Below are 144,179 nucleotides of genomic sequence, written 5' to 3'. Positions count from 1 at the left end.
TTTTTGAGGGTTGTGCCATATCTTTATGTATGTGCCATGATTTCACTACCCTGTTGGCTTTCTCCATTCTCTGTCTGCCACCTAAATTTGTAAGATTAGGACCAGCAGAGACAGAAGAGGGAAGGTGACATGGTTAGGCTATGTGTCCCCACCCAAATCTCATCTTGAATTGTAATCCCCATAATTCCTACATGTCAAGGGAGAGATTAGGTGAAGACAATTGGATCATGTCGGTGGTTTCCTCCATGCTGTTCTCATGATAGTGAGTGAGTTCTCGTGAGATCTGATGGTTTTATAAGGGGCTCTTCCTCCTTTGCTCAGCACTTCTCCTTCCTGCCGCCTTGTGAAGAAGGCGCCTTACTTCTCCTTTGTCTTCCTCCATGATTGTTAGTTTTCTGAGTCCTCCTCAGCCATGTAGAACTGTGAGTCAATTAAACCTCTTTCCTTTATAAATTACCTAGTCTTGGGTAGTTCTTTATAGCAGTATGAAAACAGAGTAATACAAAAGGGGAGAAAGATAAACCTAAGATGTCTATCCCAGTGTCTATGTCAGGAAAATGCATCAGAAGGGAGCAGAATTGCTTTGCCTGACAGAGCAAAGGAGTTTGGGAGTTGTTGCCTGGCAGCAGTCCTTGAAAGGGGAGGAGGCAAATGGGAAGGAACCTCAAATAGACTAGGATGGCAATAGCACCCCAGGTCTTAAAGAAAAAGAGCCATGGAGCAATTCTTCTTGATAGGGATGGTGAAGGGAGTTTTACAATCGGCAAGGTCTGGTGTTCAATGTTGTGATGTCTACGGTGCTCTCACTGTCACTAACAAGAATGTAATGTCTACAGGTTTAACAAGAAGGGACAAAGAGAACCAAGGGGAACGATGAAGGCAGGGCTCTGAACACGGAACACAGATGATACGAAGCAGGACGGAAAGACATAGTGGTTGCACCAAGAGCCAGAATTTGGAGAGAAAGTGTCTTAGGGAATATAAGTCCCACTGCTGCCAATATCCACTTCCAGACAGCCTCGGAAATATTGGGAAGGTCACGAAAAAGTCCCTGTTGCAATGGAATGACTTCAGCTCTTTCATTTGGGTAGAAAAGGGAAACATGGCCTCAAGTGATTGAAGAGCTCTAAGCACCCAGACAACACTTCCCAATGCCAACCTGATAAAATCCCCTCTTGGGATTCTGCAGATGGTTAAAAATAAAATGCCAAGTTTTTTGTAAGACACCCAAGACTCTACTCTTCAGTCTCCTCTCTTTATGTCATCTTGAGTTCCCTTGATTGGTCATCCTCAAAAGGAGAGATTCCCTCCCCATCACCCAGAGAGGACAGGGAACAATGTCTGGAGGGAGTTTTGGCTGTCACACTGGGGGTGCCCATGGCATCTGCTGGTGGGTCAAGCCCAGGGATGTTGCCCAACATCGCACAGCACACAGGTTAGTCCCTGAGGACTAAGAATTATCCAGCTGTCAGTGGTGCTGGTGCCAAGCTGGGTAAACCTTGAAGTAGATCCAGCCTGTTGTTTCTCACCTTCAACCAATGATGGACTCTTCTCTTCCTCCCCATCCCTTTGTGTTCACCTGGCTAAATCCTAATTATTCATACTTTTTTTGGTGGTCATTCTAATTTGCATGTCAGTACCAAGAATTGAGCTAACTGTGCTTCTTGTTCGCAATCACACCACCACTTCTGGTGAGATCCTTCCCTTGTTGATTTGTTGCTTCCCTGTTCACCTCCAGATCTCCACTCCTGGCCACTCACAGTCACCCCATGAAATCTGTTTGACACATGGCCCTTAACTATGCCTGTGCTTTATAAACCGTATGGTGTTGCCTGTGAGTGTATGTTTTTCATTTATAGAAATGGTATTGTGCTATAAATAGCATTCTGGTTCTTAATGTCACTCACTCAACAAAAATGTTTGCAAGACTCAATGATGTTGCTGAATATGCAACAATTTTGCGTTGATCAGTGCATTGTAAGCATCTGCCACGTTTTACGAGCTTTGTTCAGTGATGCCTGCCTGAGTTGACCTTCATACTCTTAACGCCGCATGGAATATCTGGAAAGTGTCCCTTCACGCTCCTCTGTTATAATTTCTCTAGGATGTGCTCCCCAGGAGCAAAGGGGAAGAATGAGATGGAACACAGGGAAGGAAGAGGGTCCAATAAAAGAATGCAAAGGCTGCTGGGTGCAGTGGCTCATACCCATAATCCCAGCACTTTGGGAGGCCGAGGTGGGTGGATCACTTGAGGCCAGGAGTTCAAGGCCAACCTAGGCAACATGGTAAAACCCCATCTCTACTAAAAATACAAAGGTAAGCCGGGCAGAGTGGCATGTGTCTGCAGTCCCAGCTACTCTGGAGGCTGAGGCAGGAGAACTGCTTGAGCCAAGAAGGAGGCTGCAGTGAACCAAGATCTCGCCACTGCACTCCAGCCTGGCAACAGAGCAAGACCCTGTCTCAACAAAATACAAATAAAAATAAAAAAGCAAAGGCTGAGTCATGTGCGGGGGGGGGGGGGGGGGGGGGGGACCTCCTGGGAAGCTTATTGATTACTGATTGCTGCCATCAACTGTGATTTTTCTTCCAAGTTTGGCTCCTGTCTTTTTTAAAAAGCCTTCCTTGCACCTCAGCCCTATCCCATCTGCTCTATTAGGTGATGCTTGTTAGTTGTAGCACCTGCCCTTCCAACCCAGGAAGAGGGAGTCGCATGACTTTAGCTTCTCCATTGTTTTTTCCTACGAAATCCCCTCAAGTTCTGTGCATAAAAATCGTGTGTTCCCATGAAAGTCCAGAGATCCCAGTTTCATTTCTCTTCATTCCCAGATGGCTCTGTTAGTGTTGAGTTTCTTGAACTCAAATTTTGCTAGACCACAGTGGATGTATTCTCACACAGACAACAGCCTTTCATACTATTTTGTATCATAGAACTATGTGAAAAGAGAGAGGGAGATGGGGGAGAGAGCAGGAGAGATTGCAGAGAGGGAGGGAAGGAAGGAAGGAAGGAGGGAGGGAGGGAGGAAAGGAAGGAGGGAGGGAGAGAGGGAAGGAAGGAGGGAGGGAGAGAGGGAAGGAAGGAAGGAGGGAGGGAGGGAAGGAAGGAGGGAGGGAGAGAGGGAAGGAAGGAAGGAGGGAGGGAGGGAAAGAAGGAAGGAGGGAAGGAAGGAAGGAGGGAGCAAGGGAAGGAAGGAGGGAAGGAGGGAGGGAGGGAAGAAAGGGAGGGAGGGAGGGAGGGAGGAAAGGAAGGAGGGAGGGAGAGAGGGAAGGAAGGAACGAGTGAAGGGAATGAAGGAATGAGGGAGGGAGGGAGGGAGGAAAGGAAGGAGGGAGGGAGGGAAGGAAAGAAGGAGGGAGGGAGGAAAGGAAGGAGGGAGGGAGAGAGGGAAGGAAGGAAGGAGGGAGGGAAAGAAGTAAGGAGGGAAGGAAGGAAAGAGGGAGCAAGGGAAGGAAGGAGGGAAGGAGGGAAGGAGGGAGGGAGGGAAGGAAGGGAGGGAGGGAGGAAAGGAAGGAGGGAGGGAGGGAGGGAAGGAACGAGTGAAGGGAAGGAAGGAATGAAGGAGTGAGGGAGGGAGGGAGGAAAGGAAGGAAGGAGGGAGGGAAGGAAAGAAGGAGGGAGGGAGGAAAGGGAGGAGGGAGGGAGAGAGGGAAGGAAGGAGGGAGGGAGGCATGGAAAGAAGAAAGGGAAGGAAGGAAGGAGGGAGCGAGGGATGGAAGGAAAGAGGGAAGGAGGGAGGGAGGGAAGGGAGGGAGGGAGGGAAGGAGGGAAGGAAGGAAGGAGGGAGGGAGGAGAGGAAGGAGGGAGGGAGAGAGGGAAGGAAGGAAGAAGGGAATGAGGGAGGGAGGGAAGGAGGGAGGGAGAGAGGGAAGGAAGGAGTGAAGGAGGGAGGAAAGGAAGGAGGGAAGGAGAGAGGGAAGGAAGGAGGGAGGGAGGGAGGAAGGAAAGGAAGGAGGGAGAGAGCGAGGGAAGGAAGGAAGGAGGGAATGAGGGAGGGAGGGAAGGAAGGAGGGAGGGAGGGAGGAAAGGAAGAAGGGAGGGAGAGAGGGAAGGAAGGAGGGAGGGAGGAAGGAAGAAGGGAGGGAGAGAGGGAAGGAAGGAGGGAGGGAGGAAAGGAAGGAGGGAGGGAGCGAGGGAAGGAAGGAAGGAGGGAGGGAGGGAAAGAAGGAAGGAGGGAAGGATGGAAGGAAGGAGGGAAGGAGGGAGGGAGGAAGGGGAAAGAAGAAGAAAGGAAGAAAGAAAGGGAAGGAAGGAAGAGAGGGAAAAAACAGGAAGGAAGGGAGAGAAAGAGAAAGAAAAAACAGGAAGAAAGAAAAAGAACAAAAAAGAGAAAAAAGAACAAATGAAAAAAGGAAAGAATGGTAAAAGGAGGAAGAGAGAGAGAGAGGAAGGAAGAAAAACAAAGGAAGGAAAAAAGTTTAAAAAAGAAGTAATGTACGCATTATATCTACCTATGACCTGCAGCCCCCACTTTGACGTGTTCTGCTTTTCCCAGCCAAACCAGTGGACACCTTCCATGCACTGATGGACTGAACTCCTAAAATAGGAGTGAAATATGACTGCCCAGTGTTTCAAATTCATTCGGTTCATTACGGCATGCTTTCTCTCTCTCTCTTACACTGAGTATTTTCTAAAAAGGTAGAGACACAATTGTCATCTTCCCCCAGCAATAGAGGCTTTTGGCAATACATATTTTAGGCACAGAGTAAGCCATAATGACATCATCTAAGATCAGAAAGAGAACAGAAAGAAAAAGACACACCACAGAAGACAGAGCGCAGTAAGTTAGGGCAGGATCCGCCCTGCCACACCTGCAACCCACAGCCTCCACCCCTCCATCTCTCTAGTGCATGAACCACATCTCCAACACACGACTCTGTCTCTACCGCCCCACACCAGGGGTCTCAAGCCCTAGGCCACATGCCGGTACCAGTCCATGTCCTGTTAGGAACTGGGCTGCACAACAGTTGAATGGCAGGTGAGCAAGCAAAGATGCGTGTGTATTGACAGCCGCTCCCCATCACTCGCATCACCGCCTGAGCTCCGCCTCCTGTCAGATCAGCATTAGATTCTCATAGGAACTCGAACCCTATTATGAACTGCACATGTGAGGGATCTAAGTTATGGGCTCCTTATAAGAATCTAGTGCCTGATGGTCTGTCACTGGCTCTCATCACCCCCAGATGGGACCGTCTAGTTGCAGGAAGGCAAGCTGAGGGCTCCCACTGATTCTACGTGATGGTGAGTTGCAGAATTATTTCATTATATAGTACAATGCAGTAATGGTAGAGATAAAGTGCACAGTACAGGTAATGAGCTTGAATCCTCCTCAAATTATCCCCAACAACCTGGTCCGTGAAAACACTGTCTTCCACAAAACCAGTTTCTGGTGCCAAAAAGGTTGGACAGTGCTGCCCGCCACCATCTGGTCCTCCGACGCTCCTCTCACCTGCTACCTCCTTCTGTCAGAGGCGTTCGAACCAGAGCCACTCCACCTTGAGTCAGGGCTAGGAAAAGGAGGCTGACACTTGCTGCATTCCCAGAAAGTTACGCATTCCTAGCCTCCAGATGTTTACAGTTCAGGGGACAAATTCGTGTTGTTTACTGAAACAGACCCCGACTTGGGAGTGTCCAGATATCCCGATATCTGAAGAACAAAGGCATTCCTAATTTTGCTTTAAAGATAATATCGATTCTTGCAAAACATAGTAATTAAGAAAATTAATGCTTTATCACAAACCTGTGTAGCAGAGCACCTCCCCGACAGCTATTTTTATCCTGTATACATACAAGCATTTTCCTAGGGTGGACGCACTTCTCTTACTGTCGGGAACGCCCTACGCCATCTATGGAGTAATGTCCTTTCACCTCTTTACTCTCTCAATAAACTCGCCTTTGCTTTGCACTGTGGACTCGCCCTGAATTCTTCCTTGTGCGAGATCCACGAACCCTCTCCTGGCGTCTGCACTGGGACCCCTTTCCTGGAACTCTTCCTCCTTGGCTCATGTTGATGGCTGCCATGCTAACTCACTTCCAGATCTGTGGTGCTTTGCCCTGCCTGCAAGGATAGCATCATCACGTAAATACTCTCACACATGAGGACCTCTGGTGCAGAAGTAATGTAAGTTGAAAATAACCAAACGGAAGATGTATCTTGTTGCTAATGAAAAATGTCCAACTCTGTAAAATAGTTGAAGAGATTTGTTCTGAGCCAGATATGAGTGAGCATGGCCGTGACACAGCCCCAGGGGATCCTGACAATGTGTGCCCGTGCTGGTTTCGGCACAGCTTGGTTTTATGCATGGTAGGGAGACATGAGTCAGCAATCAATACATGTAACACACATGCTGTTCAGAAAGTCAGAACAACTGGAAGTGTGGGCGGCTTCCACGTCATAGGTAGATTTAAAGATTTTCTGATTGGCAGTTGGTTTAAAGAGTTATGATCTAAAGACCTGGAATCAGAAAGGAGTGTGTGGGCTATTGTCGACAAAAAGAGTCAAACTCTGTATTTTATACATTTTAGGGAGGCATGAGGCATCAATCAAACACATCTGAGCAATACATTGGTTTGGTCCAGAGAGGCAGGACAATTGGAAGCGGGGAGTGGGCGGAGGGGCGCTTCCAGGCTATAGGTAAATTTAAACATCTTCTGGTTGACAATTGGTTGAGTTTGTCTAAAGACCTGGGATCAATAGAAGGGAAATGTTCAGGTTAAGGTAATAGAGTGTGGACACCAAGGTTCTTTTGCAGTCTCATAGTGGCTGCCTGTAGAGACAACAGACGACAAATGTTTCCTATTCAGGCCCTTTAAGAGGTGCCAGACTCTCAGTTAATCGCTTCAGGATTAGGAGAGCCTGGAAGAAAAAGATCTAGCCGTGTGAATAGAGATTCTCTACAGATGCAAATTTCCCCCCACAAAGGATGGCTTTGCAGGGCCATTTCAAAATATGGCAAAGAAACATGTTTTGGGGTAAAATATTTTGATTTTCTCCTTTGTCACATAATGTTACGCCAGAGTCATATAGGAAAGTAAGTCACAATATATAGGGTTAGATAAAACCCATCCGATGAGAATTTATGGTTTGTAGGCATGACTTCCCAGCCCCTTTAGATAGATGAATTTGGGCAACATTTAAAAAAAAAAATCAGAGCTTCGTCTTCATTATGAGAATGGGTCGTGGAGCCCCAGTTTCCCAGATCGGAGGAAGCCTCCAGGCAGCAGGCTTTGGGAAGAATGAATTGTAATTTTTTTTTTTTTTTCTTGAGATGGAGTTTTGCTCTTGTAGCCCAAGCTGGAGTGCAATAGTGTGATCTCAGCTCATTGCAACCTCTGCCTCCCAGGTTCAAGTGATTCTCCTGCCTCAGCCTCCCAAGTAGTTGGGATTACAGGCATGCACCACCCTGCTTGGCTAACTTTTTTGTAATTTTAGTAGAGACAGGGTTTCACCGTGTTGGTCAGGCTGGTCTCTAACTCCTGACCTCAAGTGATCTGCCCACCTCAGCCTCCCAAAGTGCTGGGATTACAGGCATGAGCCCCCTCGCCCAGCCTAGGTTGTAAATGTGTCTTGTCAGAGTTGATTCTCTCCTGGATCAGGAAACAGGCCTAGAAAAGGGGATTCTCTTCAGAATGTAGATTTTTCCCACATGAGACAGCCTTGCAGGACTATTTCAAAATATGTCAAAGAAATAGGATTTGGACTGCAAAGCTTTGATTTCTGTGGGGCCCGCTATCTGTCATGGGGTGCTGTGCTAGAGCCAGGCTGGAAATTGGCATCTTATTGTCAGTCCTAAGGTCTCTGTTTTCACATGGATGCTGTCAGCGGGGCCTGAACACTAAAGGAAGCAGGGTATCACGAGGCATGTCCGACGCCCACTTCCCATCACGGCCTAACGACATGTTCAGATGAACTCTAGAACGCCCTTGGCAGAGAGAAGGATCCATTGAGTTGGTTGGGGAGCTTAGAGTTTTGTTTTTGGTTTACACTGTTATCACAGGTTCAAACTTCCTCTTGGTTAATTAAAACAGTTTTTGTGTAACAGAGCCATGAAATCCAGATGTCTCCATGATGAGGGAACTGTGCAGGAGGAGAGGAGGGGGCAGGGGAGGAGAGATGGGAGAAGGAGGGCAGGAAGGGAGAGGGGAGGAGAGAAAGGGAGAGGAGAGGAGAGGAAAGCAGAGGAGTGGGGAAGTGAGTGGGGGAGGACAAGGGGAGGAGAGGAAGAGGGAGGAGGGGAGGATGGAGGAGGGGAGGAGAGGAGGAGGGAGGAGGGGAAGAGGGAGGAGGGATAAGTGGAGGAAAGTGGAGGGAAGGGGGAGGAGGGAGGAGGGGAGGAAGGAGGAGGCGAAGAGGGAGGAGGAGAGGAGGGAGGAGGGATAAGTGGAGGAAAGTGGAGGGGGGGAGGAGGGAGAAGAGGGGAGGAAGGAAGGAGGGAGGAGGGAGAAGAGGGGAGGACGGCAGGAGAGAAGGGAGCAATGGAGGAAAGAAGAGGGGAGGACAAGGGGCTGGGAGAAGGGAAGGGGAGGGGAGGGGAGAAGGGAAGGGAAGGGAGGGAGGGGAAAAGAGAAGCGTAGAAAGGAAGAGAGGGGAGAAGAGGGCAAGGGAAGAGAGAGGCAGTGAGCCCCAGTTCCCTCTACTCTGACATGGGATTTCAGTGTGTAAATTCCTACAAAAAACAAAGCCGGTGATGACTGGCTGGAAAGTGTTGATGTGAGTCCGGAGCCCATCCCTGAGCCCAAGGTGCTGATGTCCCGAATCCACACAGGGACATCCTCAGTGATTCCACCAGCTTCCCATAGTAAACACAAGTGCAGCTGCTGCCGCCTTCCGTGCATTTTGATTCTGGGAGTTCTTTTTTCTCTTTTTTCTCAGAATCTGAATTCAGGGGCAGATTGTGATGCTTCTCAATTCCATCACCAGCATTGTAATGTGACCCTGGAAATATCTCACAGACATGTCTCCTTTCCTCATTTTTATTCTCCAAAGTGGGAAGAGAAACACTATCTGTTGCTTTCTCTCTTTTTTTGAATCTCAATAGAGACTCGTTCGTCCTGAAGAGTCTTGTGATGCGCACATTTTTATTGACTGCAGTTGTTTCATCTACACAACACGCGCCGCACGCGTTTTCTGTGTAACGTAAGAGTCAGCACTTACTGCACGCCGGCTATGTTTGCAGACACGAGGCTAAGTGATCGTTTCCAGGGGAAAAAGCCAAACAATGGAAAATGGACATATTTTTCTTCTGTTGGCCACACTTAAATGCAGACTTCTGCTTTCTAGGCAACTGCTTTCCCAAAACAAAATGTCATGAAAATTAAAAGCCATTGACTTTTTTCATCCAAAATGCTTTCCTTTGCCCACAGAAATAAACTCCACCTGTATAAATATTAGTTGGGCAGGAAATAACTGTTTATGTGTTATTCTAAAGCCTGAAAGATGCTGAGAAGGGAATCTTCTGTTTATTTTTAAGACAAAACAATATTTAAATCCACTGCCACGCCAGGATGAGAAGTGAGAAGCTAAATTAATAGGAAGAGAAAAACTTTACTGAAATGACACATTCCTATCTTCCAGTAGTTACCCTACATCATGTTGAAATCACTGAGGATGTCTCATTAGTCCTGATGTCTGCGGAGAATGGGCTCAGCGAATGTCCAGTCCTAAAACAAATACAGGCTGAATATGTTTCCTCTCCAATATGGGGAGCTTTGCCAAGTCGGGATAAAGCCCTAGCCCAGGAAGAATGTAACATCGTTAGCCAAGCACCATGGCGGCGTCCTGCAAACAGCTACTCTTCTAGTTACGCTTTAGGCTATTTGAAAATACAATTTCCTCTCTGCCAATCCTTCCACTCAGTAAACGGGAGGCGTGTTCTCTTCTTTGCTAACGTTTGTCATTTGCTTTCTTTAAGTCAATCGTATTTAGTCTTCAGCATGTGGGGAACACTAGCTGATGATTCATCTGTCACAGACAATTCACAACACTGCCCTCTAGGTAGGGTTGTCAGTGTAGCAAATAAAAAGCCAGCCTAGCCGCCAGCAGAAGTACAACCCGAAGGTTCCATGGGATATACTTATACTAAACCAAGATTTACTGTTTACCCCAAATTCAAATTGAACTGAGTGTCCTGTATATTATCTGGCAACCCAACTTTTATGAGCTGAAACTATTGCTGTTTTGTTTTAAAGTACCATAGGGTGTGACGATGACGCCGCTGTAGTCTGGGAGACATGGTCCGTTGCTGGCCTTCTGAAGGAACTACTGGAAGCCAGTCATTATGTATGACAATGATACCATTTTGGTCTGGGAGAAATATTTCCCCGTTGGCTCTCTGAGGAAACTGGAAGCCAGACATTACGGTGCATTACAGTCTGCTTAGGGCTCTATCTTCCGTCTCCAACAATGACAATTTGCTCCGCAGGTATCTGTAACTTTAAAAGTTCATAACCGTCATTTGTAGCTAAACATACAACATTAGGTGCAGTGGCTCACATCTGTAATCCCAGCACTTAGAGAGGCTAAGAGGATTGCTTGAAGCCAGGAGTTTGAGACCAGCCTGGCAACACAGCGAGAACCCCTCGTTTCTATAAGAAAAATGTAAAAATTAGCCAGGCGTGGTATTGTGTGCCTGTAGTCCCAGCTACTGGGGAGGCTGACGCAGGAAGATCGCTTAAGACCAGGAGGCCAAGGCTGCAGTGAGCCGTGATCGCACCACTAACTCCAGCCTGGACAACAGAACAAGACCCTGTCTCAAAAACTAAAATTAAAATAAACATACAACCTTCTCATTGTGGAATATGACGTTCAGCTATTTCAATTATCTGAAAATAAGAACATGTCTTTTAAACATGCAAGGAAAGACTTGCCATGGAATTGAAAGGAATTTTAGAAATAAATGCTGCCTTCTACTTCTGGATTTTCTGAAACATAATGAAAACATGTGAGCTTATCAGATGCCCCAGGCACCACCTCATAACCTTGAAGTAGATTCTAAAATGATCCAGCCAGAGGCATTTACAAAAAAATGAACAGACCTTACATTTAATCAGACCTATTAAAAAAAACTATGAAAACATATAATAATAATTATTCTGCCTTGAGAAAGCCAAAAGTAAAGCATAATCACTCCCACTAACCCACAATTACCTGGTCATAAAGCAAAATGTTCCCATTTGGTACTTTTTCTTGGAATCCATCATTATTTGGACTGGATTCTTTGAAGGATACTAATTGTCCAATTATTCTATTCTGAAACGAGTCCTCTACTTACTTCTAAGAATTCTAATTGACCCTTTTCTCAACTCTTTCTTTAGCACAGAGGATACTAATACCTGACACAGGTTTGCCTCTGTGCAAGAGACCACACCAGGGGCGGAAACAGTAGGTATCAATCTAACTCCGCTGTCATCGAACACAGGAATAGTAGACGTGCCTTCATGAAACAGTAAGGCGAGATGCGGTTTTGAGGAAAGGCGAGGCCACCACAGGACGTTTTAGAACCGCCTTTGCAAACATTGTAACTGACACAGTGCAAGAGATCAGACCTAACCATCTCCATCTTGCTTCTAACCTCCAAGCTGTCCTTGTTCATTCCTGGGCATACGCCAAACTAATTTTGGGAGGAACTTAGTTTAGAGTTTAGAGTTTAAAACAAAGACAATAACAGTCCTTTCCTAACACAAAATACCCTACCTCTTTTTTCTTGAGACGGAATCTCGCTCTGCCGGCCAGGCTGGAGTGTGGAGTGCAATGGCACGATCTCAGCTCACTGCAGCATCCGTCTCCCAGGTTCAAGCAATTCTCCTGCCTCAGCCTCCCGAGTAGCTGGGATTACCAACACCTGCCACCACGCCCGGCTAATTTTTTGCATTTTTAGTAGAGACAGGGTTTCACCATGTTGGCCAGGCTGGTCTCGAACGCCTGACCTCGTGATTCGCCCACCTCGGCCTCCCAAAGTGCAGGGATTACAGGCATGAGCCACCGCGCCCAGCCAAATCCCCTTCTTTACTGTGGACTCAGCTGCCCTTGCAGGACTAACAAATTAGCCGCAAGAGTCATACAGCTCGAGGCTATGAGATCCACACCTCCGCAAACTGCTCCTGGGGATCACATCACTGCTGTCAACCTAAGATCACTAAGAATGTTACGGTTATTTCTCAGACTATTTCTCCTTGTTTCGGTTATTAGTATCTTCTTGAGTTCTTTTAATACAGAAGAGTATATATTTTTAAATAAGCAATGCATGCACATCCAAAGAAAACTCAAACAATATGGGCCTTATCTCTTGTCATGTTCTGCAAATAGTAATCATTAACAAAAGATGATGAATTATTACTTTTCAGTGTTTGTCAAATGAATACATATTTTACAATATCACCCAGAAAAGAAGTAACCAATGACATGGACAAATTAGATAAAACGCTATCTCATATATTAATAAGCAACTTGTGGCCAGGGTGGTGGCTCTCACCTATAATCCAGGCCGAAGAGGATGGATCACCTGTGGTCAGGAGTTTGAGGGCGAAACCCCGTCTCGACTAAAAATACAAAAATTAGCCAGGTAATCCCAGCTACTTGGGAGGCTGAGGCACGAGAATCAGTTGAACCTGGAGGCAGAGGTTACAGTGAGCTGAGATGGCCCCACTGCGCTCCAGCCTAGCTGCATCTCAAAAAAAATAAAAAGCAATTTGCAGCCAGGGGTGGTGGCTCATGTCTGTAATCCCAGTGCTTTGAGAGGCCAAGGCAGGATTACTTGAGGCCAGGCTGGGCAACAGAGCGAGACCCCATCTCTAAAAAAAATTTTAAAAATTAGCTGAGTGTGGTGGCATGTGCCTGTAGTCCCAGCTACTCAGGAGGCTGAGGTGGGAGGATTGCTTGAGCCCAGGAAGTCAAGGCTGCGGTGAGCTACAATTGCACCACTGCACTCCAGCCTGGGACACAGAGCAAGACCCTATCTGAAAAATAAATATACTCAATGGTCTTGAGGTGTTAAAAAAATAAAGAAATTAAAATATTAATTGAAGCAACCTACAGCAAAAAACTGTAATAGATGACTAACCTCAATTATTTAAAAATGCAAATCAAAACGTAATAGTTTTTACCTACCCAACTGGCAAAGAAAATTCAAAAGTATAACACTTATAACAGCAAATGTCTGAGGAAGTCTGTGAAGAGAACAACTTTAGCCGCATTCAATTTAAAAGAGTTGAATTGAGCAAAGAACGATTTGCGAATTGGGCTTTCTCCCAAGCCAGAGTCGGCTCTGAGATTCCAGCGCAGCCACGTGGTGGGAGATTTTGGACAGAAAAAGGAAAGCGACATATGGAAAATAGAAGTGAGATTCAGAAACAGCTGGGTTGCTGAGAGCTCGGTGTTTGCCTTATTTGAACACAATTTGAACAACTGGCTACATTTGATTGGCTGTAACTCTGTGATGGGCACAAGAGTAGGCTATGGTCCTTCTACACCTGCACTTGTTAGAGCTCACGACGTACCCAGAGACCTCTGGGCTGAACGTGAAATATGTAGCGAGGCAGCTTTAGGCTAAACTTGATTTCAGAAGTGTTATTTGGTTGTTTTCTTTTTAAACTATTGATTGAGTATAAACTAGAGGAAGCCAGCTTGCCAATGTTAAAATGTAAAATGCATGTAAGTAACAAGTTTAAGGGTGAGAGGTGCGTCTGGAGGTATTCCTCTATCTTCTTTTCATGTGCTAATATGTACATTTAAAATACTGGAGTGGGAACAAGAAGGAACAATGGAGAAGCCACATTTCTGCCACATTCCTGACGTGGGTGGGTGGTGTTTACTGGCTTGGCTAATTCCTCCTGACCCTCCTAGCAGGAAGGACAGCCTAAGGAAAAGACTAGAAGACCTTAAATGAAGCCCCTTAGCTCCCAAGCCCACCGTGAAAAGGGAAGAAAGAGGGACTCTAAGTCAATCCATGATGCCTCCTGGCTTGTTCCAGCTCTTTTGAGGTGACTTAAAATATTCAAGAATTGGCTGGGCGCAGTGGCTCACACCTATAATCCCAGCACTATGGGAGGCCAAGGTGGGTGGATCACCATTGAGACCAGCCTGGCCAACATGGTGAAACCCCATCTCTAGTAAAAATACAAAAAAAAAAAAAAAAAAAAAAATTAGCAGTGTGTGGTGGTGGGGGGCCTGTAATCCCAGCTACTTGGGAGGCTGAGGCAGGAGAATCACTTGAACCCAAAAGACGGAGGTTGCGGAGAGAGATCCAAGATGGCTGATCACTAGCAGCTCAGGCACGTAGCTCCCAGTGAAAGCGCAGAGAACGAGAGGACGCCACACTTTCAGACGAATTATTTGTAGCTCACGGACCAGGAGATTCCCAGCGGAGGAGCTCCACGGGTCGCCAGAGCGACTCTTGTGGCCAGCGCGGCGGTTTTGCTGGCGCCTTAAAGCGGCAGTTCTTGGTGCAGAGTCCAGAGATTCCTGGGCAGAAAGGCACCATCAACCTTAACACCACTGTCTTGGCCGGCGCAGTGGATTGCTCAGATTTCGGCACTGGGAATCAACAAGTTGGACGTCTGCTCAGAGACCTAGTTAGAAAGTCGGTAATTACAAAGATGACAGATGAATAAATACATAATGAAGGGAAGAAAGCAGCCTAAAAAGGCAGAGAATACTCAAAATCAGAATGCCTCTCCCTCTACAGGGGATTGCAATTCCTCATCAGTAACAGAACAAGGCTTAATAGATTACGAGTGTGTTCCAATAACAGAAGCAGGTTTCAAAACGTGGGTGATAAGAAACTTCTGTGAATTAAAAGAACTTGTTCTAACCCAATGCAAAGAAACTAAGAACCTTAAAAAAAGGTTTGATGAAATGCTAACAAGAATGGACAATTTAGAGAGGAATATAAGTGAATTGATGGAGCTGAAAAGCACAACACGAGAACTTCGCGAAGCATGCACAAGCTTAAACAGTCGAATTGATCAAGCAGAAGAAAGGATATCAGAAGTCGAGGACCAGCTCAGTGAAATGAAACGAGAAGACAAGATTGGAGAAAAAAGGATAAAAAGGAATGAGGAAAGTCTCCAGGAAATATGGGACTATGTGAAAAGACCTAATCTACGTTTGATAGGTGTACCTGAATGTGACGAAGAGAATGAATCCAAGTTGGAAAATACTCTTCAGGATATCATTCAGGAAAACTTTCCCAACCTGGCAAGGCAAGGTAATATTCAACTCCAGGTAATACAGAGAACACCACAAAGATATTCTTCAAGAAGACCAACCCCAAGGCACATAATCGCCAGATTTATTAGGGTTGAAATGAAGGAGAAAATACTAAGGGCAGCCAGAGAGAAAGGTCAGGTTACCCACAAAGGGAAATCTATCAGACTTACAGCGGATCTCTCAGCAGAAACCCTACAAGCCAGAAAAGAGTGGGGACCAATATTTAACATCCTTAAAGAAAAGAACTTTCAACCCAGAATTTCCTATCCAGCCAAACTAAGCTTTATGAGCGAAGGAAAAATTAAATCTTTTGCGAACAAACAAGTACTTAGAGAGTTCACCACCACCAGGCCTGCTTTACAAGAGCTTCTGAAAGAAGCACTATACATATAAAGGAACAACCAATATCAGCCTTTCCAAAAATATATCAAAAAGCAAAGAACATTAATACAATGAAAAATTTACATCAACTAATGGGCAAAACAGCCAGCTAGCCTCAAACGCCAGTATTAAACTTATATATATTTTAATTGGATAAAAAGCCAAAACCCATCGGTATGCTGCATCCAGACCCATCTCACATGCAACAATACACAAAGACTCAAAGAGAAGGAGGAAGATTTACCAACCAGAGAGTAAAAATAAACAAATAAACAAAAAGCAAGAGATGCAATTCTCGCCTCTGATAAAGTAGACTTGAAAGCAACAAAGATCAAAAGAGGCAAAGAAGGACATTACATAATGGCAAAAGAATCAATGTAACAAGAAGAGCTAACGATTCTATAGATCAACGAGACAGAAAATTAACAAGGATATTCAGGACTTGAACTCAGACCCGGAACAAGTAAACTTAATAAACATTTATAGAACTCTCCACTTCAAATACACAAAACATACATTACCACCTCACACCTATTCCAAAGGTGACTATATAATTGGAAGTAAATCAGTCCTCAGTAATCGCATAGCATTTCATAGGTTTAAATGAAATATTGGTTGGCTGTTTGTTTGTTATCTTCTTCCCTTATTCCTTCCTGACTACATCATTAAGTATAATTATCAGTATACAAGAGGTTTTCAATACCCATTACTAAATTGCATTCTAGCCTGGGAAAGAAAGTAATACTCCCATTCTCTCTCCCTCTTTCTTTTCCTTTTTCCTCCTCCCCATTCTCTCTCTCTCTTTCTCTTCCTTTTTCCTCCTCCCCATTCTCTCTCTCTCTTTCTCTTTAAAAAAAAAAAAAGACGGAGGTTGCAGTGAGCCAAGATCGTACCACTGCACTCCAGCCAGGGCAACAAGAGCAAAACTCCATCTCAAAAAACAAACAACAACAACAACAAAATTCAAAAATTTTTTGAGCTAGTTGTTAAACTGTTGACAGCTTGAAAACAATTATGGGAAGAGTAAGCACTTACACCACAGGCTCCGGTAAACGCTACAGATCAGGGCTTTATTTTACCCAGGGGAACTGGCTCACCAGCACACCACCCTTCTCTTCCTTCTCCTTTTTTTTTTTTTTGAGACAGGGTCTTGCTCTGTCACCCACGCTGGAGTGCAGTGGTGTAATCATAGCTCACTGCAGCCTCGACCTCCTGGGCTCAAGCGATCCTACCACCTCAGCCTTTCAAGTAGCTGGGGTCACAGGTGCACACCAGCACCACACTCAACTAATTTTTTTTTTTCTGTAGAGATAGGGTCTTGCTATGTTGCCCAGGCTGGTCTTGAACTCCTGGGCTGAAGTGATCCTCCTGTGTTGGCCTGTCAAAGTGTTGGGATTGCAGGCGTGAGCCACTGTGTCCAGCACAACAGTTTTCCATCCTCTTAATGTTCTTTTTTTAATTTTTAACCATACAGGAGACTTAATCTCTTAGAGTCTTGAGAGGACAGTGGCAGCTGATATTTAAGGAGTTCTTTTCGTCTGGCCAACCACCGGCTGGTTTTTTTTTTTTTTTTTTTGAGACGGAGTTTCGCTCTTGTTACCCAGGCTGGAGTTCTATGGCGCGATCTCGGCTCACCGCAACGTCCACCTCCTAGGTTCAGGCAATTCTCCTGCCTCAGCCTCCTGAGTAGCTGGGATTACAGGTGCGCGCCACCACGCCCAGCTAATTTTTGTATTTTTAGTAGAGACAGGGTTTCACTATGTTGACCAGGATGGTCTCGATCTCTTGACCTCGTGATCCACCCGCCTCGGCCTCCCAAAGTGCTGGGATTACAGGCGTGAGCCACCGCGCCCGGCCCCACTGGCTGGTTTTTAAGGTGTGATGATGATAGGCTCCAAAAAGTAGAGGAACTCCAGGGTTCTTGGTCCTCGAGCTGGTTTAGATAAAACCACATGGACACATGCGGAGTGGTTTATAGGAATGGAGCGCTTTAATAAGCAAGAAAGAAGGAAGAAGAAAGAAGCTCCCCTGTACAGAGAGAAAGGGAGTGAGGGCTCCAAAGCCGAGAGAGGAGACCCTCTCCTATCAGCCAGTTATATGAGGAGGCTGGAGGAGGCTGTGTCTGATTTGCATAGGGCTTAGGGGATTGGTTTGACCAGGCATGTCCTTTACGTAGCGCAGGGGGGAGGGGTGGAGGGAGGAGACTGGCCCTCCCACCATAGCCTTTTAATATGCAAATACAGTGTGCCCTGATGTTCTACAGGTGGGGATATGTGGGGGCGGCCATGCTGCCAGGCACATGTGGGGCCGAGGGCAAGAAGACGAGGGTGGGAATCGCCATGTTTGGGTGGAGCCAGTTTCTAATGGTCTGTATTTGCATATCAAAGGCTGCTGCCAGGTCTATGAGCCAGGGCTTTCCAACTAGACAAGGAGCTGCTTTAAAACAAATGGAAATGTTCCAAGGACCCCTTTTCCTCTCTATCTGCCTAAAGTAATTTCATAATAACTCCCACCACAATGAGAATGCCAGTGGTAGTGGACACAGATGAAAAAGTGAATGTAGGGCGAAAGTGCAGAATGCTTGTAAACTCTGAGGTACTAAAGAGTTTGGAAAAACGCAGATTTCCAGCAGCTTAAATGTAAATTTTAGAAGAAAAATCCCTTCCGGTAGCAGCTTTCACTTAACCAATACAAACTAGAAGGGTTAACTTAGGAAAAAACATTAATTCTCAACATAGAAATAAAATGCACTATAATCTCACTATTATTCAAAATAGTTGGCAGAAGAGACAATAAACGACTTCAAAACATCTACTAATTTACTTCCAAATGTTACAGAAATATGGCAGGTCTACATCTACTAGCGGATATTCACGTTACACACAGACTGTACAACAAAACACAAAACGGGCCCTCAGAACAAATACGATTCTTAAGAGTTTTATTTGCATTAATAACCTAACATGACAAGGAAACTATGTGGTCAGTTGCAAAGTTCAGAAGTTGAAGGAATGGGGAAAGATGGTTTATAACTATTTTTTTTTTGAAATGTTGTCTCGCTCTTACCACCCAGGCTGGAGTACAGTGGCGTGATCTTGGCTCACTGCAACCTAGGCCTCCCGGGTTCAAGTGATTATCCTGCCTGCCTCCCGAGTAGCTGGGATTACAGGTGCCCGCCACCACACTTGACTAATTTTTGTATTTTCTGGTAGAGACGGGGTTTCACCATGTTGGCCAGGCTGGTCTCAAACTCCTGACCTCAGATGATCTGCCCACCTTGGCCTCCCAAAGTGCTGGGATTACAGACAAGAGCCACTGTACCTGGCCTGTAACAATTTACTTTTCCTTTGAAGTCTGACTCTACTTGAATGCAAGTGTTTCAAACAAAAATTAGTTAAATATCAGGTATGCTACCAGTGCAATTTAGATATAGCTTCACAGATGGTGGGAACGTACCTTAGTATTGCCATTATGGAAAACAGCGTGGAAGTTCCTCAAAAAACTACAAATAGAACTAGCATATGGCCCAGCAATCCCACGATGGGGTATGGAGAATATCTGCACCCCCATGTTCACTGCAGCCCTATTCACAGTAGCCAAGACATGGAGTCCACCTAAGTGTCCATTGATGATGACTGGATAAAGAAAATATGGTATCTATACATGATAGACTACAATGCAGCCTTAACAAGGGGAAATCTTCTGTCATTTTTGACAACTTGGAGGAAGCTGGAGGTCATTATGCTAAGTGAAATAAACCAGACAGAGAAAGATAAATACTGCATGATCTCACTTATAGGTGGAATCTATAAATGTCAAATTTGGCCAGGTAAGGTACCTCATACCTGTAATCCCAGCTGTTTGGGAAGCTAAGGCAGGCAGATCTCTTGAGCCCAGGAGTTGGAGACCAGCCTGCACAACATGGTGAAACCCCATCTCTACAAAAACTACAAAAATTAGCCGGGTGTGGTGGCACATGCCTGTAGTCTCTACTCAGGAGGCTGAGGCAGCAGAATAGCTTGGGCCTGGGAAGCCAAAGCTGCAGGGAGCCTTAACTGCATCACCACGCTCCAGCCTGGGCGACAAAGCAAGACCTTCTCTCAAAGGAAAAAGAAAGGAAATTGGTAATATCTGATCATAACTGAATTGTGTAAATCCTTTAATCCAGCAATTTCTTTTGTAGAAACTGATCCTACAAACACACCTACCCACACAAATATGCAAATATGCATATGTGTACATACCGCTTATTTTATTATTATTATTTTTAGATGTAGTCTCCCTCTTTCACCCAGGCTGGAGTGCAGTAGCACGATCTCGGCTCACTGCAACCTCTGCCTCCCGGGTTCCTGCCTCAGCCTCCTGAGTAGCTAGGGTTACAGGTGCCCGCCACCACGCCAGGCTAATTTTTGTATTTTTAGTAGAGACGAAGTTTACCATGTTGGCCAGAGTGGTCTCAAACTCCTGACCTCAGGTGATCCACCTGCCTTGGCCTCCCAAAGTGCTGGGATTACAGGCGTGAGCCACGGTGCCTGGCCCCCAATCATTTTATGTAGTATTGTTTGTAATGTAAAAATGACAAACCACCTCTCTATTAATTCTCTTTTTCTCAGGCAACTGGATAAATTACAGTGCATTTTATCCATAAGTAGAATATCATACCATGACTGGAAATGAAAATACAGCAGCTATGCATGGTGATAAGGTGAATCATCACTAACATAGTTTCACATGAGGAATGTACCACTTACATACCAGACGCTGTTCCCGGTGCCAGGGATTCAACAAGAAACCCAACCAAAGACCACATTCCTTTTCTGCCTGCAATTTGCATTCTAGTGGGAAGAGGAAGACAATAAATAAAGGAAATAAGAAAAGTGTACAAACCAGTAGAAAGTACTCAGTGGTAGAGAGGAAAAAATACATTTTGGAAAGTGGTAGAGAGTGTTGGAAAGAAGCTGAAATTTTAAATCAAGTGCTGGCGGAATTGAGAAGATATTTGAGCGAAGAGTTGAAGACAGTGAAGGCAAAAGCTGTGCTGGTATCTAGAAGAGAGAAAAGGGTCAGTGGGAAGGCTCCGTGGCAGGAGCTTATGAGATGTATTCTAAATGAGCACAGTCCAGTCATCGGGAGCTGATGCCCTGGACAGAGATTCAGGGACGTTATTGACGGTAGAGCATGGAGACCTTTCTAGACTGTTGCTATACTAATATTTCATCCTCTGAGTGCAACAGGGAGCTACTGGAGGTTTCTGATCAGAAAGGGAGCCCACAGGAATAATTACTTCCCCTATTTGAAGAATGGATCCATCAACACCAAGAACAGCTAAGAAACATATCTACCACCTTGGACCCAGTGAGAAGCAGAACCTGACCCAGGTCTCTGACTCATCACTCAAGGTACTTTCAAGCACCCCAGGCTCTTACTTACAGTTCACTACACTGCTCATATTAATATTTTCCGTTTGGCAAAAGATCACATGTTGACCTGGTGACATTGAATAGAAATTCTGAGATGAATTCAGAGAAAGGAAAGGTGACTGATCAAAAAAAAAAAAAAATGTCCTTCAAATGCCCATTGCAAGAATGAAGATTCCAGAGAGATGCGTATACCTCTTTTCTATCTGTCGGTGCACTGGCACCTCTCTGTTGATCTTGGTAGCCAACTGGTTGGATAAACTTGTTTGCAGTTTTTCTACCCGGTGGGTCTAATCCCATCCAAGGAAAAGACTGCAAGAGCTCACATTCTTGGCTTGGCATGTGGGCATGATATGTCATAATTTTCAAAATTGGAGGACAACCCTGCTGCTCCCGGATCTTCTTTGGCATGAAGATTAATCTTGCTGTGAAAGTTTAAGGAAGACACCTTTTGAGTCTTGCTTCTTTCTGTTTTGCTCTCTGTTGATGGCTCCCAAATGGTCCTCAGTCTTATTTTTTTAAGTAGTGGTTTTCAACTAGGGGAGATTTTACCTCCCAGGGGCTTTTGGCAATGTCTGGAGACATTTTTAGTCGTCACCACAGGAGTGGGGGCCAAGGGGGGATACTGGTATCTAGGGAGTAGAGGCCAGAGATGTCTGTCAACATTCTATAATGCGTAGAATGGCACCAAGCACAGAGCATCATCCAGCCTCAGATGTCATTAGTGCTCAGTTAGAGAAAGCCTGGGCTTCTGCATGAGACTCTATCATCTATCCCTGTGAACCTATTATCTATCAGTCATCTAGCTATTCATCTCTATCTATCTATCTATCCATCCATCCACACACACATATAACTCCTGGGTTCAAGCAATCTTCCTACCTCAGCCTCCTGAGTAGCTAGGACTACAGGCATGCGCCACCACGTCCAGCTCATTTTTTCATTTTTTTTGTAGAGACAGGGTCTTACTAGGTTGCCTAACTCTAGTTTTATAAATTGTAATCGAACTGTGAAGCCCATATAACAATGACCAAAGTAGATATTGACAGAGAACTCTACACATGATTAAGTGGTTTTATTTCTGGGATATGTTTAAGACTTATTGTGACAAATGCTGTAACATTTACAATATGAAACCTGACAATATTTACATATTATAATATTAAAATGTTTAAATAAACTATTTAAAATATTGACTAATTCAAATTTGAAAGGCTAACCAAACCCTTCAAAAAGATATAAATTTTAAAAAACTGAGCCATCAAAATTCATTCTGCCTGGCTAGAAAGAATACATCTTATTACTCTTTGGAGCCTAGAATGAAGACCATCTGTCATTACTTAAAGAACACATTTAAAGAGCAGAAAACTAAGCTAAACTTCAGTGAACATAAAAGGACAGAAAATGTTACGCAAATCCAGTCAAGAGTAGGAAATGAATCCTGAAGGAGTCGGTGCTTCAAACTGGATCCCAAGTCACTCAATGGAACTAAATTCAAAACAGGGTCAAGTGGCCATTTGCTGACAAGAGCTCACACATGTGCTCTGAGTGCCTGGAAAACCCAAATATTCTTACAACATTGAGACTTTCACAGCTGTCAGTTCCTATTCATGCAGCCTGAATCAATCAATAGACTGTGACCTGTGTTAACCAATCAGAATTCAGCAAGTATCAACTAGTCAGAACTCAGTAAGTGTTAACCAGTTAGAACCCAACAAGTGTCAATGAGTCAGAGCTCATCAGGTGTCGACCCATCAGAACTCAACAAGTGTCCACCTATCAGAACTCAATATGCATCAGCCCATCCGAGGCCAACAAGTGTCAAAGAGTCATAATTCAACGAGCATCAAGCAGTTAGATAGAACCCAATGAATGCCAACCCATCAGAACTCAACAAGCACCAACCAATCAGAACTCAACAAGCACTAACCAATCAGAACTCAACAAGCACCAACCAATCAGAACTCAACAAGCACCAACCAGTCAGAATTCAACAAGCACCAACCAGTCAGAACTCAACAAGCATCAACCAGTCAGAATTCAACAAGCACAAACCCATCAGGACCCAACAAGTGTCGATGTCTGAACTCAACAAGCACAAACCCATCAGAACCAACAAGTGTTGACTCAACAAGTGTCAACCAGTCAGAAGCCAACGCGCATTAACGAGTCACTCAACAAGCATCACCCAGTCAGAACTACACAAGTTTGCATTCCTCAGCTGCCTAGCAAACCAGTGGGAACCTTGGGCAGGAACTCCACTAAAAAAACTAACAAACGAAACCCCTCTCTTTGTTCTCCAGAACTGTAGCTCTCTGGTTTGCAAACTGTTTGCTGGAATAATGTCTCTTACCATTTTTAAAATAAAAACCTTATCAGTACATTTGTTGACACTTTGTTACTGAGACCAGATGACTTCAGAAGCCCACAAAATCTAAAACTCTGATGAGAAATAGTTAAGTGTTAGACACATGCAATTCCACCACCAGTTCCTTCCCCTTGGAAAAGAGAACACAGAAACCTATCCAGAACTCCAACGTCCACCCAGATCTTTCATGAGAGTTGGCAGAGTCTCTCGAATGGACTGGCTACAGAGTCATTGGCCGCCAGAAGCTGACACAGATATTCCACTGCCATTAGGAAAAGAGAATCCATCCAACTGGCATCCCAAACTAGCTCATAGAAAGTAATGGCAACCTGTAATATCAACGGCAGTTTGGGCCCAGCAGTTGTCAAAAACAACAACAAACCAAGAAACTGGACTAACTAGTTGTCAATGTACAAATTTACAGAATCTAGAAACAGGGGCTGGAGAGAAAAATCATACTGATGTAATGCTAGAATATTATTATTCTAATAAATGTACTGCAAAATGCACATCTTAGCCAGAAAGCTGCTGTGTGCCATATTGAACAATGGAAATAAAATGGTTTCGAGTTTTAAATTCACAGATGTCATGAGAAAGCAAGCCAGAAGTTCCTCTCAAGACTAGCTGGCATTTGCTCCCTTATGAAATCACCAATATTGAGTCCCGTTTTAATGTGGAAAAGCAAAGAGATACGGAGTGCAGAGCAGGCGCTTTTTTTTTTTTTAATAGAAAAGTGTTTTCCAAACACTAAGCAAGACCCAACACAGGGCCATGGATTCAATTTTGCAGGTCTCTACTCGTACTAAAAATAATTTGAAATAAAAGTGTTCCATGTAACCATGACTAATAAATTCATACCTGATAACCCTGTTTCTACACTATTAATATTGTAAAGTTTGATTGCCTTGTTCAGCTTCAGTTTTAGGAGCGTGTGTGTGTGTTTGCATGTATGTGAGTCCGGGTGGTTCTATAAAATATGCACAAGATATTTTTCACTGTGGCCACGGTAAAGGTATGTAAAATATTAGCTTAGAGAATCTCTTGTTAAGCACCCATTATTTTAAAGATCATATTCTTGAAAGAAGCAGAAGTTTCCTGTATTGGATTGTTACCAGATAGTTTTCTTAGAAAAAAGGTACAGTGGGGTCGGGTGGGAAAAAGAAAAAACCCAAGACAAAAGAAAAGGCATGGAAACGTCTGTGCACAACGAAATGGAGACTTCTGCTGTACTTGGGCTTTTACCGATAATGGACGTTGCACCTTCTCCAGTGCCAGCTTTTTCCCGCTCTGCACGTTCAGTATTCCGCTCATTCTTCATCAGTTCAATTAAAAACAAGGGCAGTGTAAATAACCGGAAGAACTCTGAACTCTGTAGACCAAATTACCTTTCTTCATTCCCCACTTACTGGAATGACATCATTTTCTAAACTTTGCCTTTCGTAGATTTTTTTTTCTTTCATTTTTCCAAGGCAGTCATTTTAAACAGCCTCCGTACAAATCCTGTTTCATTATAAATTGTTTTTCAGCCAGGGGATTTCCGAGACATTGCCCCCGAGGGGATTTTAAAAGCTGAATTTGTAGCCAGCTCAAAGCCAGACATTTATAACTAGATATGAAAGCATGAATCTATTCTCTGTGATGTCCTTGAGAACTAAAAATATTTCAGATGCAAGTTAAGACCCAGGCTGCAGGCTTGTGTCTTCTCTGATTTTTGGAGTATGGGGTGGTTGATGATGGTTCCCAAGGACTGAGGAGAGGGGACAATGGGGACTTGCTGTTTAACGGGTATAAAGTTTCAGTCATGCAAAATAAAAATTTCTGGAGATCTGCTGGAGAAGACAGAGCTCATGGTGAGCAGTGCTGTAATAGGCACGTAAAAATTTGTTAAGAGGGTAGATCTCATATTGTGGTTTTTATCAGAATTTTAAACATTGAATTGTAGCTTTACACGTGTAGAAAATGGTCTCTTTAATGGACTTCTCAAAGGCAACTTGCCTAGTAAAATAAATCTGCAAGGCCCAACATGGTGGCTCGTGAGAGCCTGTAATCCCAATACTTCGGGATGCTGAGGAGGAAGGATCACTTGAGGCCAGGAGTTTGAGACCAACCTGGGCAACATAGCAAGACCCTGTCTCTACAAAAAATTTAAAAATTAGTTGGGCATGGTGGGAGTGTGCCTGTAGTCCCAGCTACTTTGGAGGCTGAGGTGGGAGGATGGCTTGAGCACAGGAGGTCGAGACTGCAGTGAGCTGTGATTGCGCCATTGCACTCCAGCCTTGATGACACAATGAGACCCTGTCTCAACAAAAATAATAAAATAAATTTACAACAGATGAATGTATAAGAAAATATGGCAGTATATATACACTATGGAATACTATTCAGCCATTAATAAAGAATTAAATCCTTTCATTCTCATGAACATGGATGAAACTGGAGGACAGTATGTTACCTGAAATAAGCAGAAATGGAAAGGCGGATACCACAGGTTCTCCACTCACACGGAAGTTAAAAGCAGCTCTTACAGAAATAAAAAGTAGAACAAAGGATACTAGAGGCTGGAAGGGCAGAGGGAAGAGGGAATAGAGAGAGACTTCTTAAAGGATACAAAATTCCAGCGAGACAGGAGGAATACCTTCTGGTGGTCTATAGCCCTGCAGGATGACTACAGTTAACAATATATACATTATACAGTTCTCAATAGCTGGGAGGATACTGAATGTTCCCCAAACAAAGAAATGATACCGGATTGGGATGACTGACGAACTCGCTAATTACCATGATCTGATTACTGCACGTTATATTTGCTCAAGCATTGGTATGTAGCCCAAAACTCTGTACCAGTATTATTTGTCAATAAAAATGTAAAGTAAAAATCTTTGTAAAAATTTGATCCACAGAAGGGTTGATGGACTAGTTTTAGTACATCATGGTTTTCTGCCTTATAACAAAACATCAAATTTCCAGTTCTCTCATCAATATACTCACAGTACGTCTTCAGCATTTGATGGTTTCAACTGTCATCCAATATTTTCATTGGAAAATACAGAATGCTGTTGTTTCTCTAATAAACATCTAACTATATTTATTATATATAATATATAATATAAAATAAATTCTATGTATAATACATGATAAACATATACATATATATTATATAAATTGCATTATATAGAAATATATTATGTACATATATAAATATACATATATATACACATATATACGTACATGCTATTGTTATATATTATATATTATGTATAATATATTTAGATATATTAAAGTGCTGTATGTGAATATATTACATGAATATCTTTATATACAGGACTTTAATATGTACTACTTTAATATACATTAATATATGAATATATTGTATAAGTTAATATATTAATATATTGTATATATTAAATTTAATATGCTACATTGCATACACATCACAAATATTATATATTAATATAAATTATATTAATTCAATGTTATTACATCACATTAATTTTATATTAATATGTGATGCATATCATTATTAATGCATATTTACATATTCATCTATTTATTATACATTATGCTTATATAACACATATTGATTACTGAAGTGTTGTTTAACACCTTGGTGTGAGCAGGAGCAGATGGAATGGAAACCTCAGCTCTGTGACTTTGTTTTCTGCTGAGTTCCTGGGCCAACAGCCTGGTCTTTCAGCAGTGGTTAGGGTGGGCAGGTGTCCTGTGTATCACGGTATATTAAGGACTGACTGCGAACTCTGTCGCACACACATGTAACAGTGTGCATCTCACTGCCCACATAAAAGGGGTGCTCCCCAAACTGCAATTCCTCACATCTGCAGTTCCAGTGCTCTGCAGGGCCAAGGTGGGAGGATCGCTTGAGGCCAGGAGTTTGAGACCAGCCTGGCAACACAGGGAGACCTCGTCTCTACAATAAAAAAATAAAAAATTAATTGGGTGTGGTGGTACACACCTGTAGTCCCGGCTACTCAGGAGGCTGAGGTGGGAGGATCGCTTGAGCAAAGGAGTTCGAAGCTGCAGTGAGCTGTGATTCCATCAGGGCACTCCAGCCTGGCCAACAGAGGGAGACCCTGTCACAGAACAAAACGAAACAAAAAACTCCAGCAATTCCTTTCTGTCTCTGCAAGTGATACCCGAGACAGCTCTTGTTAAGATGACAGGGGGTCCACCTAACTATGGTTTTCCTTCACACCCTCGGAAGTTTATCTGATCCTTTCAACAAGTATGCAAGATGAGCCTGACTTCCAGGAAAGTCAGAGAGCTCCAACGGGATATGGCTAAATATTAACACGTATCTATGACATATAACTGACACAACCCTGGACTATCTCTAGCAATCTTACCTCAAAGTACACAGAATGTTTGTCCTGCCGAGGGGGCTTCAAGACCCCTCCCCTAGCCTTCCAGTAAACACACAAACACATATCCTTCCCAAATCAGACTGTCACTCACCAAGAACCTATGCTATAGAAACTCTGAGTGGCCCCTGGCCAGATTTGGAACCAGATCCTGAAGAGCCATACGACCCCATGGGAAGACTCCCTCCCTTCCCCAGGGATTCCAAGACAGGAACGAGGGCAGCTTGGTCATAAGTAAACAGGCTTTGTGCGTGACCCTTAGCTGGGTGTAATATTTCAGCCTCTGCTAATAGCAAGTGCTATGTGAGTGTCAAAACTTACAAATCAATTGATTTTATAATGTATGAAGGCAGGATGTTTTTAGCAAGCTGAGAAAGTGACTCAGAAACCTAGGTGTCAAATATGTGAGTAGTAAGTGTAAGCAATAAAATATTTTATTCATTCATGATGACGAGGGCATCAAAGGCTACAAGAGGAATCAGCGAATGCTGGTCCTCAGGCTAAATCTGGCCCTCTGATTATTTTTGTCAATAAAACTTTATTGGAACACAGCCATGCCCATTTGTTTACATAGTGTCTATGGGGCTTTTTGATTTTTGATTTTTTAAGACTCAGGTTCTTGTCCTGTCACCCAGGCTGGAGGGCAGTGGTACAAGCGTAGCTCAAAGCAGGCTCAAACTCCTGGGCGCAAGTGGCCCTCCCGCCTCAGCCTCCTGAGTAGTCGCAGGCTCATGTTACCGCTCCCAACAAATTTTTAAATTTTTGTAGAGATGAGGGTCTTGCTACGTTGCCCAGGCTGGTCTCGAACTCCTGGGCTCAAGCAATCCTCCTGCCTTGGCCTCCCAAAGCATTGGAATGACAGGTGTGCACCTCCGTGCCTACCTATGGCAGGTTTTTTGCACTCTGCAACAGAGACTGTGTGTCCTGCAATGCAGAAAATATCTGCCGTGTGGCCCCTCCAGACAGCTGCCCCTCCCTGGATTAGACCAAAGGAGAAAAGCCACAGCTTGTTTGGAGACAGAAGCAGACCAGACTCAGACTTCTTAAAAGATACAAAGTTTTATTAACCAAATCTGGAATCAACAGTATTATTACATAAATTAGACAGCAGTGAAATTTTCCTAGGGCATATGTACAAATCACAGTGATTTCCATTGTGCAACAAATGGACAGGATTAAAAATAGGCACTCCCCTCCCCGACCCCCCAAGGGAAGGTGCAAGGCAGTTTGCCAAGGGGCGCGCAAAACCGCAAAGGCACTCCGCCTGTGTGCGCGGCCTCCGACAGCAGTCACAGGGTCCCAGAAGTATGTTAGCAACACGTGAGGCTGCCCAGTGTTCAGCACAAAAAAGCATTCAGCTACGACAGCTGAGCAGAGCTCAACAGCCATCTCAGAGGACGAGGACTGTGGGAAGGCTTCCAATCCCATCCGCTTAAAACACACATGCAATGCCTTTTACATACAGAACAGATGTGTCCACCATGGGAGATCAAACTAAGCCTCAACAGAACTTCCCCACATACGGTAATTTACAGACAACTGTTACAGAGCATCCCCCTTTTATCAGGAAGGACTGTTCTGCTGGGTGCAAGGCCAGAAGGTTTGCAAAGCAAACTTGATGATGCAAAGCCTTGGTGAAAATGCAGCCCCCACCTTCACCAAGACACACACACACACACACACACACACACACACACTCCAAAGAAACCATCCAAATGCATTAAGACACCTGTCCGTGTGCTTGCTTCTTGCTCAGTGAATCCCATCCATTTAAGGTAGACTAATGAGGCCTCCCGGCCTCCATCAGCAACAGGGAAAAACAGTGCATACGACTCCTCCAATGTGTGGAAAATGTGTGCTAGGTAGACTGAAGGAAAAATGAGAGGAACTGGGCACCCCACTTCAAGTCTCTACGACTGGAGAAGTCAGAGGCTGCAGGGACTGTGTAGACCCGATGCGAAATTAACTGGCGGCAAAAATACAACCCAGGCCTGTGCTGTCTCGCACTCTGTTCACTCCGTAGCTGGAGCGAGGAACAATCGTGACATTCTGGTGTGATATTCGTGCACCCTGGCTACAGAGTTGAGCCTTGGGGTCTTTAACAGTATGAAGCCATAGTTTCACAGTTACAATGGTCCCAAGAACTGGACGTCAGGCAGGGCAAACAGAAATGGCGAACACATCCCGAACCGCTCAACTGTTTCGTTCCACTGTAGAGTTTTTTTTAATGGGTAGTGACTTCAAATGATTTTTTTTTTTTTTTTTTTTTTGCTTTCTCTTCAAAGCAAATAAATGACTTTAAGTATGGACAAAAAGAAACAGAATGCTGAACGAGAAATTCACTAACAAGTGATTGTGCAGTTGTTTCATGGGCATGGGGGGGTTCAACAGCATTTTGAGGGGATGAAGCGTGCACTCTTACCCCACTGCTGGGGGGTTCTGCTGCTTATTCTATCGTGCTGACAGCAAACAGAATTTGCCCATCGCTGGCTATAGCTATGTTTAGACTAAGCAGGATTTAGACTTGTGTCACGAAGAAATCAGAAGAATTCAGTAGCTAGGGTGTATACTATTCGGTTGTGACTTTTTTCCTTCCTGGCTTTATCAGTGCCTATGAAAGCAGGCTGGTGGTATTTCCCTTCAGAAAAACAAGACTTCCCCAATATACTTCTTGTTGTGACATATGCATTTCCTTTTAAGAGAATACTGTCAACTCATAAAATGACATGAAGCAAAGTAAATCTGTAATTTTTTTCTGATACAAATTTTGTGATTATTATGAGTTTTCCTCCACATTTTGCACAGTGATTGTTTCATGTGATCATCTATGTAAAAATTTTGGAATGCCCGCCCAGGTAAAATTTTTTTTTATATATATATTTTTTAAGATGGAGTCTCACTCTGGTACCCAGGCTGGAGTGCAGTGGTGCAATCTCGGCTCACTACAGCCTCTGCCTCCGGGTTGAAGCAATTCTCTTGTCTCAGCCTCCCAAGTAGCTGGGATTGCAGGCACACACTACACGCCTGGCTAATTTTTGTATTTTTAGTAGAGATGAGATTTCACCATGTTGGCCAGGCTAGTGCTGAACTCCTGACCTCAGGCGATCTGCCTGCCTCAGCCTCCCAATGTGCTGGGATTACAGGCATGAGCCACCGTGCCCAGCCAAGTAAACTATTTTTAAATTATACATAGTGATTGTTCCATGTTTTAACTCATTTTGATTAAATTAACCTCTACATGACATTGGGCCATTTAAATTTTGACACCACCATGGGCAGTTACCACGTGGCCTGTGTCACTTCAAATGTTGAAATGCGCATGACAGTGGACAGCAGGTTTCACACCATCTCACGTTCTTGGAATCGCTTCTAATTTCTCATTTGTTCTATATGGCTGGAAGCTGATTACGATGTTGTAAAGAACAAGGTCATCCATGTGCTTGTATGTTTCATTTTCCTGCGTACCTGTTCACAATTAAGGCAAGGCATTGCAGGCTTGCCTCATGCTAACTTTCTTTCATCTCAGCATGAAATCCTGGGTAATACAACAGACAACCTAAAATAGGCATATGGACTCGCAGGTCTATATACTTTCTAAAGTGTGCTCAAGAAAGGTGTTTCATGTATTGTTTTATTAATAATTTTTAAAGTAGAATGTTCAACATTATTACTATTATTTATTTTTATAGTCAGTGGACATGAGACTTAACGCTTTTCCTTCTAGGTCCACATCTCGGTGCAGTGTCACAGTGTCACAGCGTCACTTTATGTTCATTGCGCAGGGGACCCTAGTGGACCTGCTGCTGGCGTCGGCACCACTTTAACCTTTTCACGTTCATGATAAAACTCATTGGAAACTGCATGCTAAATTTTTAGACAATGATGGTCCTCAAATTTTAATCCAAACAGGACGGTGACTGAGAAGCACAGGCTGAAAATACAGCTGCATACAGCATTTCTACATTTCACCATCTCAACGTCATTTCCACTGAGTTATTAATTGTAAAGAGTTTATTCCACTGAACCTGAGTTACTCTCACCTACTGAGTTGACCTCCACGGGAAGAAAAGGTCATTGATGGAAAAGGGGGGCTGTGATCTGTTTCTGCAATTTCACTGTTTTAACATTTTTTTTCTTTTTATAGAGATGGGGGTCTCACTGCTGCCCAGGTTGGTCTCAAACTCCCAGGCTCAAGCAATCTTCCTGCCTCAGCTTCCCGAAGTCCTGGGCTTACAGGAGTGAGCCACTGCAGCAGCTTCACCGTCTTTTAAAGCCTTAAGGTGGACGTTCACTTCATTCCGCCTTCAAAAGCACAATGCCATTGCCGTTTTTCATTTGTTTGTTTGAAGACAGGGTCTTATTCTGTTACCCAGGCTGGAGTGCTGTGGCCTGGACCTCCCCGGGCTCAAGTGACCTCACACGTCAGCCTTCTGAGTAGCTGAGACTACAGGCACACACGATCATGCCCGGCTAATTTTTTTGTATTTTGTAGAGATGAGGTCTCACCATGTTTCCCAGACTGGTCTCAAACTCCTGGGCTCAAGCAATCCTCTCACCTCGGCCTCCCAAAGTGTTAGGATTACAGGCATGAGCCACCACACCTGACCCAGTGCCTTCTTATTTGTAGGTGAACTCTGGTCAAATCTGATTCTATTTCCCTTACCATTTTGCTACCTTTTAAAAAATGTATGGCTTTTCCCAAGAGCAGCTCTCCACAGTACCAGATGCGTGTGCCAGAGGCAGCAAGTGCTACAGCTCCAACAGCAAGAACACACCCAGCAGCTCCAGACAACCAGAGCTGTTGAGTTTTGAGAAGAGATCAGGAACCACGGGGCACCCAAGCGTCTTCTCTCAGCATCCATTTTGACCTACACATGCCGAGGACACATTCGGCTCCCATTCTGGGTGTGGAAGGAGCCGGATGAAGGTGGACATGACAAAGAGAACATGTGGAGAAGAAGGTCTTGGAGGACTGTGGGGGTGTATCCCTGTTGTCACCGAGGCATTGCTGGAAGGCTCCAGAACCTACTTCTTCAATGCACCGACCCCTACCGCAGCTGGGCCCTGGGACCTCACGCACAGCAGATTTCAGCAATGCCATGCTCGGGCAGAATCAGGGAGGTTCCTTTCGACTCTGCCACCCACTCACATCCTACAGATCCTCTGCTTTTCACTTTTCCCAAAACTAACGGTGAAATAAAATCTCTGCATGAAGGTCGGTCTTCTAGGTGGGCTGATCTGAAAATTATTTGTGAACTGTGGGAAGTGCATTTTGTTCAAAAAGTTTCAACTGGAATTTTAACAGGGAGCCACCTCCCTGTGAAGGATGAATTTTTTTTTTAAGACAAGGTCTTGCTGTGTTGTCCAGGCTGGAGTGCAGTGGCGCAATCATGGCTCACTGCAGCCTCCACCCCCTGAGCTCAAGCCAGCCTCCCTCCACAGCCTCCTGAATAGCTGCGACTACAGGCATGCACCACTATACCCAACTGACTTTTTGTAAATTTTGTAGAGACAGGGTTTCGCTATGTTGCCCAGGCTGCTCTGAAACTCCTGGGCTTAAGCAATCCACCCACCTCAGCCTCCCAAAGTGCTGGGACTACAGGAACAAGCCACTGCACCCAGCTCACATGAAATTTTTGAATGTGACACAGAAGGTTTTTTGAATACAGTACATTCCTCCAACAACTTCGATGTCCTTTTAGATTCTCGGAATAAATTCGCACCCGTATCTTCTCTCGGTTTCTTCTTTGAAAGTCTCAAGTTACCAGGTAGGAAGCACTAAAGAGACTGAAGGTAGATCTCCCCAGGATATTTTCTTCCCCCAAACTATAAAATGCATGTGAGATGATTTTTTTAAAAAATGCATGCAACATACCCTTCAGATGTTGTCCCCAAGAGATTTTTGAAAAAACAAATTGAAAAATAATAATTATAGGCTCTGTGAAGTATGAACATTTATATCACTGCACAATTTCTGTGCATCTGCCATAATGACTTCTATATATACACACAGGCACACACACGCACACAAACACACACACAAAATGTGGTTATAATTGAGTAAGTCCAGTTCAAACTTATAAACTTAAGTCTATGAGAAAAACCAAGACGTCACAGCAGGAGCGCAACACTCAAGGATAAGATCAAATCTACAACCAGTTTTCAAACCTTCCGACGGTGTGGAGTTCCAGTTGCTTAAATAACGACCGTTCCATTCACTTCAACTGTGCTCTGATGTTTCTATACATCCGGGCACACAGGAAACTGGAAATGTCCTTGTCACACGAATACGACATTTCTTCTGGTCTGCTTAGGCGCAGTTCTTCGTTCCAGGCACATTCCAATCTTCCTGTTTCTAGCATGAAATAGGATGAAAGATTTTGTGAGTTTCTCAGTAACTGGACGAATTTTGTAATCGTCATCATCTCAACGATAACACAAAGGTTTCCTTTTCCTAATAACACAGAAAACTCCCCTTTGTAATTCTTTCTGCAAGGATCCACAAGCCTGAATTCTAAGAGGAAAGGCTGTCTAATAAAAAGGAACTGAAGAATGTTTTAAAGATAAGGGGGTTTTTTTTTGGTTTATTTTGAGGTGGAGTTTTGCTCTTGTTGCCCAGGCTGGAGTGCAGTGGCGCAAACTCAGCTCAGTACAACCTCTGCCTCCCGGGTTCAAGCGATTCTTCTGCCTCAGCCTCCTGAGTAGCTGGGATTACATGCACCTGCCACCACGCTTGGCTAATTTTTGGTATTTTTAGTAGAGATGGGGTTTCACCGTGTTGGCCAGGCTGGTCTCTAACTCCCGACCTCAGATGATCCACCCACCTCAGCCTCCTAAAGTGTTGGGATTACAGGTGTGAGCTTCCGCACCCAGCCCTGATTTTGTTTTTGAGATAAGGTCTAACAACTCATTGCAGCCTCAACTTCCCAGGCCCAAGCAAGCCTCCCACTTCAGCCTCTCGAGGAGCTGGGACAACAGGTGTGTATCACCACGCCTGGCTAACTTTTTTATTTTTTGTAGAGATGGGGTCTTACTGTGTTGCCCAGGCTTGATCTCAAACTCCTGACCTCAAGTGAGCCTCCCACCTCGGCCTCCCAAAGTGCCGGGACTATAGGTAGGAGTCACCACACCCAGCCTAAAGGTAGGTTTTCAAATGTTCTATCATATGCTTATCCATAAATAGACATATGTATTCACCAGTAGATGATGAATTGCACAAGAAAAATGAAATCCCCAATTCAACATGCTTCCTCAGAGAACCTTACAGCAAGACAGAAAATATTTTCTTACAAAGTAAAATAAAAGACATAGTGAGCCAGTTCTTCTAAATTCCTCCTCCACATTCAGAAAGGCACGTGCAGTGATTCAAACAAAGATGAGCAGCTAATGCACAGTTTTTAAGCTGTCCTCAAGTACAGCAATTCATCCTAACTGGTGTCCACTTGACAGGAGAAGATTTGGCTTCATGAAGAAGTATCTTCCTGCATGAAATTCCTGAACCTAATCCCTCTTCGCTGAAAATGCCGGGGATTGTTTGGTGTGCAAATTACTTTCAATAAAATTACTGAGACGGATTAAAATACTGCATCTGGGCTGGGCACAGTGACACACGCCTGTCATCCCAGCACTGTGGGAAGCCGAGGCGGGCGGATTGCCTGAGTTCAGGAGTTCAAGACCAACCTGGCCAACATGGCAAAACGCTGTCTCTACTAAAAATAAAAAAATTAGCCTGGTGTGATAGCAGACACCTGTAATCCCAGCTACTCGAGAGGCTGAGACACGAGAATCACTTGAACCCAGGAGGCAGAGGTTGCAGTGAGCCGAGACTGCACCACCTGGCAACAGAGTGAGAGTGTCTCAAAAAGAAAAAACAAATCATTAAACAAAGTCACAACCACTAGCCAAACTATATTAAAAATGATTCCACTTAGCAAAAATAATACACGTACTTTCTCAAGAATACACACCAGATTGAGAAAGGTCATTCCTATGTGTGGAATCGCTTTCAGGGACAGTAGGGCTAGCTGGGGACAGGATGTAATGAAACTATTCACTAATTATAAGACAAAAATCCATCAAATGGAAGCTTTTTGGTTCTTTAAGTAAATTTTACACTTGAGGGGTCTCTACTAGAGAAGTTCTATTCTTGTAGCTTATCCATTAGGGGTCCTGCATGCTAAAGCAAATCAAGTCTTTACATCATCTTAAAGATTTCCGGGAGAGACATCATTTGTAAAATGTTATAGGCAAGTCAGACCAAATGAAAGCCCCACAGCAGACCAGAGAAACAAAAAGAAGTCAACACATTCAGGAACATCATCTGATTTCCACAACCCGCAACTGGATTTCACGAGCATTTATGACGTTGATAAAGTTACACGCTCTCATGTTAATTCAAACCAGTCACCACTGTAAAAATGTTCAGCACACACTGAGGGGTGAAGTGATGCCATGGAGACACGTTATGTTCTCACGCTCACAGCACCGATTCCTCTAGCATTTTGCTCTCTATTATTTCAATCTTTATCCAGTTTTCCTCTTGGTACATCCATGGAAATGCCCTCACAGGATGGAGGTTTCTCATTCACCCTGTCTTTCAAGCAGGCTGGTTCCTCGCTCCCAAATCAACAATTGTGACATTTGGTGTCTGTTTCAAATGGTGTTGGTTAGCCAATTGGCTTTCCACTTCACATAGCTGGGAAGACTACAGGAAAATTATGGGAATGGAAACCAAAACGGGAAAAACAAGCTATGTCAACAAGTAGACAAATCGCTGACAATATTTTGCTTCACTGGGTATTTTTCTTGCTTGTATGTTACAGGAAGAAAGAGCTAATTGAAGCCATATAACCAAGCAATTTAGAATTGAGGAGGAACTGAAAACTCTTTCTAATCCATATTTCAAAACTAATAATAGACTTTCAAAGGCTCAAGGAAATAACAGAGTCAAAACCCTTTTTCAGTCATTTTAAATTAAAGCTTAGCAAATTTCACGAGGGATTCTGAAAAATATTATTATTATTTAAAAACTAATATAGATCTTCAAAGGCTCAAAGAAATAAGAGACTCAACATCCTTTACCAGTCATCTTGCATTAAGCTTAGCAAATTTCCCATGATGGTACGTTTATTATTATCTTTTAACCAAAAAGGACCTAGAAAGACTTTTGAAAATACTTGTTAATTATTGTAAGGAAGTTCGCCTGTCACTCAGGGTTTCCGATCAGGGACCAGAAGAGCTATGCTTCTCAAATGTTCAGGCACACGCAAATCGCCTAGGGGTCCTATGTAGATGTGCGCGTTCTGACCCAGGAGATGGGTTCGGGGCTGTGATGCTGATGTCTCCAACCACACGCCGACCTGGAGTCACAGGTGTGGCTGTGTTTATGTCGCTGGCCCTGGGAATCATTCCCCTTTGCTCTGCTTCACTGCTGACCTCTGAATGCATGCGGGTAAGTCCCACTCAGTAAACACAGCCTCACCTGGATGTGGGGTCGAGTCATTCTCATTTTCCGGTAATTACTAAATAGAAAGGTATACCTTCCAGATGTGAGCTTCTGTCCTCAGAAATTCTTGAAGATTTCTAAATCCTTCTGCGGCACGGGAGCGGCGGTGTCCCAGTCATTCTCGGGATAAGTTTCGAAGTTGGAGGTATCGCCGTCGCCAGAGATCTTGGGCACAATGGGAGGCTGTGAGACACGGCCGACATGCAAAGGCACAGTTAGAAAGGAACAGCGGACGCTGGGAGGCTGGGACGCTGCACACGCCCCTTCACTTCTGTCACTGTACCTAACAATGAAAATGACTTGGAAAACACTAAAGCTGTCTTCCCTTCGTTTATGAACACGGCAATCTTGGAATTAAAATACTGTGAAGGAGGCCGGGTGTGGGGGCTCACGCCTGTAATCCTAACACTTTAAGAAACAAGGCAGGAGGGTCGCTTGAGCCTCACAAGTTTGAGACCAGCCTGGGGAACATAGGGAGTCCCCTGTATCTACAAAAAATACAAAAACTTAGCTGCATGTGGTGCAGTGCGCCTGCAGTTCCAGCTACTCAGCAAGCTAAGGTGGGAGAATTGCCTGAGCCCAGGAGGTCGAGGCTTCAGTGACCCATGATTGCATCACTGCATTCCAGCCCAAGTGACAGAGTGAGATCCTGTCTCAAAATATATACATACATAGTATTAAGTAAGCTATGGTATAGTCACGTGATGGAATACAATACACTTTTTTAAAAATGAGGAAGCTATCCAGGTATGCAGACAGGTCTCTAGATTATATAGTCAGGTGCAAAAAGCAAGACTACAAGAATGTACGTACTATGCTACTCTAGATTTTTTATAAATGAGTGGCGAAAATAAGAATGCACATATCCATGTGGGTTTTTATCAGCACAAAGAAACTCTGGAAGGATACACAGAAAAGTCTAATAAAAGGTGATTACCTACAGGTGGCTTGGAGCGGGTGAGAGGGAGACTCGGTAATGTATATGTTTTAATATTGACTTGATTTTTGACCAATGTGGATAGATAAAACGTATTCAAATTGATTTGCTAAAATGCAATTTAATACAATAAAGTATTTGAAAAGGTAAAACTTTGATTAAAATGATGCACATCAGGCCAGGCCCGGTGGCTCACGCCTGTAATCCCAGCACTTTGGGAGGCTGAGGCGGGTGGATCATTTGAGGCCATGAGTTCGAGACCAGCCTGACCAACATAGTGAAACCCCACCTCTTTTGAAAATAAAAAAAAAAAAAAAAAAATAGCTGGGTGTGGTGGTGCACATCTGTAATCCCAGCTACTTCGGAAGCTGAGGCAGGAGAGTCGCTTAAACCCAAGAGGCAGAGATTTCAGTGAGTTGAGATCGCTCCACTGCACTCAAGCCTGAGCTACAAAGTGAGCCTCCAACTCAAAAAAAGAAAAAGCGTGTCATCCCAGGCTCCAGCCCCAGAAAACTTGGGCCTGAGTTGAGGCCTGGTAATAAGCATTTCTAAGGGTTCTCCATTCCTTTGACTCTGAAGTGCAAAGGTGAAAACGCTACCACTGAACACTCCAATCAGTAGCACATGCAGTTCAGACTGTTCACGACAGACAAGATACAGAATCAACCTAAGTGTCCACCAATGGATGAACAGATAAAGAAAACTCAGGAAGCAAATGTTGCCTGACACAGAAAGACAAACACCAGGGAGACAGTTAGCACTAAGACACTCATAGAGTAGGGAACTCTGCTTACGAACAGTTTTAGACAAACATTTGTATTATATAAATGAATTACACGTCAGCCATCAATAAAGAAGGCCCAGGATTCAGAGGCTGTCCCTACTAATGGGAGAGCTGGGGCGTACCGAGTGACCCACTGATATTGCTTACCTTCAGTTTTCTCTGCGGAACAGCTTCCCAGTCCACGGACCGGAACCACCGATGGCGCTTCACGTCATTCGCCCCGTTCTTCAAAAGAAACAACACGTGTCGTCAGTGTGAGGAATTTTGACAGGGCAGGAAAGAAAAACACCCCCAAAGAATCTCTGCATTATTTTAGTATCGAAACGAACAGAACAAGCTTGCTGCATTTTGCCTAACTGTGCCCGGAGGGTGAGCTGCTAGGAAAACCTGCGAGCAAAGCCCTTGGTGTTTCGTTCACGCTTTTTTATTGCAGAAGCAGGTCCAGTCATTCCGCTCCTGTGCAATGCATTTGCGCTCCAGACCAAAGACTAAAAAGATAAACACGATTTCATCTCTCAAAATAAAATTGGACACCTGTTCGTTTCTCAGTCTGTCTCCTGTTTTCATCTTGGCAAACTTACTCAGTATTTATACAGACATAGAAATTAGGGTTCACTGAATGATATTCATTTGCTCAGTATGATCCAGCAAGTAAACAAGACTGAGAACTCAAACCAAGGATGCCCAATTTAAGAGATCTTAGAAGCCACACCGCACAACCTTGCAATTAACAATGTGCGTTTAAGTCGGCCTACTTCATGCTCAAGGGCAGCACCAGGCATCAGCTGGCTCACGCTGCGGCCATCACGACCTCTGAAACCCCTCCCTTAAACCTTGCTCAGCCTGAAATCTCACTCTGCTTCCTTGTTTTTAACTTGTAGTGATGCTGTTATCAATTCAATGTGGGACAGCAGAAGAAATAAACATGTGGGTTCCATGAAATAGAAGCCAGTACGTGTGAATTTAACACGTCCATCAGTTAGCATTTTTGTAGTTTTAAAATTCTTATCCTTAAAGAGGAATATGTCCATGACTGTATCTTCAAAAGCAAACAGTGATGTGAATTTTTCCTACTGTTTTCCCATCCAGTTGTTTTGACAACTTTTTCTTTTCTTATTGCAAAACAGGTATTTTTTATGTATAGCTAAGTCAGGCAACAGTTATTGAGTTTTACCTTTAGCAATGCTGTGAATAAGAGTAAATAAAAGTGCTGTGAATAAAATAAGAGAATAAAATAAATTTTATCCATCAGATAAAATTCTAATTTGGATACTAAAGGATGTGTGTGTCTGTATATACTTGAATGCATATATAATATATACACACAAACATATTTTTATATATACACATACATTTATATATACACACATTTACATACACATGTTTATAGATACAACATATATTTCATACATTTATATATACACACACATAGACACTTTATAAATACTTTATATGTAGAGTATAAAGTATCTATATATACCAAGACTCACACTGGTATCCAAACTACTGAGGGTGTGTGTGTATGTGTGTCTGTCTGTCTGTTATATAAAGCGTGGGGGTGTTGGGAGCAGTGGCTCACATTTATATTCCAGCACTTTGGGAGGCCGAGGCAGGAGGATGGCTTGAGCCCAGGAGTTTGAGACTAACCTGTGCAACAAAGTGAGACCTGGTTCTCTACAAAAAAATATAAAAAATAGCCAGGCACGGTGGTGCATGCATGTAGTCCCAGCTACTTGGGAGGCCGAGGGGGGAGGATCACTTGAATCTAGGAGGTCAAGGCTACAATGAGCTGTGATCGTACCACTCAACTCCGGCCTGGGTGACAGAGTAAGACCGTTTTGAAAAAAAAAAGTGTGTGTGTGGGTGTGTATCTACAGTCATGAACCTCAAAATGACATTTCAGTCAACAATGAATGACACATACAGTGGTGCTCCCATAAGATTATAATGAACTGAAAAACTCCTATCCCCTAGTGACATCTCGCCACCACACCCAGCTCATTTTTGTATTTTTAGTAGAGACAGAGTTTCACCATGTTGGCCAGGCTGGTCTTGAACTCCTGACCTCAGGTGATCTGCCTGCCTCGGCCTCCCAAAGTGTTGGGATTACAGGTGTGAGCCTCCGCGCCTGGCTTCACACTTTATATTATATCTACATACCTGTATTATATATCTATATATAGGCATACATATATATCTATATTATAAAGATTTATAGATAAATCTATCTACATATATGTCCAACTATCTATTTATATAATATAAAAATTTCTTTGACCTTTTTGTATGATGGCTTGTAAAGTGTATAAAAATGTGATATGTGTATACAGATACACACTTTATATTATATAAATAAATCTGTATATATCTCTGTATATAAATCTCTTTATATAGTTTATATTATATAGAATTGCCATTGCTCTATTAGCTGCTTGGAGGGGATGGGAGGCAAGGTGTAGACCCAGTGTGACGTTGTGTGCCCAGGACCCCAAATTTCATAGATCTTTCCTGGCAGTTTCAAGTAAAATAAAGAAATAAATAAATGAAACACCGGATGTGACATTTGGGCAGTGATTACATGCGCCCACTAAGCCTTGGTCTCTATCTGCACACGTCAATTTGGTGTTAAGACGACAGACACGCACATCGGGTGCCACTTAACACTCACGGGGTCCAACACTCACCTTCATGTTTCCTAACCGCCTTGTTCTGTCAACCACGAGCAGTTTCTTAATGAGGTCTCTATTTAGGGGAAGGAGACAGGAACAAAAAGTGCACAGATTACATATCAACACCAGCAAACAAGGGCCACAGAGCTCAAACGTGCCCACGATGGCGACCAACGCTTTCTAGTGCTTATTTCCTACTGTTGACTGCTCTTAAATAACTTATGCAAGGCCGGGTTGCCCACGCACTGCTGAAGCTAAGGGAAGAGGGTTGATTACATCTTTGTAAAAAAAATACACCTTTGAGTAGGAAAGGGTGAAGTTTACATGTGCCTGGCAGGCTGTCCCTGCAAAATAGAAGACATCTGCTTCCACAGCCACTCGTTGCACTGGGAGCCTGCTTGTTTATGGGGTTCCTGTTGGAAAAGGCTGGCTTTCCCATAAGCACACAAATAAGGATGAGTCTCTTCAGTCTGCTTCTTTACTCATAATCTTCCTTTTAAACAATAGACCGTCTCAGAAGTACGGCAAGTGGGAGGCCAGGCACACTGGCTCACATCTGTATTTCCAGCACTTTGAGAGGCCAAAGTGAGTGGATCACTTGATGTCAGGAGTTCGAGACCAGCCTGGTCAACATGGTAAAACCCCATCTCTACAAAAAAAAAAAAATTAGCTGGGCATGCTGGCACATGCCTGTAGTGCCAGCTACTTGGGAGGCCAAGGCACAAGAACCACTTGAACTCAGGAGGCAAAGGCTGCAGTGAGCTGAGATTGAGCGTCTGTACTCCAGCCTGGGCAACAGAGCTAGACTCCATCTCAAAAATAGTAATAGTAATAATAATAATACAGCAAACTGGTTCAATTAGGATAGGTAGTTGGAGATGATGCTGAAGACTTCCAGGAGATTAGGCAAGTTCTAAGATGTATATTTATGGAAGTAGAAATGATAATGTGTGTCTGTGTGTACACATGTAATACACAGAGTATATTATGTATAATAACATACATAATATGATGTAATAATATAATATATTGAATTCTCCCAAAATGATCCAATACCCATGACCCCGGTTTAAGTGGCTAGGCTTTCCTGGCATAAACTATGCCCCAGGGTGAGTAGCACAAACGTGGACTGGGCCACTCCTGGGTTCTGTGATGGACTGCAGAGTCTCCCACAAGCCAGGTGACGCCCCGGGTCAGACTCCACCATCAAGACTGTCAATCCTGCCAGTCCTGTCTGATCTGAAATTCTGGCAAGCAGTACCTATAACCAGAGGTTCCTAACGCCATGCTTCCTGAATTACGATGGGATGCTTGTCAAACTTCACTGCTTCTCTGCCTCAAAGTAAAACTCAGAGACCATCTGTCCGCCCACCTAAGGCTGGGCTTTTGTATCCATCCTGTGAGGCTGAAAAGCTTTGAGCAGGGTGGGGAACGTAACAATCACTGGAGGCAGGAACCTGGCCACTACTTAGTGAGTTTCTCCTTCATTATTGTGACATGCTCCCCCCTGCCAAAAAAAATCAAGGCATCAAACACTGTATGCCCAAAACATTCCCAAATAAATGTGGGGCTTTTTCCCCAAATAATTTACACCACTGCCCACCACCTTAGTGCACACACTTAAAGCTCACTGGAGTGGACTATAAGAAAGGTTTATTTATGCTTTCATATTTTAAATAAACCTCTGTTTTCTTATACTCCCAGTTTTAGGTGTGTACACTAATGGGGCAGGCAGTGCTGCACTCAGCTTTAGGTGTGTACGCTAATGGGGCAGGCAGTGCTGCAATCAGCTTTAGGTGTGTACACTAATGGGGCAGGCAGTGCTGCAATCAGCTTTAGGTGTGTACACCAATGGGGCAGGCAGTGTTGCACTCAGCTTTAGGTGTGTACACTAATGGGGCAGGCAGTGCTGCACTCAGCTTTAGGTGTGTACACCAATGGGGCAGGCAGTGCTGCAATCAGCTTTAGGTGTGTACACTAATGGGGCAGGCAGTGCTGCAATCAGCTTTAGGTGTGTACACCAATGGGGCAGGCAGTGCTGCAATCAGCTTTAGGTGTGTACACTAATGGGGCAGGCAGTGTTGCACTCAGCTTTAGGTGTGTACACTAATGGGGCAGGCAGTGCTGCAATCAGCTTTAGGTGTGTACACTAATGGGGCAGGCAGTGTTGCACTCAGCTTTAGGTGTGTACACTAATGGGGCAGGCAGTGCTGCAATCAGCTTTAGTGTGTACGCCAATGGGGCAGGCAGTGTTGTAAATTATGGGGGGGAATCCCAGGTTTATTTCAGAATGTTTTGGGGATCACCTTGATAAACTTCAATTTTATTTATTTATTTATTTATTTTTGGAGACGGAGTCTCGCCCTTGTTACCCAGGCTGGAGTGCAATGGCGTGATCTCGGCTCACCGCAAACTCTGCCTCCCAGGTTCAAGCAATTATCTTGCCTCAGCCGCCTTAATAGCTGGGATTACAGGCACCCGCCACCATGCACGGCTAGTATTTTTGAATTTTTAGTAGAGACGGGGTTTCTCCACGTTGGTCAGGCTGGTCTCAAACTCCCGACCTCAGGTGATCCGCCTGCTTCAGCCTCCCGAAGTGCTGGGATTACAGGCGCGAGCCACTGCACCAGGTCAACTTCACTTTTATTTATTTATTTTTTTTGGCGGGGAGAAGAGGGGTGTTTGGCATGTAAGAAAGCAAAGTGTTTGATGACCTTGAATTTTTTAAAAACGTTTTTTGGTGTTTGGCATCTAAGGAAATCAAGATTTATTTAAAATATAGGGCACAATGGCTTGTAATCCCAGCTACGCAGGGGGCTGAAGTGGGAAGATCACTTGAGACTAAGAGTTCAAGACCAGCGGGGGCAACATAGTAAGACCCGTCTCTACAAAAAATCCAAGCATTAGCCAGGCATGGTGGTGCATGCCTGTAGCATCTGCTACTCGGGAGGCTGAGGTGGGGGCATCATGTGAGCCCAGGACATCGAGGCTGAAGTGATCTCTGATTATGCCACTGCATTCCAGCCTGGTTGACAAAGCAAGACACCCGTCTCTTTAAAAAAAAAAAAAAAGAAAGAAAGAAAGAAAAAGTAAAATAGCAAAGCAAACTCCTGTAAAGCAGTTTAGAAAGTAATGAGTGTGGATGAGAAGGGCCCCCCCCCAAAGAAGTGAAGTCCTATAAAGGAACAACAGAAGTGTCCACAGCTGTAGATGGGTCCATTGACCCTGCCAGGATTGGTGACACATCTGCTGGAACTCTCTTGATATACTACAGTCGAAATTCTAAGTTGTACTTATGATCCTGGCACTAGCTGGCTGCTCTCGGAAGCAGATACTTTCAGGCGTGAAAAAAACACCAGCAGATAATACCTCTACTGAATTGGCAACCAGTCCCAAAGCTTTGTTTTAGTGTTTTTCTTTTCTTTTAAATGGTATTTATTTCTATAAGGAATCGCAACTTTGACGTGCCATTTGCCCAGGCGACATGCTTAGCCAGTCAAAAGTTGCAGAAACCAACATATGACTTTAAAAAGCTAACAATCAAAATTCTAGCATCATGGACAACCAGGACAGTGATTTGGATAAGAAAATGCGTCTTTAAGGCCAGGTGCAGAGGCTCACGCCTGTAATCCCAACACTCGGGGAGGACAAGGCAGGACGATCACTTGAGCTCAGAAGTTCAAGACCAGCCTGGGCAATGCAGAAAGACCCCCATACCAACCTCTACCAAAAAGAGGAAAGATAACGAGTCACTGAGATCTTGCTTCCCAGCCAATTTGATAACATTCAACAAATAATAGGAAGAAGTGAAGTTCTACTCAATTACCACTGTTCCTGCTCTTGGTGGACCCGCACTGGGTATGTGAAGACACAGGGGCGTTGTGGGAACACTGGAAGGGGCTGGGAGCTGCGTAAAGAGAGGCATGTTACATCAGACAGTAGCAAGATGGCCACTGCTGGTTCCCTACTCTCAACGAAGGTACACTAGGAGGGAAAGAAAGAAAAGCGGCAAGAGACCAGACTGATCAGGCTTCTGGTTTCTCCTATTTCTGTGATTCACGGTTTTTTTTGTTTCCATAGAACATTGGAAACCTCTCTCTACATCTATATATGTACACACACATACATATGCATACATATGTATATATACACACATATGTATACATGTGTATATATATTTACATATATATAAATATATGTAGCCAGTATACATATATATATACTTATATGTGTGTGTGTATTTATTTTTTAATTTTAATTTTTTTTTTGAGACAGGGTCTCACTCTTTCACCCAGTCTGGAGTGCAGTGGCACAATCATAGCTCACTGCAGCCTCGACTTCCTGGGCTCAAGGAGTTCTCCCACCTCAGCCTCCCTAGTAGCTGGGACCACAGGCCATGCTACCATGCCCAGCTAATTTTTTAATTTTTTGTAGACATGGGGTCTTGCTACATTGTCCAGGCGGGCCTCAAACCACTGGCCCCAAGCAATCCTCCCACCTCAGCCCCCTGAAGTGCTGGGATTTCAGGCATGAGCCTCTCATCTGGCCAAACTCGATCATGAAAGTGCTTTGCCATCCACTTGATATGATGTCACTCAACTCAGATGGGATTTGGGGCCTGGGAGAGAAGGTCTATAGACCCTTTCTATTTCCTTCCAGAGCAGCTGGCTTCTGAGGTGCTGTTTCCCCTGCCTTCCCATTCGCTGGACAGGGTGTCCCTTCTAGGTGACTCATTGTTAAGCAGAGCCTCGTCTTCTCGCTAAAGCCTTTTAAAGCTTGCCTCTAGCCTGTCAAGCACAACATAAGCTCAAGCCAATAGAAACACGACCCTATCTTCTATTCAGACTAAGAAGCTCTGCTTAGGATGCGGAACATTCACCACCAAGAAACTCAACTGAACGTAGCCAGGGGCCCCATAAGGGCATATTCAAAACAGCCTGGTCCAGCGCCCGGAAATAAGTCTCCTCTGAACTGAACTTCCACCAGCTCCTAAACAAATAGCCCATGGAAAAGAAAAGTTTAATTCTCAACTAGATGCATTTAGCTCTAGTTTGTGCCTGGGGGGCTGGTGCGCCCATCAACTCAGCTGAAAAATACCGTGAAACAAACAGAAATCAGTGCTTACTACAGTAAAAATGGCTGCCAGGTGACCAGACTTAGTAAAGTAGACAGAAAACCAAAACCATTCTTTTTTTTTGAGATGAAGTCTCACTGTGTCGCCCAGGCTGGAGTGCAGTGGCACCATCTCGGTTCACTGCAACTTCCACCTCCCGGGTTCAAGCGATTCCCTTCTCAGCTTCCTGAGTAGCTGGAATTATGGGTGTGTGCCACCATGCCCAGCTAATTGTTTGCATTTTTAGTAGAGACAGGGTTTCACCATGTTAACCAGGATGGTCTTGATCTCCTGACCCCGTGATCCGCCTGCCTCGGCTTCCCAAAGTGCTGGGATTACAGGCGTGAGCCACTGCACCCAGCCGCATTCTTATATTTAAGATATAAGATGTTATCATATCTTGTACAAAATATAAGAGACAGATATTATTTTCTTAAACATAAAATAATATCTTCTTTCTCTACTGCCACAACCATAATAAAATGTGCATCCAAAGTCGCCAATATCCAGCAACTGTAAATGTTCTTGAAGCAACATGCTCAGAACTGAAAATGTTGACATTAAAAAGGACTTAGGCTGAGCATAATTAAAGCAGGAGAGAAAGGATAAGACTCTGCTAAATCCATCAACAGTTCTGCTAGCCACAGAACTAGGAGGATCCCGCTTGTCGAATTCCAAAACTGCTCTCTTATAAAATTCGATGACAAATTTGTTCATTGGCTCATTTTAAATATAACACATTACCAAAAGAATGAAATACGGCCCAGAGTCATAAAAACATGAAGTTATCATTAAAGTAGAATACTTAAAATCTTTTTCTTTTTTTGTGGAAAAGACAACTGTCCAAAATAGGTTATGTGCAGCACATTTAATAATGCAATATGGTATCCTGCTGAGTGCGTGTTTTCATGGTGATTTTAGACACTTTAAAAATAAACACACCCCATGACGAGGCAAACGGTTTACTTACTTGACACTGAAATCCAAATGTCTGGGGAAATCTATTTTGCCCGCAAGAATTTTCTGATAAATGCCAAATGGGTTGTCATCAAAAAATGGAGGAAACCTGTCAGAAAAACAAACACGCATTTTCAGCGGGGAGGAAGCGTGGAAAACGCCCTGCTTTGCAACGATAGCTATTTCTGCTGAACACAGGCAGGAGATAATCCATTCCACATGCACTCCTCCCCCGCACACTCAAGTAGTCCCGATCTGAAAGCACGTGACAGTCAGATGTTCTACCAGGCAAGGCATCGTGTGCTGCACCCCAGTGCAGGGCAAGCTCCCTTGGAGCGGACAGAAAGACCATTTGAGAGGCGGCTGCTGAGCAGAAGGCAATTCCTTCAGGCATCTTATTCAGAGAGGCCATCAGCCCATTCCTTACCTGTGTGCTAACACTGGAGAGAAAGGCTCTCTCATGTTTATCAGGGTGAATCCACCACCATGACCAAGCATGGAACTCAAACGTCTCAATCGCGAAAATACAAGCAGTCCAGTTAAAAAATGGACAGGTGGTCTTAACAGACATTTCTCCAAAGAAGACATGGAAAAGGCCAACATGTATATGAAAAAAATGCTCAACTCACTAATCATCAGGGAAATGCAAATCAAAACCTCAGTGAGGTAGCAATCATCTCATCCCAGTTGAGATGGCTATTATCAAAAAGACACTGTAATCCCAGCACTTTGGGATGCCGAGGCGGGCGGATCACCTGAGGTCAGGAATTTGAGATCAGTCTCGCCAACATGGTAAAACCCAATCTCTACTAAAAAACACAAAAATTAGCCAGGTATGGTAGCGCATGCCTGTAATCCCAGCAACTCTGGAGACTGAGGCAGAAGAATCACTTGAACTTGGGAGGTGGAAGTTCCAGTGAGCCAAGATTGCGCCATTGCACTCCAGCCTGGGTGACAAGAGTGAAACTCCATTTCAAAAAAAAAAGACACATACACAAAAAAAATAACAAATGCTGGTGAAGAAGTGGAGAAAAGGGAATTCTTCTTTTTTTTTTTTTTTTTTGAGACAGGGTCTTGCTCACCTCACTGCAACCTCCGCCTCCCAGGCTCAAGCAATGGACCTGCCTCAGCCTTCTAAGTAGCTGGAACCACAGGCGCCCACCACCATGCCGGCTAATTTTTGTATTTTTTGTAGAAGTGGGGTTTCACCATGTTGCCCAGGCTGGTCTCGAAGTCCTGGGCTCAATCGATCCACCCAGCTTGGTCTCCCAAACTGCTAAGATTACCAGCGTGAGCCACTGTGCCTGGCCGAAGAGGGAACTCTTATGCAATGTTGGTGGGAATGTAAACCAGTAGAGCCACCATGGAAAGCAGCATGGAGGTTCCTCAGAAACTAGAAATAGAACTCCCATATGACCTAGCCATCACATCTCGAGGTATTTATTCAAAGGAAAGGAAGTCATGATATCGGAGAGACGTGAGCACGCGAGCACGCCCATGTTTACCAAAGCACTATTCACAACAGCCAAGACAGGGAATCAACCTGGTGTCTGTCAACAGATGAACAGATAGGTAAAGAAAAGGAGGTATTTACATAGCAGAATACTATTCAGCCATGAAAAAGAATAAGTTCCTCTGATTGGCAGTAACATGGATGAAACCGAAGGACGTTACGTTAGGTGAAATAAGCCAGGAACATAACATTAAACACTACTGGTGCTTACTCATACGTGGAAGCTAAAAAAATGCTGATCTCCTGAAAGGATAAAGAAGAACAGAGGATACTAGAGGCTGGGAGGGAAGAACTGAGAGATAGAGATAGGTTTGTTAAAGGATACAAAATTACAACCAGATAGGAGGAGTATGTTCCAGTGCTTTATAGCCCTGTAGGGTGACTATAATTAGCAATAATATATCGTATGGTTTCAAACAGATAGAATGATATTGAATGTTCCTAACACAAAGTAATGGTAAATGACTGAGATGATGGATATGCTCATTACCCCGATCTGATTACTCCATTCTTTGTCAAAGCATCGCTGTGTACCCCATGAATATGTACAATTATTATGTGTCAATTTAAAAAATAAGCCTGGAAAATATGGCAAAACGCAGTCTTTAAAAAAAAACAACCACCTGGGTGTGGCGATACACACGTGTGGTCCCAGCTACTTGGGACACTGAGGTGGGAGGATGGCTTGAGCACAGGAGGTCAAGGCTGCAGTGAGTTGCAATCATGTTACTGCACTCCAGCCTGGGTGACAGAGTAAGACCTTGTCTCAAAATAAAATAAAATATAAAATAGGCCAGGTGCTGTGGCTCAGGCCTGCAATCCCGGTACTTTGAGAGGCCGAGGCAGGCAGGTCACTTGAGGTCAGGAGTTCCAGACCAGCCTGGCCAACATGGTCAAACCCATCTCTACTAAAAATACAAAAATTAGCTGGGCATGGTTGCAGGTGCCTGTAATCTCAGCTACTCAGGAGGTTGAGGCAGGAGAATCGCTTGAACCTGCGAGGCAGAGGTTGCAGTGGGCTGAGATCACACCACTGCACTCCAGCCTGGGCAACAGAGAGAGATGGAGTAAATAAATAAATTAAATTAAACATAAAATAATTGTTCAAGATTTGTGGTGAATACGCCACTATATCCAAAAACAGGACACTTTTCTTAAGGCTTCCTTCTGTCTACAGTACAAGCAATACCTAACAGACTCCACCTTGGAGAGTTCGGTATTGAGCCTGCTTACACAGCAGTATAAACAGCACCCTCAATAAACTGCACATGAATGTCAGTGAACTACTTTTGTTTGAGACGGGGTCTTGCTCTGCTGCCCAGGCTGGAGTACGGCAGTGTGATCTTGGCTGGCTGCACTGAGCGTTGACCTCCAGGGCTCAAGCTTTGCTCCCACCTCAGCCTCCTGAGCAGCAAGGGCTACAGGCATACCACCAGGCCAGGCTGCTTTTTCGTTTTCAAATTTTTGGTAGAGATGAGGTTTCACTATGTTGCCCAGGCTGGTCTCAAACTCTTGGGCTCAAGGAATCCCCCCACTTCAGCCTTCCAAAATACTGGGACTACAGACATGAGCCACCACACCCAGCAGTGAACTTCTTTATATGCCTCATTCACGGAACATTATGTGGCACACAACAGGTGCTCAATAAATGTGTATAGGCTGAATGAAAGAGCCTGAATTATACTTTATCATATTTTTCTTTCTTTTTTGAGACAGGTTTTGACTCTGTCACACAAGCTGGAGTGCAGTGGTGCAATCATAGCTCACTGTAGCCTTGACCTCCCCCAGGAGGTGATCCTCCCACCTCAGCCTCCCATGTAGCTGGGACCACAGCTATGTGTCACCACGCCTGGCTAATTTTTTGACTTTATGTAGGGATGGGGTCTCACTATGTGACTACTTTTAAGGTGCAGGAGCACAGTCCATACTTATAACTGGAAACGGGTGGTCTGCAAAGCTGACCAAAGCTCTTTACCCAAAGAAAACCACTTCTTGACCCCTGGAGACCAGAAGAAAGATGGAAATACATGCAAATTCAGCCTTGAAAATAGTGGTATAAAAAAATGAGATTGTCATACTATGCTTTCTTGACTGTAGTAAAAAGATCGTAGTCCTGCTGCAGAAACCAACAGACTTATCTTTAGTAATATCTAGAAATTTCAAAAATATGTGAAATAAACTAAAATATATATATATACTTAAAACTGCAAAGACCAAGCTAAATCCAAGAAAATCTAGAAGTCAACTGTATTAGTCCACTTTCAGTCTGCTATAAAGAACTACCTGAGACTGGGTAATTTATAAAGAAAAGAGATTTAATTGACTCACTGTTCCACATGGCCGGGGAGGCCTCAGGAAAGTTACAATCATGGTGGAAGGCGAAGGGGAAGCAAGGCACACCTTACATGGTGGCAGATGAGGAAGAGCGAGCAAAGGGGGACAGTGCTACACTCGTATACCAGCAGATCTTCTAACTCTGTCACAAGACAGTACTAGGGGTGTTGCTAAACCATCAGAAACCACTCCCGTGATCCAATCGCCTCTCACCAGGTCCCTCCTCCAACACTGGGGATTACATTTGAACATGATATTTGCGTGGGGACACAAATCCAAACCGTATCAACAACCAATGAACGTATCTAGATACCTACATGTCCAAGGCACAAGTTGTACTTCTGAGATTTTCTCATATTCACCAGAACAAAGACTCATATTGACTCAAAGCCATGTTTTCTATTTAGCTTCTTTTAACTTAGATATTCTGATTCAGGTATGCCAGCAACGGAAATACCTTATAAAATGGAGCTTTCAAATGACACCCTCATTGATGATCAGAAATGTCAATGAGCAAAAATAATTCTCCTGTAGATTTCAGATCACTTCCTGACCTAAACAAAATTCAGTGGAGTGGGTGGAATGAGAGGTCCCCAAAAAGGTACATCTGTGATTTTGCCCTAACAACCTGTGAACGGGACCTTACTGGCAAACAGGGTCTTTTCAGATAGAAATTAACTCGAGGAGCTTCAGACGAGATCATCCTGGAATCGGGTAGACCCAAATCCAATGGCAGGTGTCCTCATAAGAGACTGCAGAGGAGACACAGAGGAGAAAGTCATGTGGAGGCGGAGACAGAGACTACAGTGATGTGGCCACAAGTCCAGAGACGCCTGGAAGGCCCCAGGAGCTGGGACGGGCAGGGGGGACCCTCCCCCAAAGCCTCCAGAGGGAAGTAGATACACCTGCAGTGGATTCAACTGTGGCTCCAGAAATATCTGTCCAGGTCCTAATGCCCAGACCTGGAATGAGACCTTATTCAGCAATAGGGTCTCTACAGATGTGATTAAGTGAGATGAGATCCTCCTGGAGTAGGATGGCCCTAAATCCAATGGCAGGTGTCCTTATAAGAGACTGCAGATGAGACACAGACACAGAGGAGAAAGCCACGTGGAGGCGGAGGCAGAGACTGCAGTGACGTGGCCACAAGTCCAGGGATGCTAGAGCCCCCAGGACCTGGGAGAGGCAGGAAGGAGCCTTCCCTGGAGCGCAGTCCTGAGACACTTTGATCTCAAACTTCCGGTCTCCAGGACTGGGAGAGGATAAAATTCTCGTTTAAACCTTCCCGTCTGTGGCAATCTCTAACAGCAGCGCCAGGACATTCATACCTAGAACCACACACATGAACTGTCCAATCCACTGCAGTGAAGAAAAATTCAAAGAAAAACTAGAGAAATACGAACTATAAAAATGGAAATGAATGGGAGAGGTGACAGAGAAGCAGTGGGTTACATGAGGAAATGAAAGATACTGAAGGAATGTAAAACAGCAGGTGTGTGCGACGTGGCCCTAACACAGCATTTGTTCGTTCTGAAACAAAACTGCAGTTGCTCAGTTTTGCTCTCTAGCACGAAGGTGATTTTTCCATTAGTGTATCTCTCTGGGCCGTTGGTTCTGGAGTTACGAGCCATCACATATTGGAAAACCACCCAGGCCAGGCTGGGAAGCAGAGCTCCGAGTACGCCAACGCCGATGCCTCAGATGTTAACTACCTCCCAAGCCTATCCTCCCTCACCCGCCAGCAGCGTTCTCTATAACGGTAGCTGGGGGAGTTGCATTCCCGTTTCTTTCTGGGTTTGGGTGGTGGCCCTGTCTGAATACATTCAGCTGTGTGATTTCATCGGGAAAATGTACAAATACAGGACTGGAACATTAAACTCCAGGAGGAAATGTATCATACACACCTAAAAACATTGATGGAGAATAATAAATGAAATGCTCTTGGTCAGTAGACACTACATGACAAGATCATGTGAAAGGTATTTAATCAGTAGAAACAAATAAATAATAGGTGAGCACGAACTGACCATCTTGCCCAAAAGAAAAAGCACAGAGACAGAGTCTGTGCGTGAGAGTGTGTGTGTGTGTGTGTGTGTGTGTAACAGCACTCCCCGGGGGCTGTGTGTGTGGTGTGTGTGTGTGTGAGAAACAGCACTCCCCAGGGGCTGTGTTGTGTGTGTGTGTGTAAGAAACAGCACTCCTCGGTGTGTGTGTGTGTGTGTGAGAAACAGCACTCCCCAGGGGGGGTGTGTGTTGTGTGTGTGCGTGTGTGTGAGAAACAGCAGTCCCCGGTGTGAGTGAGTGGGTTGTGTGTGTGTGCATGTGTCTGAGAAACAACACTCCCCGGGGTGTGTGTGGGGTGGGCGGGTATGTGTGAGAAACAGCACTCCCTGGACGCCTGGGCAGTGCCCTCTCAAACCCTCACATTTCTGTCTCTAAATATAGAGACTGCTTCCAATTCTTACCCAGCAAGGAATAAATTCTCATTATATGGCATTCGGCACATTAAGCAAGTTAAACTGATCTGTGGTGACAGCTCTACTTGCAAGGATGATCTGCTAATCAGCATGAATGCAAGCTCAAGATTTTCACCCTAAAAATTCATGCCCAAGCTAGGCATAGTGGCTCATGCCTGTCATCCCAGCACCTGGAGAGGCCAAGGTGGGAGGACTGCTTAAGCCTGGGAGTTCAAGGTCAGTCTGGACAACACAGCAAGATCTCATCTCTACAAAAAATTTAAAAACTAGCTAGATGTAGTGATGTGCACCTGTGGTCCCAGCTACTCAAGAAGCTGAAGCGGGAGATTCACTAGAGCCCAGGAGGTGGGGGCTTCAATGAGCTATGACTGTGCCACTGCACTCGTCTGGACACAGAACAAGAACCTGTCACAAAAGAAAAAACACACTCATGTAGTGGGTCACAGCTGTCATCCCAGCACTTTGGGAGGCCAAGGCAGGTGGATCTCTTCAGCCCAGGAATCTGAAACCAGGCTGGGTAACATAGCAAAACCCTATCTCTACAAAATATTTTTAAGAAGTTAGACAGGTACAGTGATGAGTGCCTGTCATTCCAGCTACTCAGGAGGCAGAGGTGGGGGGTTTGCTTGAGCCCAGGAGGTCGAGGCTGCAGTGAGCTGTGATTGCACCACTGCACTCCTGACTGGGCAACAGAGCAAGACTGTCTGCCAGAAAAAAATGCATGCCAATTGTGCCCCTAGCTCTATTATCTGCCAGTAAAATTTTAATGTAATCATTAAATTTAATGTAACCATTTAATATAACCATTAATTTTAATGTAACCATGTACAGGCTCATGCCTGTAATCCCAGAACTTGGGGAGGCCAAGGCAGGTGAATCACTTGAGGTCAGGAGTTTAAAACCATCCTGGCCAACATGGTGAAACCCCGTCTCTACTAAAAATACAAAAAGCCAGGTGTCGTGACACACACCTGTAATTCCAGCTACTCAGGAGGCTGAGGCAGGAGAATTGCTTGAACCTCGGAGGTGGATGTTGCAGTGAGCCGACATTGAGCCACTGCACTCCAGCCTGGGTGACAGAGCAAGAGTCCTTCTAAAATAATAATAATTATTATTAATAAATATAAAGTGTGTGCTCCTCAGATGAAGCAGGCTGAGGTGGGAGATGAGAAGGGGAAGTGGAGGGCCAGGTGAAGCGGAAGCGGCAGCGCATTGGGGCGTGCGAGGGTTGGGGCAGAGTGGAGGGTCAAAATAGTCCCGGGGCACCTTGCCTTGGCCATCACAGCAGTGGCTCTCAAAGTGGAGTCCCAGGGTGGTTTCCCGACCTCAATTCTGGGATGGGTGAGGTCATTTTTCTGACCCCAGTTCTGAATAGTGATACATTTTCTTCCTATGCCTCAGCTAAACAACACACTACACAGCACAGCAGACAAAGGGAGCAGCCAGCAGCCCTTGTGAAAGCTGGACACTAAAGAGATTTGCAAAATGCAAAAGATATGGCCAACCTCCTCAAGAATGTTTTTCTCTCTTTTTAGAGACAGGGTCTCTGTCACCCAGGCTGGTGTGCAGTGGCGAGACCACAGCCCACTGCAGCCTTGACCTCCCAGCCTCAAGTGATCCCCCTGCCTCAGCCTCCCAAAGGACCCGGACCACAGGCATGCAACACCACGCCCGGCTAATTGGTTTAGTTCTTTATTTTTTGTAGAGATGGGGTCTCACTATGTTGCCCAGGCTGGCCTCCAACTCCTGGGCCCAAGTGATCCTCCCGCCTCAGCCTCCTGAAGTGCTGGGATTACAGGCGTGAGCCACTGTGCCCAGCCTGATGGTTTTATTTCTGCAACTGTGATTACACATTTTTTTCATTTAAAAATGCTATTTATGTTCACCTCTGTGACTATCATGTAACTTCTCATATATACTATTTATGTATTATTTATTTATATTTCAGTCTCCACTTTAATTTCAAGTGCAGTCAGCGTGGAAGTTCTGTGGCTGGTTAAGAACTCTGAGGCGTGTGTTGAAGGGGTGCCGAGGCCAGCATGTTTGAGAACTGCTGCACGGTGCCCAGCGCTCCCCACGGAAGGGTCCCCATTCACAGACAGATTCCGCCTTCCGTAGAATCCTCTGCACCCTGTCTGCTATGCTGCAGTTCTAGTTGATGCCTATGAAGAAAATTCATCACTATTGGAAAAATGATCTCACTCATCTGCTAAAACACACTTTAGGAACCCCAGGGTCCCCTGGGATGCCACTTTGAGAATCGCTGCTGTCATAACTAAGACAGGATGCCCTGGGGGCTTTCTCTTACCCTGCACTGTGCTCTACGCCTTGTGTGCCCCTGCGTTTTATTCTTTATGCTTTAGCTGATTTTCTTTTCTTTTTCTGAGACAGTGTCTTGCTCTGTCGCCCAAGCTGATGTGCACTGGTACATCTCAGCTCACCACAGCCTCAACTTCCTGGGCTGAAGCAATCCTCCCACCTTAGCCTCCTGAGCAGCTGGGACTACAGGCTCATACAACCACACTCAGCTAGTTTTATTTTTATTTTTTGTAGAGATGGGGGTCCCACTACATTGCCTAGGCTGGTCTTGAACTCTTGGGCTTAAGCAATTTTTCTGCCTCAGCCTCCCAAAGTGCTGGGCTGACAGGCATGAGCCACCATGCCCAGCCTTTACCTGACTCTTGAATTAAACTCTCTGGGAGAATGAAAACACAGACACAGATAAGAAAAGAGAACAGGATGGGAGAGATTGGAGCAGAGCCTGGGCCCATGGAAAGTGCATAAGTGATTTTATTTCAGAATGTACCACACAATTTTCATCTGATTGAAACATGTCTCTTTCCATGAAAATAAAATCTGCATGATGATATGATCTCCTTCCTAATCACATGGCAGATTTTACCAAACAGACGGTTTTCCTCGTACTTAGTGGAAGACTGAAATAATCAGTGGAAGCAATAAAACAGACAAGGCCCAGCCTCACTTGATCCGCTAAGGGTGAGAACCCAGCCAACGGAGCTGTCACAGGGAAGTTGCAGCCCCGGGCTGGGGAAGGAGGCAGGAGGACCCCGACTGCAGGCCATCTCCACCTGTGTGCGCAGCAACGCCTCCCTCCAGCCACCAGAAGCTTCTGGGTTCAAGGAGGTAAGGAGAGCAGCTTGGGGGTGTTGGTTTTAGAGGCAGTCAACACAACACAAAATCAAGATGGTTTCAGAGCTGCTAAGCGGTATAAAGAAAACAGATGGGCTGGTCAGACAGGGGATGACCAGGAGAACAGGGGAGGCCGCAGAGGGCTCTGGGAGCAGGTGGCAGGTGAGCCTGCATCATGTGCACTGGAAGAGAAAGGGCCAGCCCTGGCTGGGTGCGGTGGCTCATGCCTGTCAGTCCAGCACTTTGGGAGGCCAAGGCAGGCAGATCACTTGAGGTCAGGAGTTTGAGACCAGCCTGGCCAATATGGTGAAACCCTGTCTCTACTAAAAATACAAAAATTAGCTGGGCGTGGTGGCACACACCTTTAATCCCAGCTACTTGGGAGGCTGAGGCAGGAGAATTGCTTGAACCTGGGAAACAGAGGTTGCAGTGAGCCAAGATTGCACTCCAGCCTCAGCAACAGAGTGAGACCCTGTCTTAAAAAAAAAAAAAAAAGGGGCCAGCCCTGGGGGCGCCTGCTGGCAGGGGACAGGTCAGGCTTCCTGGCATGTTCAAAAAGTGGTGGGAAGAAAGGAGGGGCCAGGCTGCTGTGTAAGGAGGGTGGACCACCCACAGACAGACTGTCTCAGAACCTCATATGAAAATGAGCCTCCGATTCCGCTCCAGTCACCCGAGAAGCAACAAGTGGGCTCCCAGGGAAGAGAGACACAGCTGGTGGGGACACGGGCGAGAGCCTACAGCTGCTTCCAAGGAAACGTACTGTAGGCAGGAGTGGGTGCAGGAGACAGTGAGAAGGCTTGGGGTGGAGCAGGCAGGAGCTCAGGCCAGCGGCTGGGGAAGAGCACGGGAACGCCTGGGAGAGCTGGGGCTGGCGAGGCGGGCCACTCCCAAAACACAGCCATGGGAAAAAGAGACAGGGCTGCTGAGAAACTGAAAAAACAACATTCACCCAGAAAGACTCCAATTAGAGAAAAGGAAAATAAAAATAGGCTGTGAATCAAGAGCTCCCTGCCTCATGAAATGCACAGATCAGCAGACTGGGCTTTAATTAGGAGATGGTTATTCATTTAATTATTCATTTGCTTTTTTTTTTTTTGAGATGGAGTCTTACTCTCTTGCCCAGGCTGGATTGCAGTGGCACAATCTTGGCTCACTGCAACCTCTGCCTCCTGGGTTCAAGCAATTCTTGTGCCTTAGCCTTTCAAGTAGCTGGGATTACAGGCACGCACCACCATGTCCAGCTAATTTTTTTGTATTTTTAGTAGAGATGGGGTTTCACCATGTTGGCCAGGCTGGTCTTGAACTCCTGACCTCAGGTGATCCGCCTGCCTTGGTCTCCCAAAGTGTTGGGATTACATGTGTGAGCCACTGTGCCTGGCCTAATTATTTGTTTTCAATTAGCCTAATGATATATTACATTATAATTAGGTTATTTTCTATTCTATTATATTCTAATATATCAAATATTCCAATATATTACAGCCTAGTAACAATTCTGATAACTTTATATAATAATTCTAATGCAGGCATTCTGAGTGTAATATTCTATTCTTTTAAAATTTATTTTTATGTATTTTTAACTTCAGCATGCCCTGAGACTAATACTGTATTTTAATTATATTCTAATAATTCTATGTTATATTCTAACAATATTATGTTCTAATAGTATATTGTATTCTCCAACCTATAATCAATCAAATTTGGGGTACATGAACCTCACTCTATTTAAAAGTATTAGACTCCAGGATACAAAGATCCTCAGGCAATGCTGCCCTCGTGTGGTCAGTGTTATCACCGAAGGAAAATGGACACTGATCAATATGCCTCAGTTGTTTTTAACCTTTTGGGTTTGCCTAGGACATCACAGGCGAGGGTGCACATTGAGAAGTTTGGTTCTATGTGATTTGTAGGCATGTCTCAGCAAAGAGTAATGGAAAAATCAAAACACAACAGGTAGATAGGTAGGTAGATGATTGATAGCTAGATAAAAAGGTAGGTAGGTAGGTAGGCAGGCAGGCAGATGATTGATAAATAGGTAGATAGATATAGAGAAAAGCAGACAGATGAATAGGTAGCTAGATGACTGACAGATGGCCAGGTAGGTAGGTAAACAGTTACACAGAAAGACAGATGCTAAGTAGATGGACAGGCAAATAGAAAGCTAGAGGAATAGGAAGTAGATGGATAGATACATGAATGACAGAGGATAGGTACACACACAGATGATAGGTAGCTAGCTGGATAAAAAGATCACAGAGGTAGAGAGATGGAGAGAGAGACGGATATATAAATATATAAATGACAGCTTAAACAGATGATAGATAAGGATAAATGGATAAACAGATACATACATAATAGGTAGACAGACCACAGAGACAGACAGGGATAGGTGCGTGGGTGGATGAATGGATGGATGGATGAAGGGGTGGGTGGGTAGGCGGGTGGAGGATGGACGGATGGATAGATGGATGGATGGATAACATACAGACATAGACAGACAGGTGGGCAGACGGATGGATGACAAACCACATACATGGATAGCCAGACAATGAAACAGGTTTTCACGGGCTCCACTCCTCCTCTGGCATCTCATGCTCCGGTTTTGTGCTGGAATTCTTTGGCAGTGCTTGTTCAACATCGCTCTGATCCCTAGGCTAGTGTGGGAATGAAAGGATTCGCTTTCTTTATCAAAGGCGGCAGACATAAGCACTTGGGAAAATGACCCCTGCTCCCCAAACAAAGTCAGTGACTGGATTTCCTAAGGCAGATGTTAGAATGTTACATGACCCACACCCCCAGGAACAAGCATTTGGTGCTCCTTTTGCCAGCAGGATCCGGCTTAGACATGCCTTCCCGGCAGGAGAACACCTGTCTTCCTTCCCTCCTGTTTCCAACTGAAAGGGAAGGTTTCCCAGAGAAAACCTCTAGTCTTTACCCCCTGCAGGGAATCAGAGAGATGTGACAGAGGGTCTGGCTTACGATCTGACTTTTGTGACAATGGGGAGCACTCAGAGGATACGCTGGTGTCTGTCTTTGAGACTCAGAGGCAAGCAGAAGAAAGAAGCACACAGGAAAACAGAGAACCTAGGAGGCAGTGTTGGCGGTGGCGAACCACAGCAGAGGATCCCCCAACCCGGTGTTCTGGGCCCTCCCTGCCTGGGCTTCCTCTCATCTTCATCCTGTCTAGAGGCACACGGTACAACAGCGCCTCTGCACACACAGCTCACTCTTTCCTACAGGTTCCTATCTGGAAAAGCACCACGCTACTGAGTTGTCCTAGGGAATTAACAGGCATGCCGGATACTAACAACCGAACGAGGATGACGCCAGCGTCCTGGGTTTCCAAGTGCTGCATGCTTCCTTTGTGTTTCTGGGCAAGTCATGGTGGAGCTGTCTCAGGCGTATGCTGGACTTCAACACCGAATCATGCTGACATCCCGACGGATGACTGACCTCTCTGTTATGTGGTCACAGGGAGGACGGCACCTCCCCTGACTTCCAAATCTCACCCAACACAGGTATCAGGGGCACCAGAACCAGAGCAACTCCATCTTGAACCGGGGTAAAATGAGGCTGAGACCTACTGGGCTGCATTCCCAATGCTTAAGTCATTCTAAGTCACAGGATGACATAGGAGGTCAGCACAAGATACAGGTGACAAAGACCTTGCTGATGAAACAGGCTGCAGTAAAACTGGCCGAATCCCATCAAAATCAAGATGGAGACAACGGTGACCTCTGACTGAACTCCCAGCTCATTATACATTAATTATAATGCAGTAGGCACTAAAGGACACTCCCACCAGTGCCATGACAGTTTACAAACGCCATGACAAAGTCAGGAAGTTACTCTCTATTGTCTAAAAGGGGAGGAACCCTCAGCTCCAGGAACTGCCCACCCCTTTCCTGGAAAACTCACAAAAAATCCACCCCTTGTTTAGCATAAAATGAAGAAATAGCCATCAAAATAGCCAACCGGTACCCTCGGGGCTGCTCTGCCTATGGAGTAGCCATACTTTTATTCTTTTACTTTATTTTTAATAAACTTGTTTTCACTTTACTCTATGGACTTTCCCAGAATTCTTTTTTGCGAGAGATCCCAGAACCCTCTCTTGGGGTCTGGATCAGGACCCCTTTCCCATAACACAGGTATGAGGTTTTAGAAGAAAAACACATTCTTGCCTTCCTTGCATGCCGTTCATCCAGAAACCAATTGTATTTGGTTGATTTACCTTGACCCGAACTGTGCCTTCTGAGCTCTGCAGGTTACTTCAGAAAGGGTCTGTGTGGAAGATTTTTTTATTTAATTTTTAAATTCTTTTTAAGACTCATCAAGTGCAGAAGAGAGAGGGGGGGAAAGAGTGGAGCAAGAAGTTCAACCTGTAACTAACTATGAAAATCAACTGAGATAACTCGCTACCTTCAGACCAGCCCAGAATGTGAATTTTATATTTAAGGAAGATAAAGATACTTAGATGTAAAAACCTCAGCAGGCATGCATGGGTGGCTCCTTCACAACTTTGCATTTTTTGCCTCTTATTCAAACAAGCTCAACTGCCAATTCACACTGCCCGCCTCAGCAGGGCAGCAGATGTATGTGCAGCCACACTGTGTGTTTGCAACACTCACGGACTGTTTTCAAGACTGCAAAAATGCCGAGGGATGAATGAGTGAAGGAAGGGGTGCTGGCCTGTAAGATGAAGATTCTCTACGGAGACTCTACTTACCCCGAGAGCATCTCGAATATCAGGATGCCGAGGGCCCACCAGTCCACGGCCCTCCCGTGGCCCTTGCTCTGAATGACTTCGGGGGCCAGGTACTCAGGTGTTCCGCAGAGGGTCCACGTCCTACATGGGCGACAGAGACAGGCCCCCACAAAACTCAGTGGTGCTTGGCTAATGCAGCCACCTTAGAAGCTGTGATTGTTGAGTAACACCATGCCCCCTTTCCCTCCTGTGCAGTATTTTACTGGGGAAAGACAGTAACATTGTTTTCGCTGATTCCTTTCCATAGAAACAATTCTTAAGGGGCTGGGAAACTAAGAATCGGTTTTCTCATCCTTGCTACTGTGGCTGGTACTGTTACCATTGTTACTCAGAACATACACCTGCCTTAGTATAAATCATAAAGAATAAAATTAAAGGAAAAAGATGATCATGTCCCCTGCAGCAACATGGATGGAGGTGGAGAGGCCGTTCTCCTAAGTGCACTTACGTGCCAAGCACCACGTTCCCACTTATATGTGGGAGCTAAACACTGGCTACACGTGGACACAGAGACGGGGAACAAGAGACACCGGTGCTGGAGGGTGGAATGGGACCGACACACAGAGAGAGGGGGAACCACAGACACCTGGCGCCGGAGGGTGGAGAGGGGCGGACACAACACCGGGCGCCAGAAGGTGGAGGGGGGCGGACGCAGAAGGACGGGGAACCGCAGACACCGGGCGCGGGAAGGTGGAGGGAGGCGGACACAGAGACGGGGGAACCAGAGACACCCAGCGCCAGAAGCTGGAAGGGGATGGACACAGAAAAGGGAACCACAGACAGCGCCAGAAAGTGGGGGGGGGCGGACACAGAGATGGGGAACAAAAGACACCGGTGCTGGAGGGTGGAATGGGGCGGACACAGAGAGAGGGGGAACCACAGACACCGGGCGCCGGAGGGTGGAGGGAGGCGGACACAGGAGGAACCACACACACCGGGCGCCAGAAGGTGGAGGGGGGCGGACACAGAAGGAGGGGGAACCGCAGACACTGGGCGCGGGAAGGTGGAGGAGGGGTGGACACAGGGAGAGGGGCAACCGCAGAAACCATAGACACCCGGCGCCGGAAGGTGGAAGGGGATGGACACAAAGAAGGGGAACCACAGACACCGGGCGCCAGAGAGTGGAGGGGGCGGACATGGAGAGAGGGGGAACCACAGACACCAGGCGCCGAAAGGTGGAGGGGGACGGATAGGCAGAGGGGGGAACCACAGACACTGGGCGCAGGAAAGTGGAGGAGGGGTGGACACAAGAGAGAGGGGGAACCATAGACACCTGGCGCCAAAAGGTGGAGGGGGGCGGACACCAGCGCCGGAAGGTGGAGGGGGGCGGACACAGAGAGATGGGGAACCGCAGACACCAGGTGCTGGAGGGTGGAATGGGGCGGACACAGAGGGGGAACCACAGACACCGGGCGCTCGAGGGTGGAAGAGGGCGGACACAGAGAGGGGGAACCACAGACGCTGGGCACCAGAAGGTGGAGGGGGGCGGACACAGAGAGAGGGGGAACCACAGACACCGGGGGCGCCGGAGGGTGGAGGGGGCGGAAACAGACGGGGAACCACAGACACCGGGCGCCGGAGAGTGGAGGGGGGCGGACACGGAGAGAGGGGGAACCACAGACACCAGGCGCCGAAAGGTGGGGGGGGCGGATAGGCAGAGGGGGAACCACAGACACCGGGCGCTGGAAGGTGGAGGGAGGCAAACACAGAGAGAAAGGGAACCACAGAAACCACAGACACCCAACGCCGGAAGGTGGAAGGGGACGGACACAGAAAAAAGGGAACCACAGACACCGGGCACCGGAAGGTGGAGGGGGGCGGACACAGAGAGAGGGGGAACCACAGACACTAGGAGTCGGAGGGTGGAGGGGGGGGCGGACACAGAGAGAGGGAACCACAGACACCGGGCGCCGGAAGGTGGAGGGGGGCGGAGACGGGGAGGGGGGAACCACAGACACCGGGCGCTGGAAGGTGGAGGGGGGCGGACACAGAGAGAGGGAACCACAGACACCGGGCGCCGGAAGGTGGAGGGTGGCGGACACAGAGAGGGGATAACAGACACCGGGGGCTGGAAGGTGGAAGGGGATGGACACAGAAAGGGAACCAGAGATACCGGGCGCCGGAAGGTGGAAGGGGATGGACACAGAAAGGGAACCACAGACACCGGGCACCGGAAGGTGGAGGGAAGCAGACACGGGGGCGGGGAATCCACAGGCACCGGGTACCGGAAGGTGGAGGGGGCGGACACCCAGAGGGGGAGAACCGCAGACACCAGGCTCCGGAAGGTGGAGCGGGGCGGACACAGAGAGGGGAACCACAGACACCGGGCGCCGGAAGGTGGAGGGTGGCGGACACAGAGAGGGGATAACAGACACCGGGGGCTGGAAGGTGGAAGTGGGGAGCAGGATGAGGATGGGAAATCTACCTGTCAGGTACGATGCTTACTACCTGGGTGACAAAATAGGTTCACCAAGTGGCATGCAGTTTGCCCATGTAACAAACTTCCAAATGTACCTCTGAACCTAAAATAAAAGTTTTTAAAATAAATAAAATTAAAAAGAAAATTATACCTCAAAAAAAAAAAAGTGGCACTGAAAAGAATAATTCAAAAACTCATTTAGGCCGCGTGCGGTGGCTCACTCTACTCACCCCAGCACTTTGGGAAGCCAAGGCGGGCAGATCACTTGAGACCAGGAGCTCGAGACCAGCCTAGCCAACATGGTGAAATCCCGTCTCTACTAAAAATACAAAATTAGCCAGGTGTGGTGATGCTTACCTATAGTCCCAGCTACTCGGGAGGCTGAGGCAAGAGAATTGCTTGAACCCAGGAGGCGGAGGTTGCAGTGAGCTACGAATGTGCCACTGCACTCCAGCCTGGGTGACGGTCGGAGACTCTCTAAAAAATAAAAAAAAATGTGCAAGAGCAGAGTCTATACTTGTAACTGAGACTAGATGGTCTGCAAAGCTTGCGTATGTTCTCTGGCTCTTTACCACCCCCTGCAAAAAAGCCTGTCTTGACCCCTGGAAACAAGTGGAAAGATGGAAATACACTTCCTGCCCTGTGTGCCATTTTCCTTTAAAAGTACCTGCTTTCTGCTCCAAAAGCAAAGTGGCAGCCTCCAGCAGGAAGCCTGTACTTCTTCCCCTAAGAAACCTTTGAAATAAACAATCACTTTCTTTATACCAGACCTCGCTCTTGCTAATTGCACTCTGCACATGGCTAGAGCTGAACCTGCATACAGAATTATCTGCTAAACAAAGTCAAGGCAAGATAACAAGGACTGCAGCAGAAGTTGGAGACTCAGGCTTGGAAAGGAGCTGAGTATCAGTAACCCTAGAGCGGGGCCCGGTCTGGGCCATACTCCATTGGCGCTCTGCTGCTGGGTAGAATGTCACTTCAGGCTTTCAGCAATTCAGACCCGTAGGACACCTCCAAACCACATCCACCCTTACTGCTAAGTGCTTCCCTGGTGTGTGGAGCCTGTCTGTAGACAGGCAGAAAGAAGCAACACCCTTGGAAGAGAAAAAAAATCTAGATGCTTTGCAAAAGACCCTTCCCTCCTACCACTCAAATCAATGAAAGAAGAAACTCTTATTTTCTAAGTTGGATGTAAAGAGAACAAAAAACAAGTTCCATAGATTCTGGTAATATACATGTTTATCCACTATCAAGTTCTTTGCACAACGTATCACACATGTACAAAGTCTATTTTATACCCAGCACACCTTGGCTGAGTCCGCCCTGTTTGCAGTGCTGTGGGCATACATTTTGGCTTCAGCTCAGCTTCCTGCTTGCGGGAACCCACTCAAAATGCTGTTACTGTTATCTTTCCTTCCCTTCCCAACCACACCTCCATACCCACACCTCTTTCCATGTGACAGACTTTTCCACATTATATGTAAACCCATAGGATAACAACAAACTGGTTGCCATCCACATTTCAAATTCTGTCGTCCATCCATGAAATAAAAGTACACAAGGTCAGGCATGGTGGTTCACACCTGTAATCCCAGTACTTTGGGAGGTTGAGGCAGGAAGATTGCTTGAGGCTAGGAGTTTCAGACCAGCTTGGGCAACATAGCAAGACCACTTCTTTACCAGAAAAAAGTCAAGTGTGCTCAAGTACATCTGTAGTCTCAGCTAGTCAGGAGGCTAAGACGGGAGGATCACTTGAGCCCAGGAGATCAAGGCTGCCGGGAGCATGATAGTGCCACTGCGTCGCAGCCTGGGCAACATAGCAAGTCACTGTCTCAAAAAAAAAAAAAAAATACAGCAGGCTCTAGCAAATACAAGTCAGGAAAACAGGGAAGAAGACAAGGAGAGAAAGTGAGTTCTATTCCCACGAAGAATGTGGAAGGGAGTGACCGTCTGCAGGTCTCTGAAGTTAGAGCTAAGTATGGAACAAGGATCACCTTGCGGTCCTATTAAGTGCTTCTCACTCATTAGACTGAAGTCTACAAATGGAAATACAATGCACACTATTTTAGAAACTTCCTCCCCCTCGCCTCACCCAGCAGAATCAACTCCAAGTACACCCTGGTTGCGTCGATGCAGGACGCTTCTGTCATTCTGCAAGACGATCGAGTTACTGGCCTACTAGTTTTGTATTTCCACCTTGCTAGCCCATCCAAAGTGGCCTGAAAGTAGCTAAAAGCCTCAATCTTAGCTGATATGAAGCCCAAGCAGAGGCGGCCACAGGTCATCCTATAGGCCGTAGCTGCAAACTCTCCGCTTACCTTTTGAAAGATGAGGCTCTTTTTGGCTCTGTGTTAGGGTAAGCACACACACCTAAGGAGTATAAGTTTCCGGGTTCTAACTTGCCTCAGGAAGACTTCTGCCCTGTTGGTCACTCTTTCCTGCAAAAAACCCCAGTGCCTAGCTGGATGGACAAAGCAACACAGACGCCGCTGCGGAGAGACGTAGAGTGCCGTGAACAGGAGATGCCACAGCCTGAGTGTTATATCGAGACCACTGGTCTGGCAGGGAGTGATCCACTTCCTGTTCCTATCTCCTTGTGCTCACCTGGCTTTGGGGTAGAAGGAAGGTCACACCTACTGCTCTCTGTTTTCTCACGGCTCTGGTTTCACTATGGCCAGGGGGAGGGGAGGGAGGAGGCCATGTTAACGAAGGAAAACAGAGCTAAGAGTAGGATTCTCTGTAAAGTAGAGATATCCAATGACTCCTGTGTTCCTAATGCCCCGCCTTCCACCACACCTGCAGTGGGCTGAACCGTGCGCCCACCAAAGTCGTACACCCGGTATTCGTGAATGGGACCTTATGTGCAAACAGGCTCTCTGCGGCTGCAATCAAGTTCAGTTGAGATCATTCTGGCTCAGGACAGGGAATAATTGCTTAACAGGCGCAGGGTCTCTTTGGGGATGATGAAGTGTTCTGAACTAGAGACAGGTGATGGCTGCAGACATGGTGAGTACAGTAAATGCCACCGAACTGTGCACGTTAGCATGGCTCCAACAGGCTGGCTACAGGGCTCATGCCTGTCATTTCAACGCTTTGGGAGGCCAAGGTGGGTGGATCACTTGAGCCTAGGAGTTCCAGACCAGCCCGGGCAACATAGCAAGACCCTGTCTGTACAAAAATATTTAAAAATTAGCCAGGCATGATGGCTCACACCTCTAGTCCCAGGTACTCAGGAGGCTGGGGCAGAAGGATTGCTTCAGCCCAGAAGTGGAAAACTGCAGTGAGCTGTGATCACACCACTGCACTCTAGCCTGGCTGACAGCAAGGCTCTGTTCCAAAAAATAAAAAATGTAAATAGGCACATTTTAAGTGTAGTTTACCACAATAAAAAGAGAAAAAGAGGTGGGCACGTGGCTCACGCCTGCAATCGCAGCACTTTGGGAGGCCAAGGCGGGTGGATCACGAGGTCAGGAGTTCAAGACCAGCCTGGCCAAGATGGTAAAACCCTGTCTCTACTAAAAATACAAAAATTAGCAGGGCACGGTGGCAGGCGCCTGTAATGCCAGCTACTCGGGAGGCTGAGGCAGGAGAATTGCTTGAACCCAGGTGGTGGAGGTTGCAGTAAGCAGAGATTGTGCCACTGCACTCCAGTCTGGGCAACAGAGCTAGATTCTATCTCAAAAAAAAAAAAAAAAGAGAGAGAGAGAGAGAGAAATGGATGACATCTCCAAGTTGGGTATGAGTCAAGTCCCTCTTCGGTCCTTCCTAGCAGGTGGCGTCAGCAGCATCACTTTCCGTCTCTCCTCATGGCTGTGTTTATGACGTGGTGAGCATGTCACTCAGCTAACAGGGGCACGGTGGGGCTCAGGAGGAAGGACAGCTGATGAGAGAGCTTTTACACTTGAGTACAGAAACAAATGCACTGTTTTCCTTTTTATTATGAGACAGTGTTTCATGTAGGTTTGGTAATGCAGGAATAGATGGTAGCTTCGTACTCATGGTGAAAATCCTACATTGCCTTTTCTTGTAGGATCTTGGGCTACAATCAAGAAGCAGGGTGTGGGGTTTTTCATAAAAAGGGAAGTTTTTTGTCACTGTTTTTTATGGGGACACAGTCACAGTTCCTAGAACTGTCGGATGGGAGCAAACAGTTGAGAATTTCAGGCCCGTCAAGGGAGAAGGTGCATGTCTGCAAGCATGGGACAGCTTCTGATGGCCAGCCCAAGCCCAGCGAGGGGCTTCCTCGGTGACAATGGCTCCTAGACACAACTGACCAGCCTCAGCACAGGAATAACCACCTCCAGTATGAAATCCAGCAAAATTAAACAGGGCGCAAGGGAAAGTAAGTCTTTAAGACTCGACACCTCAGGTCCTCCTGGGCTTCCGTTAAATACTCAAAGTAAGAAGCTGAGGGAAAAGGTCTGAAGTAACCAGAAACATTTTTCTGGTATTACCAAATACACAGAAAACAATTATGTATTTATAAATATATACATTTAAATTTGAACTTACAATCTAAACAGTAAATGGGTAACACATACTAATATATAAATTTAAATTTAAAAATTATATATATAAAACTATGGATAATAATGTATAATTATAGCTACATATAACTTTCCAAATATATATTTATATCATAATTTATGAGCATATATAATTATTTGGTAGTTATGTTTATAATTATATAAATTAAATATGTAATATTAAGTTTAAAATTATTTCAGTTTATTATATGTTTAATTGTATTAAATATATGACTTATTTTTAAATTATGTTTAACTAAAAATTACGTTATATTTAATATATCATTATAATCCTAATATATTAATATATTGATTATATATTAATATACACATACATTGCTATATTAGTAAATAACACATTACATTAATATCTTTATATATTAAATTTATATATGAAGATATTAAAATATATTAGAGATAAATATATTTAAATATATAAATTTAATGATATATTTATGTATAATTAAATATTACAATTATATAATTATTTGTAATTATATACATAATTATGATTTTATATGTATAATTTGCTATTGTAGTAAAATACACAATCATAGAATTTTCCATTTTGAGCATTTTTAATTGTGTGGTTTGGTGGCGGTAAGCACTGACCTCAGTGTTCAACCCTCCCCTCCATCTGCTGCTGGAACTTCATTAACAGACACACAGCTTTATTCGCAGACACACAGCAGGCTGGAATACTTAATTACAACATGCTTAAGTATGTTTTTACCCCATGCTTATGAGAAAAATGAGAAACACACTTCTTTCTGGGACACGTTCAAAAATGTTACTCAAGGCCAGGAGCGGTGGCTCACACCTGTAATCTCAACACTTTGGAAGGTCGAGGCAGGTGGATCACTTGAGGCCAGCTGTTTAAGACCAGCCTGGGCAATATGGGGAAACCAGGTCTCTACTAAAAATACAAAAATTAGCCAGGCGTGGTGGTGCATGCCTGTAATCCTAGCTACTCGGGAGGCTGAAATCAGAGGATCACTTGATCCCAGGAGGCCGAGGTTGCAGTGAGCCAAGATCCCACCACTGTACTCCAAAAAAAAAAAGTTATTCAAGATGAAGCCTCCCTGTTTAGGTCCATCTATTCTATAGTAGTCCACGGTACAGTGAATTTCTTTGAAGTTTTATTCAAAAAGCACAGGTATTGTTTGAATCCTGAACCAGAGGCAGGGCCATGTCTCTGCCCCCATGAATACAACTTCCCTGGGGCCAGGCCAGAAGAGAGGCGCATCAGGTCAAAAGAAAAGGAGAAAAAAGCCCCACAAAAAACAGTTTTCAGAAGCTGCACTACCCATACAGGGTAAGATGCAGTTCTTTGTAAAAGCAATATATCAAGATGGTAATGAGGCATTTTCTAGGATTTTCACAAGTTCATGAAATAAAATCATTGCTACATGTTATATACTAAACAATTTTCATCCATTTAATCTTAAATAGGCATCATGAATTCACTGGACACTAATATGGTTTGTCAAACTTATAAACAAGTAAATATATAAAATATTTTATCTCTGTTTTGTTTGAATTAGACTTGCAAATAAAATGACTTACAAAGAATGTACTAATATACCGTGTGCTGCCAAGAGGGGGCAGCACGGATGCTAGAAACCACTATTTAAAAAATCCTGTGCCTTTCCTATTCCATGTCAAATGCACCTAATTTCCATGTGCCTTATTTTTGGAAATGTAATACAAGAAATTCTACGGGGGAAAATCAGTTGGAATTTAAATGCATCATAAAATTTTCCTAGGAAAGCCTTTTTCTAAAAGCCACCGGAGAAGAGAGTCATTTAGTGTGAAACTGCCCCCATATCAAGTTTCTCAAAAACGCAGATGGTTCTACAATGTGAGGAGTATAATTAGTGTAATTATCACCTTACCCAACCCCACCACATCAAAGAATACAAAAACAGAAGATGCTTTTCTGGGCTTGCCTGACCAAGACAGAAGCCGCTAGCCATGTGCGATCCTGGGTGTCTGAAATGTAGCCCTGTCCACAGAGGAACTGATGTCACTATCTAATTCTACCTTAATTGATGTAATCTAATTGAAAAACTGACAGTGTAGTTACCAAAAATCTTTCTGAGTATTTTTCAGCAGCTTGGGCGTGTGAATTTACTTTTTATGACTGTCGATTTTATGAATGTCAATTAAAGATCCATTGGGAGCTAAGCTATGAGGACGCTGAGGCATAAGAATGATACAACAAGCTGCAAGGACTTAGGGGAAAGGGTGGGAGGGGGTGAGAGATACCAGACTACATACTGGGGCCAGACGCGGTGGCTCACGCCTGTCATCCCAGCACTTTGGGAGGCCGAGGCGGGTGGATCACCTGAGGTCAGGAGCTAGAGACCAGCCTGGCCAACATGGTGAAACCCCATCTCCACTACAAATACAAAAATCAGCCAGGGATGGTGGCAGGTGCCTGTAATCCCAGCTACTGGGAGGCTGAGGCTGGAGAATCACTTGAACCCAGGAGGTGGAGGTTGTAGTGAGCCGAGATCACACCACTGCACTCCAGCCTGGGTGACAAGAGCAAGACTTCGTCTAAAAAAACAAACAAACAAAACAAAAGGATAACTGTTTTCTCCTCAAGGGAGTATATGCATGTATAGAAACATATCTATATACAATTGTTCAAGGCTGAAATGTATCCCCTTAAACCTTATATGTATAATAGTATAATAATATATAGCATACCTATATGATACTATATAATATATAGTATAATGTATTCTATACATATATAATAGCATATCATATGTATATAAAATATACCATGTTATATAAAATAATATAGTATTAGATATATTTCTATTTAATATACATATACAATGGAAATATATATATACATAATAGAAATATAGATATCAGAAAAAAGTAAATGCGTGTGTATGAGCAGGTGTGAAATATTCAATTTGGTTTTTTTTTTTTGGAGACAGGATCTTGCTCTTTCACTCAGGCTGGAGTGCAGTGGTGTGATCACGGCTCACTGCAGCCTCAACTTCCTGGGCTCAAATGATCCTCCAACCTCAGCCTTACAAGTAGGTGGGACTACAGGGATGCACCACCATGCCAAACCTTTTTTTTTTTCCCGTAGAGGCGGGGTCTCACTATGTTGTCCAGACTGGTGTCAAAGTCCTGGGCTCAAGTGAATTCTCCCACCTCAGCCTCCCAAAGTGCTGGGATTACAAGTGTGAGCCACGGCACCTGGCCTTTCAATTTAAGAGATACTGCATCCTAATCGGTGCCGATCTATTTCATACTGGGGGCAACTCAAACTTGGATATGATTTATTTCCTCATCATTTCGGATCAGCAATGGAAGTGTGGAGTTCCGGTTTCCTCCACAGTGGGGGTGAGGGAGAGTGACTTCGTATCCACCGGCGCTTTGCCAGCAATCACAGCCCACCTAAAGACAGGTGTGGGTCACACCTGGCTCTCTCAGCCCTGCTTGCCAGTGTCCCCACACGTGAGAGTTAAACTCTGGTTCCCGATCTTTCCCTGCCTGACCTGCCACCAGTACCATGACCTTTCTGATTGCCAAGCAGGGTAGATCCCACCGGAGTTCGCGTTCCTCCTACCTGTCTACCAGCTTCTTGGCGAACCCGAAGTCCGTGAGCTTGATATGGCCATCCCTATCCAGCAGGATATTCTCCGGCTTCAAATCCCTGTAGACGATCTCCTTGGAGTGCAGGTACTCGATGGCACAGATGATCTCTGCTGAGTAGAAGAGCCCCGTGGTGCTGGGGAAGCGGCCCCGGTTGCGCAGGTAGCTGAAGAGCTCGCCGCCCGGCACGTACTCCATCAGCATGTAGAGGAAGCGCTCGTCATGCCACGTCCAGAACCTGTGGGGACAGCACATGCTCAGGGCCCCCTCAGAGCCGGGCAGAGGGCACCCCGCTGGCTGGGAGTCAGCACACACTCAGCGCCACGGCAGGGCTGGACAGAGCGCACCCCGCTGGCTGGGCGTCAGCACACGCTCAGCGCCATGGCAGGGCAGTGTAGAGCGCACCCCGCTGGCTGGGTGTCAGCACACGCTCGGGGCCCTGTCAGAGCAGGGCAGAGCGCACCCCGCTGGCTGGGTGTCAGCACACGCTCAGCGCCCCGCCAGGGTGGGGCGGGGGTACACTGTGAGGTACATGTTGGGATACAGGTACAGGTAGACGACAAGATGTTTGTACAGATAGAGTAATAGCTGGGGACACATGTCAGGACATGGAGCACACAGATATCAGCACACGGGTAAAGGCAGATGTTAACATACAGGTATACACAGGTGTCAGAATGCACGCACACATATATGTTACAATGTGCTTAGAGACAGATGTTAGGACGTGGGTGGAGATGGGGGCTGATACACAGGTGTAAACAGTGTTACAATATGGTATTGAATATGAATATAGATATGTTAGCATATATGTGTAGAAAGATGTTCATATGTAGTTATAGAAAGATGTTAGGATGTGGGTGTAGATGGGTATTACAATACGGATATAGACAAATGTTAGAATATAGCGTAGGCAGATGTTAATATGCAGGTACAGAGAGATGTTAGGATATGGGTGTAGACGGATGTTAATATATGGGTGTAGATGGTTAGGATATGGGTATAGACAGATGTAGACTGGTGTTAATATATGGGTGTAGATGGATGTTAGGATATGGGTGTAGATGGATGTTAATATGCACATAAAGATGGGTGTTAGAATATGAATGTAGATAGACATTCACATAGCAGTATAGAGAGATGTTAGGACATGGGTATAGACGGATGTAGACTGGTGTTGCCCTGTGGGTTTAGATAGATATTAAGATATGGTTGTAGGCAGATGTTGATCTATAGGTGTAGACAGATGCTAATATATGTGTTAGATGGTAAGCTGTGCATACAGACAGATGTTAGGATATGCGTGTGTAGCTGTTACTCTGTGGGTACAGGCAGGTGCTGAGGTCTGCATATAGCCAGATGGTAATCCATCAGTACAGGCAGATGCTAAGACACGTGTACATGTTAAGATAGGTGTATTATCAGGTATTAGGATAAGCATATAGATGGATAGTAAAATATGAATTACATAGATGTTACTTAGATGTTGCCTTAGTCCATTCTGGCTGCCATCACAAAAATACCATATAGAAGGGGACTTGACAAACAAGAAACATGTATTCCTCTCACTTCTGGAGGCTGGAAGTCCAAGGTCGCAGTGCCTGCTGATGAAGTGTGTGGGGAGGGCGCATTCCTGAGGGAAGGGGAGTCCTCGCCTCGTCCTCCCATTGACCAGGGGAACAAGCTCCCTCGGCCCCTTCACCGAGGGCACTAGTCTCGTTCGCCAGCTTCACCCTCACGATCTCATCGCTTCCCCCAAGGCTCCACCTTTTAATTCCATAGCTTTGGGGGTTACTGTCTCAATATATGAATTTGGAAGGGACACATTCACACAACACCATATGTTACAGTATGTGTATCCTGGGAAATGGATAAAGGTCTCATTGTCTTGGAATGAATGAAGAGTAAATATCATGGTCTCATAATAAACCAGCTAACAGGGTGCTATGGGCGGAACTATGTCCTCCCATATTCATATGCAGAAGTCCAAACCCTCAGGACCTCAGAATGTGACTGCATTTCCAGATGGCGCATGTATAGAGGTCAGTAAGGTAAAATGTGGTCACTAGAATGGGCCCTAGTCCAACAGGACTGGAGTCCTGAGAGGAGGAGAGGAGGACACAGACACACACAGAGGGACAACGACGTGAGGACACAGGAGGATGGCATCTACAGGCCAAGGAGAGAGGCCTCAGGAGGCCCCGGCTCTGTCAATACGTTCTTCTCAAAATTGTAGCCTCAAGAATCATAAAAAAAATAAGTCAATGTTGTTTAACCCACCCGGTCTCTGCTGTGATGGCAGCTAGGTAAGCTACAACACACAGATCAGAGACCACACCCGATTCAGTAACCTGGAATTAGCATTAAGCCCAGGAATTAACCATAAACCAGCAGACTGCATCCCAAACCTGCTGGGAGAAGGCAGCCCTTTTAAAACACCCCAAATGAGGTATTCCTAGCACTTGCTTGTGGGAGCTTGCCCGAAGTGCTTCTCCTTACAGAGGTGTTGATTAATAAAAGAAAACGCAGCAATGAGACTGAGGAAGAGGGAGGGGCAGGGAGGAAAGAAGGAGCACAAGATACTGGAGTGGGTCTGTGCATTCAACATCCCAATACAAGCTATAAATACAGTTTGCAGAGATACGCACTGATGATGAAAGAATGTTTTCACCTAAAGATGTCAGGGGAAAGAGGCAAGATTTGGAACTAAGAGCCTTGGATTTTTTGTTTGTTTGGGGTGTGTGTGTGTTTGCTTGTTTTTGAGACAGAGTTCTGCTCTTGTCGCCCAGGCTGGAATGCAATGGTGCGATCTCGGCTCACTGCAACCTCTGCCTCCCGGGTTCAAGCAATTCTTTTGCCTAAGCCTCCCGAGTAGCTGGGACTACAGGCATGCGCCACCATGCCCAGCTAATTTTTGTATTTTTAGTAGAGACGGGGCTTCACCATGTTGGCCAGGCTGGTCTTGAACTCCTGACCGCAAGTGATCCACCTATCTCAGCCTCCCAAAGTGCTAGGATTATATACGTTAGCCACCGTGCCCGACCTGTTTGTTTTTGAAACAAGTTCTTATTCTGTCTGCCAGGCCAGAGTGCAGTGGTGCCATCATGGCTCATGCAGCCTCAACTTCCTGGGCTCAAGTAATCCTCCCACCTCAGCCTCCCAAGACTATGGATGCATGCCACCACACCTGGCTAATTTTTTTTTATTACTATTACTATTATTTGTAGAGATGGGGTCTCACTGTGTTGCCCAGTCTAGTCTTGAACTCCAGGGCTCAAGCAATCCTCCCGTCTCGTGCTCCCAAAGTGCTGGGATTACAAACATGAGTCACCGTACCTGACCTGGGCTCTGTTTTTGGAGAGGACTTAGAAGACGCCAGCAAGCCCGTGTTTTCATGAGTGCATAGCCTTCACCATGAGAAGGCACCCAGCAGAATCAGGAGCATACAGGTCCTTAACCATGACCAGGACCCGTGCCTGTTATGTCTCATCTGATCATGATGCTATCACAGATGCTCCCTTGCAAGCTCGTTCCAATGAGCTGCACCGTGCTGGTGCATAAAGAAAACAAGGCAATGCCCAGGAAACCTTCCCTGCAGACAGGGAGGGATGCTCAAGGTCGACCAGATGGTGCTGTCTGCTAGCACGGGCCATTCCACCAAAACAACGCAGAATGAAGGCAAGGACGTGAGAGACAGCTTGCAATGACAGAGATTAATGCTAAGAAAAGTCATAGGCTGGACATGGCAGCTCAATGCCTGTCAAGCCAGCGCTCTGAGAAGCCAAGGCAGGAGGATCACTTGAGGCCAGGTGTTTGAAAGCAGCATGAGTAACATAGCAAGATCCTGTCTCTACAATAAAAGAATCAGCCAGGCATGGTGGCATCCCAGCAATTCAGGAGGCTGAGGTGGGAGGATTGCTTGGGCCCAGGAGTTGGAGGCTGCAGTAAGCTATGATCACACCACTGCACTCCAACCTGGGTGACAGAGCAAGACCCCATTTCTAAAAGAAAAAAAAAAATGGACAACATGCTACTATGAATTTTAAATAAACATTTATTTGACTAATCACAATGTTTATGTGTATCAGCAAAATATGGAATTCATATAAAAGGCTCTTGACCTAATGCACTTTTAAATTTGTAGCTTCTGCAGTGCTGCTAGAGTTGGGAGGGTAATGACCCACAAACACAGGCTGTAGGAATGCCTTCCTCTCTCCACCCTGTGCTGGGGTCCCGCCCCTCCGCAGCTGGGTGGCTGAAGAGAGCTCAGGAAGCTCAGGCTGACATTTCTTTTTCACTTTTTCTCTCAGTTACTGAAGGCTGCACACCTGTGTCCCAACTCGCCACTGACTTCTGACAGCTCAGCAAGCTCAAAATGTGTGGTCTTAAGGCATAAAGGATGCAGAGAGAGTACATGGAGGGAGAAGGATTTTGTTGGAGTGGTTTTTTTTTTGTTTCTTTTTTGTTTTTGAGACAGAGTCTTGTTCTGTCACCCAGGCTGGAATGCAATGGTGCGATCTTGGCTCACTACAACCTCCGCCTCCCGGGTTCAAGTGCCTGTCCTGCCTCAGCGTCCCAAGTAGCTGCGATTACAGGCGCCCACCACCACAGGCGTTCTGGTTGTTTTCTACATAGTGGTTGTTTTCTAGAGCAACCTGTTGGTGTTCTAAAGACCTACCACATACCCACTTCCTTCCATCTCACAGTTGCATCTCTAGTCATTTTCTTGCAGCTAAATGCCCTACTTTTCTGCTTTGCACCATTACTGGTGGGCAAGAGTGTTCCTCTCAGTCGTATTTCATGACACGTGCATGGCATCTCAAATGCACTTTGTGGATGAGCTTTGAAGACAACCATGATTTCACTGTTCCAGTGAGGAAATATTTTCCAAGGTCCAAATACTATCTTACCAGTGAACTTTTACAGTAAACTTCTGTGTCAGCTGCTGACTTTCTAAACTTCTTCAGGGCACAAAGTGGAAGGAAAATTTAGCTACAACTGACCAGCCAAGGTGTGATATTGAAGATTCGGGGGTTAACACTGAGCTCGTGAAAATACCATAAATGGCCAAAGCAATAGCAAGACCACTGTCTACAACTGTTAATCCGGCTGAAGAGAAGATACACAGCTCTACCAGCTCTATTTCCCTATGGCTCAAATATGCAAGGAAAAGATGCATGCCTGCACACACACACACACACACACACACACTCAAATATGCAAGGAAAAGATGCATGCCTACACACACACACACACACTCAAACATGCAAGGAAAAGATGCATGCCTGCACACACATATACACACTCAAATATGCAAGGAAAAGATGCATGCCTACACACACACACACACACACAAATATGCAAGGAAAAGGTGCATGCCTGCACACACACACACACACTCAAATATGCAAGGAAAAGATGCATGCCTACACACACACAAATATGCAAGGAAAAGATGCATGCCTACACACACACACACACACAAATATGCAAGGAAAAGATGCATGCCTGCACACACACACTCAAATATGCAAGGAAAAGATGCATGCCTGCCTACACACACACACACACAAACATGCAAGGAAAAGATGCATGCCTGCACACACACACACACACACACACACACTCTCAAATATGCAAGGAAAAGATGCATGCCTACACACACACACACACACACGCTCTCAAATATGCAAGGAAAAGATGCATGCCTACACACACACACACACACACACACACTCTCAAATATGCAAGGAAAAGATGCATGCCTGCACACACACACTCAAATATGCAAGGAAAAGATGCATGCCTGCCTACACACACACACACACAAACATGCAAGGAAAAGATGCATGCCTACACACACACACACACACACGCTCTCAAATATGCAAGGAAAAGATGCATGCCTACACACACACACACACACACACACACTCTCAAATATACAAGGAAAAGATGCATGCCTGCACACACACACTCTCTCTCTCTCTCTCTCTCTCTCTCTCTCTCTCTCTTCCCCCCCTCCCCACATCAAATAGTTTGCAACACATTCTTTGGATATATCCTGTATCTTCCCCCATCTACCCCACTGTAGGATAACAATCTGCACAGATCTTCTTAAGAACAATGCCTCACCTTGCCACAATGCAGCAGCAGCTCACCCTTCAGGGACATCAGAGATAATTAACCGAGGTGGGAGATTAGAAGGATTTGGCGAGGTTAAAAGCAAGGAATGAAAGAACTTGCAGGACTAAGCAAGTATCTGGAATACGCAAGCCCCTGACGGTACAAAAATCTCAAGTTCAGTCACCTGGCTTGCAGGGGAAGCTGCAATCTCAACTTCAACTAGGATGATCTGCAGTGGAAGAGAATTAGGGCTTTGGATCAAATGAGAAGAGGAGGAAGGGGAAAAGGAGAGGCGGGAAGGGGAGAAGAGGTGGGGAGAGGAGGAGGGAAGGGAGGGGAGAAAAAGTTACTGAGTGGGTGGGAACGCTACTGCGATGTGTAAGGTTGTATGAAAATACATTTGTTCCACAAGTACCTCAGTAAAATCAACATCCACAAACCACAGGCTTAACAAAGTCACCTAACCAGTATGTATGAAGTGGACACATCATTTTTGCCTACACACCAATGTGGGATCAGCCATCAGCATTTTATGAAGTAACAGTTTACAAAGAGAGGTAAGCAAGTAAAAGCATATTCCTATAAGAAAAACAAAAATCTAGAAAATTGGGATTCCTTTGTCCTTCCCCAAATCAGTAAGATTAAGTAAACACTATAAGAAAAAAAAAAGTTCTCTGACACATCCTTCCTTCAAATCTTTATCAGTAAGTAAGACTTCGCAGGCGAGTGTGGTAGCTTACACCTGTAATCCCAGCACTTTGCGAGGCTGAGGCAGGAGGATCGCTTGAGACCAGGAGTTTGAGACCAGCCTGGGCAACATAGGGAGACCCTGTCTCTGCAAAAAACAAAAAGATTAGCCAGGCGTGGTTGTGCAGGCCTGTAGTCCCAAGTACTTGAGAGGATGAGGCAGGAGGACAGCCTGAGCCTGGGAGTTCAGGGTTGCAGTGAGCTATGACTGAACCTCTGTACTCCAGCCTGGGTAACAGAGCGAGACCCTATCAGGGGAAAAAAAAGAGAGAGAGACTTTGCTTACATGGACAGAATTTGTACAGAGCTGGGTATCACCAGCAATAAGTAACAAAATGTTTAAAGAGATAGTGACTTTACTATCTCCGAAAAACATTTACAAAACTGAAGTCATCACGCTCAGGGATTGTGGGATGGATGATAGGACGGAGTTTAGTGACCACAGACGATTTCAAATCTGAGTTTAGAAAATGAGAAGCCGATGCATCGGTTCAATGAATCCAGTTAACTGCAGGACTCTGCCCCAGCAGCAAGTCTGTAAAAGTTCAAAAGCAATAAAACACAAGAGGGTTTCTCACTGTGGCTATGAGGAGCATGGTCAAGATCTAGCCCTCACCATGTGTACTAGCCTCAGGAATCGATGGATTCATCAGCACATTAACCTGTAACTCACCAGCCAGGTTCTTTATTGGTTTCCACGTGTTCTGGTCAAGGGCCCCTAATGTGCCAAGCAATGTCCTGGGTAGATGATACCAGGAAGGGCAGATCTTGTGACTGCCATGAGCTTTGCAGGCTTGATGGGGAACAGACATTACCCAGTCACTTGGAAGGATGGCTGGAGGGGGCTGTGCAGGAGCAGGTAGAAGGTGGGGACAGGGAGGCAGGGTGGCATCTCTGTCCCCACAGCTGAAGGCCAAAGGAAGATTGGGGAGGCACATAAAGGAAGGCTGGAGGCCAGGTGCCGTGGCTCACATCTGTAATTCTAGCACTTGGGACGGCAGATAGCCTGAGTACAGGAGCTCAAGACCAATCTCGGCAACAAAACAAGACCATGCCTCTACAAAAAAATTAAAAATGAGGTGGGCATGCTGGTACACCTGTACTAGCTACTTGAGAGACTGAGTAGGAAAATCACTTGTGCCCAGGAGTTCAAATCAGCCTGGGCAACACAGCAGGACCCCTAAAGTTTAAAAATTAGCCAGGCTTGGTGTTGCAGGCTTGCAGTTCCAGCTACATGGGAGGCTGAGGTGAGAGGATCACATGAGCCCAGGACAATGAGGCTGCAGTGAACTATGATGGCACCACTGCACTCCAGCCTGGGCAACAGAGAAAGGCCCTGTCTTTAAAAAACAATTAGAGAAGGGGTCTCAGTATGATGCCCCGGTTGGTCTCAAACTCCTGGCGTCAAGCAGTCCTCCCACCTCAGCCTCCAAAACTGCTGAGATTACAGGCATGAGCCACTGTGCCCAGCCTATTTTCACATCAGAAAGGTTTGGGCTGATATGGGAGGAAGGGGCGAGTTCTGCAGAGATGGGAGACCCATGGAGAGAAGTGGTGGGAATCTAGACGAGTTCTGGTGGCTGCTGTGAAGACAGTATTGGCGAGCATGGGCTCTGGAGATGTGTTTTACAATTGGAAAGGGGCAAGGCATAGGGGTAATCCTAACTACTTAGGAGACCGAAGCAGGAGAATTGCTTCAAATCAGGAGTTTGAGACCAGCCTGAGCAACATAGTGAGATCCTGTCCCTACAAAAAAAATTTTGAATTAGCTGGGCATAGTGGTGCACACTTGTGGTCTCAGCTACTTGGGAGGCTGAGGTGGAGGATCCCTTGAGCCCAGTAGGTCAAGGATGCAGTAAGCCTTGATTCCACTCCAGCCTGGATGATCGAGCAAGACCACATCTCTTTCAAAAAAAAAAAGACAATGAAAAGGGCAGGACTGAGGATTAGAGTGAATACGGAGTTAAAGAAAAGGAAATAGAAAATGGTTCCTAGGTGAACCCCGAGAGCTGAAGGGCCACTCATGAAATGGGGAAGTTCAAATGAGGAACTGGCTAGGGCTGGGGCCAAGGAGGAAGGGCAGGCACTCATTTTTGGTGGGAGGCATCTGGGCAGAAGGCTGAGAGAGTGGTGAAGTGGGTGCACACGTCTACCACAGCAGGCTGTAGTCGGGGCTGGAAGCAGCTCTTGGGATCTCAAGACCAGACAGACAGCGAATGCAAATTCAGAGCAAGAGGAATGAGGGGGCAGAGGGGCTCCTGTTTCCCGCTGTGGGGTCCAAGGAAATGTCACCTGGAAGCACATGCCCACAGGCACACAGCCTCCCATCCTCTGCAACTCCGCCTTGCACAGCTGAGCTCCTCTCCAGGAGAAAGTGAGGTCACCTCCTCCCCTGCTGCACGCATTGGAAGGCCTCCTACGCACCGGCAGCACGGCCGCGTCCTCTTCCCTCCACTTCCACATCAACGTCTGTTGTTTTCTCACTTTTCCCCTTAGATAGGGTCTCACTCTGTTGCGCCGGCTGGAGTGCAGTGGTGCGATCATAGCTCACTGCAGCCTCTAACTCCTGAGCTCAAGCCATCCTCCCGCCTCAGCCTCTTGAATAGCTGTGACTATAGGCATGTAGTACCATGCCTGGCTATTTCTTCGAGTTTTTTGTAGAGACAGGGTCTCACTACATTGCACAGGCTAGTCTGAAACTCCTGGGCTCAAGCAATCCTCCTGCCTGGGTCTCTCAAAGTACAGGCATTATAGGCGTGGGCCACCATGCCTGGCTTTGAGTTTGTAATAATAGCCATTCCAACAGATGACTGGATAAAGAACATTTAGCATATAAAAGCTACAGAAAATGCAGTATATCAACACTGCCATAAAAAATAAAATCATGTCTTTTGCAACAATAGGGATAGGACTGGAAACCACTCCCCTAAGTAAAATAATGGAGACACGGAAAAGTCAAACACGGCATAGTGTCGCTCAAAAATTGGAGCTCAACACTGGGTCCACATGGACATAATAAAGGAAATAACAGACACTGGGGTCTCCCAAAAGGGGAGGCTGGGAAGGGGTTGAGGGCCGAGAAATTACCTACTGGGTGCAACCTTCACTATTCGGGTAAGGGGTACACCAGAAGCCCAAAGCTCACCATGACCCAATACGTCCATGTACCAAACCTGCACACGTGTCCTGAAGGCATAAAAATCAACAGTACCACTTCTCCTCCTCAAAACACCCCAGAGGGATCTCCAAGAAAACAAGAGACAAAAAGTGGCATGATGCTAAAGCTGCATGGGTCACGTGTACGTGTGTGCGCGTGTATGCACATATGTGCGTGTGTGTGTGCATGCATATGGGTGTGTGCATGTTCGTGTGTGTGCGTGCATGTATATATGTGTGTGCATGTGTGTGCACGTGCACATGTGTGCGTGCTTGTGTGTGTGCACGTGAGTGTGTGTGTGTGAAAGGGCTTTTTTAACACAAAGAAAAGTACAGAAGGATCCACACCAGGCTGTGAAATACAGTTACCTGGCAATGAGGGAGGGTGAGTGGAAGAAAGGGAAACTTGAGGAAAGCCTCAAAAAAATATACATAACTAAAACACTGCATGGCGCCCTGCACCCTGCACCCGTGGGAAAGGCATCTAATTATAATACTAAAAATGTATTCAAGGGGCTAGGCGCGGTGGCTCACGCCTGCAATCTCAGCACTTTGGGAGGCCCAGGTGGGCAGATCACCTGAGGTCAGGAATTCCAGATCGACCTGGTCAACAAGGTGAAAACCTATATTTACTAAAAATACAAAATTAGCTGGGCATAGCGGGGCATGCCTGTAACCCCAGCTACTCAGGAGGCTGAGGTGGCAGAATCACTTGAACCCGGGAGGCGGAGGTTGCAGTGACCCAAGATCACACCACTGCACTCCAGCCTGGGTGGCAGAGCGAGACTCCATCTCAAAAAAAAAAATTAAATTAAAACAATGTATTCAAGCAGCTGAAAGCAGGCACTGGAACAGATGCTTCCAAACTGTGTTCATAGCAGCGTTATTCACTACAGCCAAGAGGTGGAAGGCACCCCAGTGTCCACAGATGAGGGAATGGACAAACACACACGCTGTGTCCTCTCTACGATGGAATATGACTCAGGCTTAGAAAGGAAGGAAATCCCTTTCTACAGCACGGCGGAATCTGAAGGACATTTCAGTAAGTGGAAGAGCCAGTCACGAAAGGACAAATGCTACATGACTCTACCTCATAAGGTTCCTAGAATCACCAAATTCATAGACGCACAGAGTACAAGGGAGGTTGCCAGGCAGGGCTGCAGGGAGGGGCATAGGGCGATGCTGTTTCATGAGGACAGTTTCAGTTGGGGAAGATGAAAAGGAACTCTGGAGAAGGATGGGAGGTGATGGTCGCATGGAAACACGAATGCGTTCCAGGCCACTAAACTGTGCATCATTTTTTTTTTCAGACAGTCTTACTCTGTTGCATTGCCCAGGACAGAGTGCAGTGGCACAATCTCAGCTCACTGCAACCTCCACCTCCCGGGTTCAAGTGATCCTCCTGCTTCAGCATCCTGAGTAGTGAACTGTATATTTTTTAAATGGTTAAAATGAGGCCAGACACAAAGGCTCATGTCTGTAATCTCAGCACTTTGAGAGGCCAAGGCAGGAGGACTGCCTGAGGTCAGGAGTTTGAGAACAGCCTGGGCAACAAAGCAAGATCATATCTTCACCAAAAATTTAAAAATTAACTGGGCATGGTAGCATGTACCTGCAGTCTCAGCTCTACTTGGGAGGCTGAGGTGAGAGGACTGCTTGAGCCTGGTAGTTGGAGACCAGCCTGTGCAACACAGCAAGACCCTGTCTCTACCAAAAATTTAAAAATTAGCCAGGCATGGTAGTGCATACCTGTAGTTCCAGCTACTTGGCAGGCTGAGGCAGGAGGATCACCTGAGCCCAGGAGGTTGAGGCTGCAGTGAGCCATGACTGCACCAGTGCACTGCAACGTGGGCGACAGGGCAAGACCTCATTTCTTTAAAAAAAAAAAGCGGGGGGAAGCGAAAATAGGAAAATCTTACGTGATATGTGTTAACAAAATAAAAGAAAATCTTAAAGAATGTATTCCAGCACAGAGAGCAATCTACGAATCCATGAACAGGAGGTAAAGTCAACATGAAGAAAGAGTACACGTCGTCAACAATGACTGAGGCAAGGGAGGTTTCCATGTCCCCTCCCCGGCCCCCCGACAGTGACCTCAGCGGAGCTGCTCCGTCCTCTTAGCTGAAAGCAGCGCTTTCCATCTGGAAGCTGATCTGCTGTCTTTTATCTGCAGAGTCTGCGGGGATGGCTTCTCCTCTAGGGAGTTTTTTTTTTTCGCTTTTGTTTTTGTTTTTATGAACAGGCAAATCAGCCTCACTAATTTGGAGACGCCTGACTTAGAAGTTGGTCCTCCTCCCTCCAGAGGCTGCCATAAAGCGGGGCTCTTGTCACGAGAAGAAGAAAATGAGCCATCGGCATCCTATCTCCTCCAGCATCGGCCTGCGCCACGCGAGGCTCCGGAAGGGTCCTTCTACTTTCCGACCTGGCCCCGCCGCAACCGGGCCTTAAGCCAAGGTGACCCAGCAGCCACCATGCGGCTTCCTCCCTCCAAGGACCCTGCCTCGGGATCTCTTCTGAGACCGTTGCCTGCAGATGCTTTGCCCTCAAAGTTTCCCAAATTGGAGTGCACTCTCTCTGCTTGGATTTCCTCACTGTCCAGCAGCACAAACGCACGGCTCAGCCAGACTCACCTCTTGCCCAGCCCCCTGGCGGCCTCACTGCATTCCTGCGCCCATCCCCTAGTGGAACCCAGATTTGAGTTCTTTCCCATGTGCTTCCTGTCCCCCTAGTGGCCCATGGCTTCTGTGTCATTCCCTGTCTAGAATGATTTTCCACCACCCACTGCTTTCAGCCAATAAACGTACTCCTGCAAAATTCTCCTTTGGTGTCCATTTCACCTTCACCCCCCACCTCCTGCCCTATAGAGCTGGTAACTCCCCTTTTCCACGTATCGCTGGGACTCTTCTCACCCAATGCAGGTCTCCTTAAGCCCAGGCACCCGAACGCTTGGCATCAAACAGAAAACTCTATTGAGAAGACACTACAATTGCATTCTATTGCAAGAAGTTAGATCTCCCTTTTCATACATAGGAAAAGGGAATGAAGGTAAAAAATAATAAAAAGAAAAATATAGATAATAAAAAATAAGCCTCCCCTTCTGAAGTGTCTGCTTTGCCCCAAACACTAAAAATGCAGTTTCTCATTATCAGTGGAAGAGAAGGTCTGGGAGGCACCTGCCTTCACTCCGTGGCCTCTGTTCTTTGCAGGCAGTGGGTTGGGGAGGAGCGCTACTTCCAGATTTTTGCTTTTAAAATTCAAACAGAGAGCAAAAAATACAAATAAAAGGAGAGAACACAGTGTTCTTTCTCCCTGAACTCTCAGGAAAACAAAGGAACGGTCTCACTCCCACCCTAACAAGTATCAGTGAAGATGGCGACCACACTCAAGTCTGCAGACCTTCAAAAAAGACGTGTCCAAGAGATGCATCCACTCTCCCTGAAGAAGAGGTTCCAGCATGAATTCCTCTCCATGGTGAAGCAAGCGGCCATCCAGGAACCACAGGCATGTGCCGGAGGGGAGAGACCGCTTGGAGACCGCTTGCCTTCCACATCCTGCAATCACAGACCAAACCTGCTAGCCTGGCTCGCCTACTGTGCCATAAATAATATGCACATCAATCATGAGAGAAGAGTGGGCTGCAGGCTCAGGGGCTCGTGCAGAAAAGGGAGAAAGGGACCCACACACACAGGAAGTTCATCCTGTCTGTGCATCTGCTACAGTGGGTGTCAAGATGCCTGGGGGTTGGCTGACTCTGCTCCCTGCAATAGACACTGGACAGTGTCTGTTTGGCTGTCATCTTTGGCTGTCACACTGGGGTGGGGTGCTAGAGGCATCTGGGGGTGAGCCCAGAGACACTGCTCAGCACCCTAAAGTGCAAGGATGGCCACCAGAGAATCCTCCAGCCCAAATGTCAGCACTGCTGAGGCTAAGAAGCTCTACTAATACGTTCCATCGTCTATCTGTCAGTCAGTCAGCTATCTATGTCAATGTCTATCAACCATCTATTGTCTATAGCTATCACCTATCAATCAATCATCTATCACAAGATCTGTCAATCACCTATCATCTATAGCTATCATCTACCTCAGTATCTGTCATCTATCAATATCCATCTCAATATCGAGCTCTATCAATCCATCCACCTATCGCCTATCTATCACAGTGGTTCACAACTGGGGATACCTTTCTGTCCCCCACAGGGGCATCTTCACAGTATCTAGAGACATCTTCGGTTGTCACAGACGGGATGGGTGCTCTTGGCATCTGCTGGGTGGAGCCCAGGGACGCTGCTCAATACCCTACAGCGCACAGGACGCCCACCACGGAGACCTCCATGATCCCGCCCCATGTGTCAGCACTGCTGAGGTTGAGAAACTCTCTTTTAGCATGAGCGCTCTGTCCATATGCAATCGGCCATCAATCTATCAATCACCTATCCATCTCAGTATCTATCATCTAGACCTATCTGTCTATATTAGTATCTATTATCTATCACTTCTCTTAATATGTGTCATCTATGAGCTACCCATCATCTCTTCAGCTATCAATCACTCATCATTTACACCTATCTTAACATCTATCGTCTATCACCTATCCATCTCAACATACGCGTACCTATGGTATCTACCTATCAGCTGTCTGTCTGTCTGTCGCAGTGGTTCGCCCCCGGAGATAACACTACCCTCGCTCCACAAAGGAACACTGGTGATGTCTGGAGGCATTTCTGCTTTTCCGACCTGGGGTTGCTGCTCCTGCCCCTGGTGAGTGGAGCCCAGGGACCCGGCCCAACACTACAGTGCACAGGACGGCCCCACCCCAGAGACTCGTCCAGCTGGAAACGTCAGGCACCTCTGCTGAAATCCTCGCTTAACACCCTCATCAAGAAAAAGTCCAACACCTGAAACCGGCAGTAAGCAGCGGCGGCGGCAGGCAGGCACCTTTAGCCAATCCATTCTGTGCTGCCTTGGTGCAAGTCAAGTCAGCATCGCAACGGGGCTACCCAGAACGCAGCACAGTGGGAAGCCCCATCCCAAGGGGCCGGCAGCCTGGCCTCAGCCATGCTAAGGCACACGCTCTCCCCAGTATGATGACGATTTTAAACTGAACACGGATTTGCCCTCATGTATCTGTAAACCGGCAAAATGTATCTGTAACCAGCAAAAAAGAGCAATTCAAAAAACTACCACCTGAGGACTGGGCACAGTGGCTCACACCTGTAATCCTAGCACTTCGGGAGGCCAAGGCGGATGAATCACTCAGTCAGGAGTTTGATACCAGCCTGGCCAACATGGTGAAACCCCATCTCTACTAAAAATACAAAAATTCGCTGTGCATGGTGGTGAGCACCTGTAATCCCAGCTACTCTGAAGGCTGAGGCAGGAGAATCACTGGAACCGTGGAGGTGGAAGTTGCAGCGAGTTGAGATGGCGCCACTGCACTCCAGCCTGGGCGACAGAGGGAGACTCTGTCTCAAATAAACAAAAAACAAAACAAAACCTACCACCTGGCAAACAGTGACCAGAGACTGTGGTCCCATCTCATCCATGTTGAGAGAAAGCCCCACCAACCAGTGAGAGGCAAAGCCAAGTGCTTTTAGGGTTTTAGAGCAGTGCCCATCACTCAAGGGCATGCAGTCCAAGACCCCCAGTGAATCCCTGAAGCCACAGACAGCCCCAGTCCTGTATGAACTGTTTTCATAAAATCTGATCTCCGACTGCGAAGTGACTAACAGGTGGGCAGGTATACAGCATGGAGACCCGGGATGAAGAGATGAATCACATTCCGAGCAGGACAGAGCAGGACGGTGTGAGATTTCATCAGGCTACTCAGAAGGGCATGCAACTGAAAACTTACGTACTACTTACTTCTGGAATTTTCCATTTAGAATTTTCAGACAAGATCTGATCGCAGGTAACTGAAACTGCAGATAAGAGTGAACTATGGTTGGTCAATATAAAAATCTATGAACCTGTCACCTTGTGATGAGTTTCCCACTAAAGCAAAACTTTTATTGTACCTGTTATCTGCGGAATCATCAGCACACAGGAATGGTTGATTCAAAGCGAAATCTCTATAAAGGGAGTTCCCTCCTCCACCCACTCACAAAAACCCTGGCTGTGTAGTGCTCTCTCTCAACCCTTATCTAGCAAGTTCACAAAAACATACTCTAACATTTAACATAAGAAATCAATCATTTCAAAAGAGAATCAACTCTAGGTCCTTTAGAACAACAGCAATCGACAATGTTCTTATTGAACATTAGCAGCATAAAAATGCCGTTAAGGGCCAGGCGCGGTGGCTCACGTCTGTCATCCCAGCACTTTGGGAGGCCAAGGAGGGCAGATCCCCTAAGGTCGGGAGTTCGAGACCAGCCTGACCAACATGGAGAAACCCTGTCTCTACTAAAAATACAAAATTAGCCAGGCGTGGTGGTGCATGTCTGTAATCCCAGCTACTCTGTAGGCTGAGGCAGGAGGACTGCTTGAGCCCAGGAAGTTGGGGTTGCCCTGAACCAAGATTTTGCCACTGCACTCCAGCCTGGGCCACAGAGCAAAACCCTGTCTCTAAATCTAAATATATATACACATATACATTTTTTTATATATAAAAGATAAAAATAAACGAGCATAGATAACTTTGGATAGAATTTCTAAAGTCTTGGACTTTATAGGAGACTTAAGAAATATCAGTGATTTTGTTCCTTAATTGAAAGCAGGGAACATGAAAATCAGAATCCATTCCCCACAGGAATCCACCTTATCTGCTAAGGAAAACAGCTGTTGAACTATCCCAGCTTGAAGGGAGGAGAACTTTGTAACTAAAGCTCTGTTTTGCAAGCTCCTCCCTATTTTCTAACGTGCCAGAGCTCAAGAATTCAGTTTTGGGGAATTCTCTGACTCGCACCCTTCACTCACTCCCATGGCCATGCAGTTCTTCCATGGGATTTTCGATTTCTGAAGTGTAACATACTCGAGAGCCCATCATCTAGGCTGCTGTCATGCTCCAGGACATGCAGGGGCTGTGTATGAGTCCCCAGAGCTATCATAACAAAGTACCACAAACTGGGATGGGGGACAGACAAGAGACATGTATTCTCAGTCCAGGTGTAGTGGCTGACTCCTGCAATCCCAGCACTGTGGGAGGCTGAGGCAGGAGCATTGCTTCAGGCCAGGAGTTTGAGATCAGCCTGGGCAACATAGCAAGACCTCATCCCTACAAAAATTTTTAAAAGTTAGCCAGGCATGGTGGCATATACCTGTAGTTTCAGCTAGATGGGAGGCTGAGGCAGGAAGATTGCTTGAGCTCAGGCGGTAGACGCTGCAGTGAGCCATGATTGTGCCACTGAACTCCAGCCTGGGCAACAGAGTGAGACCTCGTTAAGAAAGAGGGAGGGAGGGAGAGAGAAAGAGAGAGAAAGAAAGAGAAGAAGGAAGGAAAGAAGGAAGGAAGGAAGGAAGAAAGAAAGAACGAAAGAAAGAAAGAAAAAAAGAAAAAAGGAAAGAAGGAAGGAAAGAAGGAAAGAAAGAGAAAGAAAGGAAAGGAAAAGAAAAGAAAAGAATAGAAAAGAGAAACAAAAAATAGTAAAACCCGTCTCCACTAAAAATACAAAAGTGAGCTGGGCGTGGTGACAAATGCCTGTAGTCCCAGCTACTTGGGTGGCTAATGCAGGAGAATCTATTGAACCTGGGAGGCAGAGGCTGCAGTGAGCCAAGATCGTGCCATTGCACTCCAGCCTAGGCAAGAGGGCAAGGCTCTGTCTCAAAAAGAGAGAGAGAGAAAAAAAAAGAAATGTATTCTCCCATGATTTTGGAACCCAAAATCCAAAGTTCAGACTGACGGTGTTGCCGGGATTTGTTCTTCTGCAGGCTCTGATGGAGAATCTGCCCCGGACTCTTCTCCCAGGTTCTGGGAGTAGCTGGCAATCCTTGGGGTCCCCTGGCTTAGAGATGCACCATTCCTCCAACCTCTGCCTCTATCCTCACGAGGTGTCCTCCTCGCGGTGCTCTGCTGTCTCTGTATCTGCGTCTCCTTCCTTTTCTCGTAGACACCAGTCATACAAAGTTAAAAGCACACCGTACTGGGAGGCCGAGGCGGGCAGACACTAGGTCAGGAGACCAGCATGGCCAACATAGCAAAACCCCATCTCTACTAAAAATACAAAAATTAGCTGTGCATGGTGGCAGGTGCCTGAAATCCCAAGTACTTGGGAGGCTGAGGCGGGAGAATCGCTTGAACCTGGGAGGCAGAGGTTGCAGTGAGCCAAGATTGCGCCACTGCACTCCAGCCCAGGCAACAATGCGAGAATGTCTCAAAAAAAAAAAAAGCACATTGTACAGCAGCATGACTCCATCCTACTTGCATTTCATTTTTATTTTATTTATTTGATTATTTCATTTGTTTTTACAAACTGGGTCTTGAGTGCAGCGGTGCCGTCACAGCTCAGCGTGGCCTCGACCTCCTGGCCTGAAGCAATCCTCTCGCCTCAACCTTCCTAGTAGCTGAGACCACTGGTGTGCGCCACCACACCTGGCTAATTGTGTAATTTATTGTAGAAACTAAGTCTTGGTATGTTGCCCAGGCTGGTCTCAAACTCCGGGCTCAAGTGATCCTTCCACCTCTGCCTCCCAAAGTGCCACCGTTACAGGCATGAGCTACTGCGATGACCCCTTGCATTTTAATTATATCTGCAAAAACCCTATTTCCAAATAGCATTCCAATTCCATTCACAGGAGCCAGAGGTGAGGATTTCAACGTATATTTTCAGGAGACACAATTCGACCTTCAACAGGGAGGAATCCCCAGAACTGGAGCCCCTCACCCAAGATTTCAGGCACACCCCACAATATCACGCTTAGGATACCTGCAAGCCACAAGAAGATGCAACTTAGCAAACGAGAAAGGGAAGGGTCCCACCTGCAAGCCCAGCCTTCAGCAGAACTCTTTCGTTTTTTTGAGACAGAGTCTCACTCTTTTCGCCCAGGCTGGGGTGCAGTGGCATGATCTCAGCTCACCACAACCTCCACCTCCCAGGTTCATGCGATTCTCCTGCCTCAGCCTCTCGAGTAGCTGGGACTACAGGTGTGCACCACCAAGCCAGCTAATTTTTGTACTTTTAGTAGAGATGGGGTTTCACCATGTTGGCCAGGATGGTCTCCAACTCCTGACCTCAGGTGATCTACCCGCCTCGGACTCCCAAAGTGCTGGGCTGACAGGCGTGAGCCCCCGTGCCTAGACTCTGCATGTGATTTTGTTCAGAGCTCAGGCAGCGTTGGGTCAAAAGGAGAATGCAGACAGGTGCACTTGCTCGGGTACACGCAACGTGCTTCAAGAACATGATGGGGGGCACCCTGTGTCCCAAGGGCAGCAGGTGAATGAGGGAAACAGGTGGGTGTTTCTTAGGTGGGCGAAGTGAAGGACAATGATGAGAGCAAAGAAGAAGGCCTGTGAAAGAGCGGTGGCCTAGGAGAAGCCCTGGGGGCAGCGTGTCAACAGCACCTTCCACCTTCACCTGCACGGAGGTGGTGGCCGGAGGCCAGTGGCAGAGGACACTGCATTGCTGGGGCTTTGTGTGGGGTGCTTCAGCAGCTCACAGAGGATGAATACAGAGAGGCAGGTCATTGCAGAGGTACCTGGGAGGACCAGTGTGGCTGTCAAGTGAGGGATGTCTTCAAGGAGAGCAAGGCTGGGAGGGAAAGACCAGGTAGGAGGGAGGCCAGTGCAGAAAAGCAGGGCAGAGAGACGGGACCCAGATAAAGCAGAAGACGGGCAGGCGGACGGGGGAGAAGTGGTAGCAAGACAGCGAAGGGAAGAGGTGGGAATTGGATGGAAGGCACCCCTGAGACGCGCAGGCATCCTCGTCTAAGGCGCCTGGGTGGAAATGGAATTACCCTGCTGGCATGGGCTGAGTATCTGTGTCCTCCTGAATCCCTATGTTGGATCCTCACCCCCGAGGTGAATGTGTTAGGTGGTGGGTCCTCTGGGAGGTAATGAAGCCAAGAAGGTGGAGTGTCGTGAATGGAATCAGTACCCTTATGAAAGGAACCCCAGAGAGCTCCCTGGCCCCTGCCACCGTGTGAGGACACAGCGAGAAGGCGCCGTCTATGAACCAGGAAGCAGGTCCTCAGCAGACACTGAACCTGCCACATCTTGATCTTGGACTCTCAGCCTCCAGAACCATGAGACAAACGTCTGCCATTTGTAAATTACCGAGTCTAAGATCCTTTGTTATAGCAGCCCGAATAGACGAACACACCTACCCTAGGACATACCATGAGCTGGAAGTGTGTGGGCTGCATCTCAGTGGAGATCTCTCATCTACAGTCAACCAGAAACCCACGAAATGACCGGACTTCCTAAAGCCCCACTGCATCCACGAGACCGGGTTCCTGAACAACCAACCTAACCAGTTCTCCGGAGAGCTCGAGATGCAGAACCCAAGGAGGCTGAGGAAACAAAGATTCTTGCATCTACTTCCAGGCAAAGATACTAGGCTCACCCAGGAGAGGAGCAAGGGGCCTGGCAGGGATTCTGTACACAGAGCATTTCTTTCTGGACCTGGTCGGCCATCAAGGTCAGGAGCCGGGGAGGTTTTCCAGCTCTAAGATCAGAGGCTGATAAGACCTGCCAGGTGGAGACTGCTGTGGCCTGAGGCTTTGCATGCAGGCCATGGTCCCGGCCCACCCTGCTTCCTATAAGAAGAGACACTGAGGGGCGTAGGGAGGGTGAGCAGGGAGAGGCCTGAGGAGGGGACTCACAGCCTGATGAGGAACGGGTGGTTGACTTCCTTCAGAACGGACTTCTCATTGTGCACGTGCTGCTCCTGCTTCAGGCGGATGACGTCGGGAATGCTCATCACCTTGAGGGCGAAGAAATGCTTGGCGGTCTTCTCCTTCACGAGGTGCACCCGCCCAAACGTCCCGGTGCCTGGAGAGAGAAAAATCATCAGAGGCCATTAAGTCCCCTGACCAAGGGAGGAAGCACCGCAGCCACGCAATCAGCCGGGGGCTGCACCAGGGCCGCAAACACACAGCCCAAGCCTTTCAGAGACTTGGTGTCACGGCGCACCTGGGCTGATAGCATTTCCTGGAATTTTCCACTGAATACAGAAATTGCAGAGAGAGATGGGGGGGAGAGAAAGGGAGAAAGAGAGAGAGACAGAGAGAGAGCACCATCTGCCTCTGAATGGTTCTTCAATCTGGGGACAAACTAGCCATAATTTCTGCAGATCAGTCTTTGCAGAGACCACACCCACACACACCACACTCCCACAAGGAGAAGCGTTAGAGTAATAGTAAATGGATTTATGCAACACGTCTTTTTCTCTGCAGGCCCTCTGGTTTTATCAGAAATCCAGACAGAGTGTAAAACACACAGCCCTCCTCAACATGGCTCTTTCCTTAACGCACACTAATGCTTGCTCAAAGCACAGAGTCTGTATTCTAAAATCTGCCGTGGATTAAGACGAAGTGCAATAGGTGCCCACAAACGACAGCGACAACTGCAACCACTACAAACGTAAAAGAAAACCACATCTCACTGTGTGCGGTTGGGACATTTTCAATCCAAACACGCTCTTCTCCTTCCCCTCCTCCATCTCCTCCTTCTTTTTTTCTCTTCCTCAATCTTCTCCTCCTTCTCCTCCATTTCCTTCTTTTGCTTTTCCACTTCCTCCTCCTCCATCCCCTCCTCTTCCTCCCACTGGGGTGCATCTAAATGAAGAAATCTAATAGTCAATAAGATATAAAAGGCTCACGCCTGTAATTCCAGCACTTTGGGAGGCCGAGGTGGGTGGATCATGAGGTCAGGAGATGGAGACCAGCAAGGCCAACATGGTGACAACCCATCTCTACTAAAAATACAAAAAGCCAGGCATGGTGGCGGCGCATGTCTATAGTCCCAGCTACCCAGGAGGCCGAGGCAGAAGAATAGCTGGAACCTCGGAGGCAGAGATAGCAGCAAGCCGAGATCGCGCCACTGCACTCCAGCCTGGACGACAAAGTGAGACTCTGTCTCCAAAAAAAAAAAAATCTCTACTGTATCTTGGGGGCACATTTTCAATCTAAACACGCTTTGCCTGCTCCTCTTCCTTCTTTCTCCTCCTCCTCATCCTCTTCTTCCTCTTCATCCTCCTCCTCTTCCTATAACACACCGATCCTATAAGGTATGCATGTGTTCACGTGCATATTGAAATATTCTTCACGTAGCATAAACGTTCTTGGGTTAATGGAGAGAATGAGTTTGCTCTGTCGCCCAGGCTGGAGTGCAGTGGCGCCATCACAGCTCACTGTAGCCTCAACCTCCTGGGCTCAGGCAATCCTCCCGGGCTCAGGCAATCCTCCCGCCTCAGCTACTTGGTTAATTTTTGCACTTTTGTAGAGAGGGTCTCACTACGTTGCTCAGGCTAGCCTTGAACTCCAGGCTCAAGCCATCCTCCTGCCTTGGCCTCCCCAAGTGCTGGACCTACAGGCATGAGCTACTACGATGGCTGCAGGATTTCTAGAGCATCTCTAAATTGCCTCTCATCTACCTTGATCCCAGCGCCAGCAGGCCCTTACTGGCACGCAAGTCATTCCTCAGCAATATTTTTAAACAACCCATTCACAGCTTCAGACTGAGATGAGCCACTAAAACAAAAACTGCCCTCCTGTGTTATGTGATCACATCCATCCCAGACAGCAGATGAAACTTCTGAGAAACTGACATTCAGAGAGAGGATGGTTTGGAAGTGTATCCTTCTAAGGAACCAGCATCTGTTGATGAGCAAAGTTCACTAATCAATATTGATCCATTTACCTCTGTGTTCACTTGCTAATAGTTCTGTGCCTGCTTATGCTAGCTTGCAAGACCCAAGAGAACCAGGATCTTGTAGAGACACCTGCGCTCCCATGTTTATGCAGCTCTATTCACAACAGCCAAGATGTGCAAACAACCGAAGTGTCCATCTAAGGGCAAATGGATAAAGTAAACATGGGACATGTACATGACGGAATACTATGCAGCCTTAAAAAAGAAGGAAACTGTCATTTACAGCAACATGGATGGAATTGGAGGTCATTATGTTCACTGAAGTAAGCCAGGCACAGAAAAACAAATATTAAATATCACATGATCTCACTTATACAAGGAATCTGACATGATTTGACTGTGTCCCCACCCAAGTCTCATCTTGAATTGTGGCTCCCATAATCCCCACATGTCATGGGATAGAAGCGGTGGGAAGTAACTGAATGATGGGGGTGGGTTTTTCCTGTGCTGTTCTTGTGATAGTGAGTAAGTCTCACGAGATCTGATGATTTTATTAATGGGAATTCCCCTGCATGTGCTCTCTCTTGCCTGCCGCCATGTAAGATGTCTCTCTGCTCTTCCTTCGTCTTCCGCCATGACTGTGAGACCTCCCCAGCCATGTGGAACTGTGAGTCCATTAAACCTCTTTCCTTTATAAATTACCCAGTCTTGGGTATGTCTTTATTAGTCAAAATCCAGAATCTAAAATACTCAAACTCATAGAACCAGAGAGTAGAGAGAGAGTTATCAGAGGATAGGGCTTGAGGCGGAAGCGGAAGTATGTTGGTCAAAGAAGCTTTAGTTGAGCAAGATAAATAAACCATGGAGATCTACCATACATACAGTTCCAACAGTTAACAGTACTGAACTCATATATGAAATTTTATATATACAAATCTCATATATACAATAGTGAAACTGTATATATGAAAATTTGCTTAGAGAGTAGATGATGTTATGCTGTTTTGTTTTGTTTTGTTTTGAGACAGGGTCTCTCTCTGTTGCCCAGGCTGGAGGGCAGTGGTGCAATCACAGCTCCCTGCAGCCTTGACCTGCCAGGCTCACGTGATCCTGCCACCTCAGCCCCCCAAGTAGTTGCGACAACAGGTGTATGCCACCAAGAGCAGGTAATTTTTAAAATTGTGACTGGGTATTTTTGACTGGTTTGAGAAGAAAAAAGACCACCACAACCATACAACAGATTTCCTTCCAAGAGTCCGGAATGCCACTGATTGCACGTGGTAACATGAAAAGAAAAACAAAGTTGTGCTTAAGCTACCAATTTTTTAAAGTATTTGCTGTAAACTAAAACCCCCATTTTGCAAAATATATAAGCTAATGAATGATGAATTTACTAGCTTACAGGGCAGATTTGGAAGGGAGGAGGAGAAGTAACCTTGGCTTTTAAATGAAGTTTCCAATAATGAATATTTTATTATGGCAGAAATAGAGAGTGAACTACAAAGTAAAGAAAAAGCGTAAGAAGTAAACAAACAATGTCAATAGCTGACAGGTGTTAAACATTTCTTCAAAAAAGTAAACAATGAAATAGTAACACATTTTTCAAGTATATTATCTTGGTTAACTTGAAAATAAAATAGTTTTTATTAGAGTACAACATTGTGTGGACAAAATTAGGTGGAATCAGGTCAAAGACAGGAAGTGGGAGAAGGGCTTTGAGGACTGGGAACTGATAGAGTTAGGCGCTTGACTGTGGCCACTGATGTTTCAATTGGATAAAACACAATTAGGAATCAGGAACACTGGCATCCAGCCCAAGCTTTGCCTGGGACAGGACCTATGAACTGGGCAACAGAGTAACCTTTCAGTCTCCTGTTGCTCTTCCTTCCAACAGAATATGCAGATCATCGGGAAACGTTCAATTCTTGCCACACCCTAAAATTCTAATAACGCAATGAATATGGTCCTTGACTTTTATTCTTCTGCCTGGTTCCTTCCTCCTTATTTATCACCCACTCCAAGGAACCCGTTCATTACTTGGCTGTGTTTACTGTATAACATTCAGTCTTCTTAGCACTTGTACTTGACCCTCAACAGAAAGAATTCTCCATGCCTACTGTAAGAACAACAGCTATGACTCAACAGATTTTGTACACTGCTGTGACTTCTTTAAAGCTTTCTTTGAGCTGTGTGAGTTGTAAACACACAAAACTCAAAACACGTTACTTTTGTACTACAGCGGATCTTTGCACTACCCTGAGAGATGTGGTCAGTCTGACCAAAGGCATAACCAGATTGCAGAAGTATGTTGGTAAACAACCTTATGCAAAGCAGACAGAAGTGGCGTGTGGTAATGTTTATCAGCTTAAGTGCACAGAAAACAAAGGCAACATTTAGTGGTGCTGGTATTAAGTCACTGTTGCAGTGAAAACCAGAAAGGCAGAGTCTGCTTGGTGCTGGGAGGCTCTCCAGTACACACATTCCCCACTTACCATTATTCCACTTGAGTAGAAAATGTATATTTTTAGCCTTCTCTGCAGCTTAGGGTGGCCATCTGACCCAGCTTTGCCCAATCAGACATAAAAAAAGAGTCTTTTCAGTGTTTCTAGGTAGGTCAGATCTTTCCTCCCTGATAAGAGAGATCTTGAAGGTTAAGTGGTCCACTCCCTACTCTAGAGACCCCCTCCATCTCTCTCCAACCTAAGGAGTAGTATTAATCAGGAGGGAAATCTGATGTGGAGTTTGTCTTTTCCTTCTTTTAATTTTAGATTCAGGGGGTACATGTGAACGTTCATTATATGGGTATATTGCATGATGCTGGGGTTTGGGCTTCTAATGATCCCATTGCCCAAGTAGTAAACAAAGTGTCCAACAGGAAGTTCTTCAGTCCTCTCCCCCTCCCACCCTTCCCCTTTTTGGAATCTCCAATGTTTATTGTTCCCATCTTTGTGTCCATGAAGTACTCAATGTTTACATCCCACTTATAAGTGAGAACATGCAATATCTGGCTCTCGCTCTTTTGCGTGCATCTGTTTAGGATCGTGCCCTCCAGCTGCATCTATGTTGCTGCGCAGGGCATGATTCTGTTCTTTTGCATGGCTGCAATGTGGACATCGGAAAGTCAAAGCTTGAAGGCAAAAGCTCAAGTGTGGGTTCCACAATCCCTTAATCCCTTACCCACAGTGGCTGAAGCTAAAGGCTCTGAATACTCAAAGTGTCTTCACTAACACACCTGGCCACAAAACTGGACCTCACCTAATGTGACACTATTTAAGCCTGATCCTCCTTGGGGTGAATATTTACTTATGTCACTATAGAAATATTCTCGTCTTGATAACATCCAGAGCAGACTCTGCTGAAGGTGTTGTATAATTAAAAAGTACATGCACCCATTCTCATCTCAAATTTAGAAAAATCCTCAAATTCCCAAATGTACCTGACCTATACATTTCAGAGACTTAAAGGACCCTGACAATCTTGGGAAGGTGTGGCTGCTTTTAAGGTGGGCACACCCTTTTTATAGCAGGTGCAATGCAGTAGCTTTTCCGCCAACATTCAAAGAGTTACTTGTTTCTCCAGCCAAGTTCCAGATGAGGAAGGTGGATCAGATTTACGGGCCATTCTGAGTGTGCAATTCTGATCTTTAAACATTAATGTGGGGTGGACTCGGGTCTCCTCTCTTCCATGAGAGAGAGAATCTCCTGCTTTCTGAAACCCTCTGACAGTGTGGCCACTGCATTCCCTCATCCATCTACCCTCCTCCCCATCCCATCCATCCTTCCCAAGCCTTTGTGTCCGACTCACACACAAACACATCGGGCCTTTTTTTTTATGAGACAGAGTCTCACTCTGTCATCCAGGCTGGAGTGCAGTGGAACTATCTCGGTTCACTGCAACCTCTGCCTCCTGGGTTCAAGCAATTCTCCTGCCTCATCCTCCCGAGTAGCTAGGATTACAGGCACCCGCCACCATGCCTGGCTAATTTTTGTATTTTTAGTAGAGACAGGGTTTCTCCATATTGGCCAGGCTGGTCTCCACCTGACCTCCTGACCTCAGGTGATCCACCCACCTCGGCCTCCCAAAGTGCTGGATGACAGGCATGAGCCATTGCACCCAGCTACATCCCAGCTTTCTGTCTGGAGGGATGGGGAGACGGAGAGAGATGACCTCCACACTCCCAATAGTGAGCAAACATCATAAACCTCAACTTTCCCAGAAAAATGCCATGGGCATCTTCTGAGCTACATCCAAGTACAGGCATGTATAACTGTAAACATACACATACACATTACGGTCACCAAAAAATGAGAGCCTTCATCCCACATGTTTAGACCACTTGGCAGAACTAAAATATTAAGTGAATCACCATGACCACGGAAAATGCTGAACGGTTCCCTTGTTAGTGAAGATTCACGGGGGCGGGGGATCGTGGGCATCTTTAGCCAGGTACTGTCATCCCAGCACTTTGGGAGGCCAAGGCAAGAGGATGTCTTGAGGCCAGGAGTTCTCAACCAGCCAGGGCAACATAGCAAGAGCCCTTTGTCTACAAAAATATAGAGATCTCATCTCTATTAAAAGAAATTAGCCAGGAGTCATGTGCACTCCTGTAGTCCCAGCTACTGCAGAGGCTGAAGTGGGAGGATCGCTTGAGCCCAGGAGGTCGAGGCGGCAGTGAGCTGTGGTCGCCACCGCACTGCGGTCTGGGCAACAGAGTGAAACCCTATCTCCAAAAATAAATAAATAAAAAACAAATAAGGCCAGGCACAGTGGTGCATGCCTGTAATCCCAGCACACTGCGAAGCTGAGGTGAGGACTGCCTGAGCCCAGGAGTTCCAGACCGGCCTGGGCAACATAGTGAGACCCCTATCGCTACAAAAAAATACAAAAATTAGCCAGGCATGGTAGTGTGCACCCGGAGTCCCAGCTGCTCAAGAGGCGGAGGCAGGAGGATTTGAGCCCAGGAGGTTGAGACCAGCCAGGGCAACATAGTGAGACCCTGTCTCTATTTAGAAAATAAATAGGCCGGGTACAGTGGCTCATGCCTGCAATCCCGGTGCTTTGGGAGCCAGAGTGGGAGGATCACTTGAGCCCAGGAGTTTGAGACCAGCCTGGGCAATGTAGTGAGACCCCATCTCTACTAAAAATACGAAAAAAAATTAGCCAGGCATGGTGGCAGGTGCCTGTAATCCCAGTTACTCAAGAGGCCAAGGCACGAGAACATCTTGAACCCAGGAGGCAGACGTTTCAGAGAGCTGAGATCGCGCCACTGCAGTGTAGCCCGGGCGACAGAGAGATTTTTGTCTCAAAAAAAAAAACCTAAAAATAAATAATAAATTTATCTCTCTTGGTGTAAAATCTAAAGAAAAATAATTTTTTTAATGTACAAAATGAAGTATGAGAAAGAGCAGAAAACATGTTTCTCACTGCGAAAAGAGATGGCCTTTTCGTCTTCCTCAAGCCCAGCAAGCCCAAAGTCCCTCCTGCCTGTAACTTCGGACAGAAGGAAGGAAGCGGCCAGCAGGACGGAAGGGAAGGCAGGGCTGTCGTGTTCATCATCACCAAGCCCGTTGACATGGAAGAAGTGCCCAGAAAGAGGAGAGGCATGGATTGAAGTTTCCTTTGGTTATATTTTTAAATTCTGCTAGAACTCAAAACACTTCAGGAGATCTGTATGGAATCAACACGAGGACCGTGGCGTGGAATTCCACGCAGTCGCAAAAGGAAATGAAACCAAGCAACCTGGAGTACTTTCCTTTGGGGTCCGTGGGCACATGGGATGGGGTCAGGAGGCTGGCGGGAGGGGAAGGACCGAGTCTCGCTTCAGCACATTTCTGGGAGCACATTCACGGATGATCTCAGACACTAACAGTCTGAGCCCAGCTCTACCTCTGTGCTGGAAGAGCTAGCCTGGCCTTTCACGGGTCACCTAAACACAGCCGATCTCCCCTCTCCCTGCTTTCTGTGGGTTGAATTGTGTGTCCTGGAAAAGACATGCTGACGGCCTCATCCTTGGTACCTGTGACTGGGACCTTATTTGGAAATATGGTCTTTGCAGATGAGATTAAGATCTACACAAAGGCTGGGTGCAGTGGCTCACACCTGCTATCCCAGCACAGGAGTTCCAGACCAGCCTGGGCAACAGAGCAAGACTCTGTCTCCACCTTTTTTTAAAAATGAAATTAAAAGAAAAAAAAAGATATACATTAAGGTGAAGTCATCCTGGAGGCGGTCCAATATGAGTGGGGAACTTAATGAGAAAATACAGACACAGAGAAGGCCACGTGGAGACAAAGGCAGAGACTAGTGATGCGGCCACCAGCCCAGGGACGCCTGGAGCCCCCAGGAGCTGAGAGAGGCAGGAAGGACCCTGCCGTGGAGCCTCCAGAAAGAACTGGATACCACTGCAGTGAACTGAACCACAGTCTCCCAGAGAGATCTGTCCATGCCCTGCCCCACAGAGCCTGCGGATGAGGCCTCATTTGGAAAATGGGTCTTTGCAGTTGTGATTAGTTCAGGATCTCAAGGTAAGGTCACCCAAGATTGGAGTGGACCTGAAACAAAATGACAGGTGTTCCTGTAAGAGACAGAAGAAAAGAGACAGACAGAGAGGAGGAGGCCACGTGGAGACGGAGGCAGAGACTGCAGTGATACGGCCACAAGCCCAGGGATGCCTGGGCCCCCAGGAGCTGGGAGAGGCAGGAAGGAGCCTCCCCTAGAGCCTCCAGAGGGAGTGCGGCCCTGCCCACACCTGGACTTTAGATTCGGTCTCTAGGATTGTGAGACAATTAACTTCTGTTATTTTAAGGCACCCAGTCTGTAGCATCTGTTACCGAAGCAAATACGCCCAGAAGGTACAAATTCAACCAAATAATGGCAAATTCAGCCAAGTACCTTCCCTAGCAATGTTGAGAGCTCACAGTCAAAGGTATAATTCCACTGTCTCTGAGAATCTGAGAGGCTCCCAGGGTGGTCTGAACTGTGCAGACCTCAGCAAACAGAACAACCCAGGAAAGAGAGGGGCTAAGGAGCTACTAATCCCTATTCCTCCAGAGGCAGCCTAGACATGCCTGAGCCTTCCCAGGCCAGTCACTAAGGAACGTGCACAACGCAGAGTTGCCCCAAACATGGGGGAAGACAGAAGCCTTCAAAGGAGCCGAGATGAAAAACCAAAGCTGGGCACAGGGGCTCACGCCTGTAATCCAAGCACTTTGAGAGGCTGAGGTGGGCAGATCACAAGGTCAGGAGTTTGAGACCAGTCTGGCCAATATGATGAAACCCTGTCGCTACTAAAAATACAAAAGTTAACTGGTTGTGGTGGTGTGCGCCTTTAGTCCCAGCTACTCGAGTGGCTGAGGCAGGAGAACTGCTTGAATCCAGCCATTGCACTCCAGACTGGGCGACAGAGCGAGACCCCATCTCAAAAAAAAAAAAAAAGAAAGAAAAACCAAGTTCGCATTGGAAACTCGGCTGGGCGTGGTGACTCATGCCTGTAATCCCAGCACTTTGGGAGGTGGGATTACTTGAGGCCAGGAGTTCAAGACCTGCCTGGACAACATAGCAAGATGCCAGCTGTAAAAATAAAAATAAAATATTAGCTAGGTGTGGTGGTGCATAGCTGTAGTCCCAGCTACTCAGGAGGCTGAGGTGAGAGGACTGCCTGAGCCTGGGAGGTCGAGGTTGAAGTGAGCTATGATCGCATTACTGCACTCCAGCCTGGGTAACAGAGCAAGACCCTGTCTCCAAAAAAAAAAACTAGGAAACTAATGGCTGATATTTGAGTCATTTGTACATAAATCCCTTCATAGTCTCTACTGATGTAAGAACCACATTTCATCAACAAAAACAAGGCAGTTAAGCAAGAATCTGGTAGGAATGGTCACAAGGAGAGGTATTTTCAGGACCTCAATCTTTCCCCCTATCAAGTGTTGGTTATTTCTTTTAATTAGTACAAATATTCTGAGGTGCATAAAGATCTGACTTAAGCTGCCATCTAATTCAGGTTAGTCAGTCATCTGCAGTATTCGTTACTCTCTGTTGGAAAAAAAATCTAGTGGCTAAAAGCAAATGAAAACCAGTACCTATAAATTACACTCTATCTGACCGCGGTTCATCCTGGAGAGGGTTTCAGGGCTCAGAATTCTGGCAGACTTCTATGTAAATAAAGTGCTTTGCTCGGACTACTGTAATCACATAACGCAGACTGGGGGACTTCAAGAGAACTTTATTCTCCCACAGTCCTGGAGGTTGGAAGTCCGAGATCCAGGGGTGGGCAGGGCTGGCTCCTCCTGAGGCCTCTCTCCTGGACTTGCAGGCGCCGTCTTCTGTGTCCTCACAGGGTCGTCCTGTGTGTGTCTGTATCCTCATCTCTGCTTTTTTTTTTTTTTTTTTAATTTTTATTTTGTGAGATCGAGTCTTGCTCTGTGGCCCAGACTGGAGTGCAGTGGCACCATCACTCCTGGGCTCAAGCAAGTCTCCCACCTCTGCCTCCCGAGTAGCTGGGACTACAGGTGCATACCAGCACACCCAGGAGTTGGAGGCTGCAGTGAATTATAACAGCAGCACTGCATTCCAGCCTGGGCCACACAGCATGTCCCTCATCTGTTTAAAAAAACAAAAGTGAGGCCCTTCTCCATATGTGATATTTGCTTCTATATGTAGAAAAGACTTCGGAGAAATATACAAGACACATTACTCTGGGTGCCTGGGTCGGGGGCAAATTCTGCACAGGTGAGGCACAAAAGCAGGGAAGCATTTCACTATGTAACTCTCCCACCTTTTCAAATGTGTGACTGTCGAAATAGTTCATCTATATATGTTCAATTTGTGCTAAATTGATAAATAAAACTGATGCATTGCATTAAATAATTGTTTCAAAATAATGATGATATCGGAATGGACAAATTTATCATCATCAAATTCAGTTCTTTTCCTTGACATTTTCCCCCTTGGATAAAAGCAATAAAAGAACATTAAATACCACAAGGTATGAAATATGTGTGTGAAACATGTAGTTCTCCTTTATAAAGTCAATGTTTTAAATTACTGCTGTAAACAAGTATAATAACTTTCTATTTTATAGAAGAAAAAAAGCTTTTCAAAAGTATTTTTAATAAAGACTGTGTGGGGCCAGGAGTGGTGGCTCGCGCCTGTAATCCCAGCACTTTGGGAGGCTGAGGTGGGCGGATCACCTGAGGTCGGGAGTTTGAGACCAGCCTGACCAACATGGAAAAGCCCTATCTCTACTAAAAATACAAAATTAGCTGGGCATGGTGGTGCATGCCTGTGATCCCAGTTACTCAGAAGGCTGAGGCAGAGGAATCGCTTGAACCTGGGAGGCAGAGGTTGCAGTGAGCCGAGATCATGCTTTTGCACTCCACCCTGGGCAACAAGAGTCAAACTCTGTCTCAGAAAAAAAAAGAAAAGAAAAAAGATAGAAGAGTGCCTGTTGGCCAGGCATGGCGGCTCATGCCTATAATCCCAGCACTTTGGGAGGCCAGGGAAGAAGGATCACTTGAGGAGTTCTACACCGACCTGGGTAACATAACGAGACCTCGTCTCTATTTAAAAAATCAAAAAATGAGCAGGGCATGGTGTTGCACACCTGTGGTCCAAGCTGCTCGGGAAGCTGAGGCAAGAGGCTCACTGGAGCCCAGGAGTTCAAGGCTGCAGTGAGCAGTGATCGCACCCCTGTGCTCTAGCCTGGGTGAGAGAGCAAGACCTTCTCTCAAAAAATGAATGAATGAATGAATGAATGAGTGTGCTAACTGTGAATAAACTGAAAACTAAAGAACTGTGTGTTTTTCAAGGGTGAATCTTATGGTACAGAAATTATATCTCTAGAAACAATTTTTCTTTTAGAGAAGAATGTATGCTTTGGATATTCTTGGGAAGATTTTTTTTTTCTATTGCTGCTATACCCAGTGGGTGGGGGAGGAAGAAGATCTATTTTAAAGCTTGGAATATTTACTTCAAACTTCAGTTAAAAACAGTAGCGCCAATTCAGCTGCGCACCGTGTGGTGGAGAGTTCTGTGAGTTCACTGGTCTAGACAGCTAGAAACAAACAAACGCCCTCAAAATTTTGCTGAGTCAAACATTCCATTTTAAAAGATAGAAAGATGTTTCAGAACTACGCTCTGTGATTTACAGTGTATTAAATTATACTTTCTCATCAGAAATGCAAAATGTGGCTGGGAGTGGTGGCTCACGCCTGTAATTTCAGCAGTTGGGAGGCTGAGGTGGGTGGATCCCTTGAGCACAGGAGTTCAAGACCAGGCTAGACAACAAAGGAAAACCCCGTCTCTACTAAAAACACACAAACCAGCCAGGTGTGGTAACACGCTTACGCTTAGTCCCAGCTACCTGGGAGGCTGAGGCAGGAGGACCATTTGAGCCCAGGGATGGGGGCTGCAGTGAGCTATGATCACATCACTGCACTCCAGCCTAGGTGACAAAGCAAGACCCTGCCTCAAAAAACAACAACAAAAAACACAAAATGTATAATCACTGAAGTGAAAAGAAAAACAGGAAATTCTCACCTTCTCCCACAACACTAACAGATGTTAAGCCAGGGAAAGGTTTGTGATTTCTGGCTCAGTGTATTTATACAAGCACAGTATGTGCAGCTTTGAATAACATTTGGGTGTGACTCTACCAAGGAAAACAAGGGTTAGTTTTCACACATCCACCATGCAGCCAGGTTAAAGACACAGTCCTTGCCTACCTCCAGGACAGGATGCAATAATTGCACAGCACGCCCAAATCACCCTTGAGATCAGCTTCTCAAACTCAGTCCATCAACATTCGGAGCTGGATGATTCTTTGTGGTGGGGCCGTCCTGTGCACTGGAGGGGGCCAGCAGCAACCCTGGGCTCCACCTACCCATTATCAGCAGCACCTCCCTGAGCTGTGACAACAAAAATGTATCCGGACTTGTCCAGGGAAGAAGTATCCCCGAGAGAGCTGCACTGCCACTGGTGAAGAATCTCTGCCACAGGCAGATAGAAAGATAGGTAGATGGGTATGACTGACTGGTAGACGACTGGGTGTTTGGATGGATGGATGGATGGATGGATGGATGGATGGATGGATGGATGGATGGGTAGGTAGACAGATGATAGGATAGATAGGTGAAACATAGATAAAAAGATAAACAGGATGGTTAGATCACTGATAGGTAGATAGGTAAATAGATAATAGATGGGATGGGTGGAGAGGGCGAGAGTGGGGGGGGGAGGGGGGAGGGGGAGAGAGAGAGAGAGAGAGAGAGAGAGAGAGAGAGAGAGAGAGAGAGAGAGAGAGAGAGACTGACTCTCATGCTAAGGCAGGTTCTCTCGGCCTCAGTGCTGCTGACAATTTGGGGCCGTATGATTCTCTGTGGGGCCGTCCTGTGCACTGCCAGGTGTTGAGCAGCGTCCCTGGGCTCCACTCACCACATGCCATCAGCATCCATCCCCAGTAGTGACAACCACAACTGTCCCCAGACACTGTTAAGTGCCCTGTGGGAGAAGGCCAGCCCCCAGCTGAGACCCGCAGTTTTGGAGCAAGCACTGTCGGCAGAATCTCCTGCGACGATAGGAATGTTCTCTATCTGTGCTGTCCGAGATGGCAGCCACAAGCTCACAAGCGGCTACTGAGGATCTGAACTGAGGCTATGGAGAGCAAGCAACCGAACCTTTACTGCATTTAATGTCAGACAGCTTTAGAGTTCCTGCTAGCCAGACACACTGAATTCTTTTATCAGATGTCAGCTTCTAACACTCCATCTTGGACAATGAAGTGGTTTATGCAGTCCAGGTTTTGAACACAAAATAGCTTTCTGGAAAAAAAAAGGAGTCAATATAATAAACGAATGCATCGCTTCCGTCATGACTGATATTTTCCTGTGTTCCAGGTACTGTCTACCTCTGAGTAACTGCAGTGAACACGAGCTTGCTCCCTCATTTAGTCTGGTTTAGCTCCAGTCAGGCTGGAAGGAGGGGCGGAGGCATGAATGACAGGAAGTCTAACAACTGGGTGCCCTCACATGAGTTCATAGACTTGAGGACTTCAAATAACATATCCATAAGAGAACATCAGGATGCAGGCGTCAGGGAAGGCCTCTTTTAAGAAATTTCCACTGAAAATGGGAAGGTGGTGGAGAGGGAGGGTTAAACCTTGTTTATAAGGCACTTGGGCAGAGAATGGGCTGGACTGGGCTGGAAGAGGGAGGGTGGAGATGATTACAGCTCAGAGTTTAGGCATCTCAGCAATGAGTGCTGGCGACTCAGGCAAGGTGTGCAGGTGCACAGGGGTCTCGGGTTGTTCTGTCTGTGGGAAGGGGACACATTTCATGTTGAACTCAGTGGACGTACTGAGGCTGAGGGACGGACGAGGTTGAACGGTGCCCCCCACAACATGTCCACATCCTGACCCCTAGTACCTGTGAATGGAGCCTTATTTGAAAATAAGGTCTCTGTAGCTTCTATTAAGTAAACAATCTCCAGATGAGGCCATCCTGGATTGAGGGTGGGACCTAAATCCAACAACAGGTGTCCTTCTAAGAGACAGAAGAGAAAAAATAATAAAAAATGGCCAGGCGCAGTGGCTCACACCCATAATCCCAGCACTTAGGGAGGCCAAGGCAGGCAGATCACCGGAGGACAGGAGTTCAAGACCAGCCTGGCCAACATGGTGAAATCTCATCTCTCCTCAAAATACAAATATAAGGAGAGATCCAAGATGGCCGATGACTAGCAGCTCGGGCACGTACCTCCCAGTGAAAGCGCAAAGAACGAGAGGACGTCACACTTTCAGACGAATATTTGTTGCTTACGGACCAGGAGATTCCCAGTGGAGGAGCCCCACGGGTCGCCAGGGCGACTCTTGTGGCCGGCGCGGCGGTTTTGCTGGTGCCTCAGCGCGCCAATTCTAGGTGCAGAGTCCGGAGATTCCCGGGCAGAAAAGCACCATCAATCTTAACACCGCTGTTTTGGCCGGCACAGTGGACTGCTCAGATTTCGGCGCTGGGAATCAACAAGTTGGACGTCAGAGACCTAGTTAGAAAGTCAGCAATTACAAAGACGACAGACGGACAAATATATAATGAAGGGAAGAAACCAGCGTAAAAAGGTAGAGAACACTCAAAATCAGAATGCCTCTCCCTCTACAGGGGATTGCAATTCCTCATCAGTAACGGAACAAGGCTTAATAGATTACACGTGTGTTCCAATAACAGAAGCAGGCTTCAAAACGTGGGTGATAAGAAACTTCTGTGAATTAAAAGAACTTGTTTTAACCCAATGCAAAGAAACTAAGAACCTTGAAAAAAGGTTTGACGAAATGTTAACGAGAATGGACAAGATAGAGAAGAATATAAGTGAATTGATGGAGCTGAAAAACACAACACGAGAACTTCGCGAAGCATGCACAAGTTTAAAGAGTCGAATTGATCAAGCAGAAGAAAGGATATCAGAAGTCGAGGACCAGCTCAGTGAAATGAAATGAGAAGACAAGAATGGAGAAAAAAGGATGAAAAGGAACGAGCAAAGTCTCCAGAAAATATGGGACTATGTGAAAAGACCTAATCTACGTTTGATAGGTGTACCTGAATGTGACGAAGAGAATGAATCCAAGTTGGAAAATACTCTTCAGGATATCATTCAGGAAAACTTTCCCAACCTGGCGAGGCAGGGTAATATTCAACTCCATGTAATACAGAGAACACCACAAAGATATTCTTCAAGAAGACCAACCCCAAGGCACATAATCACCAGATTTATTAGGGTTGAAATGAAGGAGAAAATACTAAGGGCAGCCAGAGAGAAAGGTCAGGTTACCCATAAAGGGAAATCTATCAGACTTACAGCAGATCTCTCAGCAGAAACCCTACAAGCCAGAAAAGAGTGGGGATCAATATTTAACATCCTTAAAGAAAAGAACTTTCAACCCAGAATTTCCTATCCAGCCAAACTAAGCTTTATGAGCGAAGGAAAAATTAAATCTTTTGCGAACAAACAAGTACTTAGAGAGTTCACCACCACCAGGCCTGCTTTACAAGAGCTTCTGAAAGAAGCACTATACATATAAAGGAACAACCAATATCAGCCTTTCCAAAAATATATCAAAAAGCAAAGAACATTAACATAATGACAAATTGACATCAACTAATGGGCAAAACAGCCAGCTAGCATCAAACGCCAGTATTAAACTTATATATATTTTAATTGGATAAAAAGCCAAAACCCATCGGTATGCTGCATCCAGACCCATCTCACATGCAACAATACACAAAGACTCAGAGAGAAGGAGGAAGATTTACCAACCAAACAGAGAGTAAAAATAAACTAATAAACAAAAAGCAGGAGATGCAATTCTCGCCTCTGATAAAGTAGACTTTAAAGCAACAAAGATCAAAAGAGGCAAAGAAGGATATTACATAATGGTAAAAGGATCAATGTAACAAGAAGAGCTAACGATTCTATAGATCAACGAGACAGAAAATTAACAAGGACATCCAGGACTTGAACTCAGACCCGGAACAAGTAAACTTAATAAACATTTATAGAACTCTCCACTTCAAATACACAAAACATACATTACCACCTCACACCTATTGGAAAAGTGACTATATAATTGGAAGTAAATAACTCCTCAGTAATCGCATAGCATTTCATGGGTTTGAATGAAATATTGGTTGGCTGTTTGTTTGTTATCTTCTTCCCTTATTCCTTCCTGACTACATCATTAAGTATAACTATCATTATAAAAGAGGTTTTTAATAACCATTACTAAATTGCATTCTAGCCTGGGCAAGAAAGCAATACTCCCATTCTCTCTCCCTCTTTCTTTTCCTTTTTCCTCCTCCCCATTCTCTCTCTCTCTTTCTCTTCCTTTTTCCACCTCCTCATTTTCTCTCTCTTTCTCTTTTTTCTTACTCCTTTTAAAAAAAAAAAAAAAAAAAGAACTTATGATGAATGTTCACAAAGTAAACCAAGAACATTCCCCCTAGTATTAGCAGAAAGCATTCTAAAATAAAATTCAGTGTCATCACAAAGGAAGCTTACAATGAAACTGGAGTTAAATTCAGGACAGTCTTTAAGGTACAGAAGAATGATCTGCTGATTCAAATGAGAGAAATATCGTTAAATAATAATATATTTATGATAATTACTATTATCATATTTATTGAGCTTTTCCTAACAATGAGGATAACCTTCAGCATTCTTCATTAAATATCATAATCATTTTGCTTAACCCTGATAAAGTCCACGTATTTCAGAAACAAAGATTGTGAGATTACGAAAACTGACCAAAGTAACAAGCACAGTAAAGTGTTAAATCCACATCAATTTAATCTAAGTAAAGGAATTTTGTGTGTGTGTGTGAGACAGTCTCACTCTGTCACACAAGCTGAAGCACAGTGGTGCGATCTTGACCAAAAAAAAAAAAAAAAATACAAATATAAGCTGTGCGTGGTGGCAGGCACCTGTAATCCCAGCTACTCGGGAGGCTGAGGCAGGAGAATCACTTGAACCTGGGAGGCGGAGGTTGCAGTGAGCTAAGATCACACCGTTGCACTCCAGCCTGGGCAAAAGACTGAAACTCCATCTCAAAAAAATAAATAAATAAAATATAAAATAAATAAATAAATAAAGGGACAGAAGAGGAGACACAGACACAGAGAAGGCCACGTGGAGACAGTGGCAGAGACCGGAGTGATGCGGCCACAAGCCCAGGGATGCTGGAGGCCCTAGGAGCTGGGAGAGGCGGGAAGGAGCCTCCCCTAGCACTTCCGGAGGGAGCGCAGCCCTGCCCGCACTGTGACCTCAGACTCGTGGTGTGCAGGGCTGGGAGAGCATACATTTCTACTGCTTGCGTTCCCCCGTTTGTGGTCACTTGTGACAGCGGAGCAGGACACTCATGTAAGAGTGTTGCTGGATGTCTGGACCCTCCAACAGGGAGAAGTCGGCAATGCACCCTTCAGGGCTACTAAGAAAGTCTAAACTAGACACGTGCATTGAGAGCCAAAGCCGTAAGATGATAACTGAAGTCACTGGTGTGGATGAGGTCACTCTTCTCATTTATTTAATGCAATGTTTTTCTCCTAACCCTTAGCAGTCCTATATAAAGCTCTTCCTGTTTCTCTTTCACTGTAACATCCTATTGTTGTGGATGGAGACAATATCCTCTCCTACTCTTCTAAAAAGATGTCTCAAAGTGAGAGTTTTTTTCTTTTATGTTCCCCTTTTGGATTTTTTTGTTTTGTTTTGCTCTTGTTTTTGAGACAGGGTCTCGCTCTGTCACCCAGGCTGGAGTGCAGTGGTGTGATCTTAGCTCAGTGCAGCCTCAAACTCCCAGGCTCAAGCAATACTCCCACTTCAGCCTCCTGAGTAGCAGGGACTAAGGTGTGTGCCATTACACCTGGCTAATGTTTGTATCTTTCGTAGAGATAGGGTCTCCCTATGCTGCCCAGGCTGGTTTCAAACTTCTGGGCTCAGGCGATCCCCCCACTCGACCTCCCAAAGTATGAGTCACAGTGCACATGACCCCCTTTTGGTTTTAATTTTATCTTAGGTTCTCTGAATGATGTCATTTCTGGGACATGTCTTTACTTCCATTAAGCTCTCTCACTGTCTCACTGATAGCTAAGTACCAGATTCATGGTGGTTTTCCTAAGAATGACACATCAGAAAGGCTGCCTCGGGTTTCTTCGGTGTGAATGGCGCTAGGGGACCCCCTGAGTAGGAGACTGTTATCCTGGAGTGCCACCACCTGCTGTCTTCCCTAGTTCCCGCCTACCTAGTGCTGCCTTTTCATTTCCTTCTATTTCTTTGCAATGAAAACCCTACTGGTGAAAGCTTGCATCCTCCAGAAATTCCCATGTTGAATCCTCATCCCCAAGGTGATGGTGTTGGAAGGTGGGGCCTCTGGGAGGTGATGAGGTCATGAGGATGGGGCCTCATGAATGGGATCAGTGTCCCTATTAAAGGGACTCCAGAGAGCTCCCTCGTCCCTTCCACCTTGTGAAGACACAGCAAGAAGGCGCCATCTATGAACCAGAAAGCCCTCAGCAGACACTAAATCTGAAACACCTTGATCTGTGACTCCCAGCCTCCAGAACTGTGAAGAATAAATGTCTGTTAAAGCCCCCTAGTCTATGACACAGATACTCCTCAATTTACGATGATGACATTATACCCCCATAAACCCGTTGTAAGTTGAAAATGTGGTAAGCCAAAAATGCATCTAATACACCTAACCTACAAACATCACAGCTTAGCCCAGCCTCCCTAAACGTGCTCACGACACTTACACTAGCCTACAGCTGGCCAAACTCACCTAACACGAAGCCTAGCTTACAATCAAGCACTGAATGCCTCGTGTAGTTTACTGAATACTGCACTGTAAGCTAAAAATAGAATGGTTGCATGAGTATTCAAAGCACGGTTTCCTCTGACTGTCTCTCTCTTTCCCACCACTGTAAAATTGAAAAATCATCAATCAAACTATCATAACTCAAACCATCATAAATGGAATCATCATAAATTAGGGATCTTTTGTATAAGACAGATTTTTTTCTTGATTGGCTGGATGAGGTAGCTCACACCTGTAATCCCAGCACTTTGGGAGGCCGAGGCAGGCGGATCACTTGGGGTCAGGAGTTCGAGACCAGCCTGGCCAACAAATCAAAACTCTGTCTCTACTAAAAATACAAAAATTAGCTGGGCATGGTGGCATGCACCTGTAATCCCAGCTACTCGAGAGGCTGAGGCATAAGAATCACTTGAACCCAGGAGGCAGAGGTTGCAGTGAGCCGAGATCGCATCACTGCATTCCAGCCTGGGCAGCAGAGCAAGACTCTGTCTCAAAACAAACAAACAAAAAGCCACTTACTCGCCAGGCACAGTGGCTCATGCCTGTAATCCCAACATTTTGGGAGGCCAAGGCAGGAGGATCATTTGAGGCCAGAAATCTGAGACAAGCTTAGGTAATATGGCAAACCATCCCCACCCCCTGTCTCTACTAAAAATACAAAAAATTAACCAAGCATGGTGGGTGGTATGTGCCTGTAGTCCCAGCTACTTGAGAGGGTGAGGCAGGAGGATTGCTTGAGCCAGGAGGAGGTGAAGGCTGCAGTGAGCTATGAACACGCCACTGCATTCCAGCCTGGGTGACAATGCGACACCCAGTTTCTTAAAAAAAGAAAAGGAAGAAGCCACTTGCTCTATCTTCATTGTCCTGCTATTAAATGGGAGACCTGCTTTCTGCAAACTCTGTTCCTCCTTTGTCTGCTGGGTCACTAATCTGAGAATCCCACTTCTTACTTTCCTTATCGCCAGGCAATGTTTGTTTTCATTAATCATAATGTTCATGTTTTTCTTTTTTTTTGAAGATGAAGTCTTGCTCCGTTGCCCAGGCTGGAGTGGTATGATTATGGCTCACTGCAGCTTCCAACTCCCAGGCTCAGGCGATCAGATCAGCCCACATCAGCCTTCCAAGTAGCTGGGACCACAGGTGCTCATCATCACAGCCAGCTAATTTTTTTTTCTAGAGACAGCGATTTACTGTGTTGCCCAAGCTGGTGTCGACCTCCCAGGCTCAAGCAATCCTCCCGTCTCAGCCTCCCAATGTGCCAGGATGACAGGCGTGAGCAACCACATACAGCCATGAATCATCATGTTTTCTTTACGCAGTCTGGGAACTCCAGCGGAGAGTCACACAGAGCATGGTTCCTGGAACAAGGGCATCCCAAGGGAATGACTGACTAAATCACCTTTTTGAGCACACACAGGTCTACCCAGGGGCACTGTCTGTTCTGCTCACCCCACAAGAACGCCAGGCAGGCAGCTAGGGAACAGAAGGACCCTCTCCCATACAAGGCAGCCATTCTTTCCTCAGCAGGTGGGTGGGCCAGCGCCTAGTTTCATCTGAACATCTGCCAAAATCCAAAGAATTACAGTGCTGTCAGCGGCCTTAAGCGTTGTCATGAAATCAGCCAAAAACCTGTGAGTGTGTATGGCTGTGGGCGCAGCTACGTATCTTCTAGTGATTCCCGTATGTGCAGGCATACCACAGAACCACAGGCGCAGGAAGAGAGGCAAAGCGTGTGCCAGAAGAACTCACCCACCACAGAGAAAGAAGCAACTTTATAGAGAGACAGCTCTTGCTGTGTTGCCCAGGCTGGACTCGAAATCCTAGGCGCAAGCACTCCTCCTGCCTCAGCCTCCCAAAGTGCTGGGATTACAGGCACACGCCACCACACCCAGCTAATTTTTTGTAAGGAGGGGGGTCTTGCAATGTTGCCCAGGCTGGTCCCGAACTCCTGGGCCTTGAAAGGTGAGAGTGATCCTCCCACCTCGGCCTCCAAAGTGGTGAGATTACAGGCATGAGCCACCATGTCTAGCAAAAGAAGGTTTTCATTTTTGTTTTGTTGCTGTTGTTATTTTGTCTTTGTGGTTTTTTGTTGTTTTTTTTTTTTGAGACAGAATCTGTCGCTCAGGCTGGAGTTTACTCATGTGTGCAATGGCACATGCAGTGGTACAATCTCAGCTCACTGCAACCTCCCCCTCCCAGATTCAAGCGATTTTCATGCCTCAGCCTCCCGAGTAGCTGGGACTACAGACATCCGCCACCATGCCCAGCTAAGTTTTGCAGTTTTGGCAGAGACAGGGTTTTGCCATATTAGCCAGGCTGTCTCGAACTCCTGACCTCAAGTGATCTGCCTGCCTCGGCCTCCCAAAGTGCTGGGATTACAGACGTGAGCCACCATGCCCAGCCAGGTTTTCACTTTTAGAGAGGTGGAGAATCTGTCCTAGAGCACACACTCACCCGTCGTCCCACAGCTTCCAAAATTCTTTTTTTTGTTGTTGAGATGGAGTCTCGCTCTGTCACCTAGGCTGGATTACAGTGGCACGATCTTGGCTAACTACAACCTCCCCCTCCAGGGTTCAAGTGATTCTCCTGCCTCAGCCTCCCGAGTAGTTGGGATTATAAGTATGTACCACCATGCCCAGCTAATTTTTGTATTTTTAGTAGAGACAGGGTTCTACCATGTTGGCCAGGCTGGTCTCAAACTCCTGACCTTAAGCGATCCTCCCGCAATGGCTCCCAAAGATTACAGGCATAAGTCATTGCGCCTGACCAGGTTTTCACTCTTAGAGAGTGAAGAATCTCCATCCCAGACCACACGTTCGCCCACCATCCCACAACTTCCGAAGTTCTAAATGAGCATCCGCAACACCAAAGCCTAGATGCCACTCAATTGAGAATGCTTTCACTGCAACCTTTCTGTTATTTTTACTTTTCCCTCTGAAGGAAGACAAGCTCCCGGAACTCACACAGCTGTCCTGAAATGCATAGCATTTAAGGACATGCTTCTGTAGCAGGTGGCGGCTGACTTGTTTTCTCTGCGCTTATTTCTGCGGCTTTTTGGGTAAAGAGGCGACTGGGGGTGTTAATTACACAGAGGAGGAAGCCGGAGCTGAAACAGCACCAGCTAGCTGGGTCAGAGAAACTTTCAAAAAGCAGAGCTCAGGCAGAGTCTACCAGTTACAAGCTATGAACACATCAGACTATGAAACACCAAAATTAGGCAGTGCACCATGGGGCTGCCCTGAAGACCTCTGAAGGTTAGAAGGGATGGGGTTTCCTAATAGTTTTCCGCGGTTACGATTCCATTTCTTCTAGGACCCTCTGGCTTGTGACAGCCAAAGCAGCAGCTCAGAATCTGTATCAAAATACAGTGCTTCAGGAAATTCCAGAAACCTAAAACGAGTGGAAAAAAACTAAAGAAAAACCACAGCAAAACGCAATGGAGCTGAAAACAGGAAGTCAACGGAGAAACATCAAGGAAACCCAAAGCTGTTTCTTTGCAAACTGATGAAACTGATAAACCAGAATCTATTCTCAAAATGAAATACTAAATGATTTAAGGATGAACTAAACAAAAGCCTGAATAAAGTCACATCCAACAACTATTTCTATTCAACTATCCAGGGAATATTTTGAGTCGTTACTGATTTTTTTCTATATATTTCTCTTTTACTTTTATCTTCTGTTTTCTTTTCCTTTTCCTTCTTCTTTTTCTTTTTTTCCTTTCTTTCATGGTCTCACTCCGTCATCCAGGCTAGAGTACAATGGTGCTATCATAGCTCAGTTTAACCTTGACCTCCCAGAGGTATCATAGCTGAGCTATCATAGCTCAGTTTAACCTTGACCTCCCGGACTCAAGTGATCCTCCCACCTCAGCCTCACAAGTTGCTGGGACTACAGGCACACGCCACCATGCCCAGCTAATTGTTGGGGGTTTTTTGTTGTTTTTTTAAACATAGGGTTTCACCATGTTGCCGAGGTTAGTCTTGAACTCCTGGACTCCCAAAGTGCTGGGATTACAGGTGTTAAGCCACCACACCCAGCCCAAAGATCAACGAAATTGACAAGACAGAATCTGTTCTCAGGTTCTGTTCTCAGAAAATACTCAGAAATACTCAGAAAATCTAAATGGTTTAAGGATGAACTAAAGAAAAACTTTAATAAACAAAATAATGTGTAACTATTTCTATTCCAGAGTCCAGGGAATATTATGAGTCATCACAGACTTTTTCCTTATAAATTATTATTTTTCTTTCTTCTTCTCTTTTCTTTCTTCTTTACCTTTTATTTCCTTTTCTTTTTTTCTTTTCTTTCAGAACCTTGCTCTGTCGCTAAGGCTGGAGTGCAGTAGCACCATCATAGCTCACTGCAGCCTCCAACTCCTATGCTCAAATGATCCTCCCACCTCAGCCTCCTGAATAGCTAGGACTGCAGGTATCTGCCACCACACACACAGCTAATTTTTTTTTATTTTTTGTAGAGACAGGGTCTCACTATGTTGTCCAGGCTAGTCTAGAACTGCTAGCCTCAAATGATTTTCCCTCCTCGGCCTCCCAAAGCACTGGGATTACAGGCATGAGCCGCTGTGTGTCGTCTATTTTTCCTCAAGGTGTCACTGTAAACGGAATCAACAGCCCATGAAGAGGAAATTCTAGGCAAGTTGCTTTCTCAACAGCCTTTTGATTTTTGGAATCTCATTCAAGCTGCATTTTGCAATCTTTGAAGAATAATTCCCTATGACGCTGTCTCCAACCGTAAGCTAGCTCTGTCAGTGGCATTTGAACCAGAGCAACTCCGTCTTGAAGAGGGTCTGGGTAAAATGAAGCTGAAGCCTGCTGGGCCGCATTCCCAGGAGGTTAGGCATTCTAAGTCACAGGACGAGACAGGAGGTCAGCGCAAGATGCAGGTCATAAACCTTGCTGATGAAACAGGTTGCAGTAAAGAAGCCCGCCAAAACCAAGATGGTCCTCACTGCTACACTCCCACCAGCCTCATGACAGTTCACAAATGCCAAGGCAACGTCAGGAAGGTACCCTATATGGTTTAAAAAGGGGAGGCATGATTAATTCACCTTTCGTTTACCATATAATCAAGAAATAGCCATAAAAACGGGCAACCAGCAGCCCTCAGGGCTGCTCGGCCTATGGAGTAGCCATGCTTTTATTCCTCTACTTTCTCAGTAAACTTGCTTTCACTTTACTCTATGGGTTTGCCCTGAATTCCTTCTTGCACGAGCTCCAAGAACCCTCTGTTGGCATCTGGATCCAGACCCCTTTCTGGTAACAGCTCTGTTCCCTCCACTCTTGTCCTCTCATTGCCGAGACTCCAACATAAGCATGCATACCGAAATACACGCAGGCAGGCTTGCACAGGGTCCCCCTCTGCCTGCCCGTCCAAAGGGATCCCGGGTGCCCGAAGCATTACAAAGCCCTTCTTTCTTCTGTGCCAAGGTCTCTCTGGCCACACCTGCGTGCAACCCTTTTGTTCTGCAAAATGACTCCCAAGGGAATGATTCATTACCGTGAAAACATCCACCAAATTAGTTGTCAACGATTTTAAAAGAACCCTCCACAGGTTGCCCTCCAAATCTCTTTGATGGAGTGCCTCCCCAATAAAACATCCAGAATAACTACCTCGAAATTCACGTAATGCCCACACACAACGCGCGTGCTGAGTAAATGGCAGCATGGGCCGCAGGGAGCTATGGACTTGCACAATGTACCAGGACTGTGGGAGACAACTTCCTTTTTCTATGTCCTGGTGGAAAATGGATTTTTAAACAGGAAGGAGGGCACGAAGACCAGCAGGGAAGACACTGTGCAGAAGGAAGGTCTATTTTTCTTTCTTTCTTTTTTAAAATTGAGACAGGGTCTCACTCTGTCACAAAGCTAGAGTGCAGTGGCACAATCACAGGTCACTAACGCCTCTACCTCCCGAGCTCAAGCAATCCTCCCATCTCAGCCTCCCGAAAGGCTGGGACCACAGGTATGCGCCCCCATGCCTGGCTCATTTTCTTTTTCCTATTTGTAGAGGTGGGGTCTTCTTATGTTGCCCAGGCTGGTCTCAAACTTCTGGACTCAAGTGATTCTCTCACCCTGGCCTTCCAAAGTGCTGGGATTACAAGTGTGAGCCACCGTGCCCAGCCCTATTTTGCAAACATATTAAAGAATGACCAGGGTCTAACCTTGACAGTTCTGGATTAAGAAGGATGGAAAGGCTCAAGCTAGTCAAACGGACAGTTTTATGTCCTCCTCTCTACCTTATCAGAGAAGGAGGTGGGCATGGCAGTGTGTGCCTGTAGTCCCAGCTACTTGGGAGACTGAGGCAGGAGGATCACTTGAGCTCTGGAGTTTGAAGCTGCGATTGCACCCACTGCACTCCAGCCTGGGCTACAGAGCAAGATTTTGTCTCTAAAAAACAAAAAACAAACAAAATAATGATAATCCCTTTACCCGGCCACCGTATCATCTGAAGTAAGACATGAAAGGCTGGAAGAACTGCCGAGAGGTGTCCCACAGGAAACTCCTCCATAGGGAGACTCGCCAGACTGGCAACAGCCTCCCACGCTGAGAAGCTCTGCGTGGTCTCTCACACCACAGGAAGGCAGAAACCATCAGCACGGGAGGCGGAAGGAATTTCCATCCTGGAGCCTGTGCCTCCTCTGCAAGTCATTTTCATCCTCGCCGAAGGTGTTCAGACGGGGTAGAGTGAGTCTCCTGTGTGCCTACTCTGCCATCACGGGGGAATTACTGGGTGGCTTCCAATGAATCTTTTGTGTGTGTGTGTGTTTGTTTTTTTTTTGAGATGGAGTCTCACTCTGGCGCCCAGGCTGGAGTACAGTTGCACAGTCTTGGCTCACTGCAACCTCCACCTCCCAGGTTCAAGTGATTCCCCTGCCTCCACCTCCCAGGTTCAAGTGATTCTCCTGCCTCAGCCTTCTGAGTAGCTGGTATGACAGGCACCCACTACCACACCCAGCTCATTTTTGTATTTGGGGGTACACACAGGGTTTCGCCATGTTGGCCAGGCTGGTCTTGAACTCCTGACCTCAAGCGATCTGCCTCGGCCTCCCAAAGTGCTGGGACTACAGGCATGAGCCCGGGTGCCCGGCCTCTCATGGCTATTTATCACATTTTCTCCTACTCAGATCAAATGCAAATGCCAACTGGACTTCCACTGAAGACCCTACTGGGGAAGCAAAATGTGCATCATCCCGTCTCACCCAACACAGCACAGAATGGGAGATGCCAGGAAAACATGCCCGCCCGGGAAATGCAGCCTGAAAACGCTCCAGAAAGGAGAAGCTTCTTAAAAGTATAGATTGCATTGGTTTCATTCTTCTTCCACAAGGGAACCTTGAGAAAAAAAAGGGGCCTGCCAAGTTTACCCACACATGCGTGGGTGTTACCAAATTTATCCACACACTCAGGTCTCTGTGCAAACACTCTTCCCTCTAGCACCTGTGTTTCTGTCTTGCTCCTCCGGAAGATACGAGATTTGCTTCTGGGATTCTAAAGTACATAGGTCAGGCTGGGCGTGGTAGCTCACACCTGTAACCCCAGCACTTTGGGAGGCTGAAGCGGGAGAATCGATACCAGCCTGGCCAACATAACGAGACTCTATCGCTACAAAAAATTCAAAACAAATAGCCTGGCGTGGTGACGCACGGCTGCAGTCCCAGCCACTCAAGAGGCTGAGGTAAGAGGATCCCTTGAGTCCGGGAGGTCGATGCTGTAGTGAGACCACGTCACTGCACTCCAGCCTGGGTGTCAGAGTGAGGCCCTGTCCAAAAAAAAAAAAAGGAGTGAGATAATGCAGTATCTGTCTCTCTGTGCCTGGCTTATTTCTTGAGCATAATGACCTCCAGTTGCATTGACACTGTTGCAGACGACAGGACCTTATGCTTTTTACAGGCTGAATAGCGCTCCATCGTGTGCAGACCACATTTTCTCCACTCCGTCATCCACTGATGGGCACGAGGGTTGTTTCCCTATTTGGCTGTTGTGCGAGTCGAGTCGTGCCAGAGGGAACCTGGGAGTGCAGGTCTCTCTTCATTGTATGTGGTTTGAAGACACTGTATTTGCGGTCCTTCGTTCCGGTAGCCATGCGAGACTCAGACAATGTGAAGGAGCCTCAGAGAGATCCCGGAAGCCAACCAAGAAAGGGGATCTTCTAAGAAGCCAGGTCTAACTGGGGCGACACTCCAGTACTGCATTAGGAGGACTTCCAGTGTGTCCCTGGAGGCATTACCATTTTCACGAGGGCTATGAGCTGACCGTGTTCCCCAAATATCACACACTGGTGCACTAGCCCCAGACTGCAGCGTGTGACTGTGTTTGGAAATGGGCTCCTTGAGGAGTTATCAAGGTAAGATGAGGTCTTAGGGTGGACTCTGACGCAATAGGATTGGTATCCTAATAAGAAGAGGAGGCTGGGCGTGGTGGCTCACACCTGTAATCGCAGCACTTTGGGAGGCTGAGGCAGGAGGATCGCTTGAGGCCAGGAACTTGAGACCAGCCTAGGCAACAGAGGGAGACTCCATCTCTAGGAAAAATATATAGAGAAAAGCTGGGCATGGTGGTGCACGCCTGTGCTCCCAGCTACTCAGGAGGCTAAAGTGGGAGGGTTCCTTGGGCCCAGGAAGCTAAGGGTGCAGCGAGCTATGATTGCACCACTGCACTCCGGCCTGGCCCAGGGCGAGAGCCTGTCTCAAAAGCAATAAAAATTTAAAAAGAGGAGATGAGGACACAGACAGGCACAGAGGACGACCCTGTGAGGCACAGGGAGAAGACGGCGTCTCCAAGCCCAGGAGCGAGGCCTCAGGAGGAGCCGGCCCCGCCCACACCTGGATCTCAGACCTCCAGCCTCCGGGACAGTGGGGGAAATTCAGTTCTATTGAATTAGCCAGTCAGTCTGCGGTATTGTTATGACAGTCAGAGCAAACTAATACAATTATACCCTGCATTCGTTCTCGAAGGGACTCCTACGGCTTCAACCTCCAAAACAGACCAAGAGTCCCACCACTCATGATCTCAACATGGTGAAACCCTGTCTCTGCTAAAAATACAAAAATTAGCCAGGCATGGTGTTGCACGCCTGTAATCCCAGCTACTCGGGAGTCTGAGGCCAGAGAATCACTTGAACCTGGGAGGCAGAGGTTGCAGTGAGCCAAGGTCGCGCCACAGCACTCCAGCCTGGGTGACACAGTGAGACTGTCTCAAAAAATATAAAGAAAAGTCTGCCAAGCTCTGCGAGATCTGGCCACCAGGGCGTCAACCTCCAACTCTTTACTCGAAGAGTCCTGGGATTACAGGCTCTAGCCACCAAGCCTGGGTTCCTCTATTTTCTTTCCCATCAAGGTGAAATTCACTGTAACATAAAATGAATCATTTTAAAATCAACCATCTAGTGGCATTTAGCACATTCACAGTGCTGTGCCACTGTCATCTCAATCTAGTTCCAAAATACGTTCATCCACCCAAAGGAGACCCGATATGCATTCAGCAGTCCTCCCTGCTTCTCCCGGAGACCCGGCAGCCAGCGGGCAGCTTTCTCCGTCTCTCGGGATCTGCGTGTTCTGTGTTCCTCTTCATGTTAGAATTTTTTCTTCTTCCTCACTTTCCATCACCAAGGAGATGAGCGACAGGTGGGAAGCAAGGTAAGGAGCCCAGGGCCAGTAGCATCTTGTTCAAGAGGAGGGAGAAACAGAGGTCCCTGGAAAACAAGACTTCAAAAGAGGCCAGAGATAAGAGGAAAAATGCTGAGAAAGTAAGAAAATACGGCATGGAAAAGTGGAAGAGAACAAAACAGAGAAGCCGAGCTGTTTGGTCTGCAGAAAGAGGGCCTGACAGAGCAGTGCATCGCAGGTGCCTGTCCGTGGAGCCTGCTGCGTGGGGTGAACAGAGCCCCATCGAAATCCATCTGTGCTGCCATCACAAAACACAGCAGACTGGGGGCTTAGAGCAACAGACATTCCCTGTTGTCAGTCCTGGAGTCTGGAAGTCCAAGATGAAGGTATGGGAGACTCAGAGTCTGGTGCAGACCAGCTTCCTAATTCATAGACGGTGCCATCTCGCTGTGTCCTCATATGGCAGAAGCAGCAAGGGAGCTCTCTGGCCCCCCTTTTTTAAGGGCACTGATCCCATTCATGAGGCTCCACCTTCACGACCTCTTCACCTCCTAAGACCCCAGCCTCCTAACACCATCACCGTGGGGATTAACGTTTTGACATAAGAATCTTGGGGTGAGGGACACAAATATGATGATGGTGGCTCGAGACCTGGTTGTGGGACTGGACCCACCACAGTAGAGGACCACGGGGAGGCCACCTGTAGAAACAGGCAGAGGGAACCTGCCACACAGACAGAAACATTGGTTCCACCTCCTCACCCGGCGCTTACCAGGAAGTTCCTAAGCACAGACTTTTCTAACAGGGAAACAGGTCATAATTCTAAGTAAAGCACTTTCAGCTTTTTGGAAGGAATGCCTTTGGGCTTTCCCTATATTTCCCCAAATGTGTTTTTTTGTTTTTTTTTAACAACCACAATGCCATCAACATTACTACCTTTTTAAAAGATTATCTCATTCTCTTTCTTTTTTCTTTTCAACTGTACATATGCGATTTCCTGCCGGGGAGAAAAGGATGCTGAGGATAGGAAGGTTCACTTTTTGCAGCCCTACAGTGTGCCAGCACTGAGCCATCATCTCCCTTGATATTTTCTTTTTTCTTTTATTAAGACAGAGTCTCACTCTGTTGCCCAGGCTGGAGGGCAGTGGCGCAATCTCGGCTCACTACAACCTCCACCTCCCTGGTTCAAGCAATTCTCCTGCCTCAGCCTCCCAAGTAGCTGAGACTACAGGTGCGTGCCACTACACCCGGCTAATTTTTGTATTTCTAGTAGAGATGGGGTTTCACCATGTTGGCTAGGCTGGTCTCGAACTCCTGACCTCATGATCCGCCCACCTCGGCCTCCCAAAGCGCTAGGATGACAGGCGTGAGCCACTGTGCCCGGTCAATATTTTCTTTTCTTTATTTTTGACATAGGGTCTTGTTCTGTGGCCCAGGCTGGAGCACAGTAGAGCCATCATAGCTCACTGTAGTCTCCACCTCCTGGGCTCAAGTGATCCTCCTGCCTCAGCCTCCCTAGTAGCTGGGACTACAGGTGCATGCCACCACACCCTGCTAATTTAAACAAATGTTTTTTTAGAGATGGGGTCTTGCTATATTGTCCAGATGGATCTTGAGGTCCTGGGTTCAAGCGATCCTCCCACCTCAGCCTGGGTGACAGAGACCTTGTCTCAAAAAATAAAAATTCAAGGGAGGCCAGGTGTGGAGGCTCACGCCTATAATCCCAGCACTTTGGGACACTGACGTGGGAGGATCACTTGAGCCCGGGAGGTCGAGGCTGTAGTGAGCTGTGATTGCACCACTGCACCCCAGACTGGGTGACAGAGTGAGACCCTGTCTCCAAAAAAAAAAGAACAAAGAAAATAACACTAATGTTGGCATGGCGGGGCTTCTGCCCACAGAGAAACTAACGTACATACTGTACTCAGCTAGTACTTGGCATCACTGAGTGTCATAAAGAACAACTGCTGATAATGCCATCATCCATTCATTTGTTCAAACACAGAGTGACCAGCTTGTCCCTGTCTCTGCCTGGGACTTTCCTGGCTAGCACTGAAGGTTCCTCACCTCAGGAAACCCCAGGCACATGAGGAGGGCTGCTCTCTGCATTCACGCAGTGGATGGTCTCGGGCACACACTAAGTGCCAGGTCTGTGCTGTGGATGTGGGAGATGAAAGTGACCCCAACACACAGAGGTCCCCATACTCTTGGCATTCATGTTCAAGCACGGGAGGCAGGCGGAATGCTTGAGCCCAAGAGTTCAAGACCAGCCTGAGTAACACAGCGAGATCCCATCTCTTTTATTTAAAAAATAAAATAAGTCCTGTACATGTATCCCAGAACTTATAATTTAATTAAATTTTTAAAAATAAAATGAGATAAGCGATAAAGAGGAGAAACCGACAGGACTTCTATACTTGGAAATGTTCTCTGACGCGTGATATTTGATCTCATCTCTTGACATTCGTGCGATGCACTGAAGTGGAAACTTGTCATTCACTCATGCATGAGCCAGTTTCACACAGGGCGCCCACGCCAGATAAATAAGATTAAAGGGCTGAGCTCCACTTTCTGTGTATTGTTAGGCCACCAACAGCAGTCCTAATTGCTCTGTCAACACTGCCCACAAGGCTGCTGATTTACGTACGCAGTAAAATCTCAGCAGTTCAGATGCCACTCGTTCCAGCAGCATGCTGGTGTGATGGGGTGGATGCCGTGGACTCAATGTCTGTGCCTCTCCAAAATTCCTGTGTTAAAATCCTCACCTATAAGGTGATGGTGTCAGGGGCTGAGGCCCTAGGGAGGTGATGAGGTCGTGAGCGTGGAGCCTCATGGATGGGATCAGTGCCCTCATAAAGGGACCCCAGAGAGCTCCCTCGCCCCTTCCACCATGTGAGGACACAGTGAGAAGCGCCATCTGTGAATCAGGAAGCAGGTCCCCACCAGACACCGACTCTTCCACGCCTTCTTCTTGGACCTCCAGCCTCCGAGAACTGTGAGCAATAAATGTCTGTGGTTTGTAAGCCACCCAGTCGGTGGGGTTTTGCTACAACAACCTGAATGGACTGACTTGGGGCATTAATAAGAGCCCAGCGACGAGAAGAGAAAGGAAATTCTGGCCAAATCACGAGAACCAAGGACAGCAGAAACCTACCAGTATAAGCACTTTAGATCTGAGAACCATGTATCATTAATTATTAAGATCTCCTGGCTCTTAAGAAAGTAAAATATTTTCAGATTGTATAGGTGTGAAAGTTTTTTTAAAAAAAAGCGTCTAGACAGGCACAGTGGTTCACACCTGTAATCCCAGCACTTTAGAAGGCCAAGACGGGCGAATCGCCTGAGGTCGGGAGTTTGAGACCAGCCTGACCAACATGGAGAAACTCCGTCTCCACTAAAAATACAAAATTAGCCGGGCGTGGTGGCACACGCCTGTAATCCCAGCTACTCAGGAGGCTGAGGCAGGAGAAATGCTTAAACCCGGGAGGCAGAGGTTGCGGTGAGCCGAGATCTCGCCATTGTACTTCAGCCTGCGCAACAAGAGCGAAACTCTATCTCAGGAAAAAAAAAAAAAAAAAAACATATCGAGCAAGATGGCGTGGTCTGTGGTGGGGGAATTCATTCTGCACCATGGTTTACAGAGTGCTTGCTGCCCAAATCCACACACTGGGTGAAACTGCACAGAACTCTACACATACACACACTCGCAAACAGCAGCCAGTGCGATGGCTCATGCCTGTATACAATCCCAGCACTTTGGGAGGCTGAGGCAGGAGGATCGCTTGGGGTACCAGGAGTGTAAGACCTGGTCAACATAACAAGACTCTGCCACTAAGAAATATACACAAATTAGCCAGGCATGGTGATGCATGCCTATAGTCCCAGCAACTTGGGAGGCTGAGGTGGGAAGATCGCCTGAGCCCAGGAGTTCCAGCAGGAGTTCAAGGCTGGAGTGGACCAAGATCGTGCCACTGCACTCCAGACTGGGCAACAGAGTGAGACCCTGTCTCAAAAAAAAAAAAAAAAGCTGAATGAGGTGTGTGTTCTCTTTAATAGGGACATACCAATGCCAATGACATGGTTCTGACATTGTCCCACAGATATGAAGAAGTCACCATGGGGAAGCTGGCTGAAGTGCATGAGACTCCAGGTCCTGTTCTGAAATCTGCTGTGAGTCTGTATTTCAAAATACATATACTTTTAATAGGGATCTGGGAACTTTGGAATCTTACTCACAGAAACCGTGTAGGACAGGCTGTTAGTATTTCTCTTTTTTTTAGATGAGTCAGTGCAGAAGTAGGTTGAGAAAAGGAAAATGAAATGTGGATCCAAGGACTGGCCACCGTCACCTGAATTACCTCCCTCCTGGCAGGCTAACACCAGGGTGCCCAGGAGAAGCGAGCACTGGCTCGTAGATGCCAAATGATTCAATAAGGACATTTTTGGAACAAAACCTAAGTATTTTTTATCTGATATATAGAGAAAGTAATTCTCAAGTGGTCATCGTAAGTAGGAAGACTGACAAAATAAGGCTGGTTGACGGCTGCACAGAGAGTCATCCTCTTCTCTCTACGTAGTGTAAGTTTCTCATTTCCGAAATATAATTTTTTTAATTTTATTTTTTAGAGAGAGGATTTCACTCTATCGCCCAGGCTGGAGGACAGTGGTGTGATTATGGTTGGCTGCAGCCTTGACCTCCAGGGCTCAAGTGAGCCTCTTGCCTCAGATTCCCAGGTAACGAAGATTACAGGAGGTACACACCACCAAGACCAGCTAACTATTATTACTATTCTTTTTTAAGAGATGCAGGTCTTGCTATGTTGCCCAGGCTGGTCTGGAACTCCTGGCCTCAAGCCATCCTCCCACCGCGATCTCCCGAATAGCTGGGACTACAGGCACGCGCCACTGTACCTGGCCCTCAATTTTCTTTTTTTAAAGCACAATTGTTCTCTCTCATAGGAACAAGCATGGCTTGGTTATGTGAACAAGAAATTTGAATAACCAGATTAGAAACCATTTTTTCCTCTAAGGAGTAGTATGGCTGTTCTGATGCAAAGTTCCTAAAACTATTAAATCAGCCTTTAGACCAGACATACTCCAGAATCCCTTCATGCACAAAAAAGAAAAAAAAAATCCCATTACCAGATTTTTCACAACTGCAAACTGCACTTTCTTCCTAGCTACCCGAACTTCAGAAAAACTGGTCAATCCTTTTGTTTTCCCTCCAACACCCAAGGCTGGAGTGCAGTGGTGCGATCTCGGCTCGCTGCAACCTCCACCTCCTGGCCCTGCTTCAGCCTCCCAAGTGGCTGGGATTACAGGCGCCCACCACCACGTCTGGCTAATTTTTGTATTTTTTCAGTGGAGACAGGGTTTGGCCATGTTTGTCAGGCTGGTCTGGAACTCCTGAGCGAAAGTGATCCACCTGCCTTGGCCTCCCAAACTGCTAGGACTACAGGCATGAGCCACCATGCCCAGCTTGTGACTGGCTTAGAAAATAGGATTGCTCAACTGGCAGTCTGCATAGAGATCCCCTCTGCCCAGTCCTCAAAAAGTTCAGTACTCCTGGGAGGTACTTGTTTGGGGCCTGAGAGAATTAGGAATGAGGAGAAAGAGCACTTAAAAGCAAACTTATGTTCCTGCAGTGACAGCTCAGGATGAAGAGAAGTCACGTCCACCCAGACTGGTTCCAACTCCAGACTGAGACTGCAGCTCTTGCCCCTCACTCTTCCCCATCATGCCTTATAAAACGCTCCAAAGCTGCTGTAGATTGTGGCTCAGAGACACAATCGCAAAGGCTCTAAAAGGCTTAGGATTTTTTTTAATTTATTCTAATTTTTTTAGGTGAATCACTCTCAGATTGTTCTTTAACCAACAATAAAGGGGCTCGGATAAAAGGCTGTAGATAATGTCACCAAAGCTGTGAAGTTGTCATGAGAGTGTTCCAGACATGCACGCACACACACACACACACACACACCTGGGTCCCGGTCCCCTGTGGTACAATGAGTGTGGAATATCTAGCTCTCCTGTCACACCCTTGGAGCCCACAGGAAGTTATCCTTGAGAAAGGAGCATCATCCTTATTAAGAGAGCACTGACTGGACTGAAAAAAAAAAAAAAAAAGCTGACTTCCTCGCTTAGCCAGCTTGGTCCCCAGAGGCAGTGACACTCTATTTTTAAGGATGAGGTTACCTGCTGGGCACCCCAAGCTGACTTGACGTCAAACTGAGTGGTCCCCTGTGGCACTAGAACCCCTCACCTCTGCCGCCTTGCTGCCCACATCCTGCTCTCTAACCCGGCCTCCAGCCTGGGGAGCTGGGGCGCTCCACCTTTCCCAAGGGACCCAAGTGGGCACCCCCAAAGAATGACGAACGCTGGTGCTGAGTGCCAAGGAACAGCTGGACCTCATCAATTTTCCATAGTTGAGTTGTATTTCCACCTACTGTGGCAGCTGCACTAGTCAGGGTTCCTGCCCCGCCCTTCTTTCCCCGCAAAGCACACCCTGCTCTCAGATTAGCCCAGGGCAGCTTTCAGGAGGACCAAGAGAAGGGGCAAGGCAGAGAGAGAGGAGGGAGGGAGACAGAAACAGAGACAGAGAAACCAGGACAGGAAGGGGACAGGGAGAGAGACACTGAGAGACAGAGGAGGAGAAATGTAGAGAGACACGAACAGAGAGACAGAAAGAGGGAGAGAGAGACAGAGAAACAGAGAAAGAGAGAGAGAAAAAGAGACGGAGAGGGAGGGAGAGGTGAAAGAGAGAGGGCGCCCTCCCACTCTGTCCTTCCAAACTCGGGCTTTCCTTGTGGGCCCTACCTTCCTCAAGGCCTAGGTGGCAAAGAGGTCACTGAAGGAAGCGAAGTCTCCTCTTCCTCAGTGGTTCTGAAGGCACCTGAGCTATGCCCGCTGGTCTTCCTAAGCCAGAAGCTATGACCTCGAGTCCTTAGGCTTCCCAGCCCAGCTTCCTCCTTTCCAAATGGGAGGACAAACAGGAGTCGGGGGCCTGAGACCTCCTGCCCCAGCAACACACCCCCCAAGAAGGCACAGGCGGACCGGTGCCAACTGTTTAAATCCAGCGCCCACGTTCGGTTGGGACATTCTGACCCACTCAGGGCTGCCCCATAAACCAGCGCGTGTCCGGATCCAAGCGCACAGAGAACTCGAAACCTCCATGTCAAGCTGCCCATTCGGGGTTAAGTTCAAAGGCAGAGGACAAAGGAAACGGAGAAAGCGTCCAAGAATTACCCACTTCAGACGCACGAGACCAAAAGCACAGGTAGTGTCAGGAAATGTTAGGATCCGTCCCCAACGCCACCGTCCAAGTCCCCACAGAGCCACGGGACACCTGTCCCCGGAGCCCAGCTGCTCCTGCAGCCCCTGGAGAAATGTGTACATTCCCCGCCGAGGACCCTGCAGCTGGGCACACGGGGAGGCTGGCCTGGGGGAGGCCCGCTGGGGCCTTCAGACCCCGCCTGTGTCCCTGGGCCCGCTGCCTGGGAGAGCGCACGAGGTCCCCCAGGCGCGGTGACCCGCAGGAAGTTTTGTGACGTCGGGCGGCCCAGGCCCCGGGGTGCTGTGTGTGCTGGGGGTGGAGGGTGGTCTCCGAGAGGAGCCGTCGGCGTTCCAGGGAAGGCACCGGCCGGTCGGGGGAACTGTCTGGGCTTGGGGGTGCGCTCCACTTCTCCGAGCACCCCCCGGGGAGACCCAGGGCGCAGGGGCAGCCCCGAACTGGGACCCCGAGCCGGAGCGGCGGGGCCGGGCCCTCCCCATGAGGCCGGCACCCGGTGCCCTTTGTCCTACGACAGCGTCCCGGTCGCGCCGCGCGCCCCTGCGGGCCAAGTCCCCGCGCACACTCACTCACCCACGGTGGCCAGCGTGTCGAAGTCCTGCAGCCGGTAGGCGGGCGACTCTGGCGACCGCGCCTCGGGGCTGGGGCAGAGTGCGGGCGCCCCGTCGGGGGTCCCCCCCGCCACCTCTCGGGGGTTGCTGTCCGCCGCGGCCGCCTGGGCCAACCCGGGCGCCTCCATGGGGACGCACTCAGGTCCGGGGCGCCGGGCAGGGCCGGAGCGCTCAGGGAGCCGGGATTCCCGCGAGGCAGCCTCGGAGGGCGGCGCGGCGGCGGCGGCATCAACTGAGGCTACCCATGCGCGCCCTTGCCTCCCAGTGCGCGGCCCGGCGCGGCTGACGGAGTGGCAGGGACAATGGCTGGGCGGTGCTCACGGCACAAACATCAGCAGCCCCGGGTGGGAGCAGCCGCCGGCCTCGGGGGGCGGGCACGGAGCGCCGGGCGGCGGCGGGGAAGGCGGGGGCCGCGGCCCGGGCTGTGGGGGCGAGGCGGGGGCCCTGCGCATTCCCGAAGTCGCGTCCGCCGCCGCCTTCTCCTCAGCTGCCGCGTGGGCGCTGATGGGGCGGGCGGAAGCCGCCTGGGCGTGACCGAGCCTCTCCCCGCCCCCACCCGGCCGCGGGGCTGGGGGCGTCGCCTTCGCGCGCGCTCCGCCTCCGCCGCGACCCCGCCCAGGAGCCGGAGACCCGGACTTGCGGGTGGCTCTGGCCACCGAGGGTAGGCGCTGCGCTGGCTCCTTCGCTCCCGGGGCGCCCCTGGGGTGGCACCCAGGCCGACCTCTCCCTGGAGACGCGCAGGCGGGCAACCCGGGTCGCTGCGCCCAAGCCCTTAAGATGGGGAGGCGAGAGGGCTGGGGGACCGGGAGGGCCCGGGAACAGGGAGTGCGTGGCTCAGCAAAAGTGAAGTTCAGAAATAAAAACTGAAATTGACGTTTGGTGAGGAGAGGAGCTCTGATTCGCCTGGCTCCTCATGAGGCGCGCTGCGCGCGGATCTCCAAGAGGGGATGCGGGGTCTGGGGGACGAGGTCAGCGTCCTGGTTTTGCTGTAGGACTCTAGTGATTCCAGATTTCTACTTGGAAGGGGCGGGGAAGGGTGGGTGTGACCCGGTGCGTTTCTTTGCAGCTTCCTGTGGATCTAGAATTCTTTCCAAATAAACATTTCTTTAAAGAACTAGGGAAAGGCAGATTTGAGAGATCGCCCGACCAAATGTAGCACGTGAAACTTGATTGGCCACTGGTTTAAACACCCGGGCGACAACTCGTTAAAGAATTGTGCAGACGCATTTCAATTTTAGAGACGCAAAGATTTTTTTTTTCTGGCTTAAGTGTGGCTCAGGCAATACTTGGACATACTTATATTTAAAAACCCTATGCGTGTGGATTTGAAATGAAAATATAACTAGACATTTGGGCACCCCTTTCCCTAGGGAAATACAGACAGTGCTTCAGCGTGCGGGCCTGGCACGGCCTGGACGCTGCGCTCCTGACCCGCGACCAGGGCGGCCCGGGCTGCTGCCGGTTCGCAGAACACACTTTGAGCAGCAAGGGGTCGAACTGCAAACCCCCTTATTTTGAGAAATCTCAGCGATTCTACGACTGGAGGGGATCTCCAGTCCCTCAGTCCTCTGGTCACGGGGGCTTTCCAAGAGGCAAAGAGGCCTCTAAGTCAGAATGGACACGTTTTTAAGGGGACCTGGCCGAGCCATTTTGCGCGGCTAACAGGGAGGGGGCTTCAGGAAGTCTGAACGTGGCTCAGGGTTTGGATTTCTGGCCCCTGGCTGCCAGCCTTGCCTCAGCCCGCACCTGCATTTTGTGGGTGGCATTTCTCCGCCGGGGTGACACCCGCTCTCCATGCTCTGCAAAATCCTGAGCTGGAATGCAAAGTACGTGCGACACCAGCAGGCCCCCGCCATCCCCTGAGCCTGGTTAGGACACGACACAGCCCTGCCAAGCCCTGCCTGGCCCAGGGGTTCAGGGCCAGCCAGGAACTTGCACTCAGGACAAGTTCGTGTTTCCCCGCGGAACGCGCGCCCTCTCCACGAGGGCCTCACCTTGGAAACGCAAGGCTGCAGGCTCATAAAGTCCTTTTAATCAAGGCCCGGGTTTCACGCCCAATTAAGCACATGTCTTTGCCTGCAAATTGCACCCAGGAAAAAGTGTGGCACAGAATTGCAGCGTTAAACTCTGCTGGGGCTGCTGGTTGGTCTGATTCCACCGATCCCACCCTGACCTTGACCACATAGCTACCTCTTCTTACAAATGTGCCCTGCACGTTGCACACCTTGCTTCACAAAGCAGCTTTCATCTGGAAGGATCATAAAAATCCTTGAGAAACCACGGCCTATTACTTGAGAGACAAAAATGGAATATCCCTGTGAGTTAGGCATGGAAGGGTCATTACTGCCTTAATGAGGCAGCATTATTTTTCGGTGGAGTCAGGAAATGCTGACCTCTACCATTCTGGAGGAATGAGTCCCCAACCCAGTGAGCTATAAATTCAATACAATGATAGGTGCAGGTGTTGTTAAATATGAGAGGAATCAAAATTGTAACATCTGGCCGAGCGCAGTGGCTCACACCTGTGATCTCAGCACGTTCGGAGGCCCAGGGGTTTGAGATCAGTCTGGGCAACATTGGAAGCCCCCCCGATCTCTACCAAAAAAATTTTTTTAACTAGTCAGTTGTGGTGGTGCTCACCTATAATCCCAGCACATTCAGAGACGAAGGCATGAGGATGCCCTGAGCCCAGGAGGTCAAGGCTGCCGTGAGCTATGACTGCGCCACTGCCCTCCAGCCTGGGCAACACAATGAGACCATCTGTGAAGGGAGCTGGCACTCTTTAAGCATGTATACTGTATGTGTGTGTTTGTGTATGTATGTGTGTATATATAATGTATATATAATATCAGTTACATATAACATATACTGAGTTAAATATATAGGTTATATATTTGTGTATATGTATGTGTATGTATTTTGCATAAATTATGTATAATATATATATATTTCTATATATGTTGAGATAAAACCTTTTTTGTTCTATTTTTGTTTTTTACGTTTTCATTTTTATATATTAAGAAGGTACAAGTGTAGATTTTGTTTCTCAGTAATTTTGCTTAAGATAATGGCCTCCACTTCCATCCATGTTGCTGCAAAAGATATATTTCATTCTCTTTTACGGCTGCATAGTATTCCATGGGGTGTGTGTGTGTGTGTGTGTGTGTGTGTGTGTGTGTGTCTATAAAACATATTCTTGGCCGGGCGCGGTGGCTCACGCCTGTAATCCCAGCACTTTGGGAGGCTGAGGCGGGTGGATCACGAGGTCAAGAGATCGAGACCATCCTGGTCAACATAGTAGAAACCCTGTCTCTACTAAAAATACAAAAAATTAGCTGGGCGTGGTGGCGCGTGCTTGTAATCCCAGCTACTCAGGAGGCTGAGGCAGGAGAATTGCCTGAACCCAGGAGGTTGCGGTGAGCCGAGATCGCGCCATTGCACTCCAGCCTGGGTAACAAGAGCGAAACTCCGTCTCAAAAAAAAAAAAAAAAAAAACATATTCTTGTCCAGGTGTGGTGTTTCACGCCTGTGATCCCAGCACTTTGGGAGGCCAAGGAGGGTGGTTCACCTGAGGTTAGGAGTTCAAGACCAGCCTGGCCGACATGGTGAAACCCCGTCTCTACTAAAAATACAAAAATTAGCTGGGCATGGTGGCGGGTGCCTGTAATCCCAGCTACTAGGGAGGCTGAGGCAGGAGAATTGCTTGAACCCAGGAGGCGGAAGTTGCAGTGAGCTGAGATCATGCCACTGCACTCCAGCCTGGGCAACAAGAGCAAGACTCTGTCTCAAGAAAAAAACAAAACAAACAAAAAAACCATTTTCTTTATCTAGTCATCCATTGATGGACACTCAGGTTAGTTCTATATCTTTGCTATTGTGAATAGCACTGCGATTGACATAAGGTGGTGAGGCATAGTGGCTCATGCCTGTAATACCAGAACGTTGGGAGGCCAAGGCAGGCGAATCACCTGAGGTCAGGAGTTCAAGACCAGCCTGACCAACATGGTGAAACCCCATATCTACTAAAAATACAAAATTAGCTGGGCGTGGCGGCACACGCCTGTACTCCCAGCTACTTGGGAGGCTGAGGCCGGAGAATCGCTTGAACCCGGGAAGCAGACATTGCAATGAGCTGAGATCACACCATTGTCCTCCAGCCTGGGCAACAGAGCGAGACTGCATCTCAAAAAATAAATAAATAAATACAAGTGCAGCTGTCTTTCTCTGATGATTTCTTTCCCTTTGGGTAGATAACCAGTAGTGGCATTACTGGATTGAATGATAGTTCTATTCTTAGTTCTTTGAGAAATATATATACTGAGATAAAAAATAAGAAAGTAGGCAGTTACTATCACAAACTTTACAATTTATGTATATGTATTAAAAACATGTAAATATATATTCTAGTATATTTTATAGAATATATATTCTAGTGTGTATATATATATGAAGTGTTTAGCCACCTTCACAGACATATATACACACATACATATATATGTATTCTGAGTTAAACATACATATTACATGTGTATATGTGTGTATATGTGTGTGTGTGTATATGTATATATTTATGTTGCAACTTATCAACCTAAACATATGCTTCGGCTTCCTTTTTGATCTGCCGTCTGTGGTGGAGCTGCCACCAAAATGCAGATTTTCGTGGAAACCCTAACAAAGAAGACCATCACCCTGAAGGTTGAACCCTTGGATATAACAGAAAATGTAAAGGCCAAGATCCAAGATAAGGAAGGAATTCCTCCTGATCAGCAAAGACTGATCTTTGCTGGCAAGCAGCTGGAAGATGGATGTACTTTGTCTGACTGCAACATTCAGAAGGAGTCCACTCTTCATCTTGTGTTGAGACTTCATGGTGGTGCTAAGAAAAGGAAGAAGTCTTACACCACTCCCAAGGAGAATAAGCACAAGAGAAAGAAGGTGAAGCTGGTTGTCCTGAAATATTATAAGGTGGATCAGAATGGCAAAATTAGTGCTGTTCTGATGACTGTGGGGCTGGAGTGTTTATGGCAAGCCACTTTGACAGACATTATTGTGGCAAATGTTGTCTGACTTACTGCTTCAACAAACCAGAAAACAACTAACTGTGTATGAGTTAATAAAAGACATGAACTAAACAACAACAATAAAAACATATGCTTCAGAAATACAGAGTGCCTCAATACTTTGTTATTTGACCAAGCTGGAAGAGGTCTTCCTAGGGCATCTGGAAAGCGGTCCTCCAAGCAATATAGTGATCAATTCCTGTCTAGATTGAGCCAGGGACGGAAACTCTATCATTGCCTGAGGATATACCCACCTATGATTTGGTCTTAGAAGGCAGGCAGGGAATTCTGATAGATGTTTAGTTACAGTAATACGGTTTCAAATTTCAGTACTCAGACCTTATCATAATTACGGTAATGCCCTTGGTTGAGTGCCAACTGTGTTCCAGGAATAGAATCGGTCTTTTCTCATGCTCAACATAGTTCGTTCTCATTTTCTCAGATGAGCCATTTATTGGAGCTTGAGTATTTTCATGCATCATTGAGTCATCCCCAGTGCCTAGCATGTTCCTTACAAGGACTGATTCACTGTTGTTAGCTTTGCAATCTTTCCTTCTTGTTTTGTTCCTTGTCACAGGATGGTACCATCATGGGTTTGTTTTGGCTTCACATGTTTGGGCTTCACTATAGCCTAGGAGTTGGCTACATTCCAGTACAATCCCCTGTACTTCTGCCTGTGCTGATGGGGCCAAGCCCAGTGTGACTAATCAAGGATGATGAAATTGATTTTATAATTGTATGTATAACCACAGTTATCAGAGACCTGCTGTGGTCTTAGCCCAGCTGAAACACCATCATTCCCAGTTTTAGAAGCCACCTTCTCTCCCATTTTTCAGGGCCTGATTCTCTAAAGATATAATGTCCAATGGGGCTGGGCGTGGTCGCTCACGCCTGTAATCCCAGCACTTTGGGAGGCCGAGGCGGGCGAATCACTTGAGATCAGGAGTTCGAGACCAGCCTGACCAATATGGTGAAAACCCATCTGCACTAAAAATACAAAATTAGCCGGGCGTGGTAGTGCATGCCTGTAGTCCCAGCTACTTGGGAGCCTGAGGCAGGAGAATCGCTTGAACCCAGGAGGTGGACATTGCAGTGAGCCGAGATAGCGCCATTGCACTCCAGCCTAGACAACAAGAGCAAAACTCTGTCTCAAAAATAATAATGTCCAATGGGACACCTTTTAAAAACAGCTCAAACTTTACTTGTTGAAGGAGGGCCCTGATCCTACCCATATGTGTTTTCAAGCTGGACAACATCTTTAGGCTGAGGCTCATTTAGAAATGTCCTCTTGGATTGCTTGAGGCCACGAGTTTGAGACCAGCCTGACAGACATGGCGAGACTGCGTCTCTACAAAAAATTTAAGCATTAGCCAAGCCTGGTGGGACACACCTATAGTCCCAGCTACTTGGGAGACTGAGATGGGAGGATCACTTGGGCCCGGGAGGTCGAGGCTGCATGAGCTGTGATTGTGCTACTGCATTCCATTCTGGGCAACAGAGTGAGACCCTGTCAAAAAAAAAAAAAAAAAAGATTATGTCCTTTGCAGGGACATGGATGAAGCTGGAGGCCATTATCGTTAGCAAAGTGACACAGGAACAGAAAACCACATGCTGCATGTTCTCATTTATAAATGGAAGCTAAATGATGAGAACACGCGGACACGTAGAGGGGAGCAACAGACACTGGGGCATTTTGGAGTGTGGAGGGTGGGAGGAGGGAGCGGATCGGGAAAGATAACTAAGGGCCCTGGGCTTCATACCCGGATGTGAAATTACCCGTACAAAAAGCCCCCATGACACAAGTGTACTTATGTGACGAACCTGAACATGTACCTCTGAACTTAAAAGCTAAAAGAAAACAAGACAAAACAAAAAACAACTTTTGAAAAAAATGAAAAATTATAGAACTGTCCTTTCTTCTGAGTAATATGAAATTTTCCATGTGTGTATTATACTGTTTCCAAGTTAGAGGGTCTTGAATTCTAAATGGTTGTATAGGGATTAATTCATCCATAGTGAAACCCTGGGTGGCCAAATACAGTTGGACACAACATCATTTAGTTAAAATTCATAACATAAAACAAAACCCTAAGCCACTCTTTCTACAAACTGAAGTTTCAAAAATCTGCAAACATAGAATGCAATCTAAGCGATTTTATTCATGTATCAAGCTCTGACTTCTAAAAATAATGTTTCTAAACATAAAACCTGTTTATTTGGAGACTTTTCTTGAATGATTCCAAAGAAAATCCGATAGAAAGCATTGAGGATGCAATCGTTGTCTTCGCTGGTAACCATTCATTAGGAAATGCCTAGATGAGCCTGTAATTAAAGTGGCCTGAGTTTACTCTGCATCCAAGAGATACATGAGTGTTTTTACTTCTGGGGTGCTGGTGACGTTTATGGAAAATGTACACTATGGTATTGAAGGAATGCAGGTGAATAATTTGTCCAAAGTGGTAAACAAAAGCACCAGAAAGAAAAATCCTTCTTGAAAAGGGAAGCTAATGGCATGTGTTTGTGTTGTCGTTGAACTGGATTGCCAGAGTTGAATGTCACAGGTAACATTTTACTCAAAGAATACCAGTAACGATGTGTAGGGAAGTAACTCAGTAAGCAAGATGACTTGAGAGCGAATGACTCGTGGGGTGGCCGCAGTGGCTCACGCCTGTAATCCCAGCATTTTGGGAGGCCAAGGCAGGAGGATCTCTTGAGCCTAGGAGTTTAAGACCAGCCTGGGCAACACATACCAAGACCTCATCTCTACAAAAGAAAACTGTCATTAGCTGGATGTGGTGGCACTTGCCTGTAATCCCAGAGACTTGGGAAACTGAGATGGGAGGATCAGTTGAGGCTGGGAGTTTGAGGGCAGCCTGGGCAACATAGTGAGACCCCTTCTCCATTTCAAAAGGAAAAGACAGTAAGTTAACCGTGGGCACCCATCATTGTATTCTGTGCTATGTTAATGAGGTTTCCTTTAAATAGTTACATCCCCCGTGATCTCAATGTGGGAAAGCAAAGAAGTGTGTGAAAACTCTTAACCGAGTCTCCTACATTCTACAGTATACAACACTGGCCTTGTTATTTGGAATTCACTTAGCTCAGACCCTTTTTTTATTTAGTTATTATTTTGAAGATATGGAGTCTTGTTCTGTTACCCAGGCTAAAGGGCAGTGGTGTGATCATGGCTCACTGCAGCCTCAAACTCCTAGGCTCAAGTGACTCTCCCACCTCAACCTCCCGAGTAGGTTCGGATTACAGGTGCACGCCACCATGCCTGGGTAATTTTTTATAGAGTTGGGGTCTCGCTGTGTTTCCCAGGCTGGTCTCAAACTTGAGAACTCAAGCGATTCTCCCACCTCAGCCTCTCAAAGCGCTGAGATTATAGGCTTGAGCCACCAGCCCGGCCTGAATTAGATCCTTTTACTTCTCTTTCTGCTGATGGGCTTTGCGCTAGTCCCTGAGGCTTGCAATTAACACAAAGGGCAACATAGTAACATGAGAACAATTGTAGCACATCAAGTCACCTTATGTCTCTAAAAGTAACAAAGAAGTTTCAACCACTCTCTATTTTGGAAAAAGAGCTGATTTAGATTCTCACCTTGCACCATACTTAAAAATAGCACAAAGACATCACAAGAAAAGAAACTGAAATAAAGACCAGAAGCGTTAAGCTGAAATTGAGGAGCGTAAATTAACTTTGAAACGATGAGACTAAAGGAAAAACTGATGCCAGTTGCCCAGTCCCTGTGGGCTCCAAAGAACTTTCTAAGCTTCATAGAGATGGAAGTCGGGGGGTGAAGATGAATAGATCTGACTACCTAAAAATGTCAAGACAGTTGTTGAAACATAAAACAAAATGAAAGCACATTTACAATAAGCTTACAAAGTGCATGAGATGAAAGTCCAGACTGGGCCAGGCGTAACGGCTCACTTGGAATCTCAACGTTTTATGAGGCCAGAGTGGGAGGATCGCCTGAGCCTTGGAGTTTGAGACCGGCCTTGGTGACATAGCGAGATCCATCTTTACAAAAAATAAAAATGAAAAGAATTAGCTGGGTGTGGTGGTGTGTGCCTGTAGTCTCAGCTACTTGGGAGGTTGAGGTAGGAGGATCACTTGGGCCCAGGAGGTCAAGGCTGCAGTGAGACCTGATTGCACCACTTGCACTCCAGTATGGGAGACAGAGCAAGAACCCGTGAAAGAAAAAGAAGGAAGGAAGGGAGGGAGGGAAACTGTCAAAGAAATGCAACTAAGAACAAATGTGGCAGTTGTTTGTTTGAATCTACCAAATACTAGGAAGATGAAGTGTTCCATACTGATGACAGGATTCGTATACACTTCTGGTTGTAATGTTAATTAGGACAAAGCTTAGGGCATTAGAAGTAATTATTATTTGTTAGTTCACTCATTCTATATCTAGGAATTTATTTTTCATAACTGAACTCCAGAATACAGCAAAAGTTTCATGGCTATAATTACCTTTTTATTTATTTACTTATTTATTTATTTATTTTGAGACAGGGTCTCACTCTATTGCCCAGGCTGGAGTGCAGCGCCGCAGTCATAGCTCACTGCAGCCTTAACTCCTAGGCTCAAGCAATCCTTCCACCTCAGACTCCTGAGTAACTGGGACTACAAGCATGCACCACCACACCTGGCTTTTTTTTTTTTTTTAGACGGAATCTCGCACTGTCACCTGGGCTGGAGTGCAGTGGTGCGATCTCGGTTCACTGCAATCTCCACCTCCCAGGTTCAAGCGATTCTCCTGCCTCAGCCTCCCGAGTAGCTGGAATTACAGGCACCTGTCAGCACACCCAGCTAATTTTTTGTATTTTTAGTAGAGATGGGGTTTCACTATGTTGGCCAGGTTGGTCTCAAACTCCTGACCTCACGATTCCCCCACCTCGGCCTCACAAAGTGCTGGGATTACAGGCGTGAGCCACCACGCCTGGCCCTACACCTGGCTAATTTTTAAAAATTTTTTAGTAGAGATGAGATCTTGCCATGTTGCCCAAGCTGGTCTAGAACTCCTGGACTCAGGTGATCCTCACAAAGTGTCCAAATGACAGGTACGAGCCACCGTGCCCAGCCTAGTTACCCATTATTCAACCTCGTTCGTTCGTTCGTTTGTTCGTTCGTTAGTTTGTTTTTTAAGGCCAGTCAGATTTAGCAGTGGGGCAAGGCAATGCCTTCAGCACCTTAAACTAGGAGAAGGCATGCATTTCTGCTGGTTTGTTTATGTGAGGAAATCCTCAAACTCTTCATAGACAGTGAACAGAGTGAGAAAACTATGGTTACATCTTAAGATATATAGGCAGCAATCCAAATTTTATAATACACTCCAATCTTACAGATATAAAAAGATAATGTAAAATGATGAGAAAATATAAAAATAGTGGCAGATGGAGTTCCTAGAATCTTCATTTTAAACGTGATTCTCCTTCTCCTACAAGCATGAATAATTTTCTTGTAATGATGAACCAGATTTCAGAACACACGATAGATGATTTCATAAAAGATACCAATTGAGAGATTTGGAAACCCGTGTGTATAAAGCAATGGATGGGTTAGAGTTATCTTAGGACTTGCTCAATTGCTGTGATTCTAGGGGAGCGATGAGGGTATGGACTATGTGTCATCCGTGCATCACAGTGTTTCACAGCTCCTGTCCAGTTAGTCATCAATACTTATCGGATGAGACTAATACGAAGGAGACTGAAACCTGCTGAAGGACATGGAAAAACAAACGCCCTGACGTTGGAGCAAAACCCGTACTTCAGCAGCTGGTTCTTCACGGCTGATTCCGTGGCATCCTCCCGTCAGAGTGAATATGGGAACTTGGCCGAGTGAAGTTAAAGTTTACCTGGGAGAATCAATATGAGACCCAGACTCCTAACATTTTGAAAACAAGACTTGTCATCAGGTGGGAACTAGCCTTTTTCCTGACAAAGTCAGAGTTTTGAAGATAGTTTTATTTTATTTATTTATTTATCTAGAGACAGAGTCTCCCTCTGTCGCCCAGGCTGGAGTGTGTTGACGCATCTTGGCTCACTGCAACCTCTGCCTTCTGGGTTCAAGCGATTCTCCTGCCTCAGCCTCCCAAGTAGCTGGGACCACAGGCGAGCGCCACCACACACAGCTAATTTTTGTATTTTTACTAGAGACGGAGTTTCACCACGTTGGCCTGGCTGGTCTCAAACTCCTGACCTCGTGTGATCCACCCACCCTGGCCTCCCGAAGTGCTGGGATTACAGGCATGAGACACCACTCCTGGTCCTGAAGATAGTTTTATATTGGAAATAAAGAGATTGAGAAATACGTTATGTTTGAGTCCAGAAGTCATCCAGAAAGCACATGACATTTTTAAGTCTTAGAAAGAACAAATCTTTCCAAACAGATGCTATTGAGACAGCTGCATAGTGAGTTAAATGTTTTGAAAACACATGAATATTGTAACATTATTACAACCATGTTGACCCTGTTGGAAGAAGTAACAGCACGTTCCTGGAAGCACTGACACGGTCACCAGTAGGAGACAAACTTACTGCCACTGTGGCACGTGGGACATCTGTGGAGTCCTGAGGTCCTATTGCATCTTTGAGCTTGTCCCCATGGTGAGAATACTGCTACGCTCAGCCGAGCGCAGAATATCTTTGGGAAGAAGATATAGCGGTGGAAAAGGGACAGTTTGTGGGTTTTGTGTTTTGTTTCGTATGAAAGTTCCAAAAGTTACAGCTGTACATGAGCATTAGAAAAGGAATATCAGTGAATGATTTGCCTGCAAAGCACAAGAGGTATTACTAGAATTCAGAACCGTCTTAACCAATAAGGTCATAGTCCTGCATAAAGACAGAAAATACCATAGGTATCCAAAGTGTGCCGGAAAACATTCCATCTGGTACTTGAACGGAGAGATGCAAACAGCTGCAGAAGGCAGGAATGCTGGGAGACATAGACACGGATAACCCAGAAGTACCCTGAACGTCGGGTAAGGAGGTGACACAGGCCAGGAAGGCCTCGGCTTGCATTTCTCTGGTGCTAACAGTCACAGAAGAAAGCTTTTACATCATCGACTGGAGCACTTTATACAAATGGAGCGTCACTGTCATTTGTCTGGGCTTTTGCCGAATGAGTTCATCCCAGGTGAGAAGAAATAGGATGCGAGTTTCACAGACAAGCCTGATGCTACACACGAACGGCAAGAGACCCTCATGGAGTGGGGACGCTCAGTGATATGAAGGCCCTGACAGATACGGAACAAAGCCAAGTCTAGACAGGAATTTAACCTGCTGTCTACAGCTGTCTAGAACCGAAGTCGGCTGAACACTGTACAGGCGTGCTTTATCAGGGAAACGGGAAGCGTGTCTGTGGGCCTGTCCACAGAAACTGGAAAGAATTTCAGATTTCCAAAAGATCCCCAAAGGGCCGCTGAATGAACTCAGACACACAGATTTGGGGTAGAGCTAATCTGTGGAGGCATCCAGCCTTCTGTCACATGAGAGGAGGCATTTGATTTTTATTCATTTATTTGTTTGTTTCTATATTAAAAACTACTTTTTGCAGAGTGATTTCAACAACGGATATCTCAGCCAGGCATGGTGGCTCATGCCTGTAATCCCAGCACTTTGGGAGGCCCAGGTGGGCAGATCACCTGACGTCAGGAGTTCGAGACCAGCCTGGCCAACATGACGAAACCCTGTCTCTACTAAAAATACAAAAATTAGTTGGGCATGGTGGCGCTTGCCTGTGGTCCCAGTTACTTGGGAGACTGAGGCGGAAGGATCGCTTGAACCGAGGAGGTGGAGGCTGAAGTGACCTGAGATCTCGCCACTGCACTCCAGCCTGGACGACGGAGTGAGACTCAGGCGTGGTGGCTCATGACTGTAATTCTAACACTTTGGGAGACCGAGGCTGGAGGATCACCTGAGGTCAGGAGTTCGAGACCAGCCTGGCCAACATGGCAAAACCCTGTCTCTACTAAAAATGCAAAAATCAGCCAGGTGTGGTGGCGCATGCCTGTAATCCAAGCTACTCGGGAGGCTGAGGAAGGAGAATTGCTTGAACCTGGGGGGTGAAGGTTGCAGTGAGCCAAGACTATGCCACTGCACTCCAGCCTGCGCGATAGGAACCAGACTCCATCTCAAAAAAAAAAAAAAGGAATTCTTGCTATACTATTTTCTATGCAAATATAATCTGTTTCCCTCAATGGAGTCTCTTTCCTGGGGTAAAAAGACAAGCTCGAGACAAGTTTGTTTTTTGTTTTTTGTTTTTTTTTTGAGACAGAGTCTCACTCTGTTGCCCAGGCTGGAGTGCAGTGGCACAATCTTGGCTCACTGCAACCTCCACCTCCTGGGTTCACACAATTCTCCTGCCTCAGCCTCCCGAGTAGCTGGGACTACAGGTGCATGCCACCATGCCCAGCTAATTTTTTTTTTTTTTTTGTATTTTTAGTAGAGATGGGTTTTCACCGTGTTAGCCAGGATGGTCTCGATCTCCTGACCTCATGATCTGCCTGCCTCGGCCTCCCAAAGTGCTGGGATGACAGGCGTGAGCTGCTGCACCCGGCCAAGACAAGTTTTATAAAACATGTAGGTTAGTGGTCTCTAGCATATAGATTATAGATTGTTACAGAATCCACATCTTCTTGCACAATATACAGCTGTAAAAATAATGTGGGGTCCTTTCTCAGGAGCAAGAATTACTGCATCTCTCACCCCCATAAATGTCTATACATGGCTCCGTTTGCCTTTCAATTGATTTCTTTGATTTGTGTTTTGAGACAGGTTCTCACTCTGTTGCCCAGGCTAGAGTGCAGTGGTGCAATCATGACTCACAGCAGCCTGCACCTCCCAGGCTCACGCGATCCTCCTGCCTCAGCCTCTTGAGTAGCTGGGACTGCACGTGCACACAACCCTGCCTGGCTAATTCTTGTATGTTTTATAAAGATAGGGGT

At 46.4% G+C, this 144,179-nt stretch overlaps 1 protein-coding gene and 1 pseudogene across 1 annotated transcript; one reads left to right on the top strand and one right to left on the bottom strand.

Moving 5' to 3' along the window:
- Positions 1 to 28,782: 28,782 nt before the first annotated feature.
- Positions 28,783 to 130,293, bottom strand: PRKX (protein kinase cAMP-dependent X-linked catalytic subunit). Its single transcript, XM_012458800.2, has 9 exons — positions 130,128 to 130,293; positions 93,299 to 93,467; positions 72,490 to 72,753; positions 61,908 to 62,027; positions 47,721 to 47,816; positions 41,653 to 41,710; positions 39,116 to 39,193; positions 37,282 to 37,430; positions 28,783 to 34,097 (listed from the first exon to the last, which is right to left on the bottom strand). Exons 1-8 carry the CDS (start codon positions 130,291 to 130,293, stop codon positions 37,305 to 37,307), a joined length of 1,077 nt encoding a protein of 358 aa, XP_012314223.1. The 3' UTR covers positions 28,783 to 34,097; positions 37,282 to 37,304.
- A 4,454-nt stretch (positions 130,294 to 134,747) lies between these two features.
- On the top strand, positions 134,748 to 135,264 carry LOC105721614 (ubiquitin-ribosomal protein eS31 fusion protein-like; annotated as a pseudogene).
- Positions 135,265 to 144,179: the final 8,915 nt, after the last annotated feature.

Source organism: Aotus nancymaae, unplaced genomic scaffold (genome assembly GCF_030222135.1).
Source record: "Aotus nancymaae isolate 86718 unplaced genomic scaffold, 86718_ANA_hifiasm-v0.15.2.pri h1tg000058l, whole genome shotgun sequence".
Taxonomy (NCBI): domain Eukaryota; kingdom Metazoa; phylum Chordata; class Mammalia; order Primates; family Aotidae; genus Aotus; species Aotus nancymaae.
This window is presented reverse-complemented; position numbering and strand designations above follow the sequence as displayed.

Bases quoted from the DNA above. Each gene is read 5' to 3' on its own strand.
- PRKX (XM_012458800.2), bottom strand. From the start codon at position 130,293: ATGGAGGCGCCCGGGTTGGCCCAGGCGGCCGCGGCGGACAGCAACCCC. The intron at 93,468-130,127 runs GTGAGTGAGTGT...TTCTCTCTCCAG, and splicing joins CGACACGCTGGCCACCGTGG to GCACCGGGACGTTTGGGCGG. The intron at 39,194-41,652 runs GTGAGTGTTGGA...TTTCTTTTGAAG, and splicing joins GGCGGTTAGGAAACATGAAG to AACGGGGCGAATGACGTGAA.